The 142,524-nt window shown below is 45.2% G+C and overlaps 4 protein-coding genes across 12 annotated transcripts; 1 reads left to right on the top strand and 3 right to left on the bottom strand.

Annotated features, from left to right (window-relative positions):
* Positions 1 to 310: 310 nt before the first annotated feature.
* On the bottom strand, positions 311 to 637 carry LOC123954035 (60S ribosomal protein L39-like). The gene has a single exon (XM_046024633.1). It carries the CDS (start codon positions 634 to 636, stop codon positions 475 to 477), a length of 162 nt encoding a protein of 53 aa, XP_045880589.1. The 5' UTR covers position 637; the 3' UTR covers positions 311 to 474.
* A 12,782-nt stretch (positions 638 to 13,419) lies between these two features.
* PPT1 (palmitoyl-protein thioesterase 1) lies at positions 13,420 to 39,081 on the top strand. The gene is made up of 9 exons (XM_046001357.1): positions 13,420 to 13,552; positions 17,256 to 17,365; positions 17,588 to 17,715; positions 18,046 to 18,116; positions 21,495 to 21,597; positions 33,784 to 33,874; positions 34,713 to 34,811; positions 36,029 to 36,100; positions 37,580 to 39,081. The coding sequence occupies exons 1-9, from the start codon at positions 13,429 to 13,431 to the stop codon at positions 37,700 to 37,702; spliced, it is 921 nt and encodes a 306-aa protein (XP_045857313.1). The 5' UTR covers positions 13,420 to 13,428; the 3' UTR covers positions 37,703 to 39,081.
* Positions 39,082 to 39,267: 186 nt separating this feature from the next.
* Positions 39,268 to 67,162, bottom strand: CAP1 (cyclase associated actin cytoskeleton regulatory protein 1). 6 transcript variants are annotated; one of them, XM_046001347.1, is made up of 13 exons: positions 67,037 to 67,162; positions 52,043 to 52,164; positions 51,381 to 51,481; positions 49,181 to 49,258; positions 47,288 to 47,431; positions 47,102 to 47,187; positions 45,140 to 45,245; positions 43,752 to 43,929; positions 42,172 to 42,356; positions 41,875 to 41,998; positions 41,549 to 41,631; positions 41,084 to 41,227; positions 39,268 to 40,455 (listed from the first exon to the last, which is right to left on the bottom strand). In XM_046001347.1, the coding sequence occupies exons 2-13, from the start codon at positions 52,152 to 52,154 to the stop codon at positions 40,372 to 40,374; spliced, it is 1,425 nt and encodes a 474-aa protein (XP_045857303.1). In that variant the 5' UTR covers positions 52,155 to 52,164; positions 67,037 to 67,162; the 3' UTR covers positions 39,268 to 40,371. The 6 variants fall into 6 exon arrangements, with proteins under 6 accessions (XP_045857303.1, XP_045857275.1, XP_045857285.1 ...); XM_046001319.1 differs by having other exon boundaries at positions 51,381 to 51,484; positions 67,037 to 67,160; XM_046001329.1 differs by having other exon boundaries at positions 51,381 to 51,484; positions 52,043 to 52,167; positions 67,037 to 67,160.
* Positions 67,163 to 113,315: 46,153 nt separating this feature from the next.
* On the bottom strand, positions 113,316 to 126,521 carry MFSD2A (major facilitator superfamily domain containing 2A). 4 transcript variants are annotated; one of them, XM_046006566.1, is made up of 14 exons: positions 126,290 to 126,521; positions 124,714 to 124,842; positions 122,867 to 122,991; positions 118,015 to 118,138; positions 117,799 to 117,877; positions 117,288 to 117,445; positions 116,752 to 116,842; positions 116,511 to 116,632; positions 116,221 to 116,304; positions 115,686 to 115,769; positions 115,475 to 115,587; positions 114,884 to 115,027; positions 114,616 to 114,792; positions 113,316 to 113,780 (listed from the first exon to the last, which is right to left on the bottom strand). In XM_046006566.1, the coding sequence occupies exons 1-14, from the start codon at positions 126,374 to 126,376 to the stop codon at positions 113,717 to 113,719; spliced, it is 1,581 nt and encodes a 526-aa protein (XP_045862522.1). In that variant the 5' UTR covers positions 126,377 to 126,521; the 3' UTR covers positions 113,316 to 113,716. The 4 variants fall into 4 exon arrangements, with proteins under 4 accessions (XP_045862522.1, XP_045862515.1, XP_045862506.1 ...); XM_046006559.1 differs by having other exon boundaries at positions 124,714 to 124,845; XM_046006550.1 differs by having other exon boundaries at positions 126,284 to 126,521.
* Positions 126,522 to 142,524: the final 16,003 nt, after the last annotated feature.

The raw sequence follows: 142,524 nt of genomic DNA on the forward strand, positions 1-142,524 counted from the left end.
TTAGACCTGTTAAGTTTGCAATGACTGTAGAACAATCAAGTAGAAATGTTGAGGAGGCAGTTGAAAATATTATGTTCGGAATTTAGGGGAAAAGGCCTGGAAGCATGAATAATGAAGTGTTCAGTATACAGACTGTACTCATTTATTCATTTATTTTTAATACAGAAAAATTTTAAGCAGACACAAAAGTAAAGAGAGTAATATGAATATTTGTGTACCCATCACCTAGTTTTATCAATGATTAATATTTTGTTAGTTGTTTTGTTTTTTAAAGCTGAAAGACCTCACGTTTATTACCAAACCATCCCACTGGTGCAGAGCTATAGTAACAGAAAAATCTTTCCCTGCTAAATGGTATCTATTGGCCAGGCAGAAAGGTGTTGACAGGGTGACGGAATACAACACACGCTCTTCAAGGAGCTTAATGAAATACGTGGTGCCCATTAGGTGTGTCACCGCGTGATGTGGGACGCCTTAGAGACCCAGCTTGGTTCTCCTCCCGTGCCTCCTCTTGGAGTTGTACCTGATTTTTTTTTTTTTACCAGTTTTCATCCAAATCCACTGGGGAATGGGACGATTCTGCTTTTGTTTCTTGGCCAGGAATCGCTTGATCCTGAAAGTCTTGTGAGAAGACATGGTCAATAACAGTGAGCGGCACACGGCAGGATGGCGGCGAAAAAGAGAAAAAGCATATTTTGTTAGTTTTGTCCCATCCCTCTTCATTCCTCCCTGGGCTGAATATTTTATTTTATTTGAAGGTTTATTTATTTAAGTAATCTCTAACCCCACTATTGGGCTCTAACTCATTATCCTGCGATCAAGAGTCATCACACACTCTTCTAACTGAGCCAGTCAGGTGCCGCCAAGGCTGGAGTATTTTGGAACAAATTCTGGATATTTACTGTTCTCCTTGTAAACACTTCAGTATGTAAAATACTGTTTTAAAAGTCATGGGGCCAGATGATATTACCCAGAGAACATGTGTAAATAGAGAAGAGTTATGAGGACCAATTCATGACAATCTGCCTTTAGAAGTTAGGAGGAACAAGCTAAGGGAACTGAGAAGGAGCAGGCGTGCAGAAAAGGTGTGGGAAGCATGCTGTCTTGGAAGCCAACTGAAAAATGAGTTTCAAGGAGGGTGTGATCAATTGTGCCATATGCCACTGAGAGACTTGAGGACTGAAATATAACCCTTGGACTCAACAAAGGGGTGTTGTTAGTGACTCTGATGAGAACAGTTTAGTGGAGTTGTAAGCATATAAGCTTGATGAAAATGTTTTCAAGAGAAAATGAGAGGAGAGGCAACAGAGACTTGAAGCACATACAACTTTACAAGGGATCTTTTTTCTGAAAAGGGGGATCTGAGAAATAGGGCAATGACCAGAGGGAGATACAAAGTTCAAAGGAGGTACATTTTTATGATAGGAGAAATCACAGTGTATTTATACTCTCATGGAAATGGTCAAGTACATCCTGATGATGTACAAGTAAAAGGGAATAAATTAATGAGCTATGTCATGGAGTAGGTAAAACAAGTGGGATCTAGAGTTTTAGATCACTCATTTCAGCAGCTATAGGAAATCATAAAGACCCCAGGACTTGCCTCTTGTAGTTTGTATGAACCAAGGAAGAGGTTGGCATAGAAGAGGTTGGCAAGGAATAAGGGGGTATACCCTCTTCTTTATCAACACTGGTGCCAGGGAAGGAATATCTTTGCCTGGAAAATGGCTGGGGCTTGTTCTTGAGATTGGCAGGCTCCTCTCCCACAAGTAGAGTCATTTGGATATGTGTCATCCATTAGAGGGTCTATATCTATCCAGTGACACCCCATGTAAGCAGACCCTGTGCCCAGTCCCAGCTATACAAGAGATGAGGGTCCCCGAGAATTGGCAATACAGTAGACCAGATATTAAGAATAGAAAACATTTTTTTGTCTCCCTTCATAGCATTCATTTTGTCCAAGGAAGCTGACTCTAAGTCACAAGTGGAGCATATCACTACATACTTAGCCACACCAATAGGTCCAGGGGTGGGCATGTGACCTAATACAACCCAAGTCTTTGCTTTTTAGGAATGCTAGACGAAAGACTCCCTGTTTTCTTCAGGATGTGAAAGAGAAAGTGTGTAATCCTGAAAGTATAGGCATCAATGTTGGGGCAACAAAAGAAGTCAGGGTTTTTGTTGTTGTTGTTACTGTTGTTAACAAGTATTTTTTTAATTTTTTTAATTTAATTTTATTATTTTTTAGAGATTTTATTTATTTATTTGTCAGAGAGAGTGAGCACAGGCAGACAGACTGGCGGCAGAGGCAGAGGGAGAAGCAGGCTCCCCGCTGAGCAAGGAGCCCGATGTGGGACTTGATTCCAGGACGCTGGGACCATGACCTGAGCTGAAGGCAGCCGCTCAACCAACTGAGCCACCAGGCATCCCAACAAGTATTTTTTTTAAAGTAATCTCTACATTCAACATGGGGATTGAATTCATGACCCTGAGATCAAGTCGCATGCTATACTGACCAAGCCAGCCAAGTACCCCCAAAAGAAGTTAGTTTTAATGAAGCCAGCATTTTTGAAGGCAGAGACGAAGGGATGAAATGAAATTAGATCTTTGTTGAGCTGTTGGAAAAAGTCTTGCCTGAAGTTCTAATATCAAGTTTCAGCATAGCTTTAAAAATTTTTCAGATATGTGGAATAATACATTTCCTTTATTGCTCAAGTCAGGTCAAGTTGGATTTTCCATTACTTGCAACCCAAAGCAACCTAACTGAAGCACAAAGACAGGCATAGCCCTCTACTGGGTTATTCATTTATTAAACATGTTCACACAGCAATTTTGTATCAAGCACATGCCAGGCACTAGGGATACAGTAGTAAACAAAGAAAACTGTGTCTTCACAGTCTAAAAGGCTTCATCGTCCCAGGCACCTTTTCCTCGAAGTACTGCTGGCCTTTTGTTCTTTGTGTGAACTCTAGTGATTCAGGTTTTGTCTCTTCTCGAGCTGCCACCTCCTGCCGTCACAGCATGGGATTTTCTCCAGCCAATTTTGTCTCAAAGTAGGCTTATCTTCCCAGCTTTCCTTGTCTTAGTCACTGTGTCAGTTGGGGGACCAGTCAGGGAAACAAACTATGCTAGATATTTTAAGCAGGAAGGCATTTATTTTAGGAAAATAGCTGTTTTACCAAACCATTAGAAGAGTTGGAGGAATGAAGGTCAGGAAAAGTCATCCTTCACTCTCAGACTTGCCACTAGATTTCAGAGTCAGAATTTTAAGGTGGACAATTTGTGGGAAATTATCTGGAAGCTACTGTAAAAACCTTTTATCTTCTTGCTGCTGTCTGAGGAACAATAATGCATGGTTTCTCCTTCTTGTTTTCTACCCATATCTTTTCTGAATGCCTTTCATTGCCTGGCACTAAACTGAACTCCACTGGGAAGGGATTTTGGAAAATGTAGATCCTAAATTTCCAGTCCTTGTGATGTGGGATAGCACAGAGGAGGGTGAATTTCCAATAGATAATCTGGCAAAGGGAGACAATCCACCAGAGGAAGAACCCAACTGCTTCCTTTTAAAGCTTTGTCTGCTAATCAGAACAGAGATGCTTTCTGAAGACAGTGAGGATTTGCCTGGAGCATGCTCCTGGAAAGAATATTCAGCCTGCAAAAAGCAGATCAGTTTTGTACAAAAGGTAGTGTGGGTGGGGGAACAACAGCTTTATTCCAGGATGATTCATTCAGTGTACTCCACCCTCATGATGGAGTCAGTTATGTCACTGAATGGCCTGCCTACTCCTCAGGCAACCTAAAGAAGCCTGCTTGCCTCCTGTTCACATAGAATTCAAGGTAAAGGGATAAGTCTATTGAAAAAACACATAGGGAGAGGAAACTCAGGCTAGCTCTCTCTAGAGGAATATGAGTAAGCTACCAGGCAACCAAAGAGAATATTTAAAAAAAAATTTTTTTTAAACACGCAAGCAAACAAAATAAGTTCCCTGTAAAGGAATGAGACTTGTCATGGTTAGTAATGTCAAAGTTGTGAGGGAAAAATTATTTGAACCCAGAACTGTCAAGAAGAAATAGAGCCACACACTAGTTAAAGGCAGCAAAGACAGATTTTATTCAGTACTATTGCAATAGAGCAAAGAGGCTTCAGTAAGAGAAGCTCAACTCCAAATGGAGCAAAAACAGCTGGCAGTTTATAGGCTATGAGCAGAGCAAGGGGAGTCAGTGGATGGAAAATTACTAAGAGGAGACCTCAGGGGACTCTTTAGTCTTTTTATTTTCTTACGATTTTATTTTTAAATGCTCTCTATACCTGACATGGGGCTACAACTACCCTGAGATCAAGAGTAGCAAGCTCTTCTGACTGAGCCAGCCAGGTGCCCTGAGTGTAGGGGGATTCTTGATAAACTTGTCTAACAGGATTCTTTAGACATCAAGGGTGTGGAATGAGGAACTTGATCAAATATCAATGGCGATCAGATATCAATGGAATTTTAAAAAAAGATATCAATGGAATTCTTGCCAAACTGACTTAGCAGGATTCTTGCTAAAACTGGATGGTGCAGGCTGAGGACAGATCCCAGGAATGAGGCATGGTCAAAACAGGGCTCAAAGGAATCTGTCTGAAGTCTGATCAAGGAGATAAACTTTTTTTTTAAGATCGATTTATTTATTTATTTACTTATTTATTTATTTATTTGACAGAGAGAGAGAAATCACAAGTAGGCAGAGAGGCAGGCAGAGAGAGAGGGGGAAATGCTCCCTGCTGAGCAGAGAGCCCGGTAGGGGGCTTGATCCCGGGACACTGAGACCATGACCTGAGCCAAAGGGAGAGGCCCAACCCACTGAGCCACCCATGCACCCCCAAGGAGATAAACTTTATTAGAATTCTATACCTAGCCAAACTGTGACAGAAAATTGAATGTGACAGAAAATAAGAAAAGGGTAGGAACTCAAAATGTTTGATATCACATATTCTGTGAAAAAAAAATTACTCACAGATGATGTGGAGAACAAAGGCAAAAGAAATATAGAAGAAAAATTAAATTCCCTTACAACTTGTAGCCCATTGACAAGTATTGAGCCAGGCAGACTGACCTTCCTCAAGGGGCTCAACTGTCTCAGTGTTAATATTTTGCTAGACACAAAAGGCAACAATAGCTCTGACCTCCAGGATTCTGTAAAAAAATCTCTTTGGAAACTTCCTTTATCTCTGCCCCCCAAGTCATATGTTAGCAATCATCCTCTGTGCATATGGCCCCTGATATGACCTCAAGGGTCTCATAACTAAAGTTTTACTAGACAGTCATAAATGACCTTTTCCTAACAACAGCTAGCTCCTCAAGGTCATGGAAGGAAACCTTGTTTCCAAATTCCTTAGAGATTTACACTATCCCTAATGCGCTCCCAATTTAAAAGTACATAATCAGTCACTCCTCACAATCCCAGTGCTGCTCTTTTCTGCCCACAGGTCCTGTCCCTGTGTTTCAATAAAACCACCTTTTTTTGCACTGAAGATGTCTCAGGAATTTTCTCTTGACCATTTGCTCCCGAACCTGCCAACATTTCACATCAGCAGATATACTCCAGCAACATGTAAATGGAATTTAACAAAGAAGACCATGGGGTATTTAAGTAATAGAAGTATAAGATCAAAGTTAAAAGAGCTTGGGTTGGGGGGGGATCTTGGAAAGAAATAAAAGATCCATAAGATCCTGATACACGGAAGGCTCCCTAGGAATATACATTCATCACTAAGGTCTAATCATACTACTTGATTCTACAGTTAATATTTATAAACTTATAGTATGGTAAGTGTTGGGTTTTGGGTTTTAATTTTTAGTCAATCTATATACAAATTAATTTAGTATTTAATTTAGTCACAAAAATAATATAAATGTGGGGAGACTGGGTGGCTCAGTTAAGCATCTGCCTTCAGCTCAGGTCATGATCCTAGGGTCCTGGGATTGAGCTCTGCATCGGGCTCCTGGCTCAGTGGGGAGCCAGCTTCTCTCTCTCACTCTCCCTGCTTTTGCATGTACTCTCTCTCTCTTTCATAAATAAAATATTTTAAAAAGTGTTAAAAATAATATGAATGGTTTAACTACTTACAATAATTAACAAAAATTAAGAGGTGGAGAGGAAAAGTAGAAAGAAGGGGAAATTTGTTAATTTATCTTTTACTGTTAAAATCAACAAACCAACAAATTATACCAATTGAAGAAATCATGATAAATATCAAGAAAAGGAAACAACAAAAGTGCTAACAGAATTGCCTCTAGGAGGTGAGACCTAATAAGGAATGGGGAGGAAGAGAGACCTTATTTTCTTCTTCATGTCCTTCTTTGAATTTAAATATTGTGTATGTGAGTGTGTCTATATATGACAAAAAACATCAAAAGCTTTAAAAGTTGCTCAATGTTACAGAAGAAAATGGATGATATTCTTTCCATTGGGCAAGAAGAAAGCATTTTTCTCAAAAGTTTTCTTAATGTAGATGGCACATCTAATATAACTTCATCACTTTTTTTAAGATTTTATTTATTCATTTGACAGACAGAGATCACAAGTAGGCAGAGAGGCAGGCAGAGAGAGAGGAGGAAGCAGGCTCCCTGCTGAGCAGAGAGCCTGATGCAGGGCTATCCCAGGACTCTGGGATCATGACCCAAGCCAAAGGCAGAGGCTTTAACTCACTGAGCCACCCAGGTGCCCCAACTTTTTCACTTTTATTAATCACTTATGTAGTTCCAATAGTTAATAGACGAAAAAATCTTGTTTTAAGATTTTATTTTTAAGTCGGAATGCCTGGGTGGCTCAGTCGGTTAAGCCGCTGCCTTCACCTCAGGTCATGATCCTAGGGTCCTGGGACTGAGCTCCGTATCGGGCTCCATGTCCAGTGGGGAGCTTACTTCTCTCTCTGCCTCTGCCTGCTACTCTGCCTGCTTGTGCTCTCTCTCTCTGACAAATAAATAAAATCTTTTAAAAAATCATTTAAAAAAAAGATTTTTTTTAAAGATTTTATTTATTTATTTGACAGAGAGAGATCACAAGTAGGCAGAGAGGCAGGCAGAGAGAGTGAGAGGGAAGCAGGCTCCCCGCCGAGCAGAGAGCCCGACGCGGGACTCGATCCCAGGACCCTGAGACCATGACCCGAGCCGAAGGCAGCGGCTCAAACCACTGAGCCACCCAGGCGCCCCAAAAGATTTTATTTTCAAGTAATCTCTGCACCCAACATGGGGCTCAAACTCACAACCCCAAGATCAAGAGTTCCATGCTCTAGCAACTGAGCCAGCCAACTGCCCCCAAACCAAGAAGTCTTGGTACTACTTTTATCCATTGCTGCCACCAGGTAATGGTATCATGATCTTTTTTAATGTCTCCAATAATGGAAATAGATTGTTTCTTGGTCTGAAAGTATTCACTATAAGTTGTCACTTGGTGAAATTTCTGTTCATTTTATTGAAAAGCCAGTAGACATCTAAACCTGGATTATTAATAAGCATGATGTGTTTTTAATAGCAAACAATTTAATTAAAAACTTAATTTATATAAAGTGGTTTCATTTCCTGTGTGCAAAAAAAAAAAAAAGCCCATAATAATAACAACAAAACACAACTGAAACCTATGAGCATTCATGTACTACTCCACTGTTCCTTGTCTATTTGGGGAATAAGTATGCATCTTACTTTCAGTACTGTTTGAAGTCACACTGAAATTCAGGCTTTGCAAGTTCTCACTTACTGTCACAGTATTAATAAGCTTCAGAAGCTGTTTATTAAGATAACAACTTGGCACTGACTTAAATTGAAAGAACTTTACTTGTCTCTCACTAAATGGTTCCTCTTCAAACCAAATCCAGAGGAAGTAAGAACTCTGTGGTACTTTTCTACAGGGATACTTTGAACTACTTGATTAAAAAGTGCTTGCGGCACCTGGGTGGCTCAGTGGGTTAAGCCTCTGCCTTCGGCTCAGGTCATGATCTCAGGGTCCTGGGATCAAGCCCCACAGTGGGAATCTCTGCTCAGCAGGGAGCCTGCTTCCTCCTCTCTCTCTGCCTGCTTCTCTGCCTACTTGTGATCTCTGTCAAATAAATAAATAAAATCTTAAAAAAAAAAGTGCTTGGATTGGGGGTGATTGTTTTAACCTCTTTGTGGTTTTCATTTGCCTTTATTGTGTTTATTTCAAGCCTTCTTTCCACATCAATAATTCCATTTCCAACCATGTCTACTCTACTCCTTGCTGTTTTGATGTATTTATTAGCTCTAAAATGGGATTACTTTGGTCTTTGCTTTATAGCATGTGCAATTTCCCTATTCTTTTAGTTGTTTAATTACCTCATTTTTGAGTTCTTAGTCTACTGAGCTCATTGTCTTTTTAGGTTATTATAGAGCTTAAAGCACTTGGGATGAATGTTTTCCGTTTCTCTATTTGCCTCCTGAATTTCTTCTCACTTTATCTGAAATGGACTTGGTTTTTCTTTTTTTTTTTAAGATTTTATTTATTTATTTGGCAGAGAGAGATCATAAGTAGGCAGAAAGGCAGGCAGAGAGAGTGAGAGGGAAGCAGGCTCCCTGCTGAGAAGAGAGCCCGATGTGGGACTCGATCCCAGGACCCTGGGATCACGACCTGAGCCGAAGGCAGCGGCTTAAACCACTGAGCCACCCAGGCGCCCCTGGACTTGGTTTTTCTAATGAACTGCAGCTTGAAGGTAGCTATTTTATACTATATGCACTTTTTCTATGACTTATAAGCTTGTCTAAAAGAGCAGAGGGCAGAACTCAGGGGAAGTGGTTTGTAGTTTTTGTTAGAATTCCTCCATGTTTTCTGAAGTTTGAGGAGTCTATTTCAGAGTTCACTCAACTAAGGGTTGTTGTAGCCCATTCCTATACAAAAGAGCCTCAACCATTGAAACCTCCCCCAGTTTAGTGTGCTTTCCTGGAGTCTTCACAGCCACCTAAAACACCAAGCCTATTCCCCACTTCTCACTTTACCTTCTCCTCAATAGTCATTTTTACTTTTCCAGAGAGAAGAGGTTGAAGATAAAGAAACTACTTAATTCTCTTTTCTCTTGGAATATATGTGCATATGTATGTGTTAATTCCCAGGATTTTGTGAACACAACAATATGAATTTTGATGGAATATAGGCAGGATTGGAAACCTTGACTTACTCCAGACCAGAATCTTCTATCTTGGCTTAACTGCTATTTGTTGATATTTAAGATACTGAGTTGTGACCCTTTGTTTGGTGTGGATGAAATTTTAACTTTCTTAGGTATTGGCAGAATCTATAAGAATGCTTTATTTCATTATCTTAAACAAAAAGTACAATAATTTAGGGGCGCCTAGGTGGCTCAGTGGGTTCAGGTCATCATCTCAGGTCCTAGGATCAAGCCCTGCATCGCGCTCTCTGCTCAGCAGGGAGTCTGCTTCCCCCTCTCTCTGGGGGGAAGAGAGTCTGCCTCTGCCTGCTTGTGATCTCTCTCTGTCAAATAAATAAATAAAATCTTTTTTTAAAAAGTATAATAATTTTGATGCACATATACATTATACATTTTTTCATTATACATTTGATGTATGTGTATCTTAATTTTTTCTGTTATAAAAAGTTATGCATCTATGCCTATATCAAATCATTATGTAGTACACCTTAAGCTAATACAGTGTTGTATGTCAATTATATCAATAAAACTGGGAAAAAAAACCCTGGGGAAAACAAAATAAATGTTATATGTCTTTAGTTGTAAAAATTCAAACCATATGAAAGTCTAAAAAGTAAAAAGTGGTGGGGCACCTGGATGGCTCGGTCGGTTAAGTGGCTGCTGACTCTTGGTTTCAGCTCAGGTCATGATCTCAGTCATGACATTGAGCCCCAAGTCAAGCTCTGCGCTCAGTACGGAGTCTGCTTCTCTCTTTCTCCCTCTCCCTTGGCCCCTTCCTCCACCTGCATGCATATGTGCTCTCTCCCTCTCTCTCAAACAAATAAATAATAAATCTTTTTTTAATCTTTTAAAAAAATTTATTTATTTATTTGACAGATTGAGAGAGAGACATCACAAGTAGGCAGAATGGCAGGTGGAGGGAGAGGGAGAAGCAGGCTCCCTGCTCAGCAGGGAGCCTAATGAGGGGCTCGATCCCAGGACCTTGGGATCATGACCTGAGCCAAAGGCAGACGCTTAACCGACTGAGCCACCCAGGCGCCCCAATAATAAATCTTAAAAAAAAAAAAAGTAAAAAGTGGTGCTCGCTTCAGTAGCACATATACTAAAACTGGAACAAAATGGAGGAGACTGGGATGACTCGCGGACTGGTGAAGTGTTCAAAATCAAAAAGTGAATAGTAAAAACTCTTGTTTTCTTGTCAGTGCTTTAGCCATTCAGTGAAAATTAGAAATTCGGTGAAAATCTAGAAATAGGGGAATACATAGATTTTTTTAAGACTTTATTTATTTGACAGAGAGAGATCACAAGTAGACAGAGAAGCAGGCAGAGAGAGAGAGAGGGAAGCAGGCTCGCCGCCGAGCAGAGAGCCCGATGCGGGACTCGACCCCAGGACCCCGAGACCACGACCCGAGCCGAAGGCAGCGGCTTAACCCACTGAGCCACCCAGGCGCCCCAATACATAGATATTTTAAGAACAGCTTTTTATAGTAGGTTTTGCATACAATAAATTTCACCTGTTTCATGTGTACAATCCAGTGAGTTTAGTAAATATAGAGTGGTGTAACCATTACCACAACATATATACTTTTTATAAAAATAAACAGAAACTTTCTTCATTCCTATTTAACCTAGTCTTCCAATTCTAAAAAAGGGGGGCCTGGCTGGCTCAGTCAGTGGAGCATGCAACTCTTGATCTCAGGGTCATGCATTCAAGCCCCACATTGGATGTAGAAATTACTTTAAAACAAAACAACACAAAACTTTAAAGTGTATTTACCGATGCCCACAGCATGCTAAACATGGTTTGGAGGCTACTTTTGAAAGCTTTTGGGTAGTTCTCTTCCTGCAGATTAAGCTACCTATCAAATATCAGCAGGGTTCATTCCACTTTCTTATCAGTGAAATCTGCTATTGTAATTTAATTAAATTTTGGAAAATTTATATGTGTGCATAAAGAAAGAGATGTTTCTATGAAAACTAAGTTGGATGCTTTGGAAAGCTTGTTAAAATCAAATTGCTAAAAACTTGTCACATTAGGCCTAGATGAGAATTCTGTGATTGGAAGAGCTACACGCATCGACAAGAACTGCGTTCAGATTGCTTCTCAAGTGCTTTCCAGTTATTGTTCCACTTTAAAGAAACCTTTAAAGAAATTGTGCGTGATTTGTTAAAGGCAAGAAGTACATACAAATCACTCTAAGAAACACTTCAACCACTGGCCTCATAATCACAGAAAAAGCCTGAGGCTATCTCAAAAGATTGATGAAGCAATTTACATTGACAAGTCTTAAGTTTAAAGAAAAGAGTGACTTCTAATACACCATAAACTTACCTTTCTTGCTTTTTTTTTTTTTTTTTAAGATTTCATTATTTATTTGACACAGAGATAGAGCCAGAGAGTATAAGCAGGTTGGGGGAGAGAAGGCAGAGGGAGAAGGAGAGGCCGGTTGCCCGGCGAGCAGAGAGCCCAACGCGGGATCGATACCAGGATCATTAACCTGAGCTGAAGGCAGATACTCAAGTGAATGAGCCACCAAGGTGCCCATAAACTTACTTTTCTTGGGCACCTGGGTGGCTCAGTGGGTTAAGCCTCTGCCTTCAGCTCAGGTCATGATCTCAGGATCCTGGGATCAAGCCCCGCATCAGGCTCTCTGCTCAGCAGGGAGCCTGCTTCCCCCTCTCTCTCTGCCTGCCTCTCTGCCTACCTGTGATCTCTCTCTCTCTCTCTGTCAAATAAATAAATAAATAAATATCTTTAAAAAACAACAACAACAACTTACTTTTCTTAAAATAAACAAAACCGTATACTGTATAATGCTTTATAATTCTGCATTTTAATTGTTTTTTTTTTTTTCAAGTAACAACTAACCATCAGGTCCAATAGCATCAGATAAAAGGGCTTCAGGTTGGTGTGCAACCAGCTTTTCCTTTACAATATATTGAGGACTTTTTTTTCTTTTCCTTTTTTTTAGAAAAGATTTTATTTATTCATTTTTTTCGAGAGAGCGCTCGAGTATAGCAGCGGGAGGGGCAGAGGAAGAAGCAGACTTCCAGCTGACCAGGAAGCCTGATGAGGGGCTCAATCCCAGGACGCTGGGATCATGATCTGAGCCCAAGACAGCTGCTTAAGGGACTGAGTCAAGCACCCTTGAGGACATTTTTCATGTAGCTGTATAAAAATCTAGCATATGGGGGAGCCTGGATGGCTCAGTGGGTTGGGCCTCTGCCTTTGGCTCAGGTAGTGATCTCAGGGTCGTGGGATTGAGCCTCGCATGGGGCTTCTTGCTTCTCCCTCTCTCTCTGCTTGCCTTTCTGCCTACTTGTGATCTCTCTTCTCTCTCTCTGTTAAGTGAATAAATAAATAAATAAATAAATAAATAAATCTATGTCTTAAAAAATAATCTACCTTATCCTTTATAAAACTCATCTCATAATACTCCATTGTATAGTGGATACATCCTAATTTACTTACCAAATTCTCTATTTTGAAAATTTCCTGAAAAAATACTTTGGACGGGGAATTGAGAGGGTGAAAGTGGATTAAGATATTGAATCAGGCAAGAGAACTTGAAGTGGATTAAAGAGTAGTGGGGGGCGGGGATTGATGGAAAAGGGAGAAATGGTGAATGAGAGGTTCCTGCACTCATCCAGCTCTGAAATGAAACCAGAAAGTGGCAGTGGTTTACACATCCAACAGATGTTCTTGTCTCTCTGGCTGCCCTGCCATTTATTTAAAAAACACACCATTCCTTTCTCCCTCTCCATCTTGGCTCAGTCCAGTACGCCTGCATTTCATTTTTGCCTGTTGAAATCCTATTTTTCAACATCCAGAACAAATACCACACCCCGTCATTATTAGCCCAGGTTGGAAATGGTCCCTCCCTTTCCATTGCTGGTAGTGAGCTGAATCCCTCCTTCCTTTCCTCCTTCCACAGAGCACTTTTCTCTCCAAGGTAGTACAGTGCAGTAGCTCAGTCACAACTTTGGACCCACCAATTTGCTATCTCTGTGAACTTTGCACGTTACCCAAATTCTCAGTGCCTCAGTGTCCAGACCTATAAAATGGGGAGAAGGGTACACAGCGTTATTAGGAGGACTAAATCCGTTACCAGGTATAAAGCACTTATGAGAATGTCTGATGTGTAGTTAGCGCCAGATAAACCTGGACATTCATTTTGACTGGCGGTGACGGGAGACGCGGAGCTGGCGGTCCGCCCCAGCAGGCGCCGGGTACAGGCCGGGCAGCGCGGTCACATGATTGGGTCAAGATGGCGTCGCCCAGCTACTTGTGGTTCTTGGCCGTCGCTCTCTTGCCCGGGTCCTGCGCTGCACGGGCGCTCGGGCATCTCGACCCGGCCGCGCCGCTGCCGCTGGTGATCTGGCATGGGATGGGTGAGTGGGGGAAAAGAGAGTCAGAAGGGTTTGGCGACTCCTTCTCTTTCCCAGCCTGGGTTCGCGTCTGCAAAGTGCGAGTGTGGAGGGTGAGGACCGTGGCTGCACAGCGCTTGGCTGGCCCAATGTCTGAGGATTTGGGGGGCTGCTCTGCACTGGAAAGGGAAAGGGGGAAGGGACTGTCCTCTGGTGAGTGCTCACAGAGAGCCGTGCATTGCGTTAGGATATTTCGTGCCGTTCTTGTTTAATCCTCAACGGCAGTGGCGTCAGGGTGCAGCGTCTGGTACTTGGTTGGGCAGTCCTGGCTGTGGCTGCATGACCGGGGCATCCAACCTTTTATTCATTGACACACTGAATAGATTTGTCAGGCACCTGCAGTACCTTTTTACATTTAACATGTAAGTATCAAGCACCTACTAGATGCTGCAGATACGACAGTGAACAGACCAAATTCTTTGCCCTTTTGGAACTTACTTTCCGGGGGGAGAGAGAGACTATAAAGAAATAAATAAGCAACACATATAATACGTTTTAAGTAAAATGGTGATAAGTGCAATGGAGAAAAAGAAAGCAATAGGAGGACAGAAATGGGAGGTGGGGGCTTGCGATTTTATAAGGAAGGTCAAGAAAGGATTCACTGAGAAAATGACATCTGTACAAAGACCTGAAGTGGATGAGGGAAGCTGCCCTGTGGATAGCTGGTAGAAGGAACAGTAAATGCAAAGACCCTGAGGTGGAAGTGTGTCTGGTATATTGAAGGAACAACATTCAGGCCAGTGGGGCTGGAACTGAGTGAGCAAGGAAAAGAAAATAGGGGTTTAGGTTGGGAGGGTGCCAACGTTGGGCCTACTAAGGGCATTGGCTAGAATTCGAGATGGGTAGTCCGTGGGGGGTTTTGAGCACATGAGTGACATGATATGACTTACATTTTAAAAGGACCGCTCTAATTGCTGTATATTATATCTCAGGGTTGTGAGTTCAAGTCCTGTGTTGGACTCCACACTGGGCATGGAGCCTACTTTAAAAAACCCAAAAAGAATAGATTGTAGGGGATTATAGATGTTTGGAGGAACACAAGTTAGGAAGCTACTGCAACCATTTAAACAAGAGATGGCAGGTGGCATGAAATAGGATAGTACCAGGAGATGCCGAGAAGTGGGCAAAGTTTGGGTATCTTCTGAAGGCAAAACCAATGGTATCTGTTAACAGGTTAGATTCAGGATGAGAGAGAAAGAAAAGAGTCAAGGATGATTCTATGGGTTTGGGACTGGACCAGTAGAAGGAAGAAGTTGTCGTTCTACCAAAATGAGGAAGCCCGTAGGACCAGCAAATTTGCGGTGGGGAGAAGATGAAGAGTCTGCTTTTGGACTTACTAGATTTGAGATGCTCATTAGACATTCAGGAGATGTAGAAGCATTTGGAGTGCAGAGTATAGGACAGAGATACGAATGGGAGATTTAAGTTGGGAGACTTCTGAGTATGGTTGGCATTTAAAGCCATGAAACTGGGCAGGATCATGGGCATGCGTGTCCACAGGAGGAGAGAGTTCTCAAGATGGAGCCCTGAGACACTACCAACATTTGGAGGTTGAGGAGATGAGGGGGAATCAGTTGAGGAGACAGTGATGGTGGAGGAATGTCAGAAGAGTGCAGTGTCCAGGAAGTCCAGTGAAAATGTTTCAAGAAGAAGGGAGCAATGTATGGAATTTTATCAGCAGGGCAACTGAGAGCGGGTTATTGCATTTAACAATTTGAAGATCACTAATGACCTTAACCAAGGCAGTTTGGGGAACATGATGAGGGTGACAGCCTTATTGGATTGAGTTAAAGAAAGGTGTTCAAAGAGCAATTAGAGCTGGCAAATACAGTTTTTTCAGCGCTCTGTGCTGGGCTCTGGGGCTATCGCAGGAGATTTAAAAGAAGTTATGAGAGAAATAGAAAATACTCTAAGCCTTAGCTTTTCCCCTAAAAATGAATTCTTAAGCTTCCTCTCAGGTTAGAAACCTGATGATTCAGCTCCAAATGGGGAATGACCTCTGCTTATTTCTCCGGGTGAGTGGCTGGTCACTCTGCTTCTGGTTTTTAGTTTTGGTTCCTGGAAACGGGAAACAGGACTGGGAGTAGGGTGAGCAGGGAGACCCCCCAGAGTGCAAAATTTAAGAAGGCATTCACTCCCATAAGAGACTATTAATTTCACAAAACAAACTGAGGGTTGCCAGGGGTTGGGGGTAGGGAGAGGGTGGTTGGGTTATGGGCATTGGGGAAGGTATGTACTGTGGTGAGTGCTGTGAAGTGTAAACCTGGCGATTCACAGACCTGTACCCCTGGGGCTAATAATACATTATATGTTAATAAAAATAAATAAATAAATAAGTAAATAAAAAGAAGGCATTCACTCTCTAGTTTGTAGAAGCTTAGAGTCGGCCCTTGCACAAACCTGTGAGTGAGTACCTCCTCAAATTTCGTGTCCTAGGTTCTTTCTTTGCCTTTCCCCAGCCCTCCAGTCTGGCTCCTAAGTGCTTTGAATCTATTATTCCCAAATGTTCCAGATGATAAGGGAGCATAATAAGCATCTCTGCTTATTTTCAGTTGTGAATTTCGTGTCCCAATTATATTCAATGGGCTTTTGAAGTTTGTTATTATTTGATAATCATGAGCCAAGCAATTTTTTAAAAAATTGGAGTGAAACAAATGTAACCTACAATTAATCATGTTAAAATATACAATTCAGTGGTGTTTAGTGGGTTCACTATGTTGTACGACTACCACTTCTCTCTAATTTCAAAGCTTTTTCATTACTCTACAAAACACCAGTATCCCTTAAGTAATCAGACTGTTCCACGCTCCCAGCACGCCCTGGAAATGTCCAATCTGCGTTCTGTCTGTATAGATTTGCCTATTCTGGATATATGTATATACATAGGTAATCATGTATTATGTGACCTTTTGTGTTTAGCTTATTTCACATACAGTAATGGTTTTTAGGTTCATCCACATTGCAACATGTCAGCACTTCATTCTTTTTTCTGGCTGAATAATATTCCGCTATGTGTATATACCACAGCTGGTTTACCCACTCATCCATTGATGGACATTTGGGTCATTTCCACCCTTTAACTATTATGAATAATGCTGCTATGAACATTGATGTACACGTTTCTGTGTGGGCACGTTTTAATTTCTGTTGGGTAGAAATCTAGAAGTGGAACTGCTGGGTCATGTGGTAATTGTTAGGTTTGACTTTTTGAGGAACTACGAAATTTTCACAGTGGCTGCCTCATATCACACTCCCACCAGCAATACAAGGGTTCCTATTTCTCCACGTCCTTGCTAAAACTGTTACTTTCCATCTTTTAATTAAATTTTTTTATTAAAGCCATCCTATTAAGTATGAAGTGGTATCTCATTATAGTTTTGATATGCATTTCCTTAATGACCAGTGATGTTGAGCATGTTTTCATGTGCTTGTGTTCTTTGGAGATAAGTCTGTTCAAGTCCTTTTTCCATGTTTTAATTAGATTAACTTCTTTTTGAGTTGTAAGAGTTCTTTGTATGTCTTGGGCATTAAACCCTTATCAGGCAAATATTTTCTCCCATTCTGTATGTTTCACATTCTTAGTAATGCCCTTTGAAGTGTAGAACTTTGAAAAAAAAATGTGTGATGTGTTGGCTCACGAGTATCTCCCATCGTCTTTGTTGTCTAGGAGACAGCTGTTGTAATCCCTTAAGCATGGGTGCTATTAAAAAAATGGTGGAGAAGAAAATACCCGGAATTTATGTCTTATCCTTAGAAATTGGGAAGACGCTGATGGAGGTAAGGCCCTTCACAGCTGTGTTCCTCTGAAGGTTTGCTGACTGATTTCGTAGAATGTACTATTAAAATGCTTTGCCTTGTATTTTTAGCAGCAGATCATACAATGATACTTGAACACTTGAGTGGCTTATGTGAGGCTTCCAACCTGAATCCGTTCGGCCTCTTAGGGTAGATGCCATTGGTGGTTTTCATTCTGACTTTTCTCTGTGGCTCCTCTTTCAGGATGTGGAGAACAGCTTCTTCTTGAATGTCAATTCCCAAGTAACTACAGTGTGTGAGATTCTTGCTAAGGATCCTAAATTGCAGCAAGGCTACAACGCAATGGGATTCTCCCAAGGAGGTCAATTTCTGTAAGCTCCTTTCTGTTCGATCGTACTATTTACATGGAATTGATCTTTTTCTTATATTCGGGTAGATCCACTCCTCTAATTCTTTTGTGCATTTCATCTCTCTTGGAAGGAAAGGTATTCTAAATTATCTCCATGTGAAAAGCTTTATGAAACTTAATTTATTTTCTGTGAAAGAATAAAGATTTGTATTTGACCATACTGGGGGAAATCCTGACACTCCATGGCTTTGGGGAATCACAGAGGATGAAGTAGCGTAATCTGGGAATTTGGAGGTTAAAGATATATTTTTATCCGACTGTTACAGCTGATAATCCTTTTTTTTTACCCCAGGAGGGCAGTGGCTCAGAGATGTCCATCACCTCCCATGATCAATCTGATCTCGATTGGGGGACAACATCAAGGTAACTTTGGCCTCTTTGCCTCCTTTTTTTTCTCTGTTCCAATCCATGTGACCACTTGATTTTAAAACATTCCAGCAGCTCTATTTGTACAAGAAGTCAGCCATCCTTGGAAAGTCCCGTTCTTCCAGCTTATAATAAAGTAGCCAGAATTAAAGAAATAGGAAGAGACTTGGGATTCTAGAAGCCAAGAACACAGGTGAATCAGGTTGCCAACTGCTTCTCTCCAGTTTAAATGACATGATTTCCTGGAGGCGAGGTGGTTGCAGCCACATGGCAGGTGGTGACTGAGGAGTCAGTAAGGACCAACAGTCTTTCCTTTCTTTTTTTAAAGATTTTATTTATTTGAGAGTGAGAGAGAGCACATGCACACAAGTGGGGGGAGGGGCAGAGGGAAAGGCAGAAGCAGACTCCCTGTTGAGCAGAGAGCCCCCATGTGGGGCTTGATCCCAGGATCCTGAGATCATGACCTGAGCTGAGAGCAGATTCTTCTTTTTTTCCTGAGAGCAGATTCTTTTTTTTTTTTTAAAGATTTTATTTATTTATTTGACAGATAGAGATCACAAGCAGGCAGAGGGGCAGGCAGAGAGAGAGAGGAGGAAGCAGGCTCCCTGCTGAGCAGAGAGCCTGATGTGGGGCTCGATCCCAGGACTCTGGGATCATGACCGGAGCTGAAGGCAGAGGCTTTAACCCACTGAGCCATCCAGGCAGCCCCTGAGAGCAGATTCTTAACTGACTAAGCCATCCAAGTGCCCTGCTTTTCTTGTTTTCTGACATTGGTGATGTCTTACTGAATTTAGACTCAGGCAAATAATAACATCTGAGATTTTTTGTCTATAAAGTTAACAGTAGAAAATAAATCCTTTGAAAAACAACAGGTTTTCTGTTTAGGCAGAATTACATACTTTTGGGGAAGGATGTGTCTTTGGGATAGAGTGTCATCTCTGTTCTCATGGATATAGCTATCAGGTGGCATAGTGTAGAGGCAGAAGGATTCTCCTTATAATCAGGAATTCACCCAGTTAACTGTTGATGATGGGCAAGTAATTTGGTACTTAGATCCCTTTCACAGATGAGGGAAACTGAAAGAAGGTCTTGCCCTTCTTGTAGGAATTTTTCAGAGGATGAAGTGAGATAGTAAGTAGAAAAGTACTTCTTTTGTTTGTTTAAGATTTTATTTATTTATTTGAGAGAGAGAAAGAGAGCACAAGTGGGTGGAGGGGGAGAGGGAGAGGGAGGAAATAGATACCCTGCTGAGCGGGGAGCCCAACACAGGGCTCGATCCCAGGACCTTGCAGTCATGACCTGAGCTGAAGACTCTTAACTCACTGAGCCACAAACTGACAGGTGCCCCCCAAAGTACTTTTTATTTTTTTTAAAAGATTTTATTTATTTATTTGACAGAGAGAGAGAGAGAGAGAGATCACAAGCAGGCAGAGAGAAAGGGGGAAGTAGGCTCCCTGCTGAGCAGGGAGCCCGATGTGGGGCTCGATCCCAGGACCCTGAGATCCTGACCTGAGCCGAAGGCAGAGGCTTAACCCTCTGAACCACCCAGGCGCCTCCAAAGTACTTTTTAAAAACACAAGTAATATTCAAATGCGAGTTGGTAAAAACACCTTTATCATTCAGTCAACAGATATGTATGAAAATCTATAAATAAGACAGACAAGGTCCCTGTCTTCAGGAAACTTCCATTCTAGTGTGGGGGGTAAGAAATAGACAATGAAGCAAGTAAATAAATAAATACAGATAGTGAGAACTATGATCATAAAAAAGATAGGATATGGGGCACTGGGTGGCTCAGTTGGTTAAGTGTCTGTCTCTCGATCTCAGCTCAGATCTTCATTTCAGGACCATGAGTTTGAGCCCTGTATTGGACTCCATGCTGGGCGTGGAACCTACTTTAAAAGAAAACCAGAAGGAGAGAAATAGGATAGTGCTTTTCTTTTTTAAGATTTTATTTATTTATTTGACGGACAGAGAGACACAGTGAGAGAGGGAACAAAAGCAGGGGGACCAAGAGAGGGAGACTTCCTGCCAAGCAGGGAGCCTGATGTGGGGCTCAATATCAGGACCCCGGGATCATGACCTGAGCCGAAGGCAGACACTTAATGACTAAGCCACCCAGGCGCCCCAGGATAATACTTGAAGGACAGATTAGTGGTTAAAGATGTGGGCTCTGAAAAAAAAAAAAAAAAAAGATGTGGGCTCTGGGGGCGCCTGGGTGGCTCAGTCTGTTGAGCATCTGACTCTTCATCTCACTCAGGTCATAATCTCAAGGTCATGAGTTGAAGCCCCACATTGGGCTCCATGCTGAGGGCAGAGCCTACTTTTATTTATTATTATTATGTTTTAAAGATTTTATTTATTTGACAGACAGAGATCACAAGTAGGCAGAGAGGCAGGCAGAGAGGGAGGGAAGCAAGCTCCCTGCTGAGCAGAGAGCCCGATGCGGGGCTCGATCCCAGAACCCTGGGACCATGACCTGAGCCAAAAGCAGAGGCTTTAACCCATTGAGCCACCCAGGTGCCCCTGGGGCCTACTTTTAAAAAAATAAATAAATAAGGGGCGCCTGGGTGGCTTAGTCAGTTGAGCAGCTGCCTCCAGCTCAGGTCATGATCTCAGGGTCCTGCAACCAAGTCCTGCATGGGGTTCCTTGCTCAGCAGTGTACCTGTTTCTCTCTCTGCCTGCCACTCCTCCTGCTTATGCTCTCCTTCTCTCTCTCTGACAAATAAATAAACAAAATCTTTTAAAAAAAATAAAAAGAAAAATAGAAAAGAAAAAGAAAAGGAAAGATATGGGTTCTGGAGCCAAACTACCTGTGTTCATACCCTAGCTCTACACTTATTGTCCAACCTGGGACCAAGTATTTAACCTCTCCGTTTTGAAGTTTCTTTTCCATAATATGGGGTGAATAATAATTTCTGCCCCACATGTTGGTTGTGAGGATTGAATGAATTACTGCCAATATATGCTCAAAACTATGCCTGGTACCGCTGAAAATGTTATTGCTGAGGCTGATGAAGATGGAAAGGTATAACTGGGGGAGGGGGGGAGGGAGTGGGGGCTACTTGAGTTAGGGTTGTCAGATGTGACTTCCCCAAGCTAAGACCTGAGAGCGGAAATGAGCCCGACCACTGAGGCAGTGAGAGGAGCACATCTACCAGGAAGAGCTGGTGCCAAGGCCCTTAGGCAGAAAACTCAAATAGGAGCGCCAGCTGGCTATGGTATGAATTCTCAATACGTTATTTTCTTGAGGAATAGATGAATGAGATCAGAGGCTAGCTCTGATTCGTTGTCTTCCTCACCGTGCCTTGCACATAGTAGGTGTTCAGGGCACAGCTCTTGAAGGAATGGATCTTTGTGTTCTGCTGCTGTAGGTGTTTATGGACTCCCTCGGTGCCCAGGGGAGAGCTCTCACATCTGTGACCTGATCAGGAAAACGCTGAATGCTGGGGCTTACAACAAAGCTATTCAGGAACGGTACGTATGGTTGGCTGGAAAGGATGTGGAGCTGTCACTGTGTGAAAATATCATGCTGACTTTGAAATGACTTTGACAGCAGAAATTCCAGAAGTGGCCAGGGGTATGCACGTGAGAGGCTTTTCTTAAGTATCTCTGTGCTGTCTGCTTGGTTATATTATAAGCCTAAAACCGCTCTAATATTAAATTTTAAAAACGAAGGGTTTTTGTTTTCTTTTTTTAAGATTTTATTTATTTATCCCAGAGAAAAGAGAGAAAGCACGTGCATGAGAGAGCGTGAGCAGGGGGAGGGGCAGAGGGAGAAGGAGAAGCAGATTGTCTGCTGAGCAGGGAGCCCAACTCAGGGCTGGATCCCAGGACCTTAGGATCATGACCTGAGCTGAAGGCAGATGCTTTTTTTTTTTTTTTTTAAGATTTTATTTATTTATTTGACAGAGATCACAAGTAGGCAGAGAGGCGGGGGGGGAGGGGAGGGAAGCAGGCTCCCTGCTGAGCAGAGAGCCCGTGTCAGGGCTCAATCACAGTACCCTGGGATCATGACCTGAGCCGAAGGCAGAGGCTTTAACCCACTGAGCCACCCAGGCACCCCCTGAAGGCAGATGCTTAACCGCTGAGCCACCCAGGTGCCCCTGGAGTACTCTAGATGATAACTAGATTTGGGATCAACTAGTATGACAACAGCAGCTATCCTACAGGTTTTCCAAGCTTATCATTCTTGTGTAATAACAGTTCTTCAGTACAACACTTCCTTGAAGCCATTTTCCAAGGTTCAGCCCTGCCAGGGACTCTGCATGTGGAAACAACCTGTCCCTAACTCGCTCTTCCTTTCCTACACCTTGGCCACACGCAGAGCTACAGAGCTGTGCCAGGTCAGTAGTGCCACCTAATGGTCAGTGAAAGAAACTAAGATACTTTTTTTTTTTTTAAGTTTTCATTTATTTATTTGAGAGCGAGAGAGAGCACAGAGGGAGAGGGAGAAGCAGACTCCCTGTCCAACAGGGACACCCCAGTGTAGGGCTCAGAGATCATGATCTGAGCAGAAGGCAGACGCTTAACTGACTGAGCCACCCAGGCGCCCCCATTGTTCTTTATTCTTTACTCAGTATTCTTCTAACTCTTGCCCAGATGCTTCAGAAAAAATCATCCTTTTATCTCTTTGTGTTTCTTTTGTGAGCCAAGCACAACCCATGGCAATGAGAATTGTTAGTGACTAGAAACGAGCAGTCATGGGGAGGAGACAGTATAAGTACTGATTAAAAGTGGCAGACGGATGTGTTTTTTCACTTCCTCCTTAAACTGTATAGTAACCCAATAGCAAAAGAATAGAAAGTGAGAAAACCCACAAGGGCCAAGAGAACAGGAGAGGAGAGAGGAGACCAAAAAAAAAGACATCACTGTGTCTTTGAAAGAAAGCAGATGAAGGAGTGATACCTGTTTCAGCAGAGCCGAAAAAGCTGAAACCTTTACGTCTGTAGAAGGATGCCCTGACAAGAAGGGAGCAGATTTACTTTTTATAGCTCCACAGAGGGTCAGGAATTCGATGCATAAGATCCTTTGAAAGGTGGGGATCGGTGCATGGAGCTAAAAGCAGGACTTTTTGTTGGGGGGGAAAAAAAGATCATTTCTATATAAGGAATGATCAAACTCCCAGTTCCCGTAAATGCACTTCCAAGTGACTGCTCCTCCCCCACTGTGACAAGAGAAGCAAAATTTATTCTCTGGAGCAATTTAACTAGAGAAGTACAAGACTCTGAGGTAATAAGTGAAGGATAGTGATGAGACACCCCACTGAAAACCCGGGCCCTCCCACTCCCCTTTCCTTCCACTTAGCTCCCAGAATGATAGCCACTAGGCTTATAACCTGCTAGGCTGATGTTCAGCAGACCCGTCTCTGGAAAACCTAACTGGCCCCAGAGAAAAGATCCACAGATTGAGGTTTTTGAGTCCTTCAAGAAATCGGGATTCCTCTCGACTACTGTGAGGTGAAGCCATCAGGAAGTAAGCTCTGTTGTCGCACGAGAAGGCTCCAGTCAGTTTGTAGTGTCTCGTTTCAGCATGAACCCTGAGCCTAGGACCACCAGCCAAACATATGAGGAAAGCTTCTAGTATGAAATACAGACCGAAACCAATAAAAAGTAAAAAGCAACTTGGAAGGAAACGATGACAATTCAAGGAGCCAAAGAAAATCTTTAAAAAGAAAAAAAGTGGCGGGGCGGGGGGGGGGACCTGGGTGGCTCAGTGGGTTAAAGCCTCTGCCTTCGGCTCAGGTCATGATCTCAGGGTCCTGGGATCGAGCCCCGCATCAGGCTCTCTGCTCTGCGGGGAGCCTGCTTCCCCCCCTCTCCATCCTGCCTCTCTGCCTACTTGTGATCTCTGTCTGTCAAATAAATAAATAAAATCTTTAAAAAAAAAAAAAAAAGAGTGGCTCAGTGGGTTGGGCCGCTGCCTTCGGCTCGGGTCGTGGTCTCGGGGTCCTGGGATCAAGTCCCGCGTCGGGCTCTCTGCTCGGCGGGGAGCTTGCTTCCCTCTCTCTCTCTCTGCCTGCCTCTCTGTCTACTTGTGGTCTCTCTCTGTCAAATAAATAAATAAAATATTTAAAAAAAAAAAAAAGAAAAGAAAAAAAGAAGCCTGGAATTATTATCTTTAGAGATGAGCAGTTACCTCCATGGCACCAGAGAAGAATCAGAGCGTAAGAGAGAACTGGCGATTAAAAATGAGACAACCAAAATAAATGTGAGAGCGATATAGGACTATAAACTTGAGGAAGTCTCTTAGAAATGAGAACAAAACTCAAAAGAGGTTTTTAAAAAAAAAAGGAAAAGGAGAAAACTGATAAAATTAAGGGAGCCATTTAGTAAGTCCAGGATCTGCCTGATAGGAGTTCCAAAAAGAGCCCAGAGGAGAAAGGGTGGATTGAAATTACCAAAGAAGTAATATAAGAAAATTTCTCGGAATGACAGGACATGAATTTCCAGATTGATAGGGCTCACTAAGTGGTCAGGGCAAGGGATGAAAAAAAGCTTCACACGGGTACCCTCCTATGACCTCTCAGAGCACAAGGAGAAAGAGCGGGCTCTGGGGAGGCTGCCCCCAGAGTCCATTCCAAGGACCATGTACTCCTGTAAGCAGCACCGCCTTCTAGAAGTTTTCTGAGGAAAAGTGATTTCCATCCTAGAATTCTGTGCAGAACCTTTAAGTACAACCACTTGTGAAGGGAAAATAAAGGCCTCTTCAGACACACCAAAAAAAAAAAAAAAAGAAAAGATTGCCCGTCTGCTGCGCGGCCTGGTGTGTCTGGGAGCCTCCCCTGTCAGTACTTTCCCACATGGAGATTCAGCTCAGGGCCTTCAGCTTGTACTAAGTGGGCAGCTCGGGGCCGTTACCGCTAGTGTGCCATGTTTAAAATATTTATTCACCTTGAGCTGCCTGTTTCATTTATAAGCATTGCCATGGTTTTGTTTTCTCCTTTCGGTTGCAGTCATAAAGTATTTCATTCATCATTTCATCAAACATCGCCCTGCAGTTTGCCAGGCCCTGTGGTAGGTCTGGCAGACAGAGCGGAGAATAAGACAGCGACCCTGTTCCCATGAAGGAAAGTTCTGGTGGGGAACGGGGGAGCTCCAAGCAAACAGAGGTGCTGGATCACCTCTAATGGTGCTAAGGCTGTGGCGGAAGTAAGCAGGATGCCGTGGTGGAGAGGCGTGGAGGCGGTGCCTGCTCCGGACAGAATGGCCTTCGGAGAAGAGGAATTTAAGCTGGGCTCGAAGGATGAGGAGGAGGATGGGAGGAGCTGAGGAAAGAGCCATCCGGCCAAGGGAGCAGGAGGCACAAAGAGTTGGCAGGGGTGACACCCGCAAGAACGGGAAGATCACATCGGCCATTTGAGTTTCCTTCTAAACATCAAGAGAAGCTATTGGGAGGTTTAAAGCAAATATGGCCTGACTCATGTGTTTGGATGGTCTCCACTGCTTTGTGGAGAGTGGACTGGAAAGCAGGTAGAGGAAAAGCAGGGGGCTGTCTCAGTGTCTCGGTAAGAGGCAGCGGTAGCGTGGACACTCGGGTGGCCACAGTGAGATGGAGAGAAGTGGAATGACCTGAGGTACGTTCCAAAATGTAGCTCAGTGAGACTGGCGAGCCAGGATACAGCCCAGCATTTATAACGGGGTTTCCCTCGGAAATGCTTTCTGAGCTCTCAGTGGCTCAAATACAGATCGATACTTTCCTAATTTTATGGAGTTGCTTTTTCTTTTTAAAGTTTCTTTGTATTTCTGTGTATACCTCATCTTAGCAGATGGGCAGTATGAGATTTAAAAAGGCAAATATGGAGCACTTGGGTGGCTCAGTGGGTTAAGCATCTGCCTTCGGCTCAGGTCATCATCCCAGGGTCCTGGGATCGAGCCCCACATCGGGTGTCCTGCTCAGCAGGGAGCTCTGCCCCTCCCCCTGCTTGTGCTCACTCACTCTCTCTAATAAATAAATAAAATATTTAAAAAAAAAAAAGGCAGGCCCAGTAGAGGTGGGAAGGGGGCGGGGAGGGTGGACAGGCACAGAGGGAGATCACGTTCTTCTGGTAGTGTGGTGCTAGGCTGCCCTTTGTATCAGGGAGGATTCTGGATGTAGGAAAATAATCACATCAGACCAAAGTGCATTTTTAAAGAAGTTCATAGTCTTTTGGTACCCAGAGTTTCAGAGGGACTAGAATCCAGAAATGGGAGCCACCGAGAGCTGGGTCTGCCTCTCCCACTGGCGTTGCTGTTGCCTCTGTAGGCATGAACACTGACCTCTCTGGCCACCCATGTGGTGAAAGGTAGCCTTGCCCAGCTTCCAAACTTTTTGTTTGCTTGTTTTTTAAGATTTATTTATTTTGGAGAGAGAGAGAGTGCCTGCAGGAGCAGGGGAGGGGCAGGAGAGAGAGAGAGCATGTCAAGCAGACTCCCTTCTGAGCACGGAGCCCACCTTAGGGCTCAGTCCCCTGACCCCCCAAGATCATGACCTGGGAGACCGTCACTCCGCTGACAGAGCCACCCAGACACCCTCAGCTTCCAAGTTTTTCATTGTATCTCTTTAGGATATTATCTCAGGAGAGGCTGGAATCTCTTGGTCCCAGTCCAGATTTTTGGGGAAGGGACCATGTCCCAGCTCAGGTCAGATCTCCATCACTGGCTGCGGCCAGAAAAGTGAGATCACATGGTACCGACCATACCCACCCCTGTAGTCAGAAGGTGGACCCAGGAAGGTTGCAGTTTCCAGACAAGGGAGAGTTGATTTTGATTTAGGCAGAGACCCCAGGAGGTGTCTTCGGCACTGTTCAGATCATTCAACCTTAAAGCAAATTTGATGTAGTTCCCTGGGAAACCAGTGAGGAGGGACTTTCCAGCGCCAGCTCCTGGCTCGGTGGGGGCAACCGTGAGGAACGGTGAGTGTGACAGTTCTCTCTTACCTCGTGGGTGTGAAATCCGCCCTCTAGTTCCGCGTGGAGATACTGGTAGCTCTTCCTGGATTTCTTCTTCCTCCAGTTTCCTCCTTGCTATCCTACTCACTGAGCCCATCCCCACCGCAGTGAATACAGCAGTGTCGCCCTGGCCTTGGCCTCCCTTCCCCTGTGCCAGTTCTGCTCTCCCAGGTGGCCCTGCCCTTGGTCTGCGGCCCTCAGCCCTGCATGCCCAGCACTTGCAGGGGGCCTGTGCCCCCCAGTGGCTCTCACAGCACGCTCATCCCCAGGTGTCCCGCTTTCCCCACACCTTCGCCCTCAACTCGCCACTCCCCTTCTGGAAATACTGAGGTATCTACTTAGGCACTTTTCCACTGTTCAAAAAAGTAGAGAGAGTAGTGTCATCTAAGACCTAAAATTAATATTTTGTCATATTTGCATCAGATGTTTTAAGAACTGAAACATTTCAGGTAATACTGAGTTCTTCTACATATCTCTACCCGGTTCCATTCCCTGCCCTCCCTTCATAGTGACAACCACTGGCAAGAAATGAGAGTAATAGATCCTTTCTGTCCTCCAAAAAAAGAAAAATCGTCTATTTATATACATATATATCCTCCATCAGTATGTAGCCTTATTTTGTAAAAATATTATGTAATGGATATCTTGTGCACTTCATTCTGCAACTGAGTTTTTCATCAGTATCGCATTTAATAACACGTTGTTACACATCTGGTTCATTCCTCTTAACGACAACCTGGCCTTCTGGATTCTGTGACTACGCCACTGTGTATTGATGTCCATACTGCAGACATTTCGGCATTTCTAATTTCTCGTGATGACAGACAACTTTGAGGGATCGTCCTTGTGTTGAAAAGCCCAGCCTGTGTTGCTGTGAAAAGTCTCCTCTACATTTACGCTACTACTCTACTCACACGGGACACCACTTCCGGTCACCACATGTGTGGAGGTTTTCCCCACACCAAGGAATTCTCTGGGACACCAGCTGGGTTCCTACAATTTAACTCAGTTCTGACACTGCCCACCTGGATATAACGTCAGATCCCACAGATTAAGAGCTCACTGCCACAAGCCTGCCCCACCGAGACACACTCACACACACACACACACACACACGTGCCCATTGCCAGTAGTAGGTCCCCAGGTTACCCACAACTTCTGTCCCACGTGACTACAAAGTGAAGGTTCCTCTCCTCAGGTGTGATTAATTTGCTAGGGTGGCTCACAGAACTCAAGGAAACATGTTTACCACTTTATTAAAGGGTATGATAAAGAACGCAGATGAGGGGCGCCTGGGTGGTTCATTCAGTTGTCTACCTTCAGCTCAGGTCATGGTGTCAGGGTCCTGGGATCGAGCCCTGCCTCAGGCTATGTCCTGTGCTCAGTGGGGAGAGAGTGCTTCTCCCGCTCCTTCTGCTGTTTTCGCTGCTTGTGCTCTCTCTGTCAAATACATGAAATCTTAAAAAAAAAAAAAAAAAACACAGATGAACAGCCAGATGAAGAGATAGATTGACAAAGTCTGGGAGGGTCCTGAGCGTGGGAGCTGGGTGTGGGTGTGTTTGCCAACCTGGAAGCTTTCTGAACCCCTACTATCGGGATTTTATGGAGGCTTCCTCCCATAAGCATGATCAGTTACTCCATTTTCAGCCACCCCCTCCCCCCTCTGGAGAATGGGGAGCAGGGCTGAAAATTCCAAGCTTCAGAGGGAGGCTTGGTGACCAGCCCCAACCAGGAGCCCACCCAGAGCCACCTCAGTAGAACAAAAGATGCTCCTAGGGCACCTGGGTGGCTCATGAGTCAAGCCTTTGCCTTTGGCTCAGGTCATAATCTCAGGGTCCTGGGATCAAGTCCCCCATCAGGCTCTCTGCTCAGTGGGGAGCCTGCTTCCCCAACCCCTCTCTCTCTGCCTACTTGTGATCTCTGTCTGTCAAATAAATAAATAAAATCTTAAAAAAAAAAAAAAAAGATGCTCGTAGTGCTCTTACCACTTAGGAATTTACAAGGGTCTTAGGAGCTCTGTGCCAGGAACCGGGTTGGAGATCAGTCTGTGTATTTTCTGTCACCTAGCAACCCCTGAACAAGAACTTACGTACTAGTAGAATGCACATGTGGACTCTCAGTTATTTATCGGGTAATTTGGGGAATGCTCCTTAACCTCTCTGCCTTAGTTTCGTCATCTGTAAACGAGGGCAGAAGTTCTACCTTATGAGCTGTAGAGAGTGTTCAATGAGGTACAGATGTAGATACAGTACTTAGAACAGTGCTTCGGAGACACTCCGTCCTGTTAGCTGCTCAGACTACAATGATGAGCGCGTGCATCTTAGACTCACCTCGCTGTCACCGAGGTGGTTGTACCAATTTCTGTTCCCACCACCAGAGTGTGAGCGTTCCCATTTTCTCCAGTCTTACTTAATTGGGATCCTGTGTCTGTTGCGAGTCTGCCAGTCACATGTGTGTGGGACGGTTTCGCTTTCCCATCTGTGCCTCCCGTTAGGCAGCTCAAACATCTGTTCGTGTTTGTTGGCCGCTCAGGTCTCTCTTTTCTGTGAGTTGCCTATTCATTGCCTCTTCTAGTCTTTGCCTGTTTTTCTGTTGGACGCTCTGTCTTTTTCTTACTGGTGTGTAAGCATCACACACACACGCATCTGTGTTGGGATTATTTTTTAGATTTTTTAAAAAAAGATTTTAATTATTTTATTTGACAGACAGAGATCACAAGTAGGCAGAGAGGCAGACAGAGAGAGAGGAGGAGGAAGCAGGCTCCCTGCTGAGCAGAGAGCCTGATGCGGGGCTCAATCCCAGGACCCTGGGCTCATGACCCGAGCTAAAGGCAGACGCTTAACGACTGAGCCACCCAGGTGCCCCTGTATTAGGATTATTAAGCCTTTCTTTGCTAGGTGTGTTACACTTTACTTCTCCCAGCCTGTGGCGTATCTTTTAGCAGATTTTTGGGGGGCAGTTTTATTGAGATCGAATTCACATACCATACAGTTCTGTCATTTAGTGTGTATAATTCATTGGTTTGGGCATATTTTTTTTTAAGTTGCAGTAAAACGTGTGTGTGTGTGTGTGTGTGTGTGTGTGTGTGTGTGTAAAACAGAATTTGCCATTTCAGTCATTTTTAAGTGTATGGTTTTGGGGTACTAGGTACTTCCCAAACAGCAGCAGGTTCGGCAGCTTCCAATTTGGATTCAGACCACGTCGTCAGTCCTCAGGACTGAAGCACAAAGCTATTCTCTGATCCCGTATTTTCTTCTAATTTTTTTTTTCAAGTTTTGTTTTGATTCTCATGTTTTTCATCTCCCTGGGGTTTTCACTGCTTGAGTCCGTTTCCGGGCTGCTTCCATTCACGTATTTGTCTCCCTGCCTCGCGCACGCTGCTTTAGTTACTATGCAACTTCTGGGAGGCTCTGCTTCAGGTCTGGGCTGGTCTTGGACTTTTATTGTTTCATGTGGAGTTTAGAATTAGTTTGTCAGATTCCACCAAAAATCATGTTGGGATTTAGGTTAGAATGGCTTAGGGTTTGGCCATCGCCTCGACACCTGTGCTTCTGCATTTCCTTTCCTCCCCGTCAGGCTGCTGTTCCTGTCCCGCCAGGACTTGGAACAGCATCTCCCCGTACAGATGGTACCAGCAGCGGCTGGGTTTGTAGTGAGGGCCGGGAGGGACAGAATAGAGTGGTGACGGGCCCGACAGCGGTAACTTCTGCAGAATTTGTGCCATGAAAGGACACCTGAGTGAGCTTTACGGTTGATACCTAATTTTCCCAACAACCTTGGAAAGAATCCAGCTCTGAGAGGCGAGTGCCCGTGACTCTAGCCTAGGGCTGCATGTTGTGAAGCTGGTGCTGTGGGCGCCCCGCGGTCCACAGAGGCGGGGCGTGGGGGGTGCGGTACATGTGGTGGTTGAGAGCAGGGCCCCTGGGCCTGGCTTGGCCATTCAGGCTCTATTCACTCCCAGCAGAGTGACCAACGACAAGCTACTTAATCACTCTGGGCATGGTTGCCGCATTTGTAAACAGGAGGCTAATAATAGTGCCTTCCTGATGGAATTCTTTTCAGGATTAAATAGGCTAATGTGTGTAAAGTGCTTAGAATAGGCCCAGTATGTGCTGTCTAAGCCACGGGGGCTGCAGCAGGCCTCAGGGGTAAAGGCTGCGGTTTCTGGGGAGCTGATTGCCTCTTGAACGGGCCGCATTGGAAAGTGTGTGGACTTGGGCAAATTTAGGCTCCTGTCTTACCTTGTCTACAACTGTGTCTCTTTTTTTTTAAGCTTTTATTTATGTATTTATTTATTTAGGGTGCGTGCACACAAGCAAACAGGGGGAGGGGCAGAGGGAGAATCCCAAGCAGACTGCCCATGGAGCCCCATGTGGGTCTCAAGCCCACAATCCTGAGATCACGACCTGAGCCGAAACCAGGCATTAAGGGATGCTTTACTGGCTGAGTCACTGTTGACACGGCTGGGTAGTTGTTTTTATTTTTCTAAAGATTTATTGATTTATTTGTCAGAGAGAGAGCGCGTGAGCGCAAGAGCCGTGCACAAGCAGGGGAAGCAGAGGAGGGAGAGGGAGGAGACACCCTGCAGGGTAGGGAGCCCTTTGAGGGGCTGGATCCCAGGACTCTGGGATCCTGATGAGCCAAAGGCAGATGCTTAACCCACTGAGCTACCCAGGAGCCCACGACTGAGCAGTTTTGAGAGCGTTACTTAACTTCTGAAATGGGCCCTGCCCTGGTGACCAGACGAGAACAGTGCAGACCCATGTTTCTTCTTCTCTGTCTGGCTCCCCGACACTCCCAGCTTCTGCTCACCCGCAGGTCCTTCCCCATAGGTGCCCCGTGTGCACCAGGCTTCTCACAAAACAAAATGCCTTTCCTTTCTTCCTGTTGCCCCTTCTGAAGCACTTTTCACACAGAAAGTTGCCCTAGGACTATTGCTTTCGTTTTCGGCCGTTGGGCTCCCTGCTGTAACTCTGGGTCACCAGAACCTGGTCGGGCAAGATCCAAAGACCTTTGTGTTTATTCGCTGAACATTTTTTGAAGAAACTTTGGTTGGCCACCTGCGTGACCGTGTGTGCGCCCCGTGCTCACCACTTCTGAGCGTTTGACACTGTTGACCACCCACTCACTCCCGAAGCTTCTTCCCTTGTTCTCCTAGCCATACTGCCTTCCCTTCTGCTCACATCTCACAACCCCTCCCCTCTCTCAGTGCCAGCCACTTCTTTCAGAGCCTGTCTGGCATCCTGCACCGGGCCCTTCCACTCGCGGAGCCTTCCTGCTAAGCATCTGCCCTGTGCCTGCGTGTCGCTACTCAAGGATCTTGTCGTCCCGGTGGGGGGGAGAACCAGGGAGCCAGCTTGCCCCCAGTGAGCGACAGCAGGGCTAGAACTCAAGCCCAAGACCAGTGGCAATGTCAGTATTTTATAAATGGTCAGAGTTCATCACATTTTGACAAAATCAGTGAAACTAAATGCTGAAATCTTTCAAATACATTTATAAACAGATGATCGAATGTTCCTGTGACCGCCAGCAGGCTGACCACGGCCTCTTTTTTTTTTTTTTTAGATTTTTTTTTTATTTATTTGGCAGAGAGAGATCACAAGTAGGCAGAGAGGTAGGCAGAGAGAGAGAGGAGGAAGCAGGCTCCCTGCTGAGCAGAGAGCCAGAGCGGTGGCCTCTTTTGACCTCGGGTGCACCTGCCCTGGATGTGAGGAGCTCTGACCTCTCTACTGTAGCTGGTTCCTCTGGGCCTTTATGCCATCCTGCCCTGCTGAGTGGAGCTTTCTGGACCACCACCTGAGGGCAGCTCTTCCACTCAGGCTGGGGAGCGCCTGTTGTATAAACGTTTGTTCTCTCCCCTGCCAGCCTGGGCTAGAGAGTCCCACCCGTGTTCTGACTCCTCCTTCCCCCAGAGGTCTTCCGCCAGCCGGTCCGCTTTCTCTTAGTGGAAACGCGGCTGTGTGGTTGCAGGAGCTACTCAGAACTGTGGAGGCGCCAGCTGGGAGGACTTGGGAACTGTGGAGGCGCTCAGTGTGGATGGGGAAGGGCCCCCGAGGGAAGGGAGGGGAGGATAGGGGGAGCAGAGAGACTGGGGAGAAAGTAGAAGCATGTGAACACCTGCTTCTGAAATAGTCTGAAATAATAGTATAAACGCCAGATCCCTGCCTTTTGTCCTTAAAAATCTATGACATTCCAGAATCCTGAAAACTAGTGTCCTCATTCAACAATAGGAGAAATGCTCTGGGATTGAAGGGGTAGACCGCCCTCCGAGCCTGAGGACGGCCAGATGGGTGAAAAGAGGGATGGCTGGATGCGGAGGTGGTGATAGCTGAGCTGAGTCTTGCAGATGAATTAGAAGCAGCGGAGGGGGAAGCAGGGGGGACTTTGGGCGGGGACAGCATGGGCCACAGTGACCCGGAGGCAGAACTGTGATAAGGAGGGCTCAAGGCCCTGAGGAAACAGATACCGATGAGTCCTTTTCCCAGATCTGTGGGACTCTGTACTGTGCCGCATAGCACTCTCATGCCTCGGGTGTGTTCTTAACGAACTGTGTCGTAAGTAGAAGTCTTGTCTGCCCTATTTAAGGTCAAGGCCGGGGACGTGGCGGCTCTTGATTTTTTGTCCTTTTGAAGTCTCTTAGTGCACAATGTGCTATGCACAGGAGCGTGCCCCTGGCGTGCTGACTGCCACGTAGCTTGGTCACCTTCATTCATTCCTTCTTCTTCTTCCTGCAGCCTGGTACAAGCAGAATACTGGCATGACCCCATCAAGGAGGACATGTACCGCAACCACAGCATCTTCTTGGCAGATATTAATCAGGAGAGGGTAAGCCCCCATCCCAGGCTGCTGTTGCTGTGCGTTCATGTTGCTTTGGGGGCACCACATGCTGATGAGCTGTGACCGTTTACCCAGAATATCCTGGACACGCACCCTGGGGAACAGAAGTTCTGTTTTGGGAAGGCAGTGCTTATGAGTGTCCTTTTAGGAAGGCTGAAATTCATTTGGCTTTCTTCCCGTAGGTCCTTTTCCTTGCCTTGCGTTGAAGAAGCAGGGTAAGCTCAGTAGGTTGCTGGCTGGCTTAAGTGGAACGTCACAGTGGCTGTCTTACAGAGGGCAGCCTTCCTAGTGGGTCCCTTGGGAGTCAGATTTTCTCAGAAGTGAGATTTACTTAGAAGAGAGATGACAGAGGGGACCGAATATGTCCCAGGCATGAGCTTGGTTTGGTTTTTCAGATTCTGGCAAACTCAGTGACTCAATTTGTATCAGGCCCATCTGGAGGGTTTTTGTTTTGTTTTGTTTTGTTTTTTAAAACAAAACTTGAGGGTTGGTGCAGAAGAAACGGAAGTGTTATAGCAGAACCACTCAGAATATGTGGTTTCTCATTTTGCCTTGGCTCTCTCTGGGTGGTCACCTTTAACCTATGTGATGGATGCCTGTGGAGTGCAGTGACAGACTATGGTTGGTGGGGGCATTGCCAGTCAGATAGGATGGTAAGAAAAGGCTTACAAGGTATATTCTGGGCTGGAAGCTGGAAAACCAACCCATTATCCTGGGGAGGAAATACGGTGGCCCAGGGTTGGGGAGGCCAGAGCACTGGAAGGCTTTAACATCCCTGCTGGAATCTGACGGTATTGCCCCTGAACTACTACTGGCTTTCCTCCAGAGTGTCAATGAGTCCTACAAGAAGAACCTGATGGCCTTGAAGAAGTTTGTGATGGTCAAATTTCTCAATGATTCCATTGTGGACCCTGTGGACTCTGAGGTGAGAGGCTGTGCCGGCAGGCCACACCACACCGGGAGACCAAAGGAGTAAATGGCATTAAAATACAGCCGCCTGCTGGGGAGAAACCTTCAGTCCCTTCCACCACCTTCTGTGTAGAGCAGGGCTTCTTTGCTTGAGGTCTACAAATGGGACACTTGGGGCTATAACACCCAACACCTGAAATTGTTGCAAAATTATGTAGTGGCATTGTCTGAGGAAGGGTCTATAACTTTTACCACATTATCCAGGAGACCTGTGACCCAAACCATCAGCCCAAAATCTGTAAATCCCTGAGCTTGGCCTTCAAGGTCCGCCTTGACCTACCTTTCCAACTTAATCTTCCTTCGTGTCCCACGTCATACATATACTCTAGGATGAAGTCTTGAAATGCACCAGACTTGGCATGTGTTTTTACTCTTAGTGCTTTTGTTCATGCTTTTCAGACTCTAAAGTGTCCTTCCCTGGGCTTCTCCACCTGACAAGCTCAAACATCACTTCTTCCATCCAGGATGTCATCCCTAGTCCAAGAGGACTTTGCTCCCTCTTTTGCAAAATCAACACGTTATGTCAGGCCACCAGGGACTAGCCAGCCTGATCAGCCCACCATCTGCTTTTGCAGGCCCCGTGAACCATTTTTTAATGGTTAGAAAGAAACCAAAAGAATATCTGATGACAAAAGTTATATGAATTCAAATTTCAAGGTTCATAAGTGAAATTTCATTGAAATAGAGCCATATTCATTTTGTACCTGTTTGAAAGCCATATTCATTTTTTATATATTGTGTGTGGCTGCTTTTGTTTAGAATGGCAGCATTGGGTAGTTACATTCATGTGGCCCTTAAAGCCTAAGCTATTTTGTATCTGGCCTTTACAGAAAAGTTGGCTGATCCCTGTGCTAAACAGTTGTTTCTGTGCCTCACCAGACTAGAGTTATAGAAAACAGGGACCACATATGTATTTATCTTCAATGTCAGATTTAGCACAAGGATTTTCACAGCGTAGGTGCTCAGTCACTGTAGGAAACAGGAATTCTGCGGAATTGGAAAGCGCTTTGGAAAGCTTGACTCATCCCTGAGGATCTACCCTTAAAAAGAGATGACTCAAGACACACTCTGTTTTTACTCTTTGCTACAGCTTTGTGATGTTGTTTGTTGGTAGTCTTAACTTGACAATATGTGCTGTTGTGTCTGATCTTCGTTCGCCCTCCTCTCCTGCAGTGGTTCGGGTTTTACAGGAGTGGCCAAGCCAAGGAAACCATCCCCTTGCAGGAGACCAGTCTGTACACACAGGTAACCAGAGAGGAGAGAGGTGCTGTCTTTTTCAGCTCCTGGTTCCCGAAGCTGCTCGATTCTTTGGTGATAGAGCCTGTCCTGTATGCCCCAGAGCAGTGGGTGCTCGGAGGCCTGTGACTTGGTCTGATAGGGGTCAGGCCGGTGAGGGTGCTGATTGTGACCCCAGTGTCTCGGGCGCTGGGTTATAGAAGTGTACATCCTGAAGGATGAAGAACCTGGACCTCACGGCTTTCTGTACGTACAAAGATCACCTCATCTCCAGTTTCTGCCTGCTGATGAAAAGGTTTAGAACTGGCTTCCTTTGCTGACATGCAGACTGCAAAGCCAAGAAGCCCCCATGCATCGTGAACACGTAGGAGAGGTGTTAACTTTAAAACATGAACAGATGTGAAGTCCTGTTTTGTTTTTTTTTTTTTTTAATTTTTTTAAAAGATTTTATTTATTTATTTGACAGAGAGAGATCACAAGTAGGCAGAGAGGCAGGCAGAGAGAGAGAGAGGGAAGCAGGCTCCCCGCTGAGCAGAGAGCCCAATGCGGGACTCGATCCCAGGACCCTGAGATCATGACCTGAGTCGAAGGCAGCGGCTTAACCCACTGAGCCACCCAGGTACCCGTGAAGTCCTGTTTTTAAATTAGAGCACTGGTGAGGGGAGCTCCTCCTGCAGGGGCCTGGGGGGGAGCGCGGTAGGCCCTGTTTCTCCAGCAGAGGTCGCACCATTTCACTACCTCTAGTTCTGGGGCCTTCCACACTCCAGGGAACGGATATTGGAACTGGACCCTCCCAAAAGGCACAAGTGCTATGTGGGCCACTTGCCTTCTACTAGAATCCTCCTGAGTAATTTCACGGGCCAGTTGTCTCCTCTCTTGGCTTATCTCCGGCATTTGGTGGCCCAGCTTGTGTGAGCTCAAAGGAAAGGGAAGCTCAGGTCTGTTGAGTTTTGGAAATTACAACTAAGAACTTCCCTCTCGTCCGAGTCAAATCTCGTCCGAGTCAAACTGATGGTAGCTACAGCAGAAGCAACACTCCGGCTCTGTCAGCTGCTCGTCCTCCCAGCCTTGTTTGTTCTGTGCCACTGCGGGTAGTGCCAGGATATGAAAAGTGAGGTGTGATCTTGAAGGGTTAGATATGTTTTTAGCTTCTTTTGTTTTTGGCTCAGTCTCACTTGACTGACATTTTGAGGCAGTTTTGTCTGTGGCCTGTCCACCCACACAGGTGGTCCTCCAGAAGCTCTAGGAAACTTTCAGAAAGCCGAATATAGAACTCTGTAGACAACAATCTCAATTATATCTGTTTTGAATGCTCAGGAAGAAAACAGGGAGGTATCCTTTTTGGCATTTTCAACAGTGTTAACACCTAAATTTTGCTACTCCAGGAAAAGACTACACTTTTGAGCACCTATCTCAAATGAACATTCTCTTTCTTTACAACTGTTAATTTTTCGTGAAGCCTCTTAATTATGGTCTTTCTGTCTGTAGGACCGCCTGGGGCTAAAGGAAATGGACAATGCAGGACAGCTCGTGTTCCTGGCTGTGGAAGGGGACCATCTTCAACTGTCTCAAGAATGGTTTTATGCTCACATCATACCCTTCCTGGAGTGAAACCCTTGTAGTCTGCCCCAGAGCTCAGGGAGCCCCTAGCGCTTCTATACACCAGTAGGAGAGCGTTCCCTTCATGCCTAAGCCTGAGCTCACATCCAGCTTGCAACTAATCCTTCCCTCTGCTTATCACCTAACACGCCCTGCTCAGAATGATCTAAGATTCGAATCTTATCCTTTGCCTCCTCCTATCAGCATATGGTGTTGAATGCAAGTTTAATTAGTTAATAACCATGCATGGAGATTATTTTACAATCCCTCAGTGTGGTCAGGCTGTCTTAGGCAACAGTCTGCTGCTGATCAGCGTCAGAACTGTGCCCAGAAGAGGCTGAAGCTAAAGCAATTAGATGTAAGGGCAGACACCTTTTTCAGGAAAGCCTAGCCACATTTCAAGCCAAGAGGCAGCCAGTATCCAGGCCTGAGGGGACCGTAAATGCTTGCTCAGTTTTGCTGGTGGAGATCCAACCAGTGCTTGTGAAAGTATTGTTTAGACAGTGTTTCTGTGTAATTCCTTGAGGCTACCCTCTTTTCTCAGTATGTTGTCTCCTATGGTGCGTTAGCATTGACATCTTCTGCTGGGCCACCATCTTGTCTCAGTAGCACTCCTGTCTCATCAGGTAGCACCCAACTGGATTGCTTAAGGTGGCGGCGGGTGGGGGATGGAGTACTTAACTTGGGGGAATGAAGACAAATGTTCAAATGGACAGAACACTGTATGTCAACTACACCTCAGCTGAACAATGTACAAGCAGAAATGATAAGTGAGGACACAGCCGGTCCCTTCCACTCCATCCTTGACTAACCTGTCCCTTTTTCCATGTGGCCAGTGGTCTACATTCTAGTCACTGTGCTTGCTGCTGGTGTTAGTAGACAGTGGAAGAATGGAAAGAGATCAGGCTAATTCCCCATCTCAAAAACTATTTACAGTACACTCAAAACTATTTCTGATGTATTTTAAAAAAAAGGATTATTTGCTCAGAAAGCTTGAGGAATACTGCATACCCCTTTTCTCCTGATCTCCTGAGATCAACTCAGAATACTAAGGTCTGAGAACTCCTGTTACGATAAAAAAAACCAACCCTAACCTTTAGCTACTGTTTTCCCATACTATGTGAGCATGGACATCTTGGCCGCCCACTACTCCACCTTGAGAAAACCTATCAACACTTCCTGGAAGACTATTGTGCAGAATGCCCATGTGAGGGACGACAGCTGTGCAGAGGGAAGCACCTTGTTAGTGCTGCTAAGTTTAGGCTTTATGATTTTTCTTTCCCCTCTCTCAAGCCTTATTTCTCAACTAGAAGATGAGGATTAAGGGTAGCAAGTTGGGGGAATGTGAAAAAAATTTTATGATACTGTCTAAAATAAAGACTAGTTTCTTATCCTTGGTGTCCTTTTCCTTCTCAATACTCTTACATACCTCTCAGGGCGCCTGGCTAGCTCAGTCGGTAGAACATGCGACTCTTGATCTCGGGACTGTGAGTTTTGAGCCCCGTGCTGAGGTAGAGTTCATGTCAAAAAAATATTCTTACATCTCTGTACAGTAAACATCACAGGTAGATACTAAGCAAGTTTGGTATTAATTTTATTCTATTTTCTGTATAACTTTAAGTACATAAAGGTTTATTTCCACAGGCCTCAGGAAATGGGTAGAAGTCACAGGACAATCTCTCTTCCCACCAAAAAAGTTGCATATTTTGGTAAGTGTCCTAGAGAGAAAAACTGTAATTTACATTAGCAGTGCTGTGCAAGATTCTTACATAAGACCTAAAACCAGGCTGCAGTGGAGATTTTAGTCCTTTGTTCAGGTGCCTGGACAGAAGCCAAAAGCAGTTGAGCATGACAGGGCAAAGGAGGCAGTGAAGGTGGAGGACAGGCACCCAGCATGGAAGGAGGAAGGAATTCCAGATCCCTTGGAATGGTGTGTTTTCCATTTTTTTTTGTTTGTTTTTTTTCTTTTTTCTTGTTTAAATCGTCTCTGTAGGAAGGTGCTGGGCAGGGATCCCAGTGAAAGGAAGGGGCCAAGACTCCCTTAACTGGCCTGGGTGCAGGGCACTGCCACAGCGGCCGACACAGGAGAACCTACTCTCCCAGGTTCAGGCAGAGCCAGGATGGAATGCAGAATGAAAGGAATGCTTATGGGAAACAATTCTGCTTGGAATGCTAGCTGGCCAGCTTCAGCCTTTGGTCAGGTACAACCCCTGCCTCACATGTCAATGGTGAAAAATTAGTTTTAGAAGAACCTGCTAGAATCACACTGGCCTCTGCTACCTTCACGCTCATTGTTAGAAAAAGGTGAACTTGTGTGAACATTCTGATCTGTTAATCCCCGGGGACTGCTTTAGTCTTCCCAAAGACTGTTGGTCAAATAGCCTGCAAAGGCTGAAAGCTTAGACACACCAGTGCTGGTGTGCGGTTCCTTAAGGAGGGACTGGCGATGTGGTTGAGCCGATAGGGAAAAGCGGCACCTTCCTGCAGGAGATGAACTGACCTGCTCTCCCGCCCCAAATCTCAGCCTGAGGTATATTTCAGTGAAGGCAGGTAGCTGTGCTTCTCAAAGCAGAGAAGCAGTTTAAGAGCAGAAAGGTAGAGGAAACCTAGAAAAGAACCGTCTTGATACAGATTTATCCCATGGTGTGAGGGAAAGGGCAAAGAACCCGGTGGCACTTCGCTTATCCAGCAATTTCTGTCACTGTGGTGACCAACTTCTGCCCATTCCATAGGGTCTTGAACTGCTCAGGGACTGGGAATTCATTCTGCAAATAAAGAAACCATGTTTAAATCCAAGCTACACAATAAATTGGGGTTAAATCTTATACTCTTCTCCCAACGCTTGCTTCCACTAAACTCTTGGAGCAAGAAGTTTGTCCTGAGAGTGAGACCAAAGCACCTGCAGCAGCCTGGCTGTGTGAGTGGCAACACATCTCCTATGACCCAGCTCCCCTGCCACTGACATAACGAAGGGACGCTGCGGTGGAGGAGTGAGAACAACGGTCCCAAGGCCAGAGAGGCAAAGGTGTGAGTCTGTTCCCCACTGATCCTGGATCAGCAATCTCAGACAGACAAACCTGGGAGGCACAGATGAGAACATATATATACGTTCTCGTATATACTGCATGGTGCCAGTCCTTTGGGGGCTGTGACTCAGTCCCATTCCTTGTTACTACCCTAAGTGTCTGCTCAACCTAAGGAAGGAAAAGCCACCTCCTTTGGAGCTCTACTTCATGAGACTACCTCACACTCATGGGTGGGGTGTCTGAGGTACGTATTGCTAGGCTGGACCCACTCAGTGCAGAATGGCCATGAACTAACTTTCTCCGATGTAAGAAATCTTCAGTCCCTCCTGTTTTTAGAGCATACCACCAAAGAGATCAAGGAACTTACAAAGTCACCGCCTTCTGTAGGAATGAGGACATTCATCTCAGAAGATTTGGCACTGACTATCTCGCAATCCAGGGAATTCTTGCTCAGGTAGACGTGGCAGCCGTCTGTTTTGTTGATGGAAATGGTTGGCACTTTACCCATTACCTACAGAGGAAACCAAGAAGCTTAGTCCCAGTAGCTAAGGAGAGCAACAGTACATTTCAGGAAAAAGCTTTCACTGTTTCAGGTGATTCAGCAACTACACGCAAGCTCACAGGTATACAGCAGATACTGGATCCTGGAGGTGGGCTGGGATAGGGGCTGGAAAGGGCTCACTCTAAGAGCCAACTCCTTTTCTGCCACCAAAGCAGCTCAGCTTACAGACTCCGCAGAATCAAATTCCCAGCACAGCAACATCTGTGGGTCAGCCATGTCTTTCAATTAATTCCTCAGGGACCAAAGGAAAGAGCCAAGATACCAAGTTACCTGAACTTTGACATCCCTGCTATTGATTATCTCCACAATGCCCACCACATCATCGAACACCAGACCGAGTTTCTTACAGTTATCTAGAAGGGAGCAGATCAACAGTATAACATTTTCACGAGGCTTGAACTCACAACCCAGAGATGAAGACCGAGCTGAGATCAAGAGCTGGACACATAAGTGAGCCACCCAGGCGCCCCATCAACAGTGTAACTTTAAAGGAAGCTACTGTAATAAACTTAACAATCTCTAGGAATAGGGTAGGCATGATTCCAGTCCTCTCAGCATTAGGACAGAGCCTGCCTAGGACAATGACAAAAACTCACCTACTGTAATGGAGTTTATTTTGCCCTTGATTTGCAATGTCGTGTTGACACACTTGTATATGTAAGCCACCTGTTTCAGCTCCGTGTCATCAATCACCAGGTTGGGAATGTTCTCCTGATTTTCCTATTTAAGAAATACCCCTTTCAGGAATCCCATCACTAATACACCTACCCCCAAAAACAAGCTGCCCCAAAGTTCTGTTCTTGTAATCTAAGCCAGAACCCTGCACTGTTTGGCTGTGCTCCGTTTAAATTCCCTGTCCCCACTTCTGGCTCCTCCTGGCATTTTTAACTCACCACTCTCCACTTCTTGCCCTCCAGTTCCAATACAGGTGGCTCCTTCTTTGTGGTTGGTTTGGAGGATGGGCTGACTCCTGGTTTAGGTGCAGAGAACGGTTTGGGGCCACTTCGTACCGGAGCGCTCTGAGCCTTCAGGGCAGGGTTCTTGTGAGTCTTCATGTCGTCAGACACATGTTTCAGGGCTGTAGGAACAACAGCTACCTTGGGCCTGTCCTTCATACCACGGTTTTGGGCTAAGGCAATAACCAACTTCTGCTCTCAGTGTTAACAAAAACTAAAGCCAAAAGCCAAGCCCTTGAAAATGTTCTCACAGGCAGTTTTGGGGAAGTGCTTTTAGAATTTTCCTTCTACCCCAAGGTTCAATTATACAGTTCCATTAAAAAAACAAACAAACATGGAATGTGTGGATATGAAAGGATTGGGTATGTGAATGCACAGAAGATCTTGAAAGACACTTACCAAATACATATTCATAATATATGTAGGGTTTTTAAAGCACAAAAGAAAAGTAATACATGACAGTAAAGAAAATTTGGGAACAAGAAAGAAACCTCACCCACAGCTGACCTACCACGCCTCCTACTCAGTATCTGCATTTGAAATCTCATTCCACGAGTTTTCCTACTGATAGAAGTTTTGTATTTGGTTATAACCATACACACTGTTAACAAGTCTGGTTTAACCAATTAACACATAAAAATTTTCTCACCTATAGTTTATAAAAATGTCTTTTTTGTTTCTTTTTAAGGAAAAAAATTCCATAATCACCTCTTGCAGGCTAATACATTCCTTACTTTTGAATATGGCCCAATGTAAATAACCAATACTGATTGGCCCTTTCAGCCCCACCACTCCTTGTGGCTGTACTAGACGTCTTCTTCAACACTGCACAGTTGGCTGCAGAAAGACTTAATGGCTGCATAATATCTTATTAAAAGGACATACTACAGTTAACCATTTCTCTTACTGCTGGATATTTAGGTTGTTATACCATTTTTAGCTACTACAAATAATACTATATAATACTTGTTTTTTATCTTAGATATTTTTATAGGTAGATTCCTAGAAGAGGCTGGATCATTTAGTCTTCTACCTGCTGTGCGTAAGGGTGGCTAGTTTCTCTATACCAACATTGGTAAATCTTATGCAAAATTTCCATGACTAACAATCATCCTCTGAGTTAGTTAACTGACCCCCACCTGGACACACACACACACACACATATATACACTCAGTGACTTCCCAAAGAGACCATGTGGTAACACAGAAAAGGCTCTAGGGTAAACTGCCAGCACCATGCCTTGATACAACAGGGTACTCTATATATATGCCACTCAATATTAAATAACTTTCCTATGGGGCAGAGGGCTCCCTCAACTGTAATCATTACTCATTTCAGTTTCCATTTAAGCCAGGTTTGAGGTCCCTTTGGGCAACCTGAAGGACAGTGACACCCTAAATGGAATCTCTCATACACAAACCAGGATTCTGGTTTATCGACTGTCAGGTCCCTAGCTGGTAAGATCTGGCCCAAAGAACTTACTGTACCAACTTTTCTTGCCAAAATATTCACTTACCACGTGTGATGTTCTCCCCCTGATTAATCTGCGCAAACAGTGCTGAGCGGGAAGCAGACTCATCTGAGCCTGAACTGAGGGAGACTGGTGGGGGAGGTGGGCCTGGAGGTGGAGGAGGGGGACCCGATCCAGCAGAGGGTCCAGATGGCAATCCACTCAGTTCTTTTGCCACAGGCCCCTAGAACAATAAAGGCAGGTTAACACAGCCATCCTCTCTTCCCCCTGTACCCTTCCCAAATAGGGTCTACATGTAATCAAGGACATGGGGCCACTGGAGCCTTCGATGCTTTGATTCATGCTCCCTAGCCATACCCAACTTTGCTTTATTCCCTCTTAACCTTTTCCGGGGACCCAACCCAGCTCCATTTTTCAACTTTCCCATTGTTCCTTTGGCCTCTAATTCCAGTTCTAAGCCAGCTGTGCAAATTGACTTAGGTATGTCACCAGTATCTCAGCCTCAATGAGGCCAAGACTGATGTCATCATCTCCTGCCTGCTCCCCTACCTATACAATCACCTCCTTGATTCTATTTCAGTAAAAGATGCTGCCATCCAAGCTTGACTGTTCAAATTTCCGGAGCCCTGCAACCCCCTCAATTCCATCAAATCTTTCTATTACCTTGGTTATAGCTCCTGCAAGTTTTTCTGCACCACCCCCAAGCCCCATGAGGGCACTTCCACAGTCTGAGCATGAGCCCTTATCCCTAACCTATATACTCAGACTCTCTTAAGGACAAGTCTGATCATTATCACTTTCTTGCTCAAATACCTATTACAGGAACTTATCACCTATTACTAAGTCTAAAAGTCATAATCAATGCTCCTTTCCAGCCTTTTCTCCTAAAAATCTGACTCTCTCCTTACTGAAGCCAGAGATGACCAATCTCTACATTTACTCTACATGTTACATGTACTCTTTAAGCTTTGCTATTTGCTAGTATCCCTGTTTCTCCCACTTCTCACTGTTCTATACTTGAAAAAAGTCTCGGATCAGAGTACACCTGTTAAAAGTACAATCTCTTCCAGTGAGACTCACTCTCCCTTCTACTCTGTACTCTGTATCTTTAGTATAGCATTTAGCTTGGTGATTTGTACTTAGGATTTTTATATTTCAATTTCTAAGCTTCTGGAGGGCTGAGATAATGTAACTCATTCTTCTGGCCCTCTAGCCCGACCACAATCTCTGACCCATGTGTAATGAAAATGAATAGAACTAAATACTTCTCTGATCCTTGTTTTCTGTACTCTTTTCTTTTTTCCCCTCCTTTTTCTTTCTACTCTCCACTGAAAAGACTAGCATTTCTTCTTGGACCTTGGTAGCAACAAAATCTAAGAAAATTGTGGACCCTGTCCCAAAGGGATAGAAGGAGGGAGGGAAGACTCACTAACCGTTTTGCTCCAGGCCAGTCCAGTGGTATGGAACTCCTTAATGTAAGCCTGTAGCTCTGTCCATATACTCAAGTAAGCTTTGACCCAATCCACATGCTTCTTGTCACTGGGAGAATTAAAGAAGAACTCATCACAGATGGCCAGGGTACATTATAATAGTGATTCCAGAACCCCTCCCATCTATGAGCTCATATCTTGGCTGTAGCGTGGCTCTGCTCTATGGCAGCTTTTCTAACATAACTGAGCTTTACGGGGCACCTGGGTGGCTCAGTTGGTGAAGCATCTGCCTTTGGCTCAGGTCATGATCTCAGGGTCCTGGGACTGGGCCCCACATCGGGCTCTCTACTCATCAAGGAGTCTGCTTCTCCCTCTATCAAATAAACAAAATCTTAAAAAAAAAAAAATAACTGAGCTTTACTATTTTTTTAACCTATTCTATTACCCTAATTAGACTAAAGTCCATTAGGATAGGGAATGCAGATCATACCTCTTCCTATCTCTTAGAGCAGCATTCCTCCAACTTTTTTAAGTATAGGAAAACCATTTTTTCTAAGCAGACCTTAAGCAGAACATAATATATAAAACTAATAAAAGAAGACATTCTGCGCATGAAGCTGTAGTGGAGAGAACGTTATTCAGGCATCACTGTTGAACTCCAGGACTTCAAGAAACTCAAATGCTCTACAGCACAGTGCTTTACGTCCCTCCCACCAAAAATCTAAAACCTTCCTGGAGGAAATAATCATCATAAGATTATAGAAAGAGCACTGCACTATAGTCCAAGTCTCCCCTCTTCTATATTAGCTGGAAGACTCTATAGCTTTTTTTTTTTAAAGATTTTATTTATTTATTTGACAGAGAAACAACGAGAGAGGGAACACAAGTGGGGGGAGTGGGAGAGGGAAAATCAGGCTTCCTGAGGAGCAGGGAGCCTGATGCAGGACTCCATTCCAGGACCCTGGGATCATGACCTGAGCCGAAAGCAGATGCTTAAAAACTGAGCCACCCAGGTACCCTGACTTTATGGCTATTTAGCATAAGACCAAATTTGCTCAACTGTAAAGTGCGGAGTTTAATGGTGGGGTGAATCAAAACACTACAGTGCTTAACTTTAGATTGCTGGAAGGATCAAGGAAGAGCCTGGTGTTCTGAGACGTATTTCACATACATGAAGGCTATTCTTTCAGAGTAGTTATTCAACAAATGATTGATGGAAGGAAGGGTTTGGGTAATTACGCAGCTGAGCGCTGTCACTCCAACTCAAAACTAGCAATGGAGAATTCAGTTAGGACTGATGAACATATGTGGTTAGACATACAATGACTCCCTACCCCTTACCTGATACCTGTGCCTTGCCAAAACAGCCTTCCTCTCACTTTACCTAGTAAATTTCCTGGTAAATCTTACTGAACCTTTTGGCATAGGGCCAGTTAGAAATTCTCAACAAAGGAACAAAATCCACCTTATCTAAACAGGTAAATTAAAGGGCATTCATTGGGATGCCTGGGTGGCTCAGTCAGTTAAGCATCTGCCTTTGGCTCAGGTCATGATCCCAGGGTTCTGGGCTCCAGCCCCACATCACACACCCTGCTCCATGGGGAGCCTGCTTCTCCATCTGCCTGCCACTACCCTGGCTTGTACTCCCTCTCTGACAAATAAATAAAATCTTTTAAAAAAAATAAAGGGCATTTGTCCATTTTACCCCTAGCAAAACTTCCTAAACCTGAAAGAGTTAAGGATTAGAAGACTAAACAGGTCTCTACAAACTCTAGAGAAAAAGCAGAAGTGACAGCAGAAACACTTCCTGCTTGCAAATGCAGCTTCTGTGAGCTAGTACCTATCGAAATTTCCAGAAAGCAGCCCTGGGGTACAGAACCAACACAACAGCCTTAACCCCAAGTGCTACTCCAGAAAGCAACCAGCTGGCCTGTCCTTGACCCCTTAAGAATAGGCTGGACTTACACATCTTTGTACTCCTTGAGGACTCGGTTTGTATAAAACATGGCAGCATCATTCATTTCTTTCACATAGGGACCAGGCTTGGGAGCCTAGAGAAAGAGAAGCTGTTAGTGACTCAGGGCCTCTCCCAGCCATCTCTCTTACCCTTTCATTCCATCCCTTCCCTCCCATGGAAGCTGCACTGCTCACCATAGCCACCCAACCCAGGGCCTGGATACTTTCGCTGACAGCTGATAAGTGATTGAACAACTTGCTGCCTCGGTTCTTCTCCCGGAAGGTTATCACTTCCTGGATCTGCTCTGAGATGGGTGCCAACAAATCGGAAAGTTTATTCTAGGGAAAGATGTGGGAAAAGATTCAGGTTAGTCTTCCTGTAAAAGCTTTATGTATTGGTCAACTCTGATTCTGCACACAAGAATTTTTCATGGGCTATAATGAACACCCAAATAAACTCTGTATTCATCCTGCATAGGTTCTTATGGCTAAAATACTGCTCATCATCTCACTCTCCTTTGGCTAGATCTGGTGGTTCTTCAGAATCAGGACCCATACTCCAGCTACACCACAAAATTCTACCATTTCAGCCACTTGTCTCTTTTCTGTCCCACTCAGAAGAGACACTAGCTCATTTCTGAGCCTTTACTCATGATGGTCTCTTCTTTTTCCAGATAGCCAAATGATTCCCCATGCTTCATGAGGAACAGCCCTCCTGCCCCAGCCACACTAGCCACTTATAGCAGCTCCTATCAGCATAACCAATTTTGGCACCTCATCACACATCAGCAAAAACTATTAATGGACTCGTGTATGTTTTTTGAAATTTCTCATTAATTTTTCAAAGACAAGGGCTTTGTCTCAGCCCTCTTTTATAGTCCTTACAGCCCTCAATACATTGCTAGCCATACAGCAGCTGCTGAGAGATCTGCTGTATCAAATGCAATTAGGGGACTTGGCATTTGAACAGGCAGATTATTAGCAAAATGGATGAATCTTGTGTTTCCATGTTTTATCCTTACAGTTTTATCCTTCCAGCTCAGTTTCCAAAACATCTCAATTCTCAGATCTTAGCACGAAAACCAGTCTAAGGCAGGAGTCAGCAAACTTTCTCTAAAGAGCCACACAGTATTCAGTCTCTGCAGGACATATGGTCTCTGCTGCAATTTCTCAACTCTGCCATTATAGTGTGTAAAGCAGCAATAGACAATACTTGTAAGAATGGGCATGGCTGTGTTCCAAAAATCTTTCATTTACAAGAGAGATGGCAGGCCAGATTTGGCCTGGAGACTGCAGTTTATCAACCCTTAGTCTAAAGCACGGGAAATATTAACAGTATCTCAGTTGCCTAATTTGTTGTTGAAAGTGTGGGTTTCAAGAAAAGGTTTAAGACAAATGCTTTAACCATTTAAGAGAGATTAAGAATTAGAGTCTAATATATTTAACATTATCTTATACTATTTTTACGCTATTTAGGCATGCTGAGGGTCCAGGAGTTTTAATACAGCATTAACAGGAAGATTTCTTTTATTGACCCTCTGCCTAGGAAAGTAAAACGCGGAAAGAATAGAACAAAACTCAAATCCACACTTTCTCCAACTGATCTTCATACCTTAGCAACATAAAATTTTGAGGTAGGAGTAAACTTAAAGGGCAATCCCAACCACAGAAGGAGGAGGGGAGAAGCAATACTTCAGGAGTTTTAGGATCTCCACAGTAGCATTGTTGAAGCACAGCCACAGCGAAGCAAGAGAAGCTCTATGACCCAAAGGGCTTAGAGGACAATATAATGAATTTGGCCTCAGCCAAGAGGTTAAAAAAGACTACTGAGAGAAGCAGCAAGGTCCAGGAGTAACTATGTCCTAAATAAAATGACAGGAAAAAAAAACAAAAACACCAACCCAAACCAGTAGAGTCCGATAACTACTCAATGACACATTCTCATGCACTTTATTTCTGACTATTCTGGGACTTGGTGTGAACGTACATGGACCTGGAAGGTCTATTTTAGCATGTTGTGATACAGCAGAAACCTCTCCATTATCCTGAGCATCAAACCACAAGGAAACCAACTAGCAGTGAACTTACGCCTGCTGGCTGCTGACACTGAGAGGCTGTAACCAAGAGAGCTCGCTCCAACTTCAGACCTGTGTGGACCATCTCCGCCTGCCAGAAAGAAGAATCACTTATCAATGATACTACAATTGGAGAGGGTCCTGATAAGAATAACCTGGAACCTCCACTTCCACGTACTCTGGTAGCAACCCAGGCACAACCTGTTGCTTTCCTCAAGTACTCCAGATTCCAGGGAGTGACAGCAAAATTACATATACCGCTGTTCCTGCTGGAACTCATCAGGGATACATATCCAGGAAGTGAAGATAATCAGGGTTAGCCTTAGATGAAATCAGTTAGCAAATGTACATGCAGTGTGGTATGAAGTGCACTGAAAAATCCCTCCTGCCTCTCATCACCAAAAAAGCTCTTTTCTCAAAAACTTGAGGCTGAAGTAAAGGCAAAGGTGAAATTTAAGCCTGAATTCTCAAGGTATTTACTTCTTTAGGTCAAAGCTATTTCTCAAAGGCTAGGTCGTAACCCATTCAGATTAAATACGTATTTCTTACTGAGAGTCATAGTCAAGAGAGTTTAAGAAATATGAGGCTATAACCACTGTCTAAACACAAAAATTCAAATAAGGTAACCTATTTTTTCTAGATTTGTGTTTTTAGAACATACAAGTGATACATGTTTTTAAGTCTTTGCAAATGTTACCTACTGTATAAAGTAAAAATGTAAGCCCCCACTCCTGTATCTAAGTCCCATTCCCACTCACAAGTGCTAACATCACTGCCAACAGATGGTACATGAAAGGCTCAAAATAGATCTTCCAAAGATCAAGCAACCGGTCTTGCTAAAGGGTCAGGAAGATCCTAAACATGGTTATTGCTTACAGAGATTACAGAGGACTAGCAGAAAGATTTTGGGTCCCAAAATGAGATTCAGAATATATATCTGAGTGTGGGGGTGGTGACGATGGAGGTGGCAGCACATGAAGCAAGGTGGGTGGAGAGGCACCTGTCACTGCCTACTTCACATTCTTGCTGTGAGCTAAGTGTGAAAATAACCACATTAGCATAACTAATAACTATCATGCATAGCTTTATAAATGCTAAGTCATGAATACGATTTCTTTGAATAAGCCACCCTAGGCTTGGTTATATAACATGATGGGGGGGCTGCCTGGGTGGCTCAGTCATTAAGCAACTGCTTTCGGTTCTGGTCATGATCCCAGGGTCCTGGGATAGAGCCCCACTTCCGGCTCCCTGCTCAGTGGGAAGCCTGCTTCTCCCTCTCCCACTATCCCTGCTTGTGTTCCCTCTCTCACTGTGTCTTGCTCTAAATAAATAAATAAAATCTTTCAATAAAATAATAACAACATGCTGGGATCAGAATGGGAGAATATTCTCACTGTAAGATAAACCAAGCCATATTTTTTTTTTTTTTAACAGATCTTATTTTTTTTTTTTTTTTCTACAGAATTTACTGCAGGTCGCCATGTAATGAAGACAAAAGTAGATCACTCTTCATGTGTCAAACTTGTTTACTAATTTAAATAAAAACATATGGCTCCCATTACACAGATAATTCTAAATCTAGTTTGAAAATCAAATCAATAAAGAAGTATCTGTCAGGAGACTATGTACCTACCTATCTTACTACACCAAAAGTAAGGCTGCCCTCTTCCCAGAATATATGGATAATGAGCAATCAACCATCAACACAGTGGAAGTACTAATATTTGGGGAAATACTGGAAAACTATCTGTTAAAAAACAAATTTCTCTAGACATTATCTTGCCCTTGCAAGCAGATCTTATTTATTGTACGCATGTGCGGGGAGGGGAGAAGGGGAGAAAGAATCTCAAGCAGATTCCTCACTGAGCATGGGGCCTAATGCGGGGCTAGATCCCACGACCCAGAGACCATGACCTGAGCCGAAATCAAGAGTCGGATGCTTAACTGACTGAGCCACCCAGGTGCCCCTCCAAGCCATATTTTATGCACCTAGCAAGTCTTCAGTATAAAAGAAGCCCACACAGAAAATGTGAGAAAAGCTGAAGGCCTGGAAATATTTGAGAAACTGTTCCAGTGCCTGGAGTGAGCGCCTCAGTGAAGGTAAAAGAGAAGGAGCCAGGAGCCTCTCAAGGGGCTCTTAAACCAAGAAGGAATAGGATCTGAAGACAGCCACCAGTCCTTAAAGGAAGGAAAAAGGGGCAAAACATCCTTACATGTTTCTGCACATCTCCCCCAATCTCTTTACTGATCTTCAGGTACTCTGCCACAGGACCAGCAAGCAGTGAGTCGAATGCTTGCACATATGGAGCTGCTCCTGCTAAAGACAGACACACCACAGAGAATCAGTCCTGCACCAAAAAGATGATTTATTAAAAAGCCATTCCACAAAAAAGTGGAGTGGCAAGGTAATAGAGTAAACAGAATACTGTACCACCACTGACTGTGTGACCCTAAGTTCCTTTTCCTCTCTGAGCCTAATTTTATCTATAAAATGAAAACTTAAAAAAAAAAACAACACAACCCTGAGCTCCCCTTTAGTGCTAACATTCTATGATTCATTTGGTGCATATGCAAAATGGGTAATTTGCCAATCATTTGGACAGAGGAAATTTTCCTCACTTGTCACCGAACTTCTAGAGTAGTTTTACTAAAGAAAGAACAGGAAGTATCACACAATCAGGAAGTTCTTATGTTAAAATAACCACAGGCCTCCCTACACAAGTCACTTCCTCCCTTATCTGTTCACAGGCGATGAGCTTAGCAGATTAAGCATTTTGGGACGTTAACTTCGAAGGAGAGCATATACTGTGACAGAAAAATTTCAGGCCAAACACCGTCTTCATTCAAAGTATTCTGCTGGCTGGATACTGCTTACCTTTGGGAGCACTGTCTCCATACCCACAGTGCACATCAGAGCCATGGGATACTGCCTCCAGGCGGCCCACTGCCCTCTCCAGTCTTTCTACCAGATTTTGCATGTCAGCCATTGTGTACCACCTGCTGAAAGAAATCATATGTCACTTGTTGTTTTAACAGTACACAGCACCTAAGGAGAAAAGACAAAATACTCATGGGGTGAGGAGGATGCTAAATCTGAAGAGAATGAGTTACTAATGAAACAAGATGAAAAACAGACTAACATACTTACAAAATCATAAAGACTTCACTAAACATGACAGCGACCCAGAAAAAGGTGTTCACTGAACCTTTTTGATGAATAATACATGAACAAACATTTATTCATTCAAATACTTACTGAATATTTACTATGACACCACAGAGTATTTGTGCCAGAATTTAGAATTTACGAAGTACAGTCACATATATTATCTCAGTTTGTGCCTCTCAACAATTACTCAGGAATGTCAGGTTAATTACTACATTCTGTAGAGAGAGTAAACTTAATTACAGTGAAGTTAAATGACTTGCTTACAGTCATACAGCTAGTTAATAAGAAAGCCAGCACTCAAATTTAAGTCTTCTGGCTCTAAATTCAGTGCTTTTTCCTACAACATCCTGCTGCCTACTTACAGAATGCCCCAAACCAAGATAAATAGGATATTTATTTTGCCTTCAATAACTTACAGACTAATAGTGGGTACTTGACAAGTACACTAACAACTAACAACTACAGACAAATAGAAAAAAAAAAATGTTAAGGTGATATAAGAATGTTGCAGATACAGTAACAGAATTTCAGGAAGGAGAAGAGCATATTAGTGGAAAAAAATCAGGTAAGGACAGCATGGACATGCTGCCACTGAGCCAGGCTTCACAAATGAGGATGGCAGGATCTGGACTTGGAGTAGGAAGATAGACACATCCGGAAGAGCTTTTTTCAGATCTTTCACAAGTACTAATTTATCTGAAACTAGTCTCACTCAATGTCTAAATCCTAAAGAAAGTAAGCTCTACCAGAGAAAGGATCTTTTGTTCCCTATTATATTGTACCATCTAGGCTACTGGTGGCAAGTAGGTGTTCAGTAAGTATTTATGAAGTTAATGAACCTAAAGGATAGCATCTCAAAACTCCAGAGGGATGAGTGTTCTTAAAGTTGCCCATGCTATACACACAAATAATCATTAAATGTTTTCAATACACATCCACATGAAATGTTTGAGACCGTAAGTGATATCATAAAAATAAGTCAATGAAATTTCAGTCAAAGCCTTGACTTGGGAGAGATTCTACTTCAAAACATTAATTAGTTCAGTTACTAAGCTGAATAAGCTCAACACCCTTGAAATTGCCTAAAATGACCATAGCAATTACAATGTCCTCAAAAATGACATGTCAGGGGGCGCCTGGGTGGCTCAGTGGGTTAAAGCCTCTGCCTTCGGCTCAGGTCATGATCCCAGGGTCCTGGGATCGAGCCCCACATCGGGCTCTCTGCTCTGTGGGGAGCCTGCTTCCTCCTCTCTCTCTGCCTGCCTCTCCGCCTAGTTGTGATTTCTGTCAAATAAATAAAATATTAAAAAAAAAAAAAAGACATGTCAGACGATCTCAACCTAACACATTGTCCTCCCTGAGGAGGAGATAAGCAGATTTACAAGACAAAGTAAGGAAGACAGTATATTTTTCTTGAAGATTTTATTTGAGAGAGAGAGAGAGAGAGAGCAAGCACAGCAGGGGGAGGGAGGGAGACAGAGGGAGAGAGAGCAGCAGACTCTCCAGTGAGCAGGGAGCCCGACATGGGGCTCAATCCCAGGACCCTGAGATCACGACCTGAGCTGAAGGCAGACACTTAATTGACTGAGCCACCCAGGTACCCCAAGAAAGAAAATATAATCCCTGTCCTTTCTTTCTGTGTACAAGGCTCTGGTCTCTCTGGGCCTAGCGACTTACCACAGAATGTTTTGTTTTGACTTATTTAAATAATCTCTACACCCAATGTGGGGCTCAAACTCACAACCTTGAGAATCAAGGGTCACATGGTCTTCTGATTGAGTCAGCCACGTACCCAAAAAAAAAAAAAAAAGACAATCAGAGAAAAAAGTAAAAATGTGAACCATTCCCTGGCCTGGAGAATAGCAGAAGTCTCCAAGTCTGTGTTCTTCTCACAAATGGAACAGACTAGAAGCAACCAATACATCACCTAAGTAGTACCCAAATTACTGACCATTCTGGATACTGTCCAAGGACAGAGTCACATATAATCCACCACAGTCTGTAAATCCCAGAGGAAAAGGCAAGGAATTCAGTAAACTCCTAAGCTATCCTCCATTAATAGATATTACCCGTTCCAGGAGCACCTGGCTGGCTTAGTCAGTGGAGCGTACAACTCTTGATCTCAGGGTAGTGAAATCGAGCCCCATGTTGGGTGCAGAGATTACTTAAAAATAAAATCTTTGGGGTGCCTGGGTGGCTCAGTGGGTTAAAGCCTCTGCTTTTGGCTCAGGTCATGATCTCAGGGTCCTGGGATCGAGCCCCGAGTCAGGCTCTCTGCTTCCCTTCCTCTCTTTCTGCCTACTTGTGATCTCTGTCAAATAAATAAATAAAATCTTTTTAAAAAAATAACAAATAAAATCTTTTTTTCCCTCCCCCCTTTTTTAAGAGAGAGAGAGAGCACGCTCTCCCAAGGGGGGGGGGGGGGTGGAGGCAGAGAGAGAGAGAGAGAGAGAATCCCAAGCAGGTTTCATACCCAGTATAGAGCCTGATGTAGGGATCAATCTTATGACCCTGAGCTTATAACCTCAGCCAAAATCAATAATCAGATGTTTAACCAAGTCACCCTGGTACCCTGTTAAAAATAAAATCTTAAAAAAAAAAAAAAAAAAGGATACCACCCATTCTGTTATAAAACACATTCCTTCATATACAATGGATACTACATGTTGAGGCTAGTGTTAACATGGAAAACAATGAAGTGTCTCTAATGGCTGCCACAGTTGGTGGACACTTACTCATCTTAAAAGCTTAGTAATACAGCTTCACGAGATTTTTGGAACCTTTTTTTCTGTATTTCACTTGGACTTGTAAGCTTTCATTGCTAAACAAGCTACAATTTTGCTGTCTAACTTAAACAGAATATAAAAGGATAATACAGCTATCACTTATAGGTAATCTCATTCTATCATTAACCAAACAGGAGAACAGTACTTAGTTTTTTGTTTTTGGTAGAGGCAGGGTGAAATCTAAGATGCTACGGAAAGAATATCCAGAATTGAAGGGACCAAAAGACACACCTTATCTCACCCTCCATCCCCACACACATATTCACATTCTTCAGGTGGTTATGTCCACTCCCAAGCCTTCAACTAGCATTATGGCAGCACCATTCTGCCTGTTTCTGGAGTGGCACCACAACAACCATCTATAGACCAATGACTCCCAGAGAAGTATATCCAGCTCAAGCCACTCTTCTGGAATTTATAATTTTAGATCCAACTTCCTTCTAGACATTCCTATCTGGATGTTCAGAACGCATCTCAAACTGAAATATCCAAAAAAGAACTCATCGTCCTCCCACACCTCTCACTCCCCAGTGGCTCAGTAATCCAGCACTATTATCAACCACCTGATTGACCAACTTAGTAACCCAGGAACTATGAAGCACCAAAGTATAGTGGTTAAGAGCATGGTCTTTAGAGAAGTCAGATAGTTTGGGGGTTTGAATAACAGTACTCACAGGCACTGTGACTATGAGTGTTATCAAATTTTCTCAGCCTCAGCTTCCTTATTACTATAGTGGAGACAACAGTACAAAATCCAAAGGGCTAAAGTTACAATAAAGGGGAAATACACTTGACTCTTGAATACCACAGGTTTTAACTTATCCATTTACATATGAATTCTGTATAATACAGTACTATAAATGCATTTTCTCTGCCTTTGATATTCTTTTTTTTTTTTAAGATTTTTATTTATTTGACAGAGATCACAAGTAGACAGAGAGGCAGGCAGAGAGAGATGGAGAAGCAGGCTCCCTGCTGAGCAGAGAGCCCATGTGAGACTCAATCCCAGGACCCTGGGATCATGATCTGAGCCAAAGGCAGAGGCTTTAACCCACAGAGCCACCCAGGTGCCCCTGCCTTTGATTTTCTTAATAAGATCTTCTCTCTAGCTTATTATAAGAATACAGTATAATATATATATAACATACAAAATACGTGTTAATCAACTATATGTTACCATTAAGGTTTTCAGTCAACAGTGTGCTATTAGTAAATCTGGGGGGGATCAAAAGTTATATGCTGACTTTCAACTGCACTGGGGGGTCAGGACCCCAACCCCCATGTTGTTCAAGGGTCAATTGTACATGTGGCAGTTCCTGGATCAGTGCTAAAAAACAGCAAGGATTCCATACATGTTAACTAAATTATATTGTTCCTTACTCCCACAAATCTAGCCAGTCATCAAAATCCATAGGCTTCATGGGCTCTATCTTGATTATCTCATGAACAGATGCCCCTTGCCTTCATCCTGATTGTCAAAAATCAGGTCTTCATGACCTTGCCTAAATTACTGCAATAACCTTCTTGTTAGTCTCCTATAATTACAGTAATACAACTTGTTTATCCATTCTACCACCATACTACTATACACTTTCTCAAATGCAAATGTAATTATGATAGTCTTTTACTCAGTATCATTCAGTACTCTCCCAGGGCATTCAGAGTAAAGTCCAGATATGCATTTCCATAATCTGATCCTGCTTTATCTCCTACCACTCTCCTCCAGTTTTGCCTTACCACACCCTTCCTAAACACACTACAGCCACACCAGGACTGCCTGCATTTTCCAGAAAGAATCATGCTTTCTCTCGCTTCTGAGCCTTCATACTATCTACTCTGCTTGGTTGTTGTTCCTCTCGTAACTCCTACTTGCCTTTTAAGACTCGGCTAAAGTGTTACCTTCCCTAGGAAACTTGTCGAGTTTAGTATGCTCTTCCTTCTCAATCTGCCCCCTTCTCCAGAACTCCTACTGCCTTTTAAGACTCAGCTAAGGTACCACCTCCCCAAGAAGCATTTCCAGTTTATGTTCCCATAACTTTGTGCATTTATCTCTACCACACATTTAATATAATGGTTTAAAATAATTTATTTAATAGTTAATAGGGAACTAGCCACCCTAAAGGAGGGACCATGTCTTTGCAATTCCAGTACTATAAATGTAGCAGGCACTATAAATACAGTAGGCTAATAAGGGTCCTTTACCCTCTCTCCCCTCAAAATATGTCTGGCTGTCTTCTCTCTGACAAATCTGGGGAGATTTCCCCCTCTGTCTTTTTTTTCCTCTTTGCTGTCTGCAGGATCTTACAAATATTTCCACCTGTCAAATATATGCTATCTTTTGGGCATAAATCACAATGATAAAGAGATCTTCAAACCAAGAATCATAAAGAAAATAACTTTGTTTATTAGATTATATAATGTTAATTTAAAAAATATTCCTTTACAGTTCTAAGTGCTTTACATCATCAATTTGTTGTTTCTTTGATACTTACAATAATTTTATGGGGTCTATTATGAAGATACTGATCTCCACCTTTAGAATGAAGAAATTCACAGAAGTTAGAAAGCCTGCCAGATATGGAATAACCAGTGGGTAAAAAACCTAGGCTCTGAGCACAAAATTTTCTGAATCCTAGTCTGAGGGTCTTCCCATCATTCCACATGGCTTTTGTAAGTGACTATGTGGTTCATCACAGCATCCAGCCTCTACTACTTGCTGAGCACAGCACTGTGGGTTCAAGGCCTCTTCATGGTGTCTTTAGTTACATTAGCAGCTTTTAATTTTCTGCTTTCAGTTTTTTCCATGGAGGCCAAAATTTTTTTATAGGCTAGATGACACATATTTGGAAGGCCAATGTTTAAAATAAGGCTTTTCCACAAGAATTTGTAAGTGTGAGAGTAGAAAACTATAGCTCTGCCTGATCTTGTTGTCATTTGATTGACAATAGCCAAGAACCAAGGGTAAGCCTCCATAAATGAATGTACAGATTCCCAACTATCTAAGCATTCATCATAAAACCTTCGGAAAGAGAGGCAGTCCTAATTACAAAAGTCTAAGGAGAAAAATTAGGATTCAGGAGACCAAGCTTTGAGGCCCAACTCAGCCATGTATTCACTGTGTTAAACCACAGGACAGTTATTTAATAGTGGGTCCTCACCTGGCACACAGAGATGATGGATCAAAGGAGATGAGTTATTTTTGGGAGCCTTAAAATGCAGTTTGAATGTAAAATGTTATCACTGCATGCCATGTGCTAGAAAACAGGTTCCAGGAGAATGGGAATTTATCCATTCTCCTCTCCCTGCCCAGCCCCACTAATTCGCAGCACCTAGAACAACCTAGCACACAGAAGATGCTCATAAAATCAAAGTGCCTAGCATCCTACATAGAAGCTACTGAAGAAATGCCTGGGTGGCTCAGTGGGTTAAAGCCTCTGCCTTCAGCTCAGCTCATAATCCCAGGGTCCTGGGATCGAGCCCCGCATCGGGCTCTCTGCTTAGCAGCGAGCCTGCTTCTTCCTCTCTCTCTCTGCCTGCCTCTCTGCCTACTTGTGATCTCTGTCTGTCAAATAAATAAACAAAATCTTAAAAAAAAAAAAAAAGCTACTGAAGACACCTGGCCCCTGCCCTCCCAAAGCTTTCATTTTAATTGAGAAGGCCAACACAAATGAAAATGCCAATGGAATAAATAATGAGGACTTCATTTTTTAAAGTTCTGTTAAAGATTAGGAAGGCAACTTTTCCTAATTCCACCAAGATTAGAAAAAGTTATAGTATCTGCCTATACACAAGCTTTTTCTTCGCAAAATGTTGTATGCTTCTGAGTGATACAGTATAAATGACTATATGCTCTGAGAGTTGAGAAGAAATCAGTGAGGACCGGAGATAGTCTGGTGTTAGGAGGAAAATGGGGGATCTTGATGGAAAAAGTGAAGACACTCCAGAGCAATCAGAAGCAAGGAGGAAAGAATACGAAGGCTATGTACATAAAGCAAGTAGGTTAATCTGCATAGAGCATCATGAAAAGTAAGGCTGGATAAGCAAGCCAGACTAGGTTATGAAGGGCACTGAAAGCCAGTCAGTATCTGAATCTGTTGTTGTGATAAATGTGAAGCTGTTTAAGCATTCTGAGTAAAGGAATAAAACGATGGAAGCAAAATTTTTACAGATACTGTCTGATAAACAGAATGTGATTTGGAATGGGAGAGGTATTAAGGTCTAGGTTAGATTAAACTAGGAAACCATTAGGGTCTAAGTGTGAAATGCCGCTGATCATCTAACTGCAAATTAAGAGGGCTGAAAAAATATTTTTTATATTTCAAAGGAAAAACACCCACAACATTTAGTGTCCAGCCAGATACAGAAACCAAAAGAAAAGAATCAATTAACCTACAAATAATCAGTTTAAGGTATCTAAGTAACCAGAATCTGAATTAAGTGGGAATATAAAAGAATGGTAAAATAGTTTTCCTGTCCCAAGGGAATTTAACAGGAGCAACAATCACTGGCTTTCAGGATTAGGAGAGATTCTAGAAATCATCTTGTAAAAACAACATCTGATGCCAGAACAATCCCTTCAACATTCTCAGCAATTAGGTAACCGCTGTTCAAACACCTTTAGTGTAGAGACCCCAAGACTTCTGGAGGCAGCCCATTCCATTCAGACAGCTCCAAATATTTAAAAGTTCTTCCTTATATGGAGGCAAAATCTGCAGGCCTGGAACTTCCACCCACTGATCTTGGTACTGCCCCTGGAGGTCATACAAAACAAGTGTGCATTAAACACAGAACAAGTACCAACTGTGTGGTACTGACTATTGAGTACTGTAGCACTCAAAGAAGGGAGTCAAAGATGACTCAAACTGCAAATCCAGGGGCCTAAGAGAATGACGACACTATACACAGAAACAGGTTTCTGGCCATAAGAAGATGAAGTCAGTTCTGGATAAGCAGAGTCTGAAGAGGAGATGAAGCTTCTAAGTGGTTAAGTATTTAGAAATAAAGCTTGGGGAAGGATCAAGGCTGGAGACTGTTTGCAAGTTATTGGCAAAGAAATATCACAAAGGCATGAGAATGGATAGGCTTTTGGATGGATATCATGCCAAGCAAGAAGAAAACTATGAGGCTGATTCTCCAGCAATTTCTTTTGTGGTCTAAAACCAAGAAAAATCAGAAATGGCTAGTGACCCCTGCCAAATCTACTTCACAGTCTCCTCATTCTAACAGTTCAAACAATCCAATTCCTTCTGCCTATCAAGGAAGTTGTTCAGAAGTAAATGGAACCAGGTTATTCCTGAAGTTCTTGTCTCATCTCACCAGGCAATTAAGCCAGTGGTATGAATGTCCACTTGAGTTGGAAGTTGCTATGCTTAAAATGTTTTCTACTTTGTCTGTTGCTGTTCCTGTAAGTCCCACCCTTAAATAAAACCGAAAAGCAACTACACAAGTCCGCTCGTACACTATGATAGGGCAACTATAACAGCCCAACTGATCTGCTTCAAAAGGCTTCATTCGACCTTGAGTCTTTAATTCTGTTCCTGAGATGGCATCTTAAGAAAACAATACAAATGTGGGAAAAGTGATAGGCAGAAGATGTTCACTGCAATGTTAACTTAGACTTCTATGGGGGCGCCTAGGTGGCTCAGCTGGTTAAGCGTCTGATTCTTGATTTCAGCTCAGGTCTTGAACTCAGGGTCATGAGTTAAAGAAGCCCTGTGTTGGGCTCCACGCTGGGTGTGGAGCTTACTTTATTTGTTTTTCTTTTAAAGATTTTATTTACTATTTGAGAAAGAGAGAGAGCAAGTACACTTGGAGTGAGGGGCAGATGGAGAGGGAGACAATCTCAAGCAGACTCTGCACCAAGCACAGAGCCCAGTGTAGGGCTCAATCCCACAACCGTGAGATCATGGCCTGAGCCGAAATCAGGAGTGAGATGCCCAACTGACTGAGCCACCTAAGTGTCCTACGGGCCGTACTTTAAAAACAAATAAACAAAAAAGCTTAGACTTCTACTTAGGAATAGCTAAATGCACTGTGGAAGAAGATCTGAAGAGAACACAAAATTTACAGTTTGTCACATTAGACATGATAGGGTTTTGGACAATTAACCTATTTTCTAAACCTTTAACATAGATAATTTCCTTATAATAAAACAGAACAAAGCCCAGCTCCACCTGGGTATCTTTCCTAAGGTACCATGAAGCTAAAAGGCATTAGTTAGTTTTACTCCTAACAATAGAGAATTAGAGCCTAGTTCTCATCACCAGGCTCTAATATGTCACAAAGCAAAACCTAGACATACTAACAGGAGACATTTATGAATTGGTTGTTTTAACCCAGAAACCAAAGAACAGATAGCACTTTGCCCTAGTAAAGATGCCCGTCAAATCTAACCCAAATCAGGAGCCACTGTTCTTCCCCAAGCATTTAGTTTCACTGAGGGAACCAATGACATTTAGTGTCTGAATCACTGCCATCTGAGGTTTAGATTAAAAGAGAAAGGCCTATCTTCTATGGAGGGAAAGAATCCAATCCAGCATCAGCACTTGTCTCCGGTTCTGTCCCCTATCTGAAATTCCAGGAGTAAAAGCTAGTTAGAATGTGTAAGCTGAAGTCAGACTTAGAAATTAGCTGTTTCAATGGTCGGGCAAATAAACAACTTTATGTGGCCATGGGTTCCCCTCTCTCTCTTACATTTAAGGAATGTTATGAAGATTAACCACATAAGAACACGGAGCAGGCATCTTTTACTAATATAAGGAAAAAGTGCATTGGCTGACTTCAGCTGGATAGCTGCATAAAGATAGACCCAAGAATCCTGTTTGTCCCTAGCCATGATTCAACTACAGCAAGAGATATGAAAAGATATGTGACTGTACATCTATAATTAAGCTTAAGTACAGGAATTTTAAATGACCTCTGCAGGAAAAAAAAACCCCAAAAAACAAAAAACAAACAAACAAAAAAAGCAAGCTCACTCCTTCCATGAAACATTTCAGCTTTATTTTCCAGTCAAATGGAAAAGTTGAACACAACAGGTCGGGTAATACAAGGCAAACAAAGCTTTATTATAGCTAAGGAATATTTTTAGAGTTTTGATTTTTTTTTATTAAGTTTACATAATGGTATATCAAAAAAGAAACAGTTTCATGATGAATGCTGTAGTTGCATTAATTTAAAGATGATTCAACTCTAACAATTTAATCAATCAAAATAAGCAGAGTGTCAACATCATAAACTATAAGCAATTTAAAATAAATGGTAATCCCTGTTCACTAAACCAAGCTGTCTAAATGCAGGCACCATGAACATAACAGGAATTTATACATCCAATATAAGGGATATATAAATCTGCTGACTTCCACTGTCTACTAACCCAAAGCTTTCTTCTAGTGAGTGCCTAATCAGAGGCATTTCTCTATCAGATCACATCCTCTGAGGAAAACCAAAAAGGCAAGTCCTTCAAGTACCACCACTCAGAAATTCCTTGAATAAACAATACTTCTTGATGCCTCAATGAAAAATGATTCATTCACTACAGGATATGCCATGTTTATCATGTGCATACATTGTGCTAAGCATGGCCACGAAGCCTGCCCTAGAAAATTTAGTTGGGAGAGGTAAGGTGCTGCACAATCATGGTTATGACACTTTCTAAAGCGGCGGTTCTCAATCAGGGGCAATTCTGTCCTCGAGGAGACATTGGCCAATGTCTGGAGACATTTTTGGTAAGCACAACTGGGCGAGTGCTACTGGCATCTAATGGGTAGAGGCCAGGGATACTGCTAAAATCCTACAATGTACAGGTAAGACAACCCCACAATGAAGAACCATCCAACCTAAATGTCAGTTGTGCCAAGGTTCCTAAGAAACCCTGCTCTAGTAATAGTAAGGAGCAAAAGGGAAGCTCAAGAGGTATAAATAAAATGCTAATGTAGTAGTTTAGGATTTCTATATTACAATGTCAATCTACATTATCTAATGAAAATTAAGGTCAGAGTACTGTGGAGAATTCTGTAAACTGGTCAACGGTATTTACATTTGAATCTTCAGGAATCTGAAGCCAGGTTAAGATAAGAAGACAAAAATGACTCTTTCTAAAAGAGTAGCCTAGGGCGCCTGGGTGGCTCAGTGGATTAAGCCGCTGCCTTCGGCTCAGGTCATGATCTCAAGGTCCTGGGATCGAGCCCCGCGTCGGGCTCTCTGCTCCGCGGGGAGCCTGCTTCCTCCTCTCTCTCTCTGCCTGCCTCTCTGCCTGCTTGTGATCTCTCTCTCTGTCAGATAAATAAATAAAATCTTAAAAAAAAAAAAAAAAAAAGAGGGGCGCCTGGGTGGCTCAGTGGGTTAAGCCGCTGCCTTCGGCTCAGGTCATGATCTCAGGGTCCTGGGATCGAGCCCCGCATCGGGCTCTCTGCTCCGCAGGGAGCCTGCTTCCTCCTCTCTCTCTCTGCCTGCCTCTCTGCCTACTTGTGATCTCTCTCTCTGTCAAATAAATAAATTCTTAAAAAAAAAAAAAGAGTAGCCTAGTTATGGTAGGAAAAGGTGAAATTTAAGTATGAAAGCCAGGTTAATAGAAAGTAAAAAAAGAAACTGATCATGACGATTCAAAGCCATAATCATTAGGACTGAATAAGATAAGGCTTGAGGATCCTCAGATTTCCAATCTCAGGATTAAATTTCCAACCAGAAGGTTCAACCTCCAATGACACTTTGCATTTACTCATTTAAATAAAATGAATCTTTGACTCACAATGCTTCACAGAAAACCGAAAGGAGGAAGTCACTTTTTAAACACTTAGTCCCCGGTTAAAAAAATATTGCAACTAAACATATGCATGTATAACCAAGAAAAGGGGTGAGAAAAAAGATCACCCTTCAAATTGGAAACAAAGCATTTTACAAATTAGACAGCTAACCTTCTCAGAGCAAAAATACACTCACTGAAACTTAACAATACCACCAGTTTTGGTTTTCACGACAGGCTGTACTTGACAAAGTACTTTCACTGCTACCATTTTATTTAAACTTCTCTCAGACATAAATTATGTTTACCCGATTGATGAAGTATTCTAGTGAAGAAAAAGGTGGGAAATTCCTGCAGACAAGTCTTTATGCTAGACCAAGACAACTCAAATAAGCAAACTGCCAACCACAGAACAAAACCCAAACACACTCAAGTGGAAAGGGCTTTCCAACTTGGCAGCCATCTATCTACCCTTCTTCCTGGTCTTTTCTGCGCAAACTCCAGACAAACGCCAATACTCCAGGTACTTCACTGAATATAAGCCCTTTCCTGCCTCTACATCTTTGCTCTTCGTTTCCTTTAGTTGGGATACCTTATCAGACATCTTTGCCTGGATGTGCTACGAACACTTCAAATTAAGTATGTCCAAAATTCATTTTCTTTCTATGCCACCTCCCCAACTTACCCCTCTCCTCTTACATTACCTACCTTAGCGAATGGTACCACCCAATTCCCTAAGACAGAAATTCCCTAAGCCAGGCATTCATCCTAGACTACTCCTATTTCTTCATTTCCATAAACAATTAGCCTCCAATTCTATGGATTTCATCTTTTAAATACTGCTCAAATCTGATCCCTTCTCTCCTTCCCACTGTCAGTGTCTTAGTCCAAGCCATGACTATGACAAAAGCTTCCCAACACTGGACTACTTCACCAACATGTCCCTTGCAAGGAGACAAACTAAACTTTCTTTTTTTTTTTTTTTTTTTTTAAGATTTTATTTATTTATCTGACAGAGAGAGATCACAAGTAGGCAGAGAGGCAGGCAGAGAGAGTGAGAGGGAAGCAGGCTCCCTGCCGAGCAGAGAGCCCGATGTGGGACTCGATCCCAGGACCCTGAGATCATGACCTGAGCCGAAGGCAGCGGCTTAAACCACTGAGCCACCCAGGCGCCCCAAGAGACAAACTAAACTTTCTAAAACACAGATCTGACCAAATCATTTTCCTACATAAAACCCTACAAAGCATCCTCAGAGCTTTCCAAGTAAGACCCACATTACTCAGCATGATTTACAAGGTCCTTCATATTTGACCCACCACTTGCCACTTCCTTCACTTCTCCATGCATTTTTGGAAAAATCACACCGAACTAGCCATGGTCTTTCATATGTTCAGATCTCCATGTCCTTGCGCTCTGCCTGTAAGTCCCTTTTCCAGATTCACCATATGGCTACATAAATCCTGGTACACTTATCCTCCATTTCCTCCTCAAAGCATAGAAACCCAGCTCAGGTATTCCTCCTCTATTCTTGCATAGCCCTGTGCTCTCACAGTGCGTTAGGGACATGGTAAGCCATCCCTGATTTACCTGTCTGCCCCCCACCCTGTAACAACTATATTCTTAGCCACCAGGCCAAGTGCCTCATTTAATATGTGCCTCAGGGGCGCCTGGGTGGCTCAGTGGGTTAAACGCTCTGCCTTCAGCTCAGGTCATGATCCCAGAGTCCTGGGATCGAGCCCCGCAGCAGGCTCTCTGCTCGGCAGGGAGCCTGCTTCCTCCTCTCTCTCTGCCTGCCTCTCTGCCTATGTGTGGTCTCTGTCTGTCAAATAAATAAATAAAATCTTTTAAAATAATAATAATATGTACCTCAAACATATTAAGGGCTCAATGAATTAGTGGTGAATGATGAATGTGCTGGGCTACCTTGTTTCTCACTTGAACAGGAATCCCTAACAAAGAGCTTCAACTAACAGTTCTAATACTAACTTCTGCCTTAAAAGGTTCTCATCCTTTCTTCAAGCTTACTGCTATTTATCCTTCAAAATTCATCTTAAATTCTGCTCTGCAGAACGGGTGTTCCTGAGCCCCAAGTTATACATTTCCATAGTACCCTGCTCCTTCCTAACACTCATCACATTTATTACTTCTTAAACGCCCCTGCAAAAACTGTTAGCTTCATGTGGGCAGGGTCTGACTTGTTTTGTTTCAAAACTGCTTTTCCTGGATATGACAGCGCCTGACTGAATAAACAGAATTTGTTGCACTGAATTTAATCCTGTGGGGTAAGCAGAGATCTCCACTTAAAAGATGAGGGGGGGGGAATGAGAAAAATAAAGCTCAAGGAAGTTAAATAATGCATCTGCGGCTACAGATACTTAGCGGTGGGGTCAGACCAAACCTGAGTCATCTGACTTCAGGTCCAGAAGTATGCAACACCTTCAATAAAGTTAACTAAGCCTTTCAGAGTAGAAGCAACAAACCTGGAGGAATGAGAGGCTACCGGATGAAAATACAAAGACCTGCCCCACTCTTTTTTGAAAACCTCCCCAGGCTTTCCGAACAGTTTGCATTGAACAAAAAAACAAAACCAAAAAAGACACGCAGCGGGCGGTCTTTAACCTGCAGCTGCCCTCGAGACAACACCGACCGGAAGACCACTCTAGAGGCAGAGAGAGGTTCCTGGGAAATAGTCGTGGGAAGGATCTGGAACTGATGATCTAAGGAATTGAGGTCTTGACTCCAATTGTTTCCCTCATTCGCTATAAGATCGTAGACCAGCCTCTTCGTCCCGGGATCAATTTACCCATCCGTGCAATGGGGACGAGTTGGGGGATAGAGAAGACTCTAAGGTATCCCTGGTTCCTTAGGAATGCCTACGTCTGGGCACCTTAGGAATAAGGTCCCGCTGAGGCTGACAGCCAGAACTGCAAAATCCAACGGAGGGACCTCCCCAGAGGAGCCCGGTTCAGTTGGTCACCCTGGCCCCACCTCAAGAGACCGCGCCCAGGAACCCGGGTCCGCCTGAGGGCCTTCGTTCCGGTCCCTTCAGTAGGGCTCATCACGCGCCCATAGGCCGGAAGAGCCATTCACAACGCCAGGGGCCGGTGGGCCGCGGAGTGGACCCCAGTCCCTACCCGGCCGCGTACCCTCACCTCGGAGTTCCGCCTCACCTCCCGACTGCGAACAGCCGCTCTTCACTTCCGGCAAGAACCGCCCAGCAATCTTCGCGCGACCCACTTCCGGGCCCTCACTGGGCGCGGCACCCCCACCGGAAATGGACGGCCGCTGAAACGCCGAAGTGGAGGAGAGACCGGGGAGGAAGTCTGGCCGCCCCGCTCGTGGCTCCGCCCCCTATTCTCCACGCCCGGAAGGGAGAATCCTCGCTAGCCCGGAGGGCACATGGGAGAGAGTCCCGCCCCAAAGCGCGAGAGGCAGGCGTGCGTGCTTGAGGGTAGGCCACGCCTCTCCGCCAACTGGCGGGAGCCGAATCGTCCGGGCCAATGAAGGGCCGAAATTACCGGCTAAGCTCCACCTCCGAGAAGGAGGACAGGTGAGTGGCTAATTAGTGCTCCTATCAGTGCGGTCTCGATGTCAGAGGCTGGTGCCTTAGTCAGGCAGTCCGGAAAGGGTCTTGGAGGGAGTAAGAGGCAGGTTTCTCTGAGGGCGGGAGTCCCCAGCAGTCGTCTACTCTCCGAGGAGATCGGAGCTAAGCTCCGCCTCTTTGGGCGTGCGTGCCTCAGTTGCCCCGTTTGTGACGTGGGGAGGGGGGCGTTGGTCTTGAGGTACCTGCGGAGGCTGGCGTCAGGAGAGTCGGAGGGGCTGCTGGGTCGGTGAGGGCGCGTGGGCCCTGGGTTTCTGGGCGTGTCCGCCATCACCCCGCTCGCTCTGCCTCCGGGCTGGGAAGGTGGTGGCTCGCCCCACTTCCTGTTTGTTCCGTGTGCTCTGTGACCATAGATGGTCAGGTCTGGGGCCTCGCGGAAGCCTCCGCCCCGCGCTTTAGGAGTCCTTCCTCCCCGCGCGCTGGGTGTGGTCCCCGAGAATAAGATGAGCGGAATTAGAGAACATCCTGTTCCACTCCGCTCAAACCCAGTTTGTGAGGCCGCCTCGCCGCGAGCGAGGCGTGCCCTGCCTCCTGCCACTCAGTCCGGGGACGTCCTGCTCGGCGGCTGCAGCCGGCCGGGGAGAGACTTCGCTTCCCTGCTCCCCCGGGTCTGGAATCAGAGCTTTGTTCCCTCAAGGCTCGCACTTTGCAACCAGTGATTATCCTCCCACAAAGATTTATTTCCAGAAAAAATTGGCGAGTGTTACTGTTCCCACTCCTAAAGTTGAGCTTCTGTGACAGCTCCAAGCTTCAAGTTGAATGCAGGCGTTATATGCCAAAGTCAGTCATTCAACAAATACAGTTCTTATAATAAGAGCTACCATTTACTGCGTGCTGACAACGTGCCAGGCCTATGCTGAACGCTTCAAGAACATTTTTATGTAATCCTAATAGGAACGCTCTGTGGTAGGTACCATTATGGTCTCCAGTTTTCAAATGAAGAAGCCGAATTACTTGCCAAAGTCATGGAGTAACTTGGAACTTTGAAGGGAACACACCTATCTGATGAAATCGCAAGAATTTAACCCCTACCATAGACCAAAATGATGATGCCTCTGGGTGGGAATACATCCTAGGTTCCATTCGTGACTTGGACACTTTACTAGGGGTTAGGTTGGCTAGGTTGGCTGAACCTGGGCCTCTTGTTAATTTTATGGTTTCCAGTATGTTTAAAAGAAAAATGACTACATGACAAAATATGGTACCAAAAAATGTATATTTTAAAGATTTACATTTAACGAAAACACTTTGTCACACATACACACACACAGAAAACACAAAAACTTTCACTTTGTTCAAACATAACATCAAATGGTTATATTTGAGTGCTTCATGTATGTAAAGCCTATGGCAAATATCCTCCCTGGCCCTCATTGCAAGCAGCTCTACATTTAGCCCTAAATCTCTTTCTGAATTCAGAGACAGGAGATACCTAAAACTGCATCCCAAAGGAAGGAGAAAGAGAGGAAGAAACAGGAAAGAGAAGAAAGGAAGGAAGGTGGGGATAATGATTTGTGGGTTTGAAATAAGAAACAGAAGCAATAACCTATATGAAACCACATTGTAGACTGATTCTTTGTAAAAGAGTGCACATGAGTAAGTCACAACCCCAGCCCCTAAGGAACTTCTCATCTTTTAAGGAGTCTAACCGCATGTACTCCTAACTCCAGTGCAAGGTGCTTTAAGAGCAGTATCTATCACTTGTATTTATTCATTTACTTATACACTGAGAAAAAAAAAAATACTGAGCTCTTCCTCTGTGCTAGGCTCCATGCTACTTTGCACTAGGCACAAAGAGGAGTATGTGAGTGGACGAGTTGGACTCATACCGCCCTCATGGAGCTTACAATCTATCGTGGAAACAGGTGTTGCCATTTGGGGCAGTCATCAGAAGTGCTGACTATTGGCTTCTAGCTTTTTCCTCTTCACTGAGCTTGCCTGGTTTCTCATCCACGGTGAATTCTCATCTCATGTCCAATGAGTACCTGGAATTCAGAATAGTCATTTCCTGGGCAGTGATGGGTGAGGAGAACATTGAAGAACAAACGTGAGTAAACAGTAATGGAGTTAGAATCGGTGACCAGCTGAGGTGAGAGGATCCAACAGGAGAAGAATAGGAGGTGAGGATGAGGAGAGAGGTTGAGCAAGCCGCGCCTGACAAGAGAGGTAACACTTTAATGTGAAAGCAAGAAGGAGCTGGTCAGATTGCATTTTAGAAATACAACTCTAACTGCAGGGTAAAGCATGGGCTTCATGTGGGGGGGGAGGGTGCGGGGAGATCTGTTAGAAGACAGGTACAAAGGCAGTAAGGGTCTGAATGAAGCCTGTGACATGGGGATGCAGCAGAGATGCCATTGTCATAAAGGGCACTGTAAGGAGGAAGATGAGGAGGAGAAACACAAATGGCAGGGGGATGATCTGAACATGAACCTTCAGGTTAGATCTAGTTCCCCATGTATACACTCCCATTGAATACTACGTTTCCGTTCCTGGCAGGTATCATAGTCCTAATTAAATTATTTTCTGCACACTTGTCTTTTAATGTTTTCTTTCCCTGTAAGTAACTTGAGGTTAGAGTTTTTGCCTTGCCTCTCTGACACAAAACTGACAATCAATAGTATTCATGGAAAAATGGGACTAAATGAAATGGTTGAGAGGGGCCAAGGTGGCTCTGAGACTTGGAGCAGGGATGAATAGAAGGTGACAAGAAGACTGATCAGGGCTTGGGGGTTCAAAATCATCCAGCCTGGGAAGAGAAAGGAGTGCAGTGAATCATTTTGCAAGCAGAATCACCAACAGAGAGTTGATTGATTCTCACACAATTCCATTCTTCATGTGTTTTGCCACTTTCGTATTTTGCCTGCATTTCAGCACATTCTAAACCTGCAGAATCGCTTTGTCTCTGAGAGTGCCACCCAAGATTCTTCCTTATCTGAGTTTCAGACACAGAAGTCTGGCGGTTCATCTGGAGCCCTTCCCAGGCTGGCTCAGAGGATCGCCTGTATCTGTGCAGCCTGGCTCAGAGCCTGTCTGCATTTGGGCAGATCCTGTATCCCCCTGCCAGAAAGGACTGATAACAGACAACAATCTCTGTGAGCCCATATTTCTTCCTTTCCCAGAATAGGGCCCCCAGGCTCTAGCCTGAATTGGGGTCTCAGGCCCAAATAAAATTTTGTAATTTTTATTACAAATCAGCAAAAGAAATATTGGCAATATAATAGAGTGGTTAAGATCTGTCTTTAATGTCACTTGGACCTGAGCTTGAATCCCACTCTGCCACTTACTGTTAACTGGTTCAGTTAACCTCAAAGAAGGATATTAATACCCATCTTAAATGGTTGATGTGAAGATTAGGAGAGAATTTATAAAACATTTGGCTCACAGTATATATGAATGAGAAGTAACAATTATTATTCAATACATAGAGTCTATTGTCTGTGTTCCTGGTGAAGGCCACCGGAAAGCAAAATAAGGTCTGGATGGTTCAGAGCCAGAGCCACTACTGTTACTGCCCCATCACCAGAAATTTTTCCACAGTGTCTGCTTCTTTACATTGCTACCTTTTGATTCAAAGTTGGCCTGTGCCCTTGGCTACAAGTGAGACTACATAAATCAGTGAGGAATATGAATGCTGGGGTGCCTGGGTGGCTCAGTAGGTTAAGCATTAAGTGGCTCAGGTCATGATCCTCCCTCTACACCCACCCACCCACCCCCCCAGGCTCGTGATCTCTCCTGCACATTCAGGCTCTTTCTCTCTGAAATATATATATTTTTAAAGATTTTATTTATTTATTTGACAGACAAAGATCACAAGTAGGCAGAGAGGCAGGCGGGGAGGGGGGGCAGGCTCCCTGCTGAGCAGAGAACCTGTTGCCGGGCTCGATCCCAGGACCCTGAGACCATGACCTGAGCCGAAGGCAGAGGCTTTAACCCACTAAGCCACCCAGGCGCCCCTCAAATATTTTTTAAAAAGTAATATGAATGGGGGTGCCTGGGTGCCTCAGTGGGTTAAGCCTCCACCTTCAGCTCAGGTCATGGTCTCAGGGTCCTGGGATTGAGCCCCACATTGGGCTCTCTGCTCAGCGGGGAGCCTGCTTCCCCCTCTCTGCCTACTTGTGATGTCTCTCTATCAAATAAATAAATAAAATCTTTTTTAAAAAAGGAATATGAATGCTTTTGGCTATAGATAACAGAACACATGGGTGTAGTAACTTTTTTTTAAGTGTATTTTTCCCAAGAAGAGTTGAGGTAGGCAGTTTCACTGGCTCAGTAAAATCAGCTGATTATCTCTGCGATTCAGTTAGACTTATCCTTAGAGTTGCAAGTTGGCTGTCATAGCCCAAACCAACAGGTCATGTTTAAGGAAAGAGGAAAAAGGAAGAGGAAGGTACAGCATCTGAAATTGGAAAGCCATTTTTCTGAGGAACTCCACAAAGCATACCCTGCTTTCTGTCTCATAGCCAGAACCAATAGTCAACAAGTATTTCAGCTTCCTGGTCCCTCAAAGGCACACTTCCAAGATGCACATTTCACAGTGTTTCTGAGGATCCCCAGAAGGACCAACTCCCGGTTGCCCACAGCAGTAACCCACTCATTAATGAGCATTTTACTGGCTTTTTTCCTATTCTAAGTCACTTGTCTCAGTGATAATGTGATAATAGAATTCCAGCTAAAGAGAATGGGATTGGCTGGATCTGTAACCCTAAGAAAGTGATAGTATTGTCGGTTTTGATGCTGTAAGATGCACTTTCTGTCTGGGATGTTACTGGGATGATATAAAAAGGGGTTGCAGGTGCTGAGTGTCCAATAGGAATGATAGATGTCCACTATAATAACTCCTGGACCAACATCAATGTATACCCTTCTTTCTATAGTTACACTTCAAAAAAATGAAACAAAACAAAACTCCTCACTAAAGCAACACCTCCTTTTATAGCCTAAATTGTCATCACCATACTCACCCCCCATCCCCCCAAAAAGGAATCGACAAAACTCGTCAGTTCCTTCATCCAGCTCCAAGTCCAAGAGCTCCAAATACTGTGTGTCTTCTGCCAGTTCCATAATGATGCTTCCTCAGTGTTTCTCAGCCTATGGACTAATCTTTAAAGTCAACCACCACAACATAGTACATCTTATATATATTGGGGGGAAAGGAAAAGAAAATTAGATACAATATATAACTATTGAACTAACATGGCAAGAAACATTTCTATAGCAATCACAGGTCTTAGTTGGTAGTTTTGACTTCATCACTTTACATATCCATTATCCATTCCATATTCTCTGTCTTCAACCAGCACCTCAGTTCATCAAGGTCACAGCAATTGGAAAAGAAAGAGGGCATGAAGGAAGCATACAGCTGTCTTAAAGAATCTGATCAAGAGGGGCGCCTGGGTGGCTCAGTGGGTTAAAGCCTCTGCCTCGGCTCAGATCATGATCCCAGGGTCCTGGGTTCGAGCCCCACATCGGGCTTTCTGCTCTGCAGGGAGCCTGCTTCCTCCTCTCTCTCTGCCTGCCTCTCTGCCTAGTTGTGATTTCTCTTTGTCAAATAAATAAAATATTAAAAAAAAAGAATCTGATCAAGAAGTGGCATATATCACTTGCACTACATTGCATGAACTAGAATATAATCACATAGCTTGTAGTTGGTTTTATGAGGTTTTCCTTCTCCTCCTCCGCCTCCTCCTCCTCCTCCTCCTCCTTCCTCTTCTTCTCCTTCTTCAAGTTAAGCCCATCATGGAGCTTGAACTCAGGACCCTGAGATCAAGACCTGAGCTAAGATCAAGAGTCAGATGTTTAACCAACTGAGCCACTCAGGTGCCCCAGGGCTACGAGTTCTCTATAAGTGACTCAAACATCTCTTGAGGAATTGAAGATCTTACCTGTTCTGCCTATAAAATATTCCTGTAACTTTCTGCACTAAACGTGGCAGGGGTAGGAGGACTTCTAAGGATCCCCTGGATTATACCCATTATCCTCCCTTCCTATAACATAGTAACAGTTCTTGATAATAGGTTCATTCACCCCAGCCACCCATCATAATCCAAGACACGCAGGTAAAGTTTAACAATAGGCTCTCCAAGTCCTGATTTGTAGCATTTGCCAATTTCTGTAGTATAAATACTCCCACCATGGCCAATTTTGAACTAACTATGTCACTGAATGTAGAATTGAGAAAAGAGCACTGTGGTATATGAAATAATGGCTCTCCGGAGATGACCATATTCTAATCTCTAGAACCTGTGAATATACAATCTTCATGGCAAAGAGACTTAGCAGATGTGATGAAATTAAGGGTACTGAGATGGGGAGATGTCCAGATAGGCCAAACACAATCAACATGGAACCTTATAAGGAAAGAAGGAAGCAGGAAGTCAGTGTTAGAAAAAGAGATTGTGACAATGAAAGCAGAAGTCTTAGTGACACGACCAAGGAATATAGGCAGCCTTCAGAAACTGGAAAAGGTATGCAACCAATTTTCCTCAGAGCTTCTAGTAGGAACACACCTGTGCTAACACCTTGATCTTAGCCCTAGAAGACCCACTTTCAATTTCAGATCTTCTGAGCCCTAATAAATTTGTGCGAAGCCACTAAACTTGTGGTAGTTTGTTATAGCAACAGTAGGAAACTGACATGGGCACCCAGTAAACTCCTGCAATCCTGTGTGAGCTGCCTCTAGAACACCATCAAATTCACTTTTTATCTTTTTTACCTAGTAACAAGACAAGCCCAAATTGGCAAATGGCAGCCTTAGTGTGCAATTCAGTGGTACTATTTTCACGTGGAAGCCTGCCTCCCTTGAGTAATAGAACTTGTGAAGAGCCATGCTCAGAATCTCAGAGACATGAAGATCAACATTTAAGAGTCAGTTAGGCAGGGACGCCTGGGTGGCTCAGTGGGTTAAAGCCTCTGCCTTCGGCTCGGGTCATAATCCCAGGGTCCTGGGATAGAGCCCCGCATCGGGCTCTCTGCTCAGCGGGGAGCCTGCTTCCTCCTCTCTCTCTGCCTGCCTCTCTGCCTACTTGTGATCTCTCTCTGTCAAATAAATAAATAAAATTAAAAAAAAAAAGAGTCAGTTAGGTAGGACAGAATTGCCACTCCATATTTACCCTCTCTTCCTATGTTCCATCTATTTCGGCTCTACGAGAAAGGCTACTGCACACTTGCTTACCAGTTCACAACGTATAGCGCTTCCTATAGAACTTCAGCCTTACAAGGTGTTGTCTCTTACTTATGGCCATGTATTAGGCACCTTTTGTGCCTGTTGGTGCACCGTCCTACTCCTGCCATTGCTGTGGCTACTAGGCGCTTGTAGGTATGACCTGACAGCCCACAGCTTCCACTGCTTTCTCCAGGTTTCTTGCTTTCTGCCCCAGGGCTTCTTTCATGGAATTTGCCTCCTGGGTTGTCTGTGGGAACCTGCGCCATGATTTTGATGCTCATGTCAACCTGAAAGTGCCAACTTGAGAGCTCAAAGGAGTTAATCAGCAATTGGGAAACCCTTGACCAAGGAAGGACAGGAGCCGGTGATTAAATATCCCTCTTCCTTCCCTGGTTGGATAGTTATGAGGCACGTTCTACAGTGCTAAAGAATATCTCCAGCAGAATCAAGACCCACATGCCCAAAGCAGTGACCTTCTGGATCAGTTGTCCTTGTATTGGCTTTCCTGCTTTGCCTGTTTTACCCTTCCTAGTCTCTGACTCCTGCTCATTAGAATCTCTCCTGAAAATAAACTACCTGTTTTCAAGTGCTTGTCTCAGACTCTGCTTTTGAGAGAAACCAAGTCTAAAAGATTTGGTAGTAGAAGTGACCCAAGAAAGCAGATTCTCAGCATAGGATTCTAGAACTGGATCAGACCTCAATGAGCACTCCATTCCTGGTGATCGTGCAGTAGTGATAACCCTTGACACTGCAGTAGTCTCATAATTACTAAAATTCTTACCTGTGGCATACTATAATAAGGTGTACAAGAAAAGTGAAGCATTGACTTAAGAGACAGAGGTAACATTTGAATGGCTTGTGGCAATGGTATTATAAGGATTATGGTGTCAGCTGGCTTTAGTTAATGGCTTTTGAAGTCTGGGGAAGAGGTAACAGGTTAGCTATCAACATAAATATCTACAACTAGAGCTACATACCTATATATTTCAACCCTGGCTTGAGTGTTACACTGAACTGAACTTACTTCTTCATCAGTAATTTCTTTCTGTCCCTTCCTTAACTTCTCTGCTGCATGTGACAGTTCCTAAAAGTTCATTCTTGGGTTCTTTATTCCTTATTCTTTCCATTGATGAATTCCCCTTGTCTCATGTCTTTAGTTATTATGTAGTTTCATTTCAGTGTCTCTCTGATGTGTTTGCCATCCTTTTATTTTGCTTTAGGTTCTTGAACATCTTGCTGCAAATATGATAAATGACATTGGACAGTGTGTCAGTAAATTGCCACAAGATGGCAGCCTTGCTAATTTTGGCTGCGTTGAATAGTTACCAACTCCTGCAAGTTGGAGGGAGTAGGAGAACTTCTAAAAAGACTTTAATCTTATTTATTTATTTATTTATTTAGTCAGAGAGAGTGAGCACAGGCAGACAGAGTGGCAGGCAGAGGCAGAGGGAGAAGCAGGCTCCCTGCTGAGCAAGGAGACCTATGTGGGACTCTATTCCAGGACGCGGGGATCATGACCTGAGCCGAAGGCAGCTGCTTAACCAACTGAGCCACCCAGGCGTCCCTAATCTTATTTAACATTTGTTGAAAGTCTGCTAATACCTGGTCTTTTAATATATTAGTATTGGGTTTTAAAAAAAAATTTCACGGAAGTTAAGATAATCCTTTGCAGATGAGAAAATTGAGTTTTATGATTAACTTGCCCAAAGTCAGGACCTAGATTTTAAACCAGTTTTCTGACTCCAAACCCAATTCTCTTTCCATTCTGTAAGTGAATCTCAAGCTGCAACAGTATTATTTAGAGGTTTCTGTTTTTGCTTTTGTTTTAATTACAACTAACTGAAAGCTACCTTGAGCCAGCTTAACAACACAATAAAGCTTTTGGGAATGCCTCAAGGAAGCCTAAAAGGAAATGATGTCCTGGCTTTAAAAGAGAGAATAGAGCCAGGAATTGGAAAGTCTTCAAGATTTAGGGGAGGAGGGACAGAAAAATGGGGGAAGGGAAGAGAAAGGGAAAGCTGAGGTGGCCTCCGAGATTAAACTCTGCTCCATTCCTCATTCAACTAGAATAGTCCCATTTCTAATGCATTTTATATATTGGGGTCCCCATGTCAGATTCTGTGAAAAATAAGGATGAGCTATATTAGACAGTACTTTTAAACCACTGGTTTAATACATGAAGCCATTCCCACATTATTGGACATTTAAGGCTGTTGAGGTTTTCCTAATTTTTCACTCTAGTAAGTTAAATTGTGATGTATATTCTTTCATACTATACTAGACAACGCATGAAGCCATCTCATACGTCCATTTCTCCTGGCGCTTACAACTTCCCTTAAGGGAGGAAAGGTGAGGAGTGTAGCCTTGGGCAATTTTAGCCTGTGCCCAAAGGGCAGTGCTGCTTCGGCCTTCCCTGGTGGTCAGCCAGTCCAGAAACACTTAGTGCGCATCTAACTAAATGCCAGGTCCTACTGAGCACTGTGGACACCGTAGTGGATAAAATAGGTCCAGTCTGTCATCATGGAGCCTAGTAGGGAAGTCGGACATGAAACAGTCCAGTAATTACGAGAATCAGAAGCTAAGTGCTGCATCAGAGAAGTTCAGAAGGTTAAGGAAATACACAACATAGTGAGCTGACCTAATCTGGGGGTGGGAGGTTAGGGCAGGCTGCCCTGAGGAAATGTTATTTAATCTGAGACTTGTGATTTGTGAGATTGAGCCCCATGTCCAGCTCCACACTGGGGGTTTTCTCTCTCTCCTTCTCCTTCTGCCCCTCTCCACTCACACATGTGCTCTCGCTCTCTCTCAAAAAAAAAAAAAAAAAAAAAAAAAAAGATAAAGAGGATATGGAAGGTACACAAAAGAGCCAATATGAAATCCAACAAGCATATGTTGATTAGAGCTGGTCCAATTGCTTGAGACTCATTCTTGTTCACTGTGGTTTTTGGCTCCACTGTCTGGGCTCTTGGTTCCAGCCCCTGAATCATCCTTTCTTTCTCCTAAGAAAATGCAGTTAGCAACTGGGTAGCCTCAAGGCCCTTCCAGCCCTCTGCCATGCAGTTCCAAAGCCAATGCCAATGTTTTAGGCTTTTGTTATGGCAACATCCATACCAAAGTGTTTCATTATGGCTACATAGTGAATCACCGTCAAATTTAGAAGCTGTATAAATTTGAGTCCTCTCAGAAGCAGATGCCAAGGATGGAATCAGAAGTCCAAGGAGGCAATGCCTGTGAAAGATAAAGATAAGAGGAAGACAGAGTAGACAGGGACAATCTTCAGACCATGATGTGGGACTGACACCTGTAGCAGGAAGATTGGATAGAAAATGGTTCAGAGTTGCATTTTCTGAAGCAGGGTAGGGAACCGCTGAAGGAGCCTTGGCCAGACTAATTTCACATTACAGTCCCACATGAGGGAGAAACAGCCCAGCTTCAGTATGCCCACTGGACTTACTCATCAGCTGGGACTAATCCAGGGAGAGTGTGCCTTGGCATGAATGCTGTGGCAAACCCCAAAAGTATGACAGTTGGCAGATAACAGCTACCTATGCTCTTCCCAGCAGTTCCTTTCTGAAAGGTAAATCTAAGAGCTCATGCTCCTTCCCTTGCCCTGCTTGGGATTCAATCTTTTACACATCTTTGGAAAGCAGCTCCTCCTTCCAGGCCTCTCTAATTGAAGGAAAACTTAGAAGAGGGAGGTTAATTGGTTGAACTCTAGCCCCCATTGCTGCAGATGGTTGAATTGTCTTTTTTTTTTTAAATTAGAGACTCTCATTATATTTCAGGTAGTAATCCCTTTTCAATTCTATGCATTGCAAACATTTTTCCAATTCATCCTTTGACTTATTTTCCCTTATTAAAAAAATGGAGTTTTGGGGGCGCCTGGGTGGCTCAGTGGTTTGGGCCTCTGCCTTCGACTCGGGTCATGATCTCGGGGTCCTGGGATCGAGCCCTGCATTGGGCTCTCTGCTCAGTGGGGAGCCTGTTTCTCCCTCTCTTTCTGCCTGCCTCTCTGACTACTTGTGACCTCTCTCTCTGTCAAATAAATAAATAAAATTTTTTAAAAATGGAGTTTTTGAGGTCTAATAAACCTAGCTTTTCCTTGGTCTTCTGAGCTTTTCTCCTACTTGAAATGTCTTTCTAAATCTTAAATTATATGTTTAGACTGCAAAATATTTTCTTAAAATTTAATTTTTTTTAACTTTTTAAATTTAATGCACCCAGAAGTTATTTCTGAATGTAGTGAGTTTGGGAGTCCAATCTTATGTTCTTTCTGGTGGGTGGCTAATTGTGCCAGGGCCATTTATTAAATTTTTTTTAAAGATTTTATTTATTTATTTGACAGGCAGAGATCACAAGTAGGCAGAGAGGCAGGCAGAGAGAGAGAGGAGGAAGCAGGCTCCCTTCAGAGCAGAAAGCCCGATGCAGGGCTCAATCCCAGGACCCTGAGATCATGACCTGAGCCGAAGGCAGAGGCTTTAACCCACTGAGCCACCCAGGCGCCCCCCATTTATTAAATTTACTGAATAAACCACACCTTCCTCACTGAATTAACATACCATTTTGTCATTCCTAAAATCTTTGTGTACACATGTCCACATGTCTGAACTTAGTCTATTTTTATGCTAACATTCACTTTTTCATTATCAGTATCTTATAATTTTTTGATGATCAGAACACAGATACTATGAACAATTTTTTTTAAAGATGTTTATTTATTTGACAGAGATCATAAGTAGGCAGAGAGACAGGCAGAGAGAGAGGAGGAAGCAGGCTCCCTGCTGGGCAGAGAGCCCGCTGCAGGGCTTGATCCAAAGACCCTGAGATCGTGACCTGATCCGAAGGCAGAGGCTTAACCCACTAAACCACCCAGGTGCCCCCACTATGAAAAATGTATGCATAATTCTAAATATTGAAAATCTCTAAAAGTGACATGGCTGTAATAATTTTTTATGGCTGTAATAATTTTCTGAGCAACTTTGCAATGTTCTAGCTTTAAAAATTACAATTAATTTGTTCATAGAAAGAGGATATCAAATACCAGTATCTTAAAATACTGATGAACTATTAGGTGTAAAACACCACAGATTTATAGTTACAATCAAGCATAATGCCTACACCATAAAATTTTCAAAACTTTGTATCCTATTAACAAAGAATGAAAAAACTAGATCATACCATGCAAAAAATGTCACAGACGGCATACATGGATCCAACACTAAGAAACAGTAGTTGTTTTGCTTTGTTTTAAGGTTTGATTCAATATATTTGTATTTAGAAAACTTTACCCAATATTAGAGAGTAAATATTTTCATCAAACATTTCCATGGAGCTTTTGTAAATATTGTCCATACTCTAGACCATGCTCTACCTTTGTTGAAAACAAATCTCAAATACTGAAGAATTCGTATTTTACTTACTACATTGTATGTATACCTCATAATTGGAGGACAATAATAGCAACACCTTGAAATATTCTGTATGTTTGGAAATATTAAAACATATTCCTAAACTGATCAAATAAGACAGCTTATAGGAAATCGGAAAATACTTAGAACTGACTTAAAAAATACGATATTTTGGGTGCGTGGGTGACTCAGTTGGTTAAATGTCTGCCTTCAGCTCAGGTCATGATCCTGGGGTCCTGGGATAGAATCCTGCATCAGGCTCCCTGTTCAGTGGGGAGTCTGCTTCTCCCTCTGCCCCTCCCCACTGGTTGTGATCTCTCTCTTTCTCACACTGTCTCTCTCTTTCAAATAAATAAAATCTATTTTAAAAACACAATATATTAAACCTTGTGGGATGTGCTTAATGCATATCCTTGAGTGTTCATATTAGAAGATAAACCAATTACTTAAAAAGCTGAGTGTTGGATGCTTGGCTGGCTCATTCCGTAGAACACAACTAACTCTTAATCTTGGGGTCGTGAATTCAAGCCTCACATTGGGTGTACAGATTGCTTAAGAATAAAATCTTAGGGTGCCTGGGTGGCTCAGTGGGTTAAGCCTCTGCCTTCGGCTCGGGTCATGATCTCAGGGTCCTGGGATCGAGCCCCACATCAGGCTTTCTGCTCGGTGGGAGTCTACTTCCCCCTCTCTTTCTGCCTGCCTCTCTGCCTACTTGTGATCTCTCTCTCTGTCAAATGAATGAATAAAAATTAAAAAAAAATAAAATAAAAATAAAATAAAATCTTAAAAAAATTGTAAAAAATAAATAACCAAGTGTTAAATTCAAGAAGTTAGACAAAGAACAACAGAATTGATCCAAGCAAATAGAAGTAATGAGATATAAAAATAAGAGGAGAAACTAAATAAATAGGAAACAAATACATGTGATTTAAAAAAAGAGGCAAAAAGCTGATTTTTGGGGGAAAGTCATAAAATAGACAAAACTCTGGTGAAATGATGAAGAAAAGACACAAAAAATTTTGAAGTAAAAAAGAAGACATAACAGATACAACAGAGACTGAGGGAATAACGTATTTTAAAACTATTTACAAAAAGAAAACCCCAAACAAACTATTTACCATGGCTCAAGCTCTAGCCAACATACCTCACATCCACCAAATATGCAGAAGACATTTGACCTCCTGCCAGAACATTTTCATCACATTATGGTGTCAGCTCAACGTACAGGACCTCATCCTCTGAATGAGGTCGAGTTGTAGAGGAGGCTCATCAGATGTGGCTCCTTGGATGTGGTTCCTCTTGATCTGGAGATCTGTGAAATGAATAATCGAGTCGTCTGAAACACAAACATGGTTTACATCAGTGTTATGGGGTTAGGATAATTGCAATAAACATTAAAAGAGGTGGGGGTGGATAGGATACAGTCAGTGTTTCATAGCAATTCTGAAACTCCACACAATTTTGAAATCCCCAAACCCCATGAATATGTGTGTATTTCCTTGATTATGACCCAGTCCTGCTTCCTGGGAATGATTCTTTGTGGCTCTGAGCTGCTTTGTGGATCCGTGATTCTTCACTTTGAGTCATCCTTCCTTTCCTTTTTTTTTTTTTTTTAAGACGTTATTTATTCATTTGAAAGAGAGAGGGAGAGAGAGAGAGCATGGGGGGGGTCGGTGCAGAGGGAGAGGGAGAAACATTCCCTGCTGAGCAGGGAGCCTGACACAGGCTCATCCCAGGATTCTGGGAAAATGACTTGAGCCAAAGGCAGATGCTTAACCCACTGAGCCACCCAGGTACACTTCATCCTTCCTTTCTCATAAGAAGTGGCTCATATCCCACTTGGTGACGTATGGAATTGTTGAGTCACTATATTGCACATCTGAAATGAATATAACCCTGTATGCTAACTATACTGGAATTAAAATTTTAAAAAGGATGTGGCTCATATTTGCTGCTGTGTAGACTTCACAGACTGCTTCTTGACCATGAAAGTTGGGAGTTTCCAGGGCTCTTTTCATTTTGAATTGTCCTTTTCACTTGAAGCTGGTGGTGTTTCCATAATGTAGTTCTCTTACATTTTATGGTTTTTTTTTAATGTTTTCTGTGAATTTTATTTGTGTTTTTGAATTTGAATTTTATTTATGTTTTCTGTGAATTTTATTTATTTATTTATTTCTTCAAGAAAGTCCACTTTCTACCTTGGTCTGAGATTCAGTATACAAAGGAAAAACACCCTTAAGCTTTCTTTTTAAAGGTTTATCTTACTTATTTTGAGAGAGGGCACACATGCACTCTGGGGGAGGGGCAGAGGGAGAGGATCTCAAGCAGACTCCTTGCTGAGCCCAGACCTGTCACGCAGCTCGATCCCACTGCCTCGAGATCATGACCTGGGCCAAAATCAAGCGTCGGACTCTCAATCAACTGAGCCACCATGTGCTGCAACACCCTTAAGATTTTTAAAAGTTCTCTTGTCTTGTAAGAAATAGAGTAAGGGGGATTTTATTTATTTATTTTTTAAAGATTTATTTACATAATCTCTATACCTAACATGGGACTCAAATTCACAACTTCAAGACCAAGAGCTGTGCACTCTGGAGGCGGAGGGAGGCCTCCGACTGAGCCAGCCAGGAGCCCCAGTGAGAGGTATTTTAACATTCTTAGAGGTCACTTCGTTTACTTGAGAGGATCTATGAAACATGCACTTAAAACTTCCTAAAATCTTAACAAAAAGTCTTAAAACTGCACTCTCGACTCCATCTTTATCTTTTTTTTTTTTTACTCCATCTTTATCTTAAGAGTAGTCTTCCTTTGAGAAAATTTTGATGGCTAGAAAGGCTGTCCTGAGCCCTTCACATACCCTCTCAATTCTTTGAAGCTAAACAGTTCCCCTTTTAGCTTATCTCTCTCTTCCTGCACCTTATCAGAGACAACTATAAGAAACCAGTTGGCACTTAGAACATTCTGCCTAGAGATCTCCTTAGCCAAATTCACCCATACATTAAGTGTACTTTCTATTTTGTGTTCCATTATAGATGACATTCTTATTTATTTATTTATTGAGAGAGACAGAGAGAGAGAGTGCGCAAGGGGGCTGGGGGCAGAGGGTAAGAGGGAGACGAGAGAATCTTAGATCTCAGGCAGGCTCCATGTTCAGCAGTGGAACCTGACATGGGGCTCAATCTCATGACCCTGAGATCACGACCTGAGCCAAAACTAAGAGTCAGACACTTGACCTACTATGCCACTGGACCCCCCAGATGACATCGTTCTGAATGTCAGAACTATATAACAGGAGTTGCCTTTCTCCCGCCTCCAATGACAATTTCCTTTTTTTTCCCTTCAAATTGTCACTAACAGTCTCCTCGAGGCCCTTCCAGTTCCAACCACTATTGGACCCAAGCCATTGGCACATGGTTTAGGTTTTTGTCTCAGCAGCATAATACTTCTGGTATCAATTTCTATTCTGGTTATCTATTAGTTAGTAAGAAACCACACCAAAGCTTATTAATTAAAACAATAACTTATTATCCTTTATGCTTTGGTAGGTTGACTGGGCTCAGTTGGGCAGTCCTCACTTGGGGTGTCTCATATGATTACCATCAGATGGTAACTGGGACTAGAGCCATTTGAAGTCTTTACTGGGCTGGATATCCAAGCTGACTCATTCACATGACTGGAAGTGGATCCTGACTCTCTGCTGGGAGCTTAGTTGGGTCTGTTAATCAAAGTGCCCATAGGTAGCCCATACACAGGGTCTGGGATTCTCACACTATGATGTCTGGATTCTGAGAGGGACTATCTTAAGAAAAAACATTCTAAGATTCCAGATGAAAGCTACAATGTTTCTTATGATCAGAGGAAGTCCCAGAACAGTACTTCCTCTGGGTTCTACTGATTAAGCAAGTCAGCATTCTGTTGAATAAGTGAGTCATTAAATCCATTCCAGGTTGAAGGGGATGGATAATGCCAGAGAGGGAATGAATTAATCATGTTCATCCCTGGAGACTATCTACAAAATCAACTTTTATAACCTAAAGGCAGGGAGAAAAAATTTTTAACTCCAAAAAGTGTAACTTGAGTTGATTAGATTATGTTAAAATCAAAACCTTTGGTTCAATGAAGGACTGTGTACGCAAAGTGAAAAGACATGACAAAATGAGAAAAGATACTTTCAACGTCTAATGCCAATAAGAAATTTTTATCTAGAGCAGAGTTTAGCAAACTCTTTCCATAAATAACCAAACAGTGAATACTTTAGCCTGGTTTTGTGATCCATTCGTTCACTGACACAACTATTCAACTCTACTGTTGTAGCTGGAAAGCAGCCATAGGCAGAAAGTGAATGGGTGTGACTGTGTTCTAATAAAATTTTATTTACCAAAACTGGAAGTAGGCCAGATGGAGTCTGGCCAGATGGAGTGAGCCATAGTTTGCTGATCCCTAATCTAGAAAAAACAAGAACTCCTGAGTATCAACAAGAAGAGTACATCAAGTCCAACTTTAGAAAAATAGAAAGGGGGCACCTGGGTGGCTCAGTGGTTTAAGCCTCTGCCTTCAGCTCAGGGCATGAGCTCAGGGTCCTGGGATCGAGCTCTTCATGGGGTTCTTGCTCAGCAGGGAGCCTGCTTCCCCCTCTCTCTGCCTGCCTCTCTGCCTACTTGCGATCTCTCTCTGTCAAATAAATAAATAAAATCTTTAAAAAAAAATAGAAAGGGGTATAAGTAGGCAATACACAGAATAGGAAACCCGGGAAGGTAATAAGCATATGAAGAGACATTTAAACTGAATTATAATCAGAGAAATATAAATTAACAATGAGACATTGCTTTACATCTAATCAGACAGCAAGAATTAGGGAGATGATGGTGAGTTTTGTTGAAATAGGGACTCTTCATGATGGGAATAAAGACAGGTGCAACTATTCTAGAGTGCAATATGGTGGCCCATAATTTAATAGTGTATGTGTATACCTAATGACCCAGCAAATCTGCTCCCATATCTGTATCTCAATGAAATTCCCACTCAAGTCCTTAAGGGGTCATGAACTAGAATGTTCACTGCAGCATTATTTGTGGTGCAGAGGAGTGGAGACCGTGTGAATTTTTGTCATCTGAAGAGTAAATACATAAAATGTAGAGAGTGTATGCCAAAGAGTACCGTATAGCAGTTGGGAGCAATGGTTTTAACAAGTCAGAATAAGTTATAAACATAAACAAACCACTTATGCAAATGTAAAATACATGGGCACAAAACAATATCTGTTTTGCAAGAACACAAACACAAAGATATATGTCAAAAACAAAAACTACAGTGGTTGTCTATGGAGTGGGAAAGGAAGTGATTATGGAATGAAAGGGAATAGATAGATAGATAGGAGCACATTACATGCACCAATGATGTTAATGTGCCATGAGATGAGGAAAATGATTAACTGCATCTGAAGTTAAAATAAAAATAACAGATAATATAAAAAGCCAGAGTGTCAGTTTTTCTTTTGAAGCAGTAAACAAGGCAACTGCATAGAAAGATGAACCTCAGTAAGAGCTGTGAATGCCTCCATTCAATTATTTTTCCTCAGAATTAGCCACACACAGGGTAGCATGTGAAAGAATGTGCTGGGGAGCATTGGAACCAGCATGAAAAACATCTGAATAATAGTGTGCAATGTCTGTTTGAGGTTACCAAGGTTTGAATTTTATATCCCAAATTCCGAATGTATACTGACGACAGTGAAAGAAGTGTAGGTTCTTTCTTTTATTTTTTTTAAAGATTTATTTATTTATTTATCTGACAGAGAGAGAGATCACAAGTAGGCAGAGAGGCAGACAGAGAGAGAGGAGGAAGCAGGCTTCCTGCCAAGCAGAGAGCCTGATGCAGGGCTTGATCCCAGGACCCTGGGATCATGACCTGAGTCGAAGACAGAGAGGCCTTAACCCACTGAGCCACCTAGGCACCCCGAAGTGTAGGTTATTTCTGAATCCACCTACCCATGCATAGTATCCAATCCATAATATGACTCCATTTTCATTAAAAAATACCATTACGGGGGTGGCTGATCGGCTCAGTCAGTAGAGCATGTGACTCTTGATCTTAGGGTTGTAAGTCGAGCCCCATATTGGGTGTTGAGATTATTTTAAAAAATAAAATCAGGGTGCCTGGGTGGCTCCGTTGTTAAGCATCTGCCTTTGGCGCAGGAAATGATCTGAGGGTCCTGGGATCGAGCCCCGCATCAGGCTCCCTGCTCAGCAGGAAGCCTGCTTCTCCCTCTCCCCTTCCTCTCTCGCTGTGTCTCTCTCTGTCAAATAAATAAATAAAATCTAAAAATAAAATTTAAAAATAATAAAAAATGTACCATTATGTATTTATACATATATACATACAAAAGAAATTGGAGGGCTTTGCTCTAAACTGTTGACAGAGTTACCCACCGGATGGGTGTGTCAGAGATTGGTCAGTAATTCACCAAATCTTTCCTCTTCCTTGTGGGTACTCATTAGCTTATGTCTCTTAGCCACCCTACAGATAGGAATGGCAATGTGCCTGAGATCTGGCCAATAGAATTGACAATTCTCTATGTTCTTTCTCCTTCTATGGCTACTTTGGAAGGTCTGTGTTCAATATGGAAATACAAGATGAAAGGAGCCTGGGCCCCTGAATTATTTCCTAGAAGAGAGCAGTTTTGTTTTGTTTTGTTTTTTAAAGACTTTATTTATTTATTTGACAGACAGAGATCACAAGTAGACAGAGAGGCAGGCAGAGAGAGAGGAGGAAGCAGGCTCCCTGCTGAGCAGGGATCCTGATGCAGGGCTTGATCCCAGGACCCTGGGATCATGACCTGAGCTGAAGGCAGAGGCTTTAACCCACTGAGCCACCCAGGCACCCCAGAAGAGAGCAGTTTAATGATCACTAGGAAAAAATAACTTTTATTTTACTAGGCATCTGAGACTCAGGGTTTATTAAACTGCTTGTGTACCTTAACTCATACAGCAGAATTTAGGAATCTTTAACTTTCTATATTTTACATTTAGGTCTTGTTTGGATTTTGTAGAACTTTCTTTTTTATTTATTTATTTTTCTTTCTTTCTTTCTTTTAACCAGTAAATGTGGGTTTATTTGGGAATAGCAGAGAATTGCGATCCAGGACAAGGAAACTACAGCAAAAATCATAGGCAACTTCTTATATTGCATTTATAATTAGCCTTCTATCCAATATAGATTTTTTAAAAGATTTTATTTATTTATTTAACAGAGAGAGACACAGCAAGAGAGGGAACACAAGAAGGGGGAGTGGGAGAGGGAGAAGCAGGCTTCCCTCTGAGCAGGGAGCCTGATGCAGGGTTCAATCCCAGGACCCTGGGATCATGACCTAAGCTGAAGGCAGACGCTTAACTACTGAGCCACCCAGGTGCCCCAAATATAGATTTTTTTAAAATTAATGTTTCACAATTTATAGTCAACTCTTTTTTCTTGTTCTCTGAGTAATTCCTTCTTAACATTTTTGTAGTAAATGCAAATTTGAATGGTGTTACCGGATAGCTGATTGTCCAAGGTGTAGAAGTATAGAAGTCAGCTTGCTATCCTTTTTGGTTTTCTTTCTTTCCTTTTTAAAAAAAGATTTATTTATTTATTTATTTATTTATTTGAGAGAGAGTGCATGGGGGAGGGGCAGAAGGCGAGGGAGAGAGAATCCCAAGCTGACTCTGTCCTGAGCACAGAGACTGAAGTAGGGCTGGATCCCACGACCCTGAGATCACAACTTGAGCCAAAACCAATAGCTGGATGCCAGCCGGGTGCCCCTCTTTTTTGTTTTCTTAATTAAGATATAATTCACAGGGGCACCTGGGTGGCTCAGTGGGTTAAGCCTCTGCCTTCGGCTCAGGTCATGATCTCAGGGTCCTGGGATCAAGCCCTGCATCGGGCTCCCTGCTCAGCAGCTAGCCTGCTTCCCCTTTCTCTCTGCCTGCCTCTCTGCCAACTTCTGATCTCTCTCTGTCAAATAAATAAAATCTTTAAAAAAAAAGATATAATTCATACACTATAAAATTCACCCTTCTAAGTATACAAAATTCCGTAATTTTAAATGTATTTATCAGTCCTTACAACCACGACCACACACCAGAACATTTCCATCACCTCAAAAAGTAGCCCCATGGTCTTTAGCAGTCATCATTCCCCATGACCCCCACCCAGCATGACAACCACTGATCTATTTTCTGTCTCTATGAATTTTCCTATTCTGTGCATTTCATATAAATGGAATCTATAGTATGTGGCCTTTGGGGCCTGGCTTCTTTCACTAAGCACAGTATTTTCAAGGTCTATCCATGTTGTATCATATATCACTATTTTAATCATTTTATGTGTGAACACTATTTCATTTATGGATATGCCATATTTTGTTTATTTATTCATCAGTTGATAGACACTTGAGTTGTTTCCACTTTTTGACTATTATACATAGTGATGTTATGTACAAGTTTTTGTGTGAACATATGTTTTCTCAGTTTCCTGGGGTATATACCTGGGAGTAAAATTTCTGGGTCATATGGGGACTCTATGTTTAACTTTTTGAGCAACTGCTAAACTATTTTCAGCAGTAGCTGTATCATTTTGTATTCCCACCAACAATGTATCAGGGTTCCAATTTCTCAACATTCTCTCTAAAGCTTGTTACTGTCTGTCTTTGATTATGGCAATCCTAGTGGGTCCAAAGTGGTATTTCATTGTGGTTTCAATTTGTATTTCCCTAATGATTAATTTCTTTCTATTTTAATGTGTGTGTGTGTGTGTGTGTGTGTGTGTGTATGGTGATGGTGGTGATGTAAATTACTTTTCTATAGTGATAAGGTATTTGTGGATTATATGTTGAAGAAAACATAAAATTAGAGTTGGTTCTATTCTCTCCCATGTTTTTCATTCATCTCTTCTCCCCCACCACAAACAAAAAGATAATCAACTCATTTTAACTTCTTTATGTAGCAAGGTGGCTAGGTGGAATACAGTTTGGGAGTCAGCACTTCTCCTGATGAAATTCACTAATACCCTTCTCTCCACCTCCACTCATTTATTTAAAGCTTAGTCAGCTCAGGCTGCCTTAACAAAACACCATAGATGGGGTGGCTTGAAAAACAGAAATTAATTTTCTCACGGTTCTGGAGGCTGAAACATCTAAGTTGAAGGTGCCAACTGATTCGGTTTCCATTGAGACTCTCTTCTTGGCTTGCAGACAACCACCCTCTTGCTGCGTCCTCACATGGCCTTTCCTCAGTGCATGCTGTTTGGTGGCTGGGGCGGGGAGAGAATGCGAGTACTCTGGTGTCTCTTCTTAGAAGGACACTAATCCTAACAGGTCAGAAAACCATCCTCCTGACCTCATTTAACTTTAATGATTTCCTTAAAGGGTCTATCTCCAAATACAGCCACACTGGGGATTAGGGGTTCAACATGTGAATAGGGGGCAGGGGACACAAACATTCCGTATATCCATTGATTTCTTAAGAACCTCCGGAGAAACAGTGTTGATTTCTGTCCACTATTTGATGCAGACACATCTGAATGCTAGCTGATGGATCCGTAGGCCCTAACCGACTGCAGAGAAGCTCAGCTGTGCACTTGAGGGGGAATTTGAGAAGAGGGCTGCATGAGGCTGGCACAAAAAGCCAAATCCAGCAATGGGGACCATGAGAGGGCAGTACCAGGTCACCCAACTGTGCTACACCAAGGGCACCATTCATTTCATAATCTATGTGAATGGCACTCCCTGGAGTTTTTTTGTAGTGCAAAACCTGTAAGGCTATGCCCTAGGTCATGGTTCTGAATATGAGGTCTCAGTAACTACTGGTACTCTTCCTGGGACCATTCCCATCCAGATACTATGGAAGTAGTGTGGGGAGAAAATTACTCTATGCATGTAGTGAAAAAGCTAGATCACTAAATATCACCTCAGCTGGGGGTTCTCTTTGCCATCTTTGGTACTCTTTTAGAGGTTAGAGCCCTTTTGCTATGGGTCCCTCCCAATTGAGCTTAATGCTAAGGGATTAACTACTAACTAAAGTCCTTTGTCTACAAGCAACTGCGACTACCTCTGATTAACTTAAGGGGGAACATATAGGAACTTATTGAAAGAAAATGTGAAAAGACAGTCTGGGGAACCAGGTATCAAGATACTTAGAAATCAGGGCAATTCTGGATATGTAGTTAATAGAAAGCCTATTGAGGATGCTGCCCCAGAATGAATCAGCTCTAAGAGTTTTCTGTCCTTCCTGTCTCCCACTAAAATATCCTTCCAGAGAAAGCACTTCCCAGTGGCCTTGTTGGGATTTGATGCCATCCTCTGACTAGGGCAGGATAGAAAACCGTGACTGACAGCCCACCAAGCCAGCAAGCAGTGGGGGAGGAGACAGTCTCCAAAAGAAGGAGCTAGAATGCTGATAGAGAAAAACAACAGATGTCCTTGCATTCCAACCAGGGGTTGCCAAGCAACGTCCTCCTACTTTTTTTCATACCATACACAATTTTTTAAATGCCTCTGCCTAACATAATATAATTATCTCACATGCAAGCAAACACACACACACACACACACACACACACACACACACACTCAATTGCTTTTGGATACAACCCATGTCCAGTTATGGCATCCATTCCTTCCCTGGTTCCATCAAGATCCCCCTCCATACTTTGAAACTTTTGGACAAAATGACAAATTTAAACACTGCCAACGAACACCATACACAATTCTAGGGGAAGGGAATAGGGAAGAGAAGGATAACTACTTTTAAATATATCTGACTTTCTGTATATTACTGGGTGTCAGTTGATGTAAGTTAAAGAAGGAAAAACCTCATCTTCTTCCTGTGTTTCCCCCTTTACTCTCACATGACTACCATACTCACAGCACTTCTGACACCAGATGGGGGGTTTTTCTGCAGCACTAGCCGAGGATCTTCCAATTTAACTCCATTCTGATGCTTCCTACCCGAAAATAGTGTCTGATCCCACAAGTTAAGGGCTCAGTCCTACAAGACTGCCTCGCACCCTTACTTCAGATGCCAACAGCAAACCCAGGTTGTCACCTGTGGGTCTGACCAACTGACTGTGAATCAAAGGTTCCCATGATCCCCTCCTCAGGTTTGGTTAATTTGCTAGACAGCTCACAGGACTCAGGAAGATCATCTACTTGTTGTGCAATAGTTTATTTTAAAAGGTGTGGTAAAGGACACAGATGAACATCCAATGGAAGAGATGTCTGGGGTAGGGTATATGGGAAGGAGTACAGAGCTTCCATGCCTCTCTGGGCACACCACTGTCCCCACACCTCCACCTGTTCACCAACCTGAAAGCTCTTGAAACCCTACACTATTGGGATTTTTATGGAGGCTTCCTCACATAGGCTTGATCAATTATCAACTCCCTTCCTAGCCCCTCTCTCTTCTCTGGTAAAAATTCCAGTTTTTTTTAAAGATTGTATTTATTTATTTAAGAGAGAGACGGAGAGGGCAAATAAGTGCAGGAGCAGGAGAGCGGGGCAGAAGGAGAGGAAGAAGCAGGCTCCTGGCTGAGCAGGGAGCACAAAGTGGGGCTTGATCACCAGACCTTGGGATCATGACCTGAGCTAAAGGCAGATGCTTAATGGACTGAGCCACCCAGGCACTCCAAATTCCAAGCTTCTAATCATGACTCGGTTTTTCTGACAACCAGCTGCCAGCCAGGAGCCCACCAGAGTAACCTCATTAGAACAAAAGATGCTGCTATCACCCACAAAATTCCAAGGGATTTAGGGACTTTGCATCAGGACTTGAGTTAAAGACAAAATGCTAGAACAACAGATGTCCCTAGTGCTCTTATCACTAAGGAAATTAGGAAGGTTTTAGGAGCTCTGTGCCAGGAACCAGGAGCAGAGACAGAATATATATATATTCTATTATATATATAATATATAATATATATAATATAAATTATACATAATTTATATAATATAATTAATTATATTATATTATAAATTATATAATATATTATATAATATATATTATATTTATATATTCTGTATATATTCTATTATATATGTATTCTATTATCTCACAAAGTTATACCTCAATAAAAGAGAAAAATATACATGATACAGCAAGGAAGGAAATAATAAGTAGAAGCCACAGTCCTCACTTAATGGAGCTGATGATGGTTTTTATGACTTCTCTCCTCCCCTACCCATCCACATTCTCTTGTCGTTGGCCAGCAACCAGTTGGTCTAGTGATTTGCCAGGTGGGTTGTGGTAGACAGCCTTCAAGGTTGCACCCAGTGATTCTCAACTCTGGGTGTTCTTGCCCTTGTATAGTCCCCTGCCACACTGAATAGATCCTAGAATATTTATTATTACTGGGATTAAGTCCTCCCACAGGATATCCACATCATCTACTCTTAAGTTTTATTCTGTTTTCCAGCTCTCTTTCCACTTTGGACCCTGGAGATTTCTCTTTCATCTTACCAATTCAGTCGTGAGTTTCCTTAAATTTTAGTCAGCATTTCTAAGTGTTTATTATACGAACATTTTCAGTTTATATAATGTTTCAGATTGCTGAAGTTGGAAGTCCCTGTGTATTTACTTTTCCATCTCCTCCACTAGACTGCAAGCTCCATAGAAACAGGGAGGATGTTAGTTCTTCATTATGTTCCCACAATCTAGCACTGTGCCTGGTCTATAATAGACATTTATTACATGCTTGTTGAATGCATGAATGCAAGCAGGGAAAGAATGAATGCCATAAATGGACATAGGTTTCTCCTTTTGGAAGGCATTGAGTGCATTTTTTGTTTGCATGTGAGATTAACATTAATGAGAAGGCACATAGAAGACTTCCCTCCTTTAACAAGATTCTCTTTCAGAATTCTTTGTTGCTGATAATTAGACCTTGAGTCTTGCCTTTTAGATTACCAGTGTTTGGCCTGCAAACATGGTTGCCATTTGAGTTTTACTTCTTCTTATATTTATTAATTTTCTCAAACCTTGAAAGTCTCTAGAGGAAGTAGAATTTGGTTATGCTGACCTAGTGATAACACTGACAGACATAGACTTCTCCATGTCAGTCTAAAAGAAACATTTATTTATATAAACACAAATTTTGCATTGGTATTTGTAGAACTGTTTTTTAATGGATGGATATTTCAGTAGTTGAAAATTTGTGTTGTTTAGAATAGGTGTCCCCTAGTCTGTAGAGTTTGACTTGATCAATTTCATGTTCAAAAGAGAATTCTTGGGGCACCTGGGTGGCTCAGTGGGTTAAGCCGCTGCCTTCGGCTCAGGTCATGATCCCAGGGTCCTGGGATCAAGTCCCACATCGGGCTCTCTGCTCAGCAGGAGCCTGCTTCCCTCTCTCTCTGCCTGCCTCTCTGCCTGCTTGTGATCTCTCTCTGTCAAATAAATAAAATCTTTAAAAAAAAAAAAGAATTCTTGATTCTTTTTTTCCCAACCTGCGCTTATCCTCACATTTCCCTTTTCTGGATTTTATCTCGTACTCAGGCCAAAACCTTAAGAAACAACTGTGAATCCTCTTTTTCTTCCCGTCCCCTAGCTCTCACATTCCAATTCATTAGAGTCTTGTTGGCTCTCCTTTCAAAAATTTCAAGGAGGGTCTGGGTGGCTCAGTCGGTTAAGTGTCCAACTCTTTTTTTTTAATATTTTATTTATTTGACAGAAATCACAAGCAGGCAGAGAGGCAGGCAGAGAGAGAGGAGGAAGCAGGCTCCCTGCGGAGCAGAGAGCCTGATGCTGGGCTCGATCCCAGGACCCTGAGATCATGACCTGAGCCGAAGGCAGAGGCTTTAACCCACTGAGCCACCCAGGCGCCCCAAGTGTCCCATCATCTGTTACCTAGCCTACTGTGATAGCCCCCTAACTCATTTGCCTGTTTTCACTCTTGCCCCACTATCAGGTCTCCACTCAACAGCCAGAGGGAACTTTTCCAACATAGAAACCAGATTCCATTAGATGTCTATATAGTCATGGGCTAATGTAAAAGACATCTGGAAAATTTAGCCTCTTGTGTCATCCCTGGCCACACTGTACGTAACCAGGGACCATGTCATAAAAATGATGTGATGTTCCATTCGTAGGAAATTTAAAAAAAAGAAGAAGAAGGGAAGTGTTGCTGCTATAGGAAGTTATAAATAGCAGAGCTTGACCTAATCATCTTGGTTCTTGCTTGCCCACACTTCACCAAGCAGCCAGTACAAACAACTTCGGAGCAATCAGCATGAGAATGTTGGAAAAATTGTCATAATAACCTGATATTCTTCAGATAGATTCCTGCTATTCTACTTGCTTCTCTCATTACAAAGTTGACCTTTGATGAGCTAGTGAAAAGCTTGTTCCTATCATGAACCTGGGTTGCTGCTCTGATGTTATGCCATCACTTAGCAGGAATGAATATGGTGGATTTTGATGCTCTTCCATGATGCCTTCCAGAAGGACCAATGATCAGAAATATAGTGGGCAAAAAAAGTTTTCTAAATCTCAGGTAGATAGGCATAATTGCCATGAAGCTGATAAAGCTTAAGATTTAGGATGCCTTCCTTGCATGAGACCCTTCCAAGGGTCTAATTTTGTGTTCATACTTACATATTATTTTTCTTAAAAAGAACTCCACCTTTGGGGGTGCCTGGGTGGCTCAGTGGTTTAAAGCCTCTGCCTTCTGCTCAGATCATGATCCCACGGTCCTGGGATCGAGCCCCACATTGAGCTCTCTGCTCAGTAGGGAGCCTGCTTCCTGCCTCTCTCTCTCTCTGCCTGCCTTTCTGCCTACTTGTGATCTCTGTCTGTCAAATAAATGAAAAAAAAAAAAAAAAAAAAAACAAAAAACCCTCCACCTTTGCAATCAAGTTTATAACCCCTCTTCCCAGGTTTTGTGACAGCTACCAGAAAAAAGGAGATTCAGGATCTGGATAATATGAGGAGCTGGGAGAAAAGAGCAGTAAATGCTATGTCCCTGGGACTTTCTATTTTGCTGACCCTCTGAGAAACCTTCTGAAACCTACTCATTCCAAGTCACGCAACACCCACACTCTGGATTCAGCTTTAACTGCCTTTTGCCCTTCTGTAGAATCCTGGCAGACTGCCAATTGCGTGGACCTTCATGAGACCCTACTGAAAGAGATGATCTTAAGTATTTTAACTGTGAAACTATGTATCAGCTTAATCATCTCTGCTCCACAGAATAGGAAGAGACTAGTTAGTTTGTAGTAGGTAGTTCCACTTGGCCCATCTCTGTATCATCTAACATAAGAGCTGAGACTCCCCGAAGTCCTGGCAGGATATATTTGAACTTCTTAGAACACAGTAGACACTCTGACTTATTAAATACATTGAACTAAAAGTGAGACTCATTGCTTTGATCTCTGCCCCCAAGTCATGGATGATCAAAACACTCCTGATCTGCACTGACTTAGGTAGCTACATCTTGAGGCAAAATTGCACAAAGTAACTGAACGAGTGTTAGCACTTCCCAGGTGTTGCGCCCTTCTGCTTCATCATCTCCAAAGTAGGACATTGAAGTCTTGCTGAGTTAATCTTTAATAATAATTTTTTAAGTGTTTAAGAACCACCATTTTAATAGCACCCCATAAAACAATATGATCCTCAGACCCCACAAAACCCAACTGTATTTCTTCCATTCTTCAGGGAGTAGCAAATCAAAAATTTCATTATTTTCTATTTATTTATTTTAAAAGATTTTATTTATTTATTTGAGAGAGAGTGCATGAGAGAGAGATAGAGCATGAGTGGGGAATGAGGGGCAGATTCCCGCTGAGCAGGGAACCTGACTCTGGTCATGACCTGAGCTGAAGGCAGACACTTAATCAACTCAGCTATCCAGGCACCCCTCATTACCTTCTATTTAAAGATCCAGTTAATTTAAGATCAATATATTCCTGATTATACTTAATGAGAATATTCTGCACTTCCCAGCAATGTGGAGGTCAAGGTGACAACTCAAGTTTTCAATCTGGCTAAAAAATCACTTTGCTTCTACCTGGGTGGCTCAGTGGGTTAAGCCACTGCCTTCGGCTCAGGTCATGATCCCAGGGTCCTGGGATCGAGCCCCGCATCGGGCTCTCTGTTCAGCGGGGAGCCTGCTTCCCTTCCTCTCTCTCTGCCTGCTTCTCTGCCTACTTGTGATCTCTGTCTGTCAAATGAATAAATAAAATCTTTAAAAAAAAAATCACTTTGCTTCTAACTTTACTTAATGTTCTATGCCTCCTATTTTTTAAGTATCATATTGTCCAGGGGGTTCACCAGGAAACTGCATAGTCAAATAAAGCTATCATTCCCCCCCTGGTTCTTATAATTGTATCATATGTAATGGTATTATAAGAAAGATGGATCCAGGGTGCCTGGCTGGCTCGATCAGTAGAGTGTGTGACTCTTGATCTTGGGGTCATGAGTTCGAACCCCATGTTGGGTGGAGAGATTACTTAAAAATAAAATCTTAAAAAAAAAAAAAAGAAAGAAAGATGGATTCCATTAACTATAAGACTCCCACTCAATGGATCTAGATATCCATGTTGCATATTCAAAATTGAAGAGAACAAAATTGCTCTGCATTAAAGAGGGAGACAAATTTGGAGTATCAAAGGCAATTCTAGAGGAAAGAGGAGATAGGAAAAGAGAGATGGGAACCAACAAAATTCTGGAGGATTGGTTATACAGGGATTAAAGTTCACTAAGAATGGCAGGAGAACTGATAAGAATTTTCTTCATGAGTTTAATATTTTTTTTTCATTTTGCAATCTTTATTTCTATATTTATCCAGTAGCATAATTAATTAATCAACAAAATAATTTTTTAAAAGATTTTATTTATTTGACAGACAGAGATCACAACTAGGCAGAGAGGCAGGCAGAGAGAGAGGGGAAGGGAAGCAGGCTTCCTGCTGAGCAGAGAGCCCGATGTGGGGCTCGATCCCAGGACCCTGGGATCATGACCTGAGTTGAAGGCAGAGGCTTTAACCCACTGAGCCACCCAGGCATCCCTCAACCAAATAATTTTTTAACTTCTAATGTAGTTACAAGCATATAAATTTGGTCAAAGGTTAAAAGCAAAAAAACAATCAGAACTTCCTAGTCACAGGGTGCCTGAGTGGCTCCATCAGCTCTCCCTTATCTGGGAACTGTACCCTTCCCAGGCCCACCTTCTGGTTCCAGGGGCAGGTAGGGTTGATATTGTGTGGTCTCACTTCTCTGGCTGCAGCCAGTGATGGAGATCTGATCTGAACTTGGACATCATCCCTTCCCCAAAAATCTGGATTGAGACCGAAAGATTCCAGCCTTGCTTGAGATAATATCCTAAGCAGAAACAATTAAAAACTTGGAAGCTGGGGGCGCCTGGGTGGCTCTGTCTGTTGAGCATCAGTCTCTTGGTTTTGGCTTAGCTCATGATCTTGGGATCCTGAGATCGAGCCCCACATCTGTCTCTGCACTTGGAGGAGTCTGCTTGAGATTCTCTCTCTCCTTCTCCCTCTGCCCCTCTCCTCTTCTCTTTTTCTCTCTCTCTCAAATAAATAATAAATCTTTAAAGTAAATGAATGAGTGAATCTATCTCCCTAGTCATTAAATTGACTTCTTTTAAACACTACCTAAAGAAATAACTGAAAACAATTTCAACATTAGAACTTTCCCTTATGCAAAGTTTAAGTGTACATCACTTCAATGTAAATACTTCTTCATCATATCCCTGCTCCCCAGAACCCTTAATCTTCTGTAACACTTGGTACTCAAATGCTTAACATGACTAGTTTTTGTGATACTTGGAACCCAGAGGGATAGCATAAGAACATAATCCCTGGGAATTCACAGGATTCTTCAGGAGTCTGTGGATTTCCAGCAGAGGGTGTGGGATTGGAGGGTGGAAGCAATTCTAAGTAATTTCAGAAGGCAGGGATCTGTACTACATATAAAACCTGTGTGCATGGCTTTTCTTTTTCTCGTCTCACCAGATATGTCATGAGATGGGGACAGTGCTGGGAATCACCCTTGTTCTGTCTCTATTTGGGTCCACTCCTCTTAGTAGATACTCCTCTCAGCCTCCTAGTCTACAGTGAGGGCTGGCACTCAGGGCCACTGAGCATAGCCTTAGAGATCATTCAGGGCATAAGGGACCCAGTCCATGCTCCAGTCACCAAACCCGGCACACTGGCACAGAGCTGCAACCATGCAGAGGGGGCACCGCTTACTAATTTCCTCTGAGAGGCCCTGTGGCCTAGAGAGGGCCCTCACGCCCTGGGCTGTGTCACAACAGGAAGGAAAAACTGACCCCTCCCATACCTGTCCTATATAACATTTCCTCACCTACCTCCCCCTGGAGGTTTGTACAGTTCTGCACTCTTCGGTTTCACTAATTGTTCCTGCTTTGACTACCTCTCTCCCTCTACCCCCATAATTTACAAAGCTGCCTCTCTCTCAATGGAGTGAGGACTTCTATTTGCAATGAAGAACAGTTTTGTTTCTTTCTTTGATCCTTGGCCTTCCAAACCATGTTCTCTTAGGCCTGCTGGGAATAATGAGCAGGCCCATTGAAGAGTCAGGTACCTCTTCATAGCTTCTCCCTTTTCTGCACAAAAACACAAAGGCCCTGCCAGAGCTTTGAAACTGAACCCTTAGTCTCCTCCAGTCTGTGCTTGTGCGCATTACATAAAAAGGAGCCTGGTGAAAGAAAGAAGGGACAAAGAGTGTGGTTTTCTTTTCCTAGTCACAATTGTTTGTACTTTCTGATTTTTCTGCAATGAATACACAGAGGCTCAGGGAGGTTATATAACTCGCCTGAAGTCACCAGCTAGTTAAACGGGGCCGAAAAGTCCAGCCTGTCCCAGGACTTCACAGGGCAGAGGGCTCTTTCCACCACAGCCAAGCTGTCCCTGGAAGGCTGAGACTGGCTGCCATGCCTGGGGAAGGAAGAGGTTTTCTCATAAGGAGAGAGACATGTTACTGTCCCTCAACCGGTGAAAAATATGATCTAGGATATAAATATGTCTATGGTCAAGAGAGCTAAAGTATCAGCCTCTGGGGTCCCACCACCTCACCTCTAAGTGCACAGTTCTATGTACCTAGTTTGTGCTACAATCACTCCCTGATTCTAGCCGGGCTAATAGGATTTCTCTCTCTCTCTCTCTCCCGGGAATCTATAATTAGAATCAGGAGGTATCCTGTTTAATCTGGGAAGATTTTTTTTTGGGGGGGGTGTCTTTTGAATAGAGGAAAAGTATGCTTGAGTTGTGTGTTGGCCATCTTTTTTTTTTTAAGATTTTATTTTATAATTTTTTAAAATTTTTTTATTATTTATTTGAGAGAGAATGAGTGAGAGAGAGCATGAGAAAGGAGAAGGTCAGAGGGAGAAGCAGACTCCCCAAGGAGCTGGGAGCCCGATGCGGGACTCGATCCTGGAAGTCCGGGATCATGACCTGAGCCGAAGGCAGTTGCTCAACCAACTGAGCCACCGAGGCGCCCTTTTAAGATTTTATTTATTTATTTGACAGAGAGAAAGAGAGAACACAAGCAGAGGGTGTGGCAAGCAGAGGAAGAGGGAGAAGCAGGCTCCCCGCAGAGCAGGGAACCATCGTGGGCCTCAATCTCAGGACCCAGGGATCATGACCTGAGCGGAAGGCTGTCGCCCAGCTAACTGAGCCACTCAGGCACTGGCCGTCTTTTACCGGCTATGTGGAACAAAAAGCTGAGCAATGATGCTGAGAGAGAGGAAGAATGGCCTATGTGAGGAAGAAATAGAAAGAGATTCCTAATGCTCTTAGTTCCTGGATCCAGTAAATTCCTACTTTGTTTAAGGTGTCCAAAGAACTTGAGGCAGAGGGCACCACATCCCAACCAGTCATTTCCAAACTATAAGAACTATAAATAAATTATCATTTATCACATATTTCCATGTAACAAGAGGCCAATAGTTTAATGGCCAAAACCCCAACAAGGACACAGACTTCCTGGGTGACTGGGACAAGTTTCTCAATATCTGTTTTCCCCATTATAAGATAGAAATAGTACCTTTCTTGTATGATTTTTTTGACGATTAAATGAGTGGTTATATGAAAAGTCCCCAGAAATAACGACTGGAGGGGCACCTAGGTGGCTCAGTCATTAAGCATCTGCCTTCAGCTCAGGTCATGATCCCAGAGTCCTGGGATCGAGCCCCACATTGGGCTCCCTGCTCAGCAGGAAGCCTGCTTCTCCCTCTCCCATTCTTCCTGCCTGTGTTCCCTCTCTCGCTGTGTCTCTCTGTCAAATAAATAAATAAAATCTTAAAAAAAGAAAAAAGAAAGAATGACTGGAACATAGAAAACAGTGTGTAAATGGTAGCTATTATTCATCTTTGTTTTCGTCTCCTCCTTTCTCCTGTTTTATACATGGGGAAACTAAGACCCCAAGAAGTCAAGGGTATTGCCCAAGGATACTGCAATTAAAGAGTAAGGCTGGGCCTAGAACTGAAGTCTTCTGATCCTAAGTTCAATGTTTGGCCCATCACCCCAAATGTCCCTCAATCAACCACCTGTTACCGTTTCCTTGAAGAAAATGTTAGAACCCAAGCCCTGAGGGTATTACGAGATCTGATTAGGAGGCAGTTCCCTGCATCCGCTCCTGGTTGGAGAACAAGGCTACTCCAACTTGGCCTGTCCAGATGGGCGCCATGCCTGTACAACTGAGGAAGAGGAGGAGGGTTTAGTAATGATAATGTAAGACCAGGTCTTACATTATCTCAAGAGAAGTATTTTGCAAAGAATCCTGCAGCCGAAAATGTCCGCTAATATTTAGGAAATCATAAGGAACCAACATCAGTGATCTCAGCTACCAGAGACACCAAAGTGGGTGATTCACAGGAGGATTCCTAAAGCCGCACCCCAAACCTTTGTCTGGTGTCTGCCAAAGCCCTAGGCCTGTTTGCCACTGATAGAGTAATAATGGCCTCTCCTTTCCTTCTGCCTTCCAAACTCACGTGAGCACCTCTTATTTTCAAGACACAACCTAGAACCCTGCTGGCGAGGGAATCTTGGGAAATGTAGTTTTGAGGCTTCCAGCCCCCAAAATATAGGGAAAATCATAGAAAGTAGTGAGAATGGTGTTGAGCTGATGATATGGTAAGGCCCACCCTTTTGCAACTCATATGCATTCTTCTATCCATATTTAACTTTCAAACAACATTGCTATTCCCCTAAACATAACAGAACTATCCCTCATATAAATAAAGATGTTGTTATGGGCTGAATTGTGTTCCCCCCAAACTCATATGTTGAAGCCCACCTCCCAGTACCTCAGAATGAGACTGCATTTGGAGATAAAAAGAGGCATGATGATTAGGGTGGGGACCACTACAAGGCTTCTGTGTGTGGGACCAGGGCTCTGAGGCCTCCTGCAATAAACAGAACAGTCCTGCACAGCAGAAATTGTTCCACAGTCCACATAATTTTCAAACAGCCTATCAGATATTCATTTGATGGAAATTATATTTATTGTTTATCTCAGCCTAGAGGCTAAACCTCTTTTCCACATGTATGGTTTTAATAATTATGGAGTTTCCCAGGAACACCACTTCTGTGTAATTAACTGATGGAAGAGGAGGCTTTGTCTTGTTTAGAAAACCAACTGCAGGGGCGCCTGGGTGGCTCAGTGGGTTAAAGCCTCTGCCTTCAGCTCAGGTCATGATCCCAAGGTCCTGGGATCGAGCCCCGCATGGGACTCTCTGCTCAGCAGGGAGCCTACTCTCTCTCTCTCTCTCCCTGCCTCTCTGCCTACTTGTGATCTGTCTGTCAAATAAATAAATAAAATCTTAAAAAAAAAAAAAAAAAAACAGAAAGAAAATCAACTGCAAAAAACAGCTGCTGTCTGTATTCGAGATGGCAGTCCAGTTCTCCCCGATCGGTCTGCACGTGCAGCTTTGGCAGGCAGTGTTTCTAGGAATGGCTGCAAGCATCTGATAGTTACATGAGGGCTTCTGGTGAAGTTGTGCATAATTTGTATGTGTTCAAATATATAACACTTTTATGCACTACTTTCATCTTGCCTCTCCCTATAATACAGGGAGTTAGGTTCATTACTTTGAAACGATGTGTAGATTGGTGTGAAGGGTAGTATTCTCCACTTGCCACTCCAGACCTGATCCACTCTCTGCTCTTCTGTTGCTTGCTTCCCACCTCAGGAGGCAGACTTCAATGAATGGTATCAATCAGCTCTGTTACGCAGTGGCTTCCTGTTGAGTTCAGCCAAAGGGAAATAGTACTCCCTCATCTTGGCCCTTCAGACCTAGGAATGGCAGACAAATCCTTCCAGGGCGTCCTCATTCCTTGTTGGTTCCTTTAACTTTGCCCACATCTTTTTCAATAATCCCTTCATTAAATTGGCTTCCGTTGGACTCAGCTTGAGTGTGCCATCTGTTTCCTGCCAGGCCCTAACTAATACACTAGTTACATTATTTCTGAATTTCATTTTAGGACAGTAAAGGGCAAATTACAAAAGATTTGTTATAAAAGAGAGTAAATCCAGAATGTGAAACATTCTTGAGGACAATTGAGCTGGTTTCTGCAATAAGTCAGCAGAATGAAAAAGTAGAGTGGGGGGGAGGATTGCTAGAGATTACAAGGACTGAAAGGGCAGGACAACAAAATGTAATGTGTAGACCTTGTTTGGATCCAAATTTGGACAAACCCTGTGTAATAAGGCATATCTGAGACACAAGGGAAAGTGTAATTATGGGCTGGATTTTAAATGATATGGAAGAAAGATTTTAAATTTTGTTAAGTATGGTGATGGCATCATGGTTAAGTGAGAAAATGGCCCATGTCTTTAAGAAATGCATACTGAAGTATATAGGCATGAAATGACATGGTGTCTGGGATTTGCTTTAAAATACTTCTGCAAGGAAAAAAGAAAAAAGAAAAAGAGGGATAGATAAAGCACCTGGGGGAGAAGGGGATAGATAAAGCAAATTCAATATTATTAAATGCTGAATCCTGGTAATAGATATAAGGGGATGCATTGTACTGTTTTCTCTACATTTGTTGGTATGTTTGACAGTCTTTATGGTATACTATTCTGAAACCAAATTAGATTAAAATCAAAAGGGACATTTTGTCTAATAGGGTGCATTAACCGAGAAAGGAAGTTTCTTTCAAGAAAGAAAGACAAGAGAAGAGATTTGGATTTAAATAGGAATATATCCAGGGGCGCCTGCGTGGCTCAGTCGTTAAACGGCTGCCTCTGGCTTAGGTTGTGATCCCAGGATTCTGGGATCGAGCCCCACGTGGGACTCCCTGCTCGGTGGGAGCCTGCTTCTTACTCTCTCTCCCTCTGCTTGTGTTCCCTCTCTCAGTGTGTGTGTCTCTCTCTGTCAAATAAATAAAATCTTTAAAAAAAAGAAATAAGAATATATCCAGGCAAGATCTATAAAGGAGAAAGGGAGCAAGAAAGTAATGATAATAATGAGACCATGGACCCTAAGGTAAATAGACAAGGTGAAGGGTAACAAAGAGGTAGGTAGTAGGGTCAATGGGCTGGATGAACTGAAGAAACTGAAAAGTTACTGGATTCAGAATACCAAAGAGAGTGAGCCACAAAAATAAGTGGTGATGGTCAAAGAATGGAATGCTTAAAGATACAGTACTGGGTTCCTGGGTGGCTCAATCGGTTAAGCATCTGACTCTTGATTTTACCTTAGGTCATGATCTCAGGGTCCTGGGATTGAGCCCTGAGGCAGGCTCACTGCTCAGCTGGGAGCCTGCTTCTCCCTCTCCCTCTCCCTGCAGCTCCCCTGCTTGTGCTCTCTCTCTCAAACAAATAAATAAAATCTTTTTAAAATACCCACACAAACAAAAAGAATGCAGCCTAGGAAAGGTATAGGCTGACGAATCATAACCAGACCTTAGAAAGAACTCCCACAAATCAATACCAAAAAAAAAAAAAAAACCCATTCAATTAAAAAATGAACAAAAGATATAAACAAGCATTTCACAAAAGAACACATTCAAGTGGCCAATAAGTGGGTATTTAAAATAATATCTCATAATAAAATAAGATAATTTCTCATCCAAAATATGCAAACTAAAACCAGGAGATACTTTTTTATTTTTAAGATTTTATTTATTTATTTGACAGACAGATTACAAGTAGACAGAGAAGCCCACAGAGAGAGAGGAAGGGAAGCAGGCTCCCTGCTGAGCAGAGAGCCCGATGCGGGGCTCAATCCCAGGATCCTGGGATCATGACCTGAGCTGAAGACAGAGGTTTTAACCCACTAAGCCACCCAGGTGCCCCACTCCCAGAGATACTTAAAACATTCCTTAGATGACCTTTTTTTTTTTAAGATTTTATTTATTTATTTGACAGAGAGATCACAAATAGGCAGAGAGGCAGGCAGAGAGAAAGGGGGAAGCAGGCTCCCCGATGAGCAGAGAGCCTGATGCGGGGCTGGATCCCAGGGCCCTGAGACCATGACCTGAGCCAAAGGCAGAGGCTTAACCCACTGAGCCACCCAGGTGCCCCTCTTAGATGACTTTTTAAAAAACTATCATTATCAAGGACTGCTGGAGATGTGGAGTAATTGGAACTCTCATATGTTGCTATTTGGCAGTTTCTTATGGGCCAAACATAAACTACCATGATGCACCATTCCACATCCATACATGTATCCAAGAACAATTAGTTTAAATGGCCATCAGAAGACTTGTGCAAGAATGTTCACAGCAACTTTATTCATAATAGCCAAGAATTGGACAAACTCCAAACATACAAAAGGAGAATACAACAGTTTGTGATATATTTGTAAAATGGAATTTTACCAGCAATAATCAAGATGAAAAAGATTCTAATCTACAGAACAATTTAGATGAATCTCAAAAACATTGTGCTAAGACAAAGAAGCCAGACACAAAAGAATACACAAATGATTCCCTTCATAAGAAGTTCAAGAATAAGCAAAACTTATCTATGGTAATAAAAATCAGAATAGTGGTTACCTCTGGTGAATTGGGTATTGATTGAACAGGACACAGGGAAACTTCAAAGGAGATAGAAATGTTCTCTATCTTCAACTGGGTGTAGGTTATATGGGTTTAGACATATGGGAAAATTGAGCAATACAATTAGATTTGTCCATCTTCCTATATGAAATTATGCCTTAATACAAATTTTTAATATAAGGAGTTTATTTTTTAAATTATAAAAGCAAAATAAATACATAATTTTTATAGGAATTAAAACCAAATATAACTAGGGGTGCCTGGGTGGCTCAGTAGATGGGGTGTCTGCCTTCAGTTCAGGTCATGATCCCAGGATCCTGGGATTGAGTCCCACATAGGACTCCCGGCTCAGCAGGGAGTCTGCTTCTCCCTCTCTCTCTGCCCCTCCCCCATTTGTGCTCTCTCTCTCTCTCTCTCAAATAGATAAATAAAATCTTTTAAAAATAAAATAAAATAAATAAAACAAATATATGAAACCATATGAAACAAATATATGAAACCAAGACTTGAATCCATTTCTGGGGACATGGCTCTATCTTCAACTCCCTGCAGGTCTGAGTTAGAACAGAGGGAAGGTATGTTTTGTGTAGATGATAAAGAACAGATCCAGGATCTGTGGGGGCAAGGCACAAGGACATAGTTTCCAATCAAGATGAAGAAAATCTTTTTTACACCTTACTCCAGGAGTGAAACAGGCGGACTTGAAACAGTCGGCCAATGGTAGTGTGTGGGAACAGAAGGCAGCCAGCCAGCCACAAGGCTGGAATATTGTAGAGGGCATCCAATACCAGGTGGGGGTTGGATTAGACAACATAGGTCTCTTTCCTTGTGGCCTATATTGCTGGGTCCCTTTAAGAAATAGCAGTGAGGGAGCGCCTGGGTGGCTCAGTGGGTTAGGCCTCTGCCTTCAGCCCAGGTCGTGATCTCGGGGTCCTGGGATCGAGCCCCACATCGGGCTCTCTGCTCAGTAGGGAGCCTGCTTCCTCCTCTCTCTCTCTGCCTGCCTCTCTGCCTACTTGTGATCTCTCTCTGTCAAATAAATAAATAAAATCTTTAAAAAAAAAAAAAAAAAAGAAATAGCAGTGAGTTGAACAGCTCCTCCCATACACTGCATTGCCCCTACTGCTAATAGAGATGACCAAGACACTCTGCTGGCCGCCATAGAATGCTGGGGAACTGGATCTGGAGTCTGGGCCCTGGTGGAAGTGAAAGGGCAGTCAAGGACACAGGACAAGAGAATCAGTCCTTGGGACACCTGGGTGGCATAGTCAGTAAAGCACCAAACTCTTAATTTCAACTCAGGTCATGATCTCAGGGTTGTGAGATCGAACACCACCACCCCGAATGCATAGGGTTCCTCACTCAGCAGGATCTGCTTGAGATCCTTTTTCCCTCTCCCTTTGCCCCTTGTCCCACTGGTGAGTGCACTTTCTCTCTCTCTCTCTCTCAAATAAATAAATATATCTAAAAAAAAAGTGTTGTTTCTTAAGAAACTGACAGTGTGGTGGAAAAACAAAAAATAACTCTGAGTGGGGAGTGAAACCTGGATTCAGATGGAGTTCAGGGCAGGCTGGCTCCAAAATACGCTATTTTGGCATACTGATTATTTTGAATTAAAGTTATTTAAGAAACAGCCAGTACAAAAAGGACACTCTGACCCTGCTTTGTACCCGTGAAAGCCAGAAATAAATCTCTTAAGTGAAAGATTATCGGGAGGTGAGGAGACATCCTTATCACCAGAGATTGGAATTCAGGGCCAAAGCCTATATAAACACATCTTGTTACTTTTACTAATTTACTACCAAACCCAGATTCTCTTTAGAATTCCTTACTAACTGAAGCTCCGAAACATGTTTTCTTTGTCCTACCAATTCTTCACAGATTTATGTTTCTTTGTCTAAAAGGTATAAAAGCTGCCTACTTTGGTCACTTCTGTGAGATTCATATTTCTACGAACTCCCATAAGTATGAATTAAATTTGTTTTTCTCTTGTTAATCTTGCTCATGTTAATTTAATTCTTAGACCAACCAAAAGAACCTTGAAGGGTAGAGTAAAATTCCTGCCCCCTCCAATAATTCCATCTTGCTTCTGCTTCTGGCTGGCTGTGTGACCTTGTGCAACTCCTTTGCCATCACTGAGCCTGGGGGCCAGGCAGGGCGGTTCCCCTGCCTTCCTCTGTGCATTGTTTGAGGCTGCCTGGGAGTCCTAAAGTGGAAGATGCTGGGATGAGTGACTGCTGTGACTGTGTTGGGAAACAGATTCCAGGCCTCATTCCCCATTTCTTTTTTTTTTTTCTTTTTTATAAAGATTTTTATGTATTTATTTGTCAGAGAGAGAGCAAGAGCGAGTACAGGCAGACAGAGTGGCAGGCAGAGACAGAGAGAGAAGCAGGCTCCCTGCGGAGCACGATGTGGGACTCGATCCCAGGACGCCGGGATCATGACCTGAGCCGAAGGCAGCCGCTTAACCAATTGAGCCACCCAGGCGTCCCTCATTCCCCATTTCTTAAGCTACTGTAAAAGCAGACAGTCCTGTACCCTCCCTGCTTTCCTGGCCCTAGGTCATGACTCTCCCACAAGCTATCCAGCCCCTGTTAGATCACCTCGGAGTGGGGACCCAGGCTGCCCACCCTAGGCCAGTTTCAGCAGGATCTCTGCAGGACCGAGGGCAATTTCCTGGATGATGAGTAATCAGAGCTCACTCTGGGCTTGGTTATTTTAGGGTTTGGGCCTCACCCTGGAAAGGGCCTTAGGCCACAGCAATCAGGGACTTCCTTGATTGCCCTGGAGATGTGAGATCCACCCAGCTCTGCCCAGCTGCCCTGTAGGAAAAGGGGGAAAGTCTGGATCTAATTGAAAATACCCAGACCTAAACCTTTCCTCACTCTCCACATCCTCTGGCATTGCTGCTGCTTTCTTCTCCCCTCCCTGTCCTGCCTCCCTCCCTGGGGTTGCAATAAATTTTAGCAAGTAGGCAAATTTGCAAATACAGAATCTTCAAATAATGAGGATCAACAGTATGTTGTCATGGGGAGCCTCTAGGAACCTCTGACTCAGCTGGAAGAGTCAGGGAAGACTCACAAAGACATGCTACTTTGGCTATTCCCATAATACAGAGAGGTCCCAACAGGGGGGTTGTGATCATAAGCTAAGTTATGTGGTTTGACAAAGGACTATCTCTTTCCTATTCATCCGTAGGTATTTTGTTGCTCTCATAGATGTGGTCTTCTCTTTTACCATATCTTCTAATTCAGCACTGAACAATAAAACTTTCTCTAATGATGGACTCGTTCTATAACTATACTAATACAATAGCCACTAATCACATGTGGCTATCGAGAACTTCAAGTGTAACTAGGATGATTGAGAAACTGAATTTTAAATTTTACTTAATTTTAGCTATTTTAAATTTAATTCAAATAGCCCCATGGTTATCATGTTGAATGTTGCAGTTTTAACTTACTGTGATTTGTATATATAAAGGAAAGGATATTGATTTTTATATATTAATTTCATACCCCATTTCCTTACTGAATGTTGTTTGTGGCAGTTTTTCAGTTGATTCAATTGGATTCTCTTGGAATACAAACATATTATTGACAAATAAAGATAATTTTACCTAGTCTTTTCCAATTTTTATTTATTTTTCTTGTCTAATTGCATCAGCTAATACCTCCAGTTAAAGGTTATACAGTAATATTGGTGAAAGTGTGTATTCTTGTTCCTGACCTAATGAAATATATGTTTTTTTTTTCTTTTTTATATATATAAAAATGATACCAGCAGGTGACAAATTGTTCTGTCCCCCTAGCTTGCTGCTCCTCCTGTGTTCCCTGCACTACTGAGTTGAGGTGCTGCTGTTTTCCAAGTTAGAAATCTAGCTATCACCTTTTTTTCTTCACCCTCTCTTCTCCCTTGACTTTTTCTCACCTTGTCCCTCCTTCCCTCTATTATCCAGGCCAACTACCTGCCAAATCTATCTTCTTTCCATTTCCACTGCCACCACCCATCTGATACTTTTCACATTGCCTAGAAACATGAGAACAAGGGCGCCCTGGAGGCTCAGCTGGCTGAACGTCCAGCTCCTGATTTCAGCTCAGGTCATGATCTCAGAGTCACTAGATCAGGCTCTATGCTCAGCGTGGAGTCTGCTTCTCTCCTCTCTCCTCTCTCCCCCTCCATCCCTCTCCTGCATGCACACATGCACTCACTCTCTCTCTCAACAAAAAGGAAGGAAGGTGGGGAAGGAGGAAGGGAGGAAGGGAGAGAGCATCTACTACAGGGGCACCTGGGTGGCTCAGTTGTTAAGTGTCTGCCTTCAGCTCAGGACATGATCCCAGGTCCTGGGATCCTGGGATCAAGCTCTGCCTTGGGCTTCCTGCTTGGTGGGAAGCCTGCTTCTCCCTCTCTCACTCCCCATGCTTGTATTTTCTCTATCAAATGAATAAGTAAAATCTTAAAAAAAAGAAGAAGAGCATCTGCTGCCTTAGTCACCTTGTTTCCACTTTCACTTCCTTCAATCCTTTCTCCACAAAGCAGATAAACAATCTTTCTAAACAGTTCATCTGTCAGATGGCTTCCCTACTTAAAACTTGTCAGTTGGCTTTTTGGCTGTTCTCAAAATAAAATTCAAACTTTCACTGTGGGCTACAAATAATGAGGATTTAATTCCTCATTTAATGATGGTTTAATTCCTAGACCTGTCCAAATACACTTCATACCACCTGCCCTCTCATTCGCTACACTTGGGTTGTGCTGTTTCCTTTCAATACCTCAATACACCAAGCTCTTTCCTACCTTGGAGTCTTTGCATTAGCTGATTCCTCTAGCTACAGTTCTTTTCCCCCAAGCTCTTTGAATGTCTGCTAATTCTCCTATTTCATGATTCAAGTCAAAGGCATTTTCTCAGAACATTCTTTCCTGCGCACTCCATTGAAAATAGTCTCCATAGGGTAGCCTGGCTGGCTCAGTCAGTAGAGCAGGTGACTCTGTATCCTGGGATTGTGATTTGAGGCCCTTGTTGGGTGTAGGGATTATTTAAAAATAAAAACTTTTAAAAAGTTAAAGTCTCCACAAATTGGGGCGCCTCGGTGGCTCAGTGGGTTAAAGCCGCTGCCTTCGGCTCGGGTCGTGGTCCCAGGGTCCTGGGATCGAGCCCCGCATCAGGCTCTCTGCTCAACAGGGAGCCTGCTTCCTCCTCTCTCTCTCTCTCTGCCTGCCTCTCTGCCTACTTGTGATCTCTATATGTCAAATAAATAAATAAAAATCTTTAATAAAAAAAAAGTCTCCACCAATTCTCTCTTTAACTTCCCCCTGCTTCTTTCATGATGATTATTACAATCCAAAATTATTTATATGCCCATTGATTTGTTATTGGTCCTCACTGAACATGTAAGCTCTATTTTATTCACCACTCTATCCTCAGAGGCTAGCCAGTGCACACAGTAGGCCCAATACCAATATTTGTTCCATAAATGGATAGCCAACCTCATCCGGTCAAGGACAGATCTGGAATTCCTTCTTTGAAGTGTTGGAAGGTATTGCTCCTTTCTTCCAGCAGGTGGAGCCAAAGCCACACCTGTGCCATAGCAGGAGCCGTGGGTGGAGTGTATGATTAGCGTGGCTGAGGGCACTAGGACAGAATCAAAAGGCGGGTAGGGTTTTTTGTACTAATGCTAGACCCAAGCATAGGGAAAGTCAAGATGGCACTTCTCCCAAAGGTTGGGTAGGTATGAGCTGTCCAGGAAGCACATGGAATCACTGGTGACGGAAGGAGTTTCTGGGATCCCAGGTTGTTTTTCTGCTCACCCCCACCCCCCGCCATATCACCCCCCAAGAAATTAGCAGGGGATCTTTGAGGAGACTGTGAACGTGAAACTGAAGAGAAAGGTTTCCATTCCAAATCCCTCATTGTACATTTGGGGGAAACTGAGGACAAGAGAGAAGCATCATGATGGGTCAGTGCCAGTTGGGTGTGGCTTACAAAACCTTGTTATAGCTCATGTTTAAAAACTCAGCCCCAACCCACCATACTGTGCCCGGCCCTGGGCTCCATATAGGAAACTACAGTGGAGGAGGGGCATGGACGGTCAAGAGCTGCCCCAAAGAACAAGTGGCAAGAATGGCTTTAGAGAAGCATTCTTGGAACCAAGGCACATTGGGCCAGTGTCTGGCAGATGGACCAGGGGCCAGCGGTATATTCCAGGGCTGGGCAGGTGGCCTGTGGGACTGGGGAGATCAGCAAGTGTCTCAGACTTCCTCCTGAAGGCAATAGGGACTCAGAGAAGGGCTTCTAAATAGGAGGGCTACTTTGGTCATCTTGGAGAGTTTGTGGAAGGAGTATGAGGAGATCAAACCAAAGACAGAGACCAGGCACCTGGGTGGCTCAGTTGTTTAAGCGACTGCCTTTGGCTCAGGTCATGATCCTGGAGTCCTAGGATGGAGCCCCGCATCGGGGCTGCTCAGCAGGGAGTCTGCTTCTCCCTCTGATCTCTTCCTCTCATGATCTCTCTCTCTCATTCTCTCCTAAATAAATAAAATCTTCAAAAAAACAAAACAAAACACAAACAACAACAACAACAACAACAAAAAAAACAACAGAGACCAGGTAAGTAATTGCAGGGATGGGAAAGAACCAAGCAAGCTTGAGTGGTTTAGGAAATTTAAAATAACATTTATTTTTTTAAAGACAGGATTTGGTGGTTTGAAGTAGAGGGAGGGCAAGGTAGGAGTGGACCTCTGCAAACATTATCTAAGTTCCTGAGCCTTCCAGCTACAAAGGCCAGCCCAGAGCCCAGGGCTCCTGCCTTGCCCAGGCAGGCTGACCCTGAGACGGCAGGTCTAAAGGCAGCGAGACCTGGCTTGGTGTGGTAAGACTGTCGATTCCCATAATAGCCTAAAGTACTGGGTAAGAGCACTCACTGGTCCTGGAGCCAGACAGCCTGGGTTCAAACATCAGCTCCTCCACTTACTATCTGATGACCTTGGACAAGGTCTTTTCTTTTTTTACTTTTCTGTGCCTCAGTTTTCTTACCTGTAAAATGGGGGTAGTAATATACCTACCTCCTAGGGGAATCATGCATATAACTGTGCCTGTTAGATACACTTGATCAATTTATGAAAGTTGCTTGGCAGAACTTCAGAGCAAAAATGGAGCCTTCCCCAGCCACCCTGAAAATGGAGCCCTAGACCTAAAGTCTGTGCTCTTCCCTTCTCTGGGCTTCGTTTATCCATCCATAAAACAGAGAAGTTGGATGCATAGCCCCTGATTCTGCCAGCTTTGCTTTCCCAATATTTGGAGCTTGGCCTAAGTGTGTGAGACCGGTGATGTGCTGGGGCACGTCTCTACCAACTTGTGAGAGCCAACTGTTCAATTTTCAGGAATTTGGCCTTAGTACAACAATTGCTAACTTGACATTGGCTATAGTAGAAGCAATTATGCCATGCCAATGGACAAGTGCTATAAATGAGGACTTCCCCTGCAACCTTCTCCCCACCCACGATGGTTTTTCACCAGCACACCAGTGCCGAGACCCCTCCTTAGCCCACACACAAGACCACCCAGCCAGATATGCTCTCACCTTCCAACTCCGTTGTTAATAGCTATGGGGAAAGAATCGCAGGTCTCTAGGACCTCACACAGCCTCAATCACATAGTGTGTGTGCCAGCAGCATGCATTTAAGCATGCCGAGGGCAGGAAGCACAGCATGCAGGCCTGGGCAGACCAGTCGGCTGTCTGCCAGTCAGTGGGTCACTCAGATGCAGGGGAGCGAAGGGTGGACTCTCATGGACCTGGGATGGGATTCCAGCTAGGCAATTCTTGGCCGTGTGACCTGAGCCAGGTCCCTCTCTATACAGGAGCTCAGTTTACTCGTCTTCAAGGTGGAACAGACCTGGGGTGCCTGGGTGACTTGGCTGGTTAAGCACCCGACTCGATCTCAGCTCAGGTCTTGATCTCAGGGTGGTGAGTTCAAGCCCCATGCTGGGCATGGACCCTACTTCAAAAATACTAATAAAGAAAAAATAAATAAATAAAGGGGAATAGTCCCAACGTCGCAAGGCGGTTTTAAGGATTAAATTTGAGAACCAGCAAAATGAAGGTAAAGCCTCTACACCATGCCTGGTACAGACAGGTGTTTAGTAAACGTTAGCCGATGCTGTTATCACACCTCCAGACACAGTCTTGCTCCCCAGGGCACCTGTGGCTTCATTTCCCTGTCTTGGCACAGAAGGGCTCAGTGAGTGGCTAAGGGCAAAGACAGAAACAAGCACCTCTGGTTTCCAGCTTTTATCAAAATTAATAACATTAATAGCACACAAACACATACATACACACGTTGCTATATACACGGTCATTAAGTTATTAATTAGTCTCTGTATAAAACATTTCTACATTAGTGTTCTGGGCTAGGCCTCATCAGTCCATGGCATATTCACAGTAGCAGCCCCGGGGCTTGGCCCTCTGGGCAGGCAGATGCGAGGCAGGAGGCTGTCTGAACAGTGCCCCCCACGGTAGGCACAGGAGGTATCCTGGGCCACTTACTCTCCAGTCTTTGGCTCCCTTTCTGGCACCTGGAGATCAGCTAGTCAGCAAACAGGCCGGCAGGCCCTGATTCCTCCTGTGGTGTGGGCCCCAGGCCCCGTGGATGGTGGTTTCCGGCAACACAGCAGGCCCTAGAGGATGCTGGCCAGCTCTGTAGAGTCTGTGTCTGAGCAGCCAGAGCTGCTGGCCTCTTCCCTGCAAGAGCCAGAGGAGATGGGTTGGAGGAAGCATCCTTCCCCTTCCCTTCCCCAGCTGCCTTGTTCCTCACCGGACGTCAGCCCTACAGCCAGCTGTCAGATGAGTCTAAACGACAGGATGTAGACAGTTGGCTCCCTCCCTCTCTCCACCCAGAAACCGCCAGTTGGTCTATTTGCAGTTCTTGCTGCCCACAGGGCACCACAAGCCCCAGGACTATGCTTTGGCCTGGGCTTGCTGATGGACTGGCATGAATTCACTTCCCCGTGCCTTCTGGTCTCCAGAAAGGCAGCCTCAGGCCACTCCTAAGGTCCTGCCTGCCCAGAGAGCCGTGAAGAAGGCAGGCTCTGGAGTGAGAATGCCAGGGCTCAAACCCCAGTTCTACTCCTTCTCAGCTGGGCAGGTTACTCTTCCTGGCTAAGGATCAGTTTCTTTATCTGCTGGGTGGGAATCTCAGGACTCTCCTGACACCTAGGGTTCTCAAAGGACTGCAGGAGATCATGAACGCGCATTCCCTAGTAAACTCCGTGAGGGCGGGGATTCTGTCTGTTTCATCCACTAGAGCAGTGCCTGGCACCTAGTAGGTTTCCAGTAAGTAGCTGCTGAATGAAGAAATGCAAAACCAGCCAGCCCACTGCCTGGCACGCAGCTAAGTATAAGTATCCGAGGGATGTCAGCTGCCATTCTCCTCAATCAGTTGCGGGAAGGGGCAACAGAGGAGGAGCCTTCAAGGAAAGATGTCATGTGCAAGAGGTAAGTCAGGACTTGGCCACAAGAGGCAGGGTCTGAGGGCCTAGGTCGGACTCCCCCCCCCTCCTTTCCTCCCCACTCTCACCTCAGAGCCTGCAGGGCCTTCTTGTTCTGCCGCCGCTTCTCCTCATCGATGGGGTACAGCTTGAAGAGCAGCAGGCCTAGCAGGATGAGGACTATGGGAGCTATGGTCACCAGCATCTTCAGGGTGAATTTGACACGTGCCGGCTGGGAGCAGCCACGGGTCTGGTACCCGGCAAAGCTGTGGGACCCAGTGGTCAGGGGAGTGGTGAGTCCGGAGCCCCTGGGGCTTGACCCTGCCCAGCCCTGCTCCCGGACCCCACCGCACTCACTCAAGACTCAGGGTGGAGATGCCCAGGGAGACTCCGGAGGCGAACTTGGTGAAGAAGACGTAAAAGGAGAAGAAGATGGGCTCGGTTCCATGAGACTGGGGCTGCTTCAGGTGGAAGTCGTCGATGACATCAGGCAGCATGGACCTGCAGTGTGGTGGCGGCCATGAGGCCATGAGGACCCACCCGCCCAGTGCGCCAGGGCCCCCACTAACCCATGTGGTTAGTAAGAAGAGGTGTCTCTGTGTCAGTAAGAAGAGGTGGCCCTCTGGGACTTTTGTAGCCCTGGGGCACACAGCTCTGTGAAGACACGGCAACTTCATGGTAATAAGAAGGCCCCCTTCTCTGAGACAGAGCCCTACTCTAGGTATGCAGCTTGGCGAATAAAGCACAGACCAGATTTAAGCCGCCCATCTCGCACCTCGATGAGGTCTTCTTGCAAAGTTCACAACCCGTACAACTGTACAGGAAAACCAGTCCCATCCCCCAACCTAGACCCACAACCAGGAAAACCCCTGCAGAATTCCCAAGGAGCTTAAGAGGTAGGGGGGACGAGGCTGGGGAACATAGCCAGGTGGGCCTCCATACACTTACCAGGGTAATAAGAAGGCCGCAGCTACACTGATGCCAGCTGCCACAGCTACCACGTAGGTGACAATCAGGTTGCTCTCCATGAAGGCCACCAAGATGAGAAATGGCACTGCCGACTAGAGGAAGGGATGGGTACAGGAAGATGAGTCAGCCTGGAGACTCCCACCAGCAACCCCCAACTATGCCCAGGCCCTACCCCTTCAGCTCCACTCACTGAGATCCCAACGTTTACAGCCGTCTTCTTGCCAAATCGGGTTAGGAACCACTGCCAGATGGGAATGGTGAATGTGGCCGAGAGCTGGGGATACACAGTGGAGGGTGAGGGCAGTGGCTTAGTCATGAACTCCTGCTGCCCTTCCTGAACCTCGAAGATATTCCTAGCCTTGCCTGCGGGCAGCTAGATGACACCATCTGGGCCCTGAGGAAGTGGACAGGCACCTTGGATGGCTCCCCAGGGAAGCTGAGCTCTAGTCCTAGTCTTATCTCCTACCTTCTCTGAGCACAGCAGAGCACAAAGTCTCCAAGTTCCTGGTCTCCACGCCTTGGTTTTTGCTATGTTCCCTACTGGAATATCTTGCCCCAAATCTTGCAGTCTTGCCTAAGCAATTGTAGGTCAGATCTAACCAGTGATTCGGAGATTCCTCCCCTATCCCTCCTAACCTTAGCCAGTCTGGGAAATATCCTCTGACTATCCAAAGAACCATCTTGAAGCACAGGCTGTCTACCCACCCTCAGGGCCCCACACACACCATGATGGCCAGGAGCAGATTCTGGAATTCGTTTCGGAAGCCCAGGGTGTAGGTGCAAAACAAGGCGAAGTTCCCCTCCACCAGCTGGGGGATGGGCAGGGTAGAGGGAAGGAAATGCAAGGAAAGAAGTAACGTCAGGGCCCAGGCTTCCCCATGCTCCTGGAACCTCTGCTTACCCCGTCCCCATCCCTCTGCCCCTCAGGCTTCATCACAGCCCCAGTCCTTGTTTTACCCCACCCCTCTTCCACCATGCTACCCTCAAGGCTGAGCATGTCAGGCCCCCCACTCACCATAAAAGCCAGGGAGGTGAAGAGGAAGCCGGCAATAAGCTTGACGTAGGGGCCATGGCTCATGACCAGCCGGAGGCCCCGAAAAAAGGATATTGGCTCAGCCTGCTGAGTCTCATAGGGTTCTGGGGGCCAGAGGAGACAGTGAGAAAGGAGCGGAGGCCCATCCCAAAGCCTGCGGCCCAGACAGAGGGACAAAGCCAGGCGGTGCTGGGGCCTACACCGCTCCCCAGGGACCCCTCACCTCTCTGCTCCCTCACGCCCAGGGTCAGGATGACGGCACAGACGACATAGATGGAGGCAATGACCCCTGCCGCTAGCAGGTACGCATTTTGCTACAAGGGAGATAAAGGCGACACGACAGAAAGTCAGTCCGATCTTATCCCAACTCTTGGCAGCTCTACTCCATGGAATAGGCCCTTCCCTGGGGCCTCACTGTCCCCACCTATGAAATGGGAGAATCATTCTGGGCCAGCAGCCTCTTCCCACAGCTAAGCAAAGTCCAAAGAAATGGAATGTTAAGAAGCCGGGCTGTGGAGCGTGACAGCCCACCGTTCAAATCTCCCCAAATCTAGTTTCTGTAAATCACTAGTTCTGTGACCCGGGCCAAATTATTTAGCCTCTGTATGTGTTAGTTTCCTTATCGGAAAAGCGGGCCTGTTAACAGTGTGTATAGATCAAACGCCCCACACTTAATAAACGTGGATGGCAATGAGGAGGACTACAGAGCGCCCCGCTGTGCCTCATCTCCCCACATCTCTGCACCGCCAAGGGCCTCACCGTTTCTCTGAGTGAGGTGGTGCTCTGTGTCCGGTTGGCACCTTCCGTGGCCAGTGTGGAGTCAGTGGGGTCCTGGAGGCAAGGCGTATCTGCTTGTCCCACGATTTGCCCCTGGATCGCTGTGCCCAGCACTGTGCCCAGTACCTCCACAGTCATCCCTGAACGGTAAAAAGGTCCTTTGGAGGGGTCTCGTGACTTGTAGGCCTCCAGGGAGGAAGGTCGGGTGGATAGAGGCCCAGTTCTAGCCCCAGGTGGTGGCAGCCGCTCCAGGAGGGTGGATATACAATGGTGGGACAGATGGTACCTTGGCCTATACTTAAGGTCTTGCTCTGTATGACCTCTGTCTAGTCCCTGAACCTCTCTATTCTCACCAGAGCAATGAAGGGATCAGGTTATTTTTGAGATGGCTTTACACCCAGTCCCAGCAAGGGAAGAAATGTGGCAGGAGGGTCAGGGAACAATCACCCCATGGTGCCTGGTGGGTGGGTCAGTGGGCCGGAGAGACACTTACGATATGCAGTGGCAGAATCCCGCTCACTCTGCTCTGTGCTGATGAACATCGTGAGAGCTGAGTAGGGAACGTGGAAACACTGGCATGGAAGAGAGGCCCTCGGCCAGTCAGTTGATGGACAAGCAGATGTGGCTTCTGGCACCAACCCTACAGGCCCTGGGGACGGCCCTCATTCCTCCCCACCACCAGACACCCAGGGGAGGCACCCACACTCACCGTGACCAGTGTTTCAAACAGGCAATAGAAAAGCAGGTACCACAGGGCCTGGCCCTGTGGGAAGTCAGGCACGAACCAGATGAGGAAGTAAGCAATGATGGCCAGGGGTGTGGAGAAGATGATCCTGGGGAAGGGGAGGGTCTGAGTAGGGGCTGCATGCCAAAACCCCAGGATCTGGGGTCAGCTCAGATTTGCTCTTTAGGCCCACAGGGTGCCTGCTGGGAAGGAAATTCCTCCCCCTGAATCCACCCACCCCAGGGTCTCTGGGAAGAGGCTGATGGCCAAGCCCGGAAATGCAGACTGCCACAGGGCCCCTGGACTGAAATCCTGAGCATGGAGCATGAGGTCAGACGCTGTGCCTTGCCTAGTCTCTCCAGCGGAGAGGGCTCGAGGCAGGGGCTTCCTATGGGCTGGGGAAACCATGAATGGCAGTGAAATCTTGGGTGGTAGGGCAGAAAGGCAGGAAGAAGGAGCAACCCCAACACTGGTGTTCTTACATGTGCACACACACCCCTTGTGAGCACACGTATATACATACCATGGGCACACACATGGGTGGGGGAGGACAACTCCAGGTCTAAGACCAGGCCTAGTGAAATCACTCTAAATGTCTGCCTTCCCAATGGTGCATCCCACAACATTACAGAAGTGGTTAGACCACAGGATGGACTGACTTCATGTCATCAGTATAAAAAGGCAACAAAGGGGCACCTGGGTGGCTCAGTGGGTTAAAGCATCTGCCTTCGGCTCAGGTCATGATCCCAGGGTCCTGGGATCGAGCCCCACATCGGGCTCTCTGCTCGGCAGGGAGCATGCTTCCCTTCCCCTCTCTCTCTGCCTGCCTCTCTGTCTAGTTGTGATCTCTGTCTGTCAAATAAATAAATAAAATCTTTAAAAAATAAAAATAAAAGAATAAAAAGGCAACAGAGAGCAATGGCTAAGAGAAAGACCTTTGGAGCCATTCTTCAGGAATGCAATTCTGCTTCTACCAATAACTATACATAGTTTGGTCTTGAGCAAGTCATTCAACTTCTCTAAGTTTCATTTTCTTATCCGTATAAAGAGAATAGTAATAGCACCTAATTACACTCAACCCTTACTCAAGAAATATTCAAGTGCTGACTCTGGGCTAAGCACTATTCTTATGACTTAGGATGGATCAGTGAGCGAAACAGACAAAAGTTATTGCCCCGGTGGATCTTGTATTCTAGTTGGCAAATGAAAAATAAATATAATTTAAAAGTTAAACATATATTATTCAGCCTTCAAAAGGAATGAAAGTCTGACACATGTTATAACAGAGATGAACCTTGAAGATGTTACACTAAGTGAAATAAGCCAGTCACAAAAGGACAAGTATTGCCTGATCCCACCTACAAGAGATCTACAGAGGTCAAATTCAGAGACAGAAAGTAAAACGGTGGTTGTGAGTCACTGTGGGGAGGGAGGTATGGGGAGTTATTTTTTCTGGGTACAGAGTTTCAGTTTGGGAAGATGAAGAAGGTCTGGAGATGGATGGTGGTGATGGTTGCACAGTAAGAATATATTTAATGGGGGCTCCTGGGTGGCTCAGTGCGTGGGACTCCGCCTTCGGCTCGCCTCATGCTCTCAGGGTCCTGGGATCGAGCCCCACATCACACTCTCTGTTCAGCGGGGGGCCTGTTTACCCCTCTCTCTCTGCCTGCCTCTCTGCCTACTTGTGATCTCTCTTTCTCTCTCTGTGTCAAATAAATAAAATCTTAAAAAAAAAAAGAATATATTTCATGGCACTAAATTGTACAGTTAAAAATGCTTAAAATTATGGGGTGCCTGGGTGGCTCAGTCAGTTAAGTGACCAACTCTTGATCTAGGTTCAGGTCAGGATCTCAGGGTCCTGGGATCGAGCCCCGAGGCAGGCTCCATGCTCAGCAGGAAGTCTGCTTGAGGATCCTCCCTCTCTCTCTGCCCCTCTCCCTGCTCTCTCTCTCAAATAAATACATCTTTTTATTTTTTTTTAAAGATTTTATTTATTTATTTGACAGAGAGAGAGATCACAAGTAGGCAGAGAGGCAGGCAGAGAGAGAGGAGGAAGCAGGCTCCCCGTGGAGCAGAGAGCCTGATGCGGGGCTCGATCCCAGGACCCTGAGATCATGACCTGAGCCGAAGGCAGCGGCTTAATCCACTGAGCCACCCAGGCGCCCCTAAATACATCTTTTTAAAGATAGGGGAAGTGTTGTGCCTGGGTGGCTTAGTTGGTTAAGCATCTGCCTTTGGCTCAGGTCATGATCCTGGGGTCCTGGGATGGAACCCTATATCAGGCTCCCTGCTCAGTGGGGAGCCTGCTTCTCCCTCTCCCTCTGTCCCTTCCCCCCCCCCAACTTGTGCTCTCTCTTGCTCGCTCACTCTATCTCAAATAAATTAAATCTTTTAAAAAATAAGAATAAATAAAGGGTTAAAATGACAAAATGTATGTTACATATATTTTACCACAGTTTTTTAAACTTCTGTAACATTAGAAGGTGATTAAGGGCTACAGAGAAAAGAAAGCTGGCTAAAGGGGATCATTAGCGTGGGGTTACAACGGACAGCACAGTAGACAGGGGAGTCCTCATTGAGAAGCTGACATCTGTGCCAAGACTTGACAGTTGCCTGAGGCCAAAGTGTGCTGGGCCGAGCACTCAGGTGCTCAGGCAGGTCTAAGGAGTAGCAAGGAGGCCACTGAGGTTGGAGTGGAGTGAGCAGAGGGGACGGGCTTAGGAGACAGGGTTGGAGGACACGGAGTACCAGGTCATGTAAGGCCTTACAGGCCGCTGGAAGGACTCTGGTTCTATTTCATAGAAAGGAAGGAGTTTTGAGACGTCAGTAAGTTGATATTAAAATGTAGAACAGTGCTTGGGACACAGTAAGTGCTTGCTGTGACTTTCACACCAGGAGAGCTCAGCAGGAGAGTATGGGGTCCGCAGCCTGGGAATCAGGCCGCAGACCCAGCCCTGCTACACCGCCACCTGCTCGCCTGACCCTGGCCTCTCACCAGGTAGCCTCGGGAACTCCAGGGAACGTGTCTGTCAAAGTCTTCCCGATCTGAAGGGTGGATTTGAGTGCTGGCTGAGGGCAGGGTCTGCTCTGAGGGCAGGAAGGATGGTTGGTCACGGGGCTGATAGATCCTAAAGGCCCAGCCTAGGCCACTACAAGAAGGGGCCTAGGACCTTACTGGGGTAGGGACAGGAAGGAGGTCCCATACCCTCATGGCAGGCCCTCAGTCCACCAGGGATCCAGTGTGCCCTCAGACACAGGGGTGGAGGTACCATTCAAGAGGTATCACTGGGAATTACCAGCCAGGCAGATGAGGACATGTACCGAGACACGGTGTTAAGTGAAAAAGGAGCCTGAAGGGCCCTCAGCAACTTTAGCAAGCTGGCTGCCACACCTGCCCAGCGTGAGGCCCTCAGATCCTACTTCCCACGGGGAGGGCCTCCTCTGCTCTCCCTCTCCGCCCTCCTCCCTCCCACCCTCCTCCCTCCCACCCGAATCCACGTGTCTCCTCAGAGAACAAGGGCTCCTTCCGGAAGCCTTCGCTGAGAAACCAAGGATGACTGGAAGTAACCCGGCGGCTGCCGCCACCGCAAGGGGCTGTCCAGGGTAGCTGCCTGCCATTGGCTGTGCCTCATGAGGAGATGTGGCAGCAAAGCCCCACCTCCCACCGGCTGCCAGGGACTCAGATCCGGGGCCCAGCCTTGTGGCTGACTCCTACCTGGACGGCCTGTCCAGGTAAGGCAGGCTCTCCTGCCTTCCCGCTGCCACCCCACCTCCACCCTCCCCCCCTCCCCCACCTCAGCCATAAAGCCTGGATCAAAGGCCCCAATTTGGGCCTTAGCCAGAGGCTGGCGGGGATTGTGGTGGGAGGGGGGCCTCGTGGGAAAGGAAGTTGTGGGGGTGAGGTGGGGGCTGTGGGAAGAGCTTTGAAGGCCGGAGATCAGGTATGGGCACCCCTGGGGCAGGAAGGCGCCCACTTGAGCCTGGATGGGCTGGAGATGAAAGGGGTATGTCCACCCCCCTCCCCCCACGAGCAGGATGTCCTGGAGGGAACCAGAGCTCCAGCCTGTCAGCCTGTCCCGTGTGTCTCCCTTTGCTGTCTGATCTACAGTACTACCTCCCCCAACCTTGCCTTATAGCCTGAGGCTGAGCAGTATAGGCTCTGTATCAAGAGAAAAGGTACTTTACATCATCCAAGGGGGCAGAGGTTATGGGTCTGCTATTCCATTCTGGGTATTACCCTCCACCCTTGCCCCACCAGGAGCCACTCTGAAGAGTGGCTTAATACTTAATATTAAGTATAGATTACTTAATAAGGGCCAAGACTGTTCTAAGTACTTCACATATAAAAAAGGTGTGACCTTCCCCATAAACCCAGGAGGCAGACATAATTATCATCTCCATTTTGCAGATGAAGAAACTTGAGGCTCAGAGATGTTAAGTGACTTGCCCAAGGTTGCACAGCTTGCCGGGTGTTGAAACTGAGGCAGGCTGGTTTCAGAGTGTAACCTCTCAACCGCTGTGCCGCACTATCTCTGCCCCTGTGGGAAATGACTTCCCTTCACTGAAGGGAATGGACCGCAAGGGAGCAACGGGGCCTGGAGAAGGGGGGAAGCTCCTCAGTCTAGCAATTTGGCCAGCCTGGGAATGAATTGGCAGGGCATCGCAGTGCCCATGCCTGGGGCGCTGAGGCCTCAGCCAGGGTTTCAACACTTGGGTATTTTTCGTCATTTCTTCTCCTCACCCCACAGTCTGTGACAAGCAGATGGAAAGATCAAGAGTTAGTAGACCTGCCGGATGCCCTGCCTTCTGCCAGCTTGGAGAAGTCTCCTCTACTCACCAGGGCATGAGGCGGCCCAGGCGGGTCCAGGAAGATTTGCTAATGCAGAAGCCCACCAAGGGGTCTGTGAAGGCATCCCAAGCTCGGCCCACAAACAGGATGATGGAGGCAGAGAAAGGGTCCACCTGCAATGGGGAACACGTGGAAGATGACCCCTTAATCCTTCTCCTCACCTCAACCCTCAATAGTAGGCAAAAGCAGGGGGTCCCTCCCCATCCCAGCCAGGCCCTGGGGACTGTGTGCTGCTCTCACCCAGGCCTTAAGCATCTTTGCTTGCCTGTTGATGGTGATAGTAACAGTTCTCTGATAGCGGTCAGTAGCAGTACGTGCCTTAGAAATTTTCCCAGATCTGCTCTCTTATGTCCTCCCTTCCACTGCCCTTGAAAACACTCCCACCCATTAGAATGAACCCAGAATCCTTTCCTTGCTTTGCTCTCACAGCCCTAAGCTCCACACCACCTGATAGCAGAATTGAGACCACAGTGGGTCTCAATTTCCCCATCTGTATAATGGGAGTTATGATCCCTATCTTACAGAACTAGAGTCAAAATCCCTGTCTTGCAGGTCAAGCTCTATTTTGGATGTGGAAAAGAAATCTTTAGATGCTTTTAGAAAGTGGCCTGTCACTATCCAGTCAAACTACTCCCCTCTCCACAAATCTTTTAGCCTGAAAGAGACAGTTATCTGGAAGGGAAGACTCTTCCTTATACCCATCAAGACTCTACTTTTGCATTTGTTCCAGGGAGTGGGGAAGCTAGTGGCCTCTCCCACACTGTAGCTTCCCCAATCCGACTTTCCCTACCCTCCCACTCCTGACAACAGTTCTACACTTGGATTACAGCTTCCTTATATTTGCACCCCACTTAGGACCCAGCCCATGGGATTTACTCCAAAACTAGCTGCTTGAATGAAATTATTTGTCCTTTCTGGGGCTCAATGTTCCCCACCTAGAAATGGATACAACTAAGATGCTTTGCTTGCAGAGCCAGATGCTACATAGAAAAGACAGCCAGGGGTGCCTGGACGGCTCAGTCATCAAGTATATACCTTCAGCTCAGGTCATGAACCCTGGGTCCTGGGGTCAAGCCCTGCATGGGGCTCCCTGCTCGGTGGAAAGCCGCTTCTCCCTCTCCCATTACCCCTGCTTGTGTTCCCTCTCTCGCTGTCTCTCTGTCAGTTAAATGAATAAGATCTTTAAAAAAGAAAAGACAGCCAGTGCAGTGTGTGAGCCCCCAAATCCATGGCTGTTGAGCTTCCCATTCTCCCACACAGGCAAGGTGAATTCTCAGGATTCCAGCCTCCTGGCCAAAGCTTCTCAAAAGAGAGTGGAGCCCTGCTTCTCCCTAAGTATCTCTCCCAGTCAAAGACCCCACACACCAAGCACCTTCCCTGAGCCCGGCACTTGGGGGCCCCTCTGCCCACTGACATGCCTCTGCTTCTTAGGCGAAGGTGAGATATGCCTTATCTATAAACCTGGCAACATCTAGCAACCCCTGAGCGGGGCCAGCTGACTGCTGTCCAGATGGGGACATGGGGACACGGTGTGCCAGTCTCTTCTTAGAACAGCGTCACTAGCAGGCTCCATTCGCCCTCACACCCTCGCCTACCCCTCCAGGTTCTATTGCTCTTGCCAGGCAAGGAGAAGTTGCCTGACCTTGCCAGCTGAGACTCCTGGAGTGGATAGATTCCCTGGCTGGATCCTTTCCAAAGCCTTCTTATTTCTTAATCTGCTGCTGACTCTGAGGGGCAGCAAAGTAAGGATTCCAGTTCCATTTCACAGATGGAACAGTCCCTAACCTTCCTACCTCAGGATGCTGGAGGAGCCCTGGCAGGCTCATTCCACTTACCTGAGCCACATCCAACAGGTAGATCTGCAGGAAGAACCCCAGGGCACAGCCTGTCACCTGGTAGGGGGCCCCCCCAACTGCATAGCAAAGCTTGTTGCAAATGGACAACTGTTGTTTCTTCTTGGGTTCCTTCTGAGAAGAAGAAGAAAGGATGAAAAAGACCCAAGATCCTGGCCTCCATCCTAGAATGTTCCAGAGGCAGGACCATCCCTCCAGCCAACTCTGCCAGGAGGAACAAGTCTGCCTTGCCCTGTTCCCACCCAGGGAGAGTTCACTTCCCACAAGAAAAGAAAGGTATTCTCTATCTTAGGAACCCTGGCAAACGGGAATCCATACTGAGGAAGTTGCCCCTAAGCCACCCCACCCCCAGATTCCGAGTTATTTTAGCTGCCCGCCATCCCAGGAGACTCCCACCAGGGTCTCAGCCATGCTCTTTTCAAGCTGGAAGGGAGCATGTTCCAGCAGTGGACCCGTCCCCACCCAGCACCAACCGCCACAACCTGAAAATCCTCTTGCTGCCAAGAGCCGCCTAAGCCCCGCCCTAGTTCAGAGGCCAGGACCCACCTGCCTACTGGGTTGAGGACTCTAGAGAGCCCGGGGCCCGGCTCAGCTGGCTGAGGGCACAGCTGTTCCTTCATCTGTCCCTGAGCCACCCTGGCCCCTGAACGCAGCCAGAGCTTCAGGCCAGCCCAGGAACTGTCCTGCCCTCCCTCTTGCTGTCCCCCATCTTCAGCTCCTAGGGAACCTTGGAGAGGAGAAGAAAGGCCTCTGGGTGCTGGGGCCCTAACTGGGTGGGGCACCAGGAAGATTGAGGTTGCCAGGGGGAAAGTAGAGATTACTCAGAAGTAGTAGCAACCTAACTCCTCACCCTGACTGCTTGCAGGGACCAGTTAATAAAGCTAACAGGAAAAGGCAGTCACTTCCCAGGCAGATATCTGTTGCCTGGGATTCACTCCCCCTCGAGCCTCCCGATTTCGTTCGGCTCTTCATGAGGTCCAAGAGAGCTGGGGATGGGGTCGAAGGTCAGGACGCGCAAAGCACGGCTTGCGCCAACACCCACACTCACACAAATGCTTGGGGAGTAGCTCTTGTTCTAATGAATGAACTTGAGCGGCCCTCACCGCAGAGCGGAGGCGCAAGCGTGGGTCTGTGGGAGTGGGGAGTAGGGGGCTGAGAGATGGGGAACTAACGGGGTTTTCCCAGACCTCTGGGGTCCGCCAGGCTTCCAGGGGAGCAAACCTAAGCCACTCGTCACAGAAGAACGGAAACCCGCTCAGCAGAGCGGGGCACCACGTGAAGCTTCTGGCAGGGCCGCTCCTCGGAGATGCGGGGCGGCAGGGGGGTCGGGGGGTGAGAAAGGGGGGGGGGGGGCGCCTGTGCCTACAAACTTTCTCCTTCAGCCCCCGTCCCCAGGGCAACCCCCCGGCCCTCCCCTGCAGCGGGGCCCGCAGGTCCCCAGCTAGCCCAAGGCGCCCCGGAACCAAGCCTCTCCCTCGACGCCCCCATCTAAGCTCGCCCCCAGCCCCCAGCCCTCCGCCCGGGTTGGCGGGGGTCGGGGGCGGGCCCTCACCTTCACCTGGGCCGGCCGTTCAGCGGCTGGGAGGATGCCGGTGGGCAGCAGCCCAGCCGCGGAGCCGCTCTCGGCACCCTCTCCTTTGGCCATGACCCGCGGGCCACGCCGCCTGGGACCGGGACGCCGGGATGCTCCTCTGCTCCGCGGGCCTCGGCTCCCGCCCGGGATCCCGTCGTGACCGCCGCCGCCACCGCCGCCGCGCGCTCTTCTAAACCCGGCGGGCGGGCGAGGCACACTCCCCTGCACGCCCCCTCGCGCCTCTTAAAGGCTCGGCTGCCCTCTGAGATCCAATCCCCGAGCCCCGGCCCGCCGCAGCCAATCTCCGCGGCCGGCCGCCCGCGCTCCCGCCTGTCTCAGCCAGCCCAGCAGGCTCTGCCACACAGCCACGTTCTCAAAAGCCGGCATCCGGCTTGCGCGTGCTCTTCCGAACCCCGGGGGGAGAAGACCGGGACACCCACCTGACACGCACGAGGAAACTGAGGCCTAAGGCTGGAAGGGAGCTGCCCGAGGTCCCCCAGAGTGAGTTCTCCCCGAGTCTTGCCTGCAGCCCACGACTTCTGACCCCCGCGCCTAGGAACCGCTAGGAGCTGGGAAACCCACCGCCCCCTTTAAAATCAGGAGTCCAGTCGAGTGTCCCTCTCCTCCAAACCTGGATGGAGGATGTAGCGCCTGGCACTTTCAGTATCGATGCCCCTCTTTCATCCCCCAGGACTGACAATTCCCGCTTTCCAACACTGGATTCTCCGGGGCTCTGGGCGATGGAGTGGGGAGTAGCGGGGGGGGGGGGGGGGATGAGGCCACGCAGCCGCTGCCCCTGCTGGCGGGGGGCTCCCGAGTTGTGGGGAGGAGACAGGACCACAGCCGCTAGGACACCGTGATCATAACAGTGACCTTTATGGAGAGGTTCCTCCGTGCCTGATGTGATCTCATTCAGTCCTCTGGGCAACGACGAGCGGGGGACTATTATCCCCATTTTATAGCTGAGGAAAAGCAAACTCAGAGAAGCCAACCAGCTGTTATGTGGCGGAGCCAGGCCTGACAGGTTTCATCCCTTTCCAGAGCCTTCTCTCTTAGCAGCCTTGCTCTGTCCCCCTCAGCGAAAATTACCAGAAGGCTAACTGGGGTGTGTGTGTCTCCCCAACAAAAAGCCCTGGGAGATACAGAGCTGCGGTGGCACTCTGGGTTGAAACAATCAAGGAAAAGACGTGAGAAAGAGAGGACTGAGTAATCTGGTCCTTGAGAGAAGATGGACATTAGTCTGGAACAGATGCCAGACGACACAGATCCAGAAAACATGCCTTTCTACCACCTCGGGGTCCCTTACGCACCCCCCACCCCCGTCACCCCAGGCTTCCCAGACAAAAGAGGCCAGGTGGGGGCCCATTTGCTCTAATTAGTGAAGAGGCTGCTGGGATTCTCAAGGGCCACTCTCCTCTGTTCCTGTGATGGCTCAGCTTCCGGATCCTTCTTTTCTTACTTAAGATCTCTGATGGCAGGGAGGAGAGGTGAGGTCTGGCTACCCAGGATGGCCACAGCAAGCTTCCTCATATGCCCTAGCAGCTTCCATCTTGGCACACAGCTCTTGGTCACTGCTGAGCAGAGAGAACCAAAGCGAGGCAGCTGAATACTGTGAAGACCGCCCAAACTGGCCCCCGTGGCTCTGCCACAAGCTGTCTGATCGTCTTCTGTCTCTTCCCTTCTCTGAGTTTGAGTCGGCTGCGGTAGGCTCTGTGATCCCTCCAGCCCTAAACCCTTCACTCTTGTAGCATCACGCCATGTTACAAGTGATTTCGGCGCCCCTCCCCCACCCCGACCCTGAACTCCAGGAAGACAGAAACCACATCTCTTCCACTGCTGTCCCCTTGAACTAGCTGGGACCTGATTCATAGTAGGAACCTCATAAATATGTGTTCAGTGATGCATGCTCTGTCTTCCTCCAGTACAAGCACAAGAGGAACCCATTAGGAAAAGCCCCAGGCTCCTCCATTTACTAGCTGTGTTGCTGGTCCCCAGCAGCTCAGTTACACGCCCTGCGCCCCCCACCCGCCCCAGTGTATAAAGTGGAGATATTAATGGTGACTACCTAGTAGAGTTGCTTTGGGAATGAAACAAGAAAATGCACAGAAAGTGCTTAGCACGAGTACCTGGGAGCTGAAGCCGGCCTGGTCCCCCCTCCTGGCCTGATTCCAGCCTGTCAGTGTAGCAATGCAAGATTCCAGATATGGCCTGACCACGCCAGCACAATAGGCCTATTATTTCCCCCAGTCTGGACGCGACACACTGTTAATACAGCCTAAGACTGCTGGGCTCCAGAGCCTTTCTCTCCCATGATTAGTTCCCATCAGGTTGTGATCAACTAAATCATTCAGATCCTTTTCACCAGAGCTGGGGTCAAGTCAGGTCTCTCCTCATCCTCTGCTTTGTGTGAGTGTCTTGAAGCTCACAGAAGGACAGTATCATCTTGCTTATTTCAGCCTGGAGAAATCGTTTTGAATGCTGGTTCTGTTGCTCACTGTTTTCTTTCTCTAAGTTTAGATCCAGGCTGCTCCTTGCAACTTCGACTCCGCCATCCATACTGCCGATGGGAACAGAACGCCATAAAATACCTCCAAAGACACTCATTCACCAGCAATAGAAGCAGAGCACTGCTAATACAAAAGCTCCCAATTATTGAGCACCCACTGTATGCCAGGCAAGCACTGTGCTAAATGCTTTGTATATGCCATCTCATTCACTCCTCACAACACTACTGGGGAAGGTACTTTTTACTCCCCCCATTTTATAGATGATGAAGCCAAGGCTAAGGGAGGGGAAGCAGGGACTCATTTTATAAACCCAGAGTGAAGCCCCGTTTTCTGATGAGTGTGGTTATAGACTTGTCACTGAGAGATGTCTTCTGATCCTGACCATGTGTCTCCATTGGCCCTCTTGGCCACTCTCCTTCCTTGCCCTTTACCCGCACACCACCAAGCCTGGAGTCCAAGGGGCTGTGCTGAGGCTTTAGTCCATGATGGACAAAGGGCTCTATTAGCCTCAGAAACCTGGAGCAGAGACCTGGCCCCATTCTCCCTAGCAACATTCTTTCCATGTAGGACAGCAATGAGGACAAGGGCTTCTCCCTGAAGGGCAAACAGACAGAGTCCCCATGTTGCTCTCCACCTGTCCATGCCCTCCTGGACACCATGCCCAGCCTGGTAGTCTTCTTTGTATGTCTTTGCATGGTCCCTCAAGGACCTCTGGGGGAGGCAAGCACATCCCCAGAGCTTCTTGGGAAACAGAACAGCAGAGTGAAGTACAAAGATCCCTGTGACAGGTTACCTGGCTTCATATTTCTACCATTACAGTTTACTCTTGGGCAAATTATCAAATCTCTGATCCTCACTTTCCCCAACTGTCAAATGGGGATAATAATTGAATCTATCTCATAGGGTTGGCATGAAGATTAAGGGGGTGCTTAAAACAGTGCTTGGCACAGAAGGAGCACTTGAAAAGGATGATGATGATGATGATGATGATGATGATGATGATGATGGTGATGATTACCCCTATTAGTACCTTTGGCCAAACCTCACCAATTAAGACCACTTAAGTCAGAGGGGAGAGATTTTGATGTTAATAGCTAGGGGCTAGATTGATGTCTGGTTACACAAGGTGGTTTTTTTCTAGCACAACTGGATGCTGTCAGAACATGATATCCAGGCAGAGCGGTTGAGGTTTTGGTGTAAGGTGAAGGAGTTGTCGGGTGTGATATCCAGTGGAAGATCTCTGCCATGCCTCACTGGTAGACTCACTACCCCGACTTCTGGGGGGGAAAATCAGCTCAGGGGCGCCTGGGTGGGTCAGTGGGTTAAAGCCTCTGCCTTTGGCTCAGGTCATGATCCCAGGGTCCTGGAATCGAGCCCCACATCGGGCTCTCTGCTCCACGGGGAGCCTGCTTCCCCCTCTCTCTCTGCCTGCCTCTCTGCCTACTTGTGATCTCTCTCTGTCAAATAAATAAATTTTTAAAAAGATCATCTCGTACTTGAAAGTATACTTAGGTCGAGAGCCACTAGGAAGTTTACATTCTGGGTGGTAGTGCTCTGGGGCCAGGGAATGGTTAGAGGTAAGGACTGGGAAGGCCCTGGAGCAAGCATTTCCTGGAACAGCTGCTGTGACAGGGATGCCCCAGCCTGCTCTCCATGTAGCCCCTGTTGTTTGTTCTGTGGGGAGGAGGCAGGGCAGAAAGTAAGAAGGAGGGACTCTTGATGGTCTCAAGAGAGGCTCTTTGGGGAGGAAGTGTCTGAGGGCCCTTGAAGTCACCAGGGAGTCCGCTAGTTCCTGCCTGGCGGTTGGTTGGGCAATTGTAGGACAAGAGAGGCCCCAAGACTGATCCATCTGACCACAAGAGGCTACAAACCACTCCCCAGGGAGGCCCCCTATCCTGGGTTTCAGGACTAGGCTAGATGATGGGTCTGACTTCTGAGCCTCAGGTGTCAGAGGGTGTGGGGCACAGAGAGTGCCCAGAGAGTCCCTGGGACACCTACTGCCTCCCCAAACCAACCAGCCAGTACCCCTGTATCTTCTCATCCTGGACTCCCCAAAGTTCAAGATTCTTCCCAGAAGAGAGAGACCTCCCTACTCTCCAGGAAGACTGTGCTGAGGAGAGATAGGAATGGTGGATTAGAAGCAGAGCCTGCCTTGGGAACCCCTAAGTCCCTGTCCTCTAGGCCTCCTTTTTACCCATCTGCATAAAAAAGCAGGTTGGACAACCCAGCACCCGCTAATGGCAGCTTTCACTTCCACTATGGCGCACAGGGAACTGGCTTTTGGTGGCTCCCTTCAGACTCCAGGTAACCCCTCTCTCAGGCTGATAAGGAACAACAGAACAACCTAGTTGGGGCCCTTAAAGACTGTGGCCTGCAGTCAGTCTTGTCAGGGTTTGAATATAGCTCAGTCTCTAGGCTAGTTCTGTGACTTTAGGCAGGTAACTTACTTCTCTGAACTTCATTTATTTGATCTGTAATAATAGCCCCCAGCGTTATCCTGAGGATCAGGCGAGACAACGTGTGTGCACAAAACTAACCTTACAGTTGGCTCTTCATCTGTGTTCGCGTCTTTCCTTGGTCCATTCCCTCTGATTAGCAGGATATCTTTGATTGAGAGGCAGTGGGAAAACACTTCTGTTCTGGGTTTAAAAACTGGGTGCCTGGGTGGCTCGGTGGTTTGAGGCGCTGCCTTCGGCTCGGGTCGTGATCTCGGGGTCCTGGGATCGAGTCCCGCATTGGGCTCTCTGCTCGGCGGGGAGCCTGCTTCCCTCTCACTCTCTCTGCCTGCCTCTCTGCCTACTTGTGATCTCTCTCTGTCAAATAAATAAATAAAATCCTTAAAAAAAAAAAACAACAAACTTAAACTATGAGGTAAAAATTTTTTTAAATGTAAATTATGCTGGAATTTAAAATATATATAAATTTTTAAGGCTTAAAAGAGTGCCTGGCTGGCTCAGTCAGTGGAGCATGCAACTCTTGCTCTCAGGGTTGTAAGTGCAGAGATTGCTTAAAAATAAAATCTTAGGGGCGCCTGAGTGGCTCAGTGGGTTAAGCCTCTGCCTTCAACTCAGGTCATGATCCCAGGGTCCTGGGATCGAACCCCGCATTGGGCTCTCTGCTCAGCGGGAAGCCTGCTTCCTCCTCTCTCTCTACCTGCCTCTCTGCCTGCTTGTGATCTCTCACTCAATGTCAAATAAATAAATAAAATCTTTAAATAAATAAATAAATAAAATCTTAAAAAAATATAATAAATAGGGGCATCTGGGTGGCTCAGTAGGTTAAGCGTCTGACTTCAGCTTGGGTGGTGATCTCAGGGTCCTGGGATAGAGCCCTGGGTCAGGTCAGGCTCTCCCCTCAGCTGGGGTTGGGGGAGTGGGAGGGAGCCTGCTTATCCCTCTCTCTGTGCTCCTCCTTCCAGTCTGCGTGCACATGAATGCTGTCTCTCTCTCTCTAATGAATAAAATCTTTTTACAAAATTAAAATAAATAAAAACTTAAAACATGAGACCCTTAAATTTTTTTGAAAGACTTTCTTTATTTGAGAGAGTGAGAGAGAGCAGGCGGAGGAGCAGAGGGAGAGGGAGAAAGAGAGGATCTCCAGCAGACTCCCTGCTGAGTGCAGAGCCCATCTCAGGACTCGATCCCAGGAACCTGAGATCATGACCCGAGCAGAAACCAAAAGTCAGATGCTTAACCAACTGGGCCACCCAGGTACCCCTAATTGTTTTTTTTTTTTTAAGATTTTATTTCTTTATTTGACAGAGAGAGATCACAAGCAGACAGAGAGGCAGACAGAGAGAGAGAGAGGGAAGCAGGCTCGCTGCCGAGCAGAGAGCCCGATGCGGGACTCGATCCCAGGACCCTGAGATCATGACCTGAGCCGAAGGCAGCGGCTTAACCCACTGAGCCACCCAGGCGCCCCTCTAATTGTTTTTTTAAAAGATTGTATGTATGTATGTATGTATGTATTTGAGAGAGAGAGCATGCTCACATGCAAGCAAGGAGAAAGACAGAGGGAGAGGGACAAGCAGACTCTGTGCCAAGACATGGAGCCCAACACGAGGCTTGATCCCATGATCCTGAGGTCATGCCCCAGACCAAAATCAATAGTTGGTCACACAACTGACTGAGACACCCAGGTGCCCCAGGGCCTTAATTTTTTTTTTTTTTTTTTTAAATTTAGGGACATCTGACTGGGTCAGTTAGTAGAGCAAGCCCTCTGTCTCAGGGTCGTGAGTTTGAGCCCCACATGTGATATAGAGTTTACTTAAAATTAAAAAAAATTTTTTTCTTAATAAAAGATACTTGGAGGAGGTATAAAGAGGGCCTTGTCAGTGGCTCCCTACTCTGGGTCCACCAAGCAACACAGAGGTGAATAAGGCATGGATGATCTTGTCATTTGAGGGAGTTACATCTAATCATGGGGACAAACCTATGCATACTAAGTTACACAATGTGGCAAAGACCTAATGGACATCTATCAGAGTGCACAGACTTGATAATACCAGATTCTGTTTGAGGGATGGGAGTCTGGGAAGGCTTCACAGAGGAGGTCATGATGGAACCAAATCCTGAAGGATGAATAAGAGTTCCTGAGATAGGAAAGGTCATGTCAGGCAAAGGGAACAGCACAGATGGAAGAGAGATGGAGGATGGTGGGTGTAGAAACAATGAGCCGGGGCTAGACATCTGCTGGATGGGAAATTGATAAGCCCTGAAGCTGGGAAAGTGGAAGGAGGCCTTGCATCCTCATCCCAAAGGCAGTGGGGAGCCATTACAAGGATTCTGAGCAGAGGAGTAACAGGACCATATCTGTACTTCATAAAGATGGCACGGCCACTTACCATCTCCTGGGCTGTTGGAACAGGGTCCTAACTGGCCCCCTCTAATTTAGTCTTCAGTGACAGACAAAAAGAAATCTGACCATTTAATCCCCCCTGTTTAAAGTTTCTTTATTATATGTGTTCAACAAATATCTGATCAATGAAAGGTTAAATGAATAAAGGGATTCTCTGTAGTAGACCTTTCTTTTGTGCTTCTGGGTCTGTGGGTCTAAATAAAACATTTTCTAATTTCCTTTCTGGGAAAGTAAGACCAGAGAAGGGAAGGGACTTGCTCAAAGTCCCATAGCAAGTCAGCAGCAGTGGGACTGCTTCCCATCCCATTAGGTTCTGAGGGGTAGTCCTTGCACAGAAAGCCCCAGGCCATGTTTTGTCTGGTATCTGAGTCCCCAGGATGGACCTTCCAGACCAGGGCCTCCTACCCCACAGAACACTACCCCATCACCACACAAACACCAGCTCCATGTCCCCTCTGGCCAGAAGTAGGGGTTAAATCTGGAATTCCTCCTCCTCACCTTGCAGCCTTGATCTCTCCCTTTGTGCCTGCCGCTAAGAGGAACATCAGTGCTCCACTGGGCTGGGTGTGGAGTTCTAGGCCCCCTATAACTATTAGGTTGGGTTTTGAGTTCTGGAGCTAAGATCGGTCTGTGTTGGGTTCTAGGCTTTGGGGTAGCTTCTGAGCTGGACTCTGGGCTGCTCTGTGCTCTAGACTTTGAGCTTAGCTTTAGTCTGAATTCTGCGCCCTAAGCTTCAGGCCCCCTGGCTCCAGGTTCTAGGCTGTGAACTGGGTTACAGGCCCAGGACTTTGTTCTAATTTCTGAGATCTGGTCTCTGGCTCTGGCTGGACTTTGTGTCTGAACTGAGGAACTGAATTGTGTTCTGGGCTCTGTGGTCTGAGGTCTGGGTTCTGAGCTTTAGTGCCACATTCCGAGCTGGACCTTGGACCTGGGCTGGCCTTGTTTGGGCTCTGGGTTCCATGCTTTGAGTTGGACTTTGGGGCTGGGTTGGGCTGAATTCTAAACCCTAGGCAGTAAACTATGATCTCTCTTCTGAATTCCAGGCTCTGGGTTTATGTTAGGTGGGAGCAAGAGGCCTCCAAAGGGAAAATAACAAATTATTAAGCCTCTCTGCTCACCCCACTCTTTTCTGGAGACTTTCAGCTTTGCTCCCTCCTCCTAGGCCAAAGTGAAGGTGGTAGTGACCTTCCTTGAGCTTCCTGAGGGCTTCCCTGGCCATCAGTAAGAAATGAGAGGGGAAGAGAAAGGCTGGTGGCATGTGGAAGTGTCCTCACCTGGCCACGAGCCATCCCGCTGTGCTATCAAGGATCTTCCCACAGAGCACAGAGCGGTGACGAGGCACAGGCACACCTCACAGCCTGACTCCCTGTGGGAAAGCAGGCTGCCACAGGGGCGGAGACTGACAGAGGGGCTCCCACCCCCCATCTTTCCTACCTCATTCCTGAGATTCCCCCCAGCAGTTAGGTTTGAAGCTCTCAGTCCTCAGAAGAGGTCATTCCCAGGGCTCACCCTAAGCCATTGCTCAAAACCCTGACCCTTATTCTGACTGCCTTGTCCCTCACAGGGAACTGCTCTACATCTTATTCCCTCCAGGGAAGGTCCTCTTCCTCCTCTGTCTGCTCCAGAACCTTCCACCCTGCAGGACTCCTCCCTAGCCCCATTGTTGGATATGCTCACTCCGTGAAGCTGCCATAAAGCCAAAGCCTGCATCCATGTGACAGACTCCACTGAAGGGGCAGGAATTCCTGTGGGTAGAAGAAATCATTCTAAATTATGCATGTCACATGACTGCCCAAGGGAGTAACAACCAAAACCCGTTAACAGGATGTCCCCTTGTGAGTACACTCAGTTCCTAACTTTATTCTCTTGTCTCAGATCTTCCTTCCCTTACAACCACTGAAAGAGACTACCTTTTCAGTTCTCCCCTGGGCAAAATCTCCATCAGCTTCTTGTTCAGGAAACCTCACCCCCTAAGCCACAGGGACAGGATCAACAGGATAAGAAACACTTAAAAGAACACTTCCCAGAGTCTGAATTATTCTGTCTAAAAGAATATTACAGCAGGAACATGGAGGGGCACAGGCAAATAGGCTTCACCAAGCAGCCCAGGATGGGCTTGGAAATTTTGACTCTCGGCGTCCTGTCTCTTTAAAATCTTTCCACTAGTGAGAAGTGACGAGCTATGCCTCCTCCTCATGGTTCAGATTTGGCCTTTTGGGGCGAGCGGTAATGGCAAGAGAGTGGTGATGCGGGTCATATGCATACATAGTCCTACCAAACACAAGTGTTTATTCTCGGCAATGACATAGTAGAACTCCATGTTGAGGAGGAGAAACACTCTCCTAGGAGCCCCATCATCTGGTCCCTGCCCGTGGTGGAGGTAACTCAAGTCATGAGTACAGTATCTTGCTTCAGGCCGTGACCCAGCATAACAGTGGGCCTGGCAAAGAGCTTCAACCTATGCTAGACCCTCTTGGATATGTAATGCCCTTGTAAGGCCTTTGAAAAGACTACTTTTTTCAGCTTGGGCCCGATAAAATTCGTGGGAGGTGGAGGGCTAGAATTCTTCCCACACCTGAGAAGAGCAACTCAGAAGCGTGGGGCATCGGGTTTCCCAGTACACACTCGTTCTTTACATCACAGCCCCAGTCCCCCACTCTGACCACTGTAACCTCCCTTGGAGCTCTGTTTGTCCATCCTGGGATAGCCTCTATCTGAAACACACAGGGCATGCTCTGTTCTTGACATGTTTCATATCTGTCCCTTCCATCTCCTCAGCCAGACTGGAAATCCCAGGACACAAGGAGGAGGCCAGGATGTCTTTGTTCAGATGACCATTCTCTGAACCCTGACTCAGTGTCAGGCAGAGTCCTTGAGGAGTTCAGAGTCTAGAGAGAGATCAACAGGTAAATAAATCAGTACAGTAAAAATCTGATAAAAAAAATATATATGCGAGAGGTAAGTGGAGGAGCATCGGGGGCACGGCTGCCACGTTGCACAGCTCCAGCACATACATACCAGACTGTATGACAGGTCCCCTGCTGGAGTTATGCAACAAGATAGCGCTGGTCATGTGCAAGCCCGGAGGAGGCTTCGAACCCAGTGCAGGAGGTCTCAGCAAGTCTCTTAAGGATATGAGCTATTAGCTGAGGCTCGAAGGGCAATCTTGCTAGGCAGATGGGGAGTAAAGAGTACTTCAAGCAGAGCAAACAGCATGTGTGAGGCCAAAGGGGGTGAGGGAACATGGTAGATGTTAGGAAATATCAGGAAATACATTTTGGCTGAAGCACTGGGCGCATGTGGAGGAATGCCTAGAGCTGGTCTGTTAAGTGAGTTAATGAATGCCAGAAAGACTATAATAACAAAAATCATAACCACCTGCCTTTGTTAACCACTTGCTCTATGCCAAGCACTATGCGAGGTGATTTATGTGAATTCTCTAATTTTGACTTCATAACAACCCCATGAGCTAAGTTCCTTATTAACCTGCCATCTGTAGATAAGGAAACCGAGACCCAGAGAAGTTAGTGAACTCGCTCAAGGTCAGAGACCTAGTGAATGGCAGAGTCAGGATGGGAGCCCAGATGTCCTGGACTCTGGAACACGGAGCCCTTGACCACTGCTTCCCACACCACTAGTGCCCTTAACTTTGGGCGAAGGCGGCCTCAGCACGGACCCAGGTGGGCTTTTTTTCTCAGCTCATTCTGGGGCTTCTCCTCCTCGGTGTGAACTTCGCTGTTAGAGCTCTGAGGACCTTTTCCTTTAACCCTCTTTTGTCTTTACCCACTCCTCTCCCACCTCAGTGACCACATTTATACCCATAACCCCCCGACCTACAGCTTCACCCGGTCTGGATGCCTGAATGTGTATTTCATACAGTTGTTAATACAACAGACATTTTTTGGTTTATTAGGCACCGTGCTTGATAGATGACATGGATGCTGGCCTCATGAGCTCACGGTCAGGTGAGCAGATAGAACTAGGCAACTAGAATGGAGCATGTTGGCAGAGAGAGCTGATACCAGGAAGTATATCAGTTAGGCCTGTGTTTGGCTGCTGGTGACAAAAACCGCACATCACAGCCACATCACCTGGAAATAACCAGTCCAGAGCTGGTATGGTGGCTCCACGATCATCAGAGCCCGGTGCTTTCTGTTTAATGGCTCAGTCATCCTCTGCCATCCTTTTTATTTATTTATTTATTTGACAGAGATATCACAAGTAGGCAGAGAGGCAGGCAGTGAGAGAGGGGGAAGCAGACTCCCCCCTGAGCAGAGAGTCGGATGTGGGGCTCGATCCCAGGACCCTGAGATCATGACCAGAGCCGAAGGCAGAGGCTTAACCCAATGAGCCTCCCAGGTGCCCCCATCCTCTGCTATCCTTAACACAATGCTCCTGCCTCATTGGCCAGCATGGCTGCTCAAGCTCTCATCATCATGTTTGCATTCCAGTCAGCCGGAAGGAGGAACGTGTGAAAAACATTACACTCCCTTTGAAAACAATTCCTCTAAGTTGCACAAAATACTTCTGCCCATAGGCTGTTGACCAGCACCTAGTCACAGAATCACACCTAGCTGTAAGGAATTTGGGGAAATACGGTTTTTACTCCAGGCCAGCTACGTGGCCAGCTGAAAATCATGGGTTTGTGACTAAGGGCAAGCAGAATAATGGATAGTAGTATAGTTGTCGTTAGATAGTATACTCAGAAAGTCCCCCGAGGAGCTGTCACTTAACTTGAATTTTGAGGGACGAATCAAGAGTTAGCCTGGTGGGGTAGCATGTTTTAGGCAGTGGGCTGCAAAGTGCATTCTCGGAAATGCAAACGGTTCGAGGTATCTCCAGCATGGAATGCATCTTGGGGAGTAATGGGAGATACAGACAAGATCACATTCTCTAAGGAGTTTATTTTGGGGGTGAAGCGGCAAGTCCTGGCCCATTCTGAGAGAGTCACACCTGGAGGTGGGGCAGGGAGGAGCCAATCTGTGTTAAAATTAGGTTTCTCCAGAGATTAACAGCCTAGGTGTGGCTTGGGTTTAGAAGTCCCTTAACTTTCCTTCTCCCGCCAGGAGTTCCAAGAGACGCCAATTTGCAGCCATGACACACGGTGCCACAGATACATCCACACCTACACGTTCACTCACCTACACGTCACACCCAGACCTCCCACTGATGTTTCTGTGTTTGGTGGGGGGGGGTGTGAGGCGGGGTGCGGGGTATGCAGGGGTGTCAGGGTTCTCTCAGCCTTAGGAACCTGTGCTTGTGAACTTTGAAGGACAGAGATTTTCCAGGAAGGCTCTGGAAGTTTTAAAGGGAGGCTACAGTACTGAGGTAATCATTTGGAAGCAGTTAGTGGCCCCAAGGCCATTGGACTCACGAGCCTCCAGTGCTGGTCAAAGGCAGGACATTGCCCACATGAACTTCCAGCAGTGGCACCCTCCCCAGACACATCACCAGGACTTCCAAAGGTTGTGTTTATTTCCCTGGGTTGGTTTTTGTTGTTTTTGTTGTTTTTTTGCTTTTTTGTTTTTGTGTGTGTGTGTTTTTTTCCCCCCAACATCAGGGCAAGATAGTCAGAGGGGTGTGGAACATCTGGCTCTCTGGAGAATAGACCCAAACCCCTTAACTCTGCCCCTACTGTCCTTCTCTGCTCTTGCAGCAAGTAGACAATGACCTTGGCCAATCCACCTCAGAGAGTTCAGCCAGGAATCCTGAGTACACTAACACTTCCCCACTGCCCACAGAGCTCTCCAGGTCATACTCTCTTCCTCTTCCTATTCCCATAAGACACACACGTCAAATACAGACACACCCACACACGTTGCTCAGACCACGGACCCAGATCTCCACCTACCGCCACGTGCAGTTCTTCACATGCCAAAGTCACATACACACACTACATGCGGCTACGTGTGGACATAGCCCTCCAGCTGCCCACATCACTTAGAGCCCCACACCCACCGCATACACGTACGTGTGACACGTGGTATTCTAACATGCCTATACTTAGCATACACCATGCCACAAATCACAAATCACAATACATCCATCCCCACACAATCACTTACCTTTTTACACATCACACCCAGACCCCTATTGATGTCAGTTCCTATGTTTGAGGTACAGGGCCCCTCAGGTTCCCTTATCCGTAGGAATCCTGACCTTCTGAGCTTTGATGGGCAGAACTCAGGAAGCAGTCAGAGGGGAGAAGGAAGCACCTACCGCCCCAACCCAAATACATATACTCAGTCCACAGCGAAGAAGGAAGACCAACCTTTCCCCCAGTACCCTGTGGACCCATGTTTGCCCCTGACGTCAGGGACATGGAGTTCTGGGCAGGGGATCCAGTATGGTGCCCTGTCTCTGCCCCCACTGCCCAAGATGTCCTGGGAACAACAGCTGCAGCCAGAAGCCTGGAAGCAAGGCTGTGCCAGGCCCACCAGTGTCATAGTGGCAGGACGGCCCTTATGCAATGGGAACCATGGAATGCGCAGGGCGCCCACAGGAGCTGACTCAGGTGACTTGGGGAACCAGTGGAGAGGAAAGGCTCTGGCGGTTATTGACATCCAGCAGGTGCCAGGCGCCCTGTCCAGATCCCCACAGCCTTATCTCCTATCACTCACGCATCATCTGTTGTCCTACTTTATAGACAAAAGAAGGGGGGCCCAAGTTGGTGCTCGAAGCCTCACAGCCAGTAAGTGGTTTGGTCTTGCCTCGAACCTGGGACTATATGCCCCTTCAGCACCAGGGCCCTAAGGTGGGGCCAGGATAGAGCTCTAGGAAAGAGGTAATCCCAGAAGCCGATGGGCCACACGGGGTTCTGTTCTCATCCTTTCCCAGTCTCTCACCCTCCTTCTCACTGGAGGTACAGATTCCTCCTGGTTTTCAAAAGTTTGCATTAAACACCATTTTCCTTTAACAAAAGATACGTTAGTACCTGTTTTTGCTAACCGAAGAAATCCGAAGAGGATTTTCGCTTTTATGAAAGGTGAGAAATGGCGAAAAGAGAGCTCTCTGCTTGTTTCGCATCAAGCTGTTGGACAAGCAGCGTGCACTGCTGGTGGCCAGAGCGGGCCCACCAAGCTCCTCCCTGGGAACCACGCTCAGTCAGCAGCTCAGCATCAGGCCGCCAGAGACTTGAACTGTGGCCGGAAGCATCTGTGCTTTCTCACGATTTATTTCACATATACATTAGCAAGATGTGTCCTAAAGCAAGCATATCAGAAAAGCTTAACAGGATTTTTTGGGCGGTCTGGGAATGCTGAAGAATTTTTCCATATTAACTAATGGCAATTGCTTCTTTATGCAACTTCAGCTTACGAAAGATTTCATAGGAACGCAGGGGAAGCCTGTAACCAAGGTGGGAGACTTCAGCCCAGGAAAGTGGAGCTGGGGACTGGGAATGTAGGAAACATGGAGCAGCTGTCCCTCTGGCTCAGATGGTAGCACATACAACTCTTGATCTCAGGGTCGTGAGTTTGAGCCCCACTTTGGGAACAGAGTTTACTTAAAATAATAATAATAATAATAAAGGGTGCCTGGGTGGCTCAGTCATTAAGTCTGCCTTCAGCTCAGGTCATGATCCCAGGTCATGATCCCAGGGTTCTGGGATGGAGCCCCGCATCGGGTTCCCTGCTCTGCAGGAAGCCTGCTTCTCCATCTCCCACTCCCCCTGCTTGTGTTCCCTCTCTCCCTGTGTCTCTCTGTCAAATAAATAAAATCTTTTAATAAAAACCAAAACCTTGAAAATAATAATAATAAAAGTTTTTTAAAAGGGTGAGTAGGATTTTTTTAAAGGGTGAGTAGGAAACAGATGAATGGGTTGTGAGTTTGGACCCAAGTCCATAGACTAAGCCCGTATTAGTCCTGGATATTGAACCAAAGCTGGTGTTAGGCCTGGAGCTGGAGCTGCAGCTTGCAGCAGGTCAGAGCTAGAATCAGAGATGGGTCTAAGCCAGGAGGCTGGACCTGAAGCAGCTGCGGTCACTGGAGTGAATCCAGGCCAGGCCAGAACCAGGACAGAGGTATGCAAGGTGGAGGCTAAGGTGCTCCCACTGCACACTTATAGAATCTCTGCACTGTGTCAGGTACCAGGCTGGGCCCCAAGGGAACGATGCATAGAAGCTCATGCCATTCAGTAGGAAAGAGAGACAGGGACACAAAAAACTTTAATCTAGGGCACACTAGGCTTTGGCTAAAGGACTCTCCATGCAGCCGGGCTTTCAAGAGTGGCCAGCACTTCACTCAGCAGAGGTGGACGAGGGAGGTTGTGGTAGGCCAAGTTGGCATTGGGAACCCAGGTCCAGAGGCGAGAAAGCCCAGCCCAGGGCTTGTTCAGAGGAGAGTGAGCTGGCATTCTGTTTCACTGGAATGGGCCAGGGAACAGTGAACTGAGGCTGGCCAGGCTAGTGACCAGAGCCCAGGGGGCCTGACGAATGTGTGGGAATGTGTGCTTTATCTAGAGGGCACTGGAACATCACTGGCAGGTTTTAGGGACAATGATGAGGTCAGACTTGTGTTTGAGAAGAGCCCTTTGGCTGCTGGTGTGGGCAAGGGCCTCGAGATGGGAATGGGAGAGCTGGAAGGCAGGGAGACCAAGGAGGAAGCTGATGCCATAGCCAGGGCAGGAGATGGTAAGGCCCAAGCTGGGCAGTCGCTCCAGGACTGGAGGGAAGGGGACAGATGCTAGGTCTGTAGAGAGGGTATGATTAATGGGATTTGGTGATCAATTTGGTTGAGTATGAGGGAGACGGTGAAGCCTAGGAGAACACCCAGGGCAGAGCTCAAGTGTTGGGGAAGTTGAGAGGCCATTGCCACGGTGGGGTCACCCCAGGAAAAACTATAGGGACAGAACCTGTA

The sequence above is a fragment of the Meles meles genome, chromosome 1 (genome assembly GCF_922984935.1).
Source record: "Meles meles chromosome 1, mMelMel3.1 paternal haplotype, whole genome shotgun sequence".
Lineage (NCBI taxonomy): Eukaryota > Metazoa > Chordata > Mammalia > Carnivora > Mustelidae > Meles > Meles meles.

Bases quoted from the DNA above. Each gene is read 5' to 3' on its own strand.
- LOC123954035 (XM_046024633.1), bottom strand. From the start codon at position 636: ATGTCTTCTCACAAGACTTTCAGGATCAAGCGATTCCTGGCCAAGAAA.
- PPT1 (XM_046001357.1), top strand. From the start codon at position 13,429: ATGGCGTCGCCCAGCTACTTGTGGTTCTTGGCCGTCGCTCTCTTGCCC. The intron at 17,716-18,045 runs GTAAGCTCCTTT...TTTTTACCCCAG, and splicing joins TCCCAAGGAGGTCAATTTCT to GAGGGCAGTGGCTCAGAGAT. The intron at 33,875-34,712 runs GTAAGCCCCCAT...GCTTTCCTCCAG, and splicing joins CAGATATTAATCAGGAGAGG to AGTGTCAATGAGTCCTACAA.
- CAP1 (XM_046001319.1), bottom strand. From the start codon at position 52,154: ATGGCTGACATGCAAAATCTGGTAGAAAGACTGGAGAGGGCAGTGGGC. The intron at 47,432-49,180 runs GTAAGTTCACTG...ATCTTTCCCTAG, and splicing joins AGTGTCAGCAGCCAGCAGGC to AATAAACTTTCCGATTTGTT. The intron at 47,188-47,287 runs GTGAGCAGTGCA...CTCTTTCTCTAG, and splicing joins CCCTGGGTTGGGTGGCTATG to GCTCCCAAGCCTGGTCCCTA.
- MFSD2A (XM_046006544.1), bottom strand. From the start codon at position 126,376: ATGGCCAAAGGAGAGGGTGCCGAGAGCGGCTCCGCGGCTGGGCTGCTG. The intron at 124,846-126,283 runs GTGAGGGCCCGC...TCTTCTTCTCAG, and splicing joins AACGGCCGGCCCAGGTGAAG to AAGGAACCCAAGAAGAAACA. The intron at 118,139-122,866 runs GTGAGTAGAGGA...CCCCTTCCCCAG, and splicing joins CTGGGCCGCCTCATGCCCTG to GATCATCTTCTCCACACCCC.